The 144,179-nt window shown below is 41.0% G+C and overlaps 2 protein-coding genes across 2 annotated transcripts; one reads left to right on the top strand and one right to left on the bottom strand.

Annotated features, from left to right (window-relative positions):
- Positions 1-73,817: 73,817 nt before the first annotated feature.
- Positions 73,818-122,598, bottom strand: ILRUN (inflammation and lipid regulator with UBA-like and NBR1-like domains). Its single transcript, XM_075195763.1, has 5 exons — positions 121,831-122,598; positions 118,707-118,861; positions 115,814-116,011; positions 99,723-100,012; positions 73,818-75,896 (listed from the first exon to the last, which is right to left on the bottom strand). The coding sequence occupies exons 1-5, from the start codon at positions 121,986-121,988 to the stop codon at positions 75,861-75,863; spliced, it is 837 nt and encodes a 278-aa protein (XP_075051864.1). The 5' UTR covers positions 121,989-122,598; the 3' UTR covers positions 73,818-75,860.
- Positions 122,599-122,608: 10 nt separating this feature from the next.
- Positions 122,609-136,529, top strand: SNRPC (small nuclear ribonucleoprotein polypeptide C). The gene is made up of 6 exons (XM_075195764.1): positions 122,609-122,748; positions 122,902-122,944; positions 123,236-123,344; positions 126,207-126,296; positions 126,452-126,553; positions 135,909-136,529. Exons 1-6 carry the CDS (start codon positions 122,609-122,611, stop codon positions 136,031-136,033), a joined length of 609 nt encoding a protein of 202 aa, XP_075051865.1. The 3' UTR covers positions 136,034-136,529.
- Positions 136,530-144,179: the final 7,650 nt, after the last annotated feature.

Raw genomic sequence — 144,179 nt, 5'->3', positions numbered from 1 at the left:
GTACACCTCAGTGTTATTTAAGGTTCAGGTTAAAGGAAATGTGTCATGTCTGATATCATATTAATCCCCTTTACATCAGCAGCTGTCCGGTGCATTCGGCGAAGAGATCGCAAATTGCATACTCTAGTTATTGATGTTGGGGAATAAACCTTTAATATGATGCTGACTATAAAATGCTAATAGATTAGTTGTAACTGGAGTCATGGCGGGAACAAAAGAGCACATCCCCTGGAGAGATGACCCCCACCTTTGGATTCTTTAGTTTGAACTAGCCTATGACCTGTTTACCCTGGACCCACCCGAAGTCTGGACCTATAGAAGCAAGTCATGTCACCTGCATTGTTCACTCTGTAACACTGAATGTATATATAACATAGCTGTGCTCCCACTAGTTTCAGTCTTCTCTGACCACAGTATTCAAGGGTGAACTACTGTACACTGGTACCCGTGGGAGCGCATGCGAATGCAGCGGTATGTATGTATCTTTTGGTATTGGCTGTACTGTACTGTACTGTAATGCAGTGGTTCCCAAACTTTTGCAGTTCGTGGCACCCTTAGAGTCTCCAAATTTTTTCAAGGCATCCCTCCAAAATAATTATTGAGCAGTCCTGTTTTAGAAGTAGTTGGGTCAAAAAAATTGTAATAAGTATTTAGGTCAGGACAGAAATACTTATTTAGTTGTATGCAAAAATGCCCCCTCTGCATCCAGACACTCTGCCCTCAGGCACTCTGCCCCCTCTGCATCCAGACACACTGCCCCCTCTGCATCCAGATACACTGCCCTCTCTCACACTGCCCCCTCTGCCCTCTCACACGCTGTCCCCTCCTCTGCCCTCTCACGCTGTGTCCCCCTCCACTGCCCCTCTCACGCTGTGTCCCCTCCTCTGCCCCGCTGTGCCCCTCCTCTGCCCCACTGTGCCCCTCCTCTGCTCTCTGTCCCCCTTCTCTGCCCCGCTGTCCCCATCCTCTGCTCTCTGTCCCCATCCTCTGTCCCCCTTTTCTGCTCTCTGTCCCCCTCCTCTGCCCTGCTGTCACCATCCTCTGCTCTCTGTCCCCCTCCTCTGCCCCGCTGTCACCATCCTCTGTCCCCCTCCGCTGTCACCATCCTGTCCCCCTCCTCTGTCCCACTGTCACCATCCTCTGCTCTCCTCCTCTGTCCCGCTGTCACCATCCTCTGTCACCAACCTCTGTCCCGCTGTCACCATCCTCTGCTCTCCTCCTCTGTCACCAACCTCTGTCCCACTGTCACCATCCTCTGCTCTCCTCCTCTGTCCCGCTGTCACCATCCTCTGTCACCAACCACTGTCACCATCCTCTGCTCTCCTCCTCTGTCCCACTGTCACCATCCTCTGCTCTCCTCCTCTGTCTCGCTGTCACCATCCTCTGTCACCAACCTCTGTCCCGCTGTTACCATCCTCTGCTCTCCTCCGCTGTCACCATCCTCTGTCCCGCTGTCACCATCCTCTGTCCCCCTCTCACCATCCTCTGTGCCCCTCCTCTGTCCCGCTGTCACCATCCTCTGTCCCCCTCTCACCATCCTCTGTCCCCCTCCTCTGCCACGATCCCTCTCACTCTGCCCCGCGCCAGGCGCCAGCCATAAAAAAAAAAAAAGACAGAAACTTACCAATCCGTCGGGCGCCGGGACCCAGCAGCCTCCTCTCTCCTGCAGCTTGTTACTGACGTCGATATTCAGTGACAGCTGTGGGAGAGAGGAGGCTGCTGGGTCTCGGCGCCCGACGGATTGGTAAGTTTCTGTGTTTTTGGTTTTTTTTATGTCTGGCCCGCGGCACCCCAGTGACAGCGCCGCGGCACCCCTGGGAGCCGCGGCGCACAGTTTGGGAACCGCCGCTGTAATGTATTATATTATAATCATGTATTGAACTGTTCACTTTTTACATCTGCTAAAATAAATCACTTTGTGCGTTGGAAACACAATACAATCGCCTATGCAATGCTTATTTGAAAATGATACAATTACTTTAATAGTGTCTGGAGTTTCTAGGCAATGTCAGTGCTCAGAGTGGAGAGACAAAGTTGAAAGTAGTGTTCTACCTGAACAGCATTGACATAGGAAAGTCCCACTTTGGTCATTTCAGAACCTGCCAGATGCATTAATGATAGGCAGCCTTCATCTAGTGCCTGCTAATTCGCAGGACCCCATAACAGCCGCAGGAGCTCCTGCTATACCTACAGTTATACGACTGATAAAGATGTTCACCAAATAAAATAAACCATTGGCCACTCTCTACTCTGACACTGAAAAGAGCTCAATATCCATTCATTCCAATGCCTAATTTTTCATGTGTAAATGAATCATTGGTATGTAAGTGATATGTGATATGTTTGTTTTAAAGGGAGTTATAAATAAAATGATCAACTGATAGAGACTTTAATTAGCAATGTTGTAATTGTTCAGTGAACTCTTTCACTTAACTTATCTAAATAAATGAGGATTGTCTCTTTGCAATGTTTGACATTTATTTAATTTATTTAGCATTCTGACAGCTCAAATTATGCTTATAATAAACTTACAGCAGCACATGGAAATAACAATAGATTAAAAAATCTGTGATCTTTAAAATGGAACAAAACAAAAATGTTTAAAAGTTATAGCAGAGCAACAATGTATGCTAAATCAGAATTGCTTTTACATCTTTTACTTGTTTTGTAAAGAATGTACAATAGAGCAAAGTATTTTCTTAGACATGAGATTGCCTATCTATCAGCATAAACAGCATACTACTGTACACTGAGAGATGTCATCATGACAGCAGATACTGTAGACCTGATGCATTTTAAGTTAAAATTTGGAAATTATCATTTTATTATATCACATATATGAATAGTTGCCCCTTAGTGCACATTACATTTTTTTAAAAATATAAAAACTATATATATATATATATATATATATAGTTTGATTCCACTTGAAAAAATATCTCACTGTACATTTTTGTAAATAAGGGACACTTTCTATTCATCATGGAATAAATAGTACAAACTTTGAATTTTTACATTAAATTAGAATGCTACAAAAGCTTTAGGGAAACAGTAAATACAGAGTTGTTCTTACCTACTGATCTGTAGTATGAAATACATTCATATGGAAGAACATCTATGAGCTGCCTGCTCGACACAAGCAAGTTGTAGTTGCATAGAGCCCAACCGAATGAGGTTTCAGGAAAACTACTGGATCAGAAGAATGTCACACTGCAGGTAAGTAAAACTCTGTAGTTTATCATAACATTGTTATCTCCATCTGAAGCTAAATGTCAAGTTCTTTTAATGTCATATACTGCCCTTTTTGATGTTTCATGCCACTATATACAGCTTGTTTGGGATTTATGGAATATCTTTAGTTGTTCCCTCATTTTTGAATAATAAAGTTATATACCCAAAATGCCTGTCTTTTTGTGGGACAGTTAAAACAACAATTTTTCTGAAGCTGTTTTGTAAATTAGCTCGTTGTTGGGTAGACTGGCGTGGCTTGACTGGATTGGAGTTTCTTTTATTTTGAAATGTTAAGAAATATAGTATATTAATTAAAATCAGCAGCAAATATCACTTGAAAACTATAACATCTTTGATACCCTGATAGCATCCTTTATCATAATGTTTACAATACATAATACACCATCTCTGTGACTAATGGCTGTTCCAATGCTGATAATTTATCATAATTAGTTCCAAATCAGGAAGATGCTGAATAGTCCTGTGGAAAAATTATAAAGGAATGTTTTATTAGTGGTAATCTGTAACCCATGCATGGTAGTCACCAGACAACTTTAAACTCAGCGACAGAAATATATCAGTGTGTGAATTACAAATAACCGATGTACTGAGAACCTGCCGTAATCACATATCTTTCATAATAAGACTTAATAATGTCATAATACTGTCATATTTGCTATACAAATGTGTGGGAAGTTATGACCTGGCTATTAAATGGGGAATTATGTCTCTGTGATATGCCAGAATAAAAAGATATGAAAGGATAAGATTTTGGACTATTTCCTTAATATATTATGATTCACACCTGGGTTGGGGGGTCTCCTGCCCATATTAGTATATAACCTGTCCCTCTCAGGAATTTCCCAGGAGAGCATATTCATTTATTCAATCTTGTTCTGCCTTGTCCTCAGGATACAATAGGTATGACAAATGTAAGTGTTATATTATTAAATATCTGTATACCATTGTTTGGAGACTGTATTGCTTTTATTTGTATGTCATTTTATTATATGTATCTTATTATATCCAGTGCCCTGTACCTTTTTTTTACTAAAAAGTTTTTCCTGGGTATGCTAATTAATTCATAAACCTTTTAGAAGTATTGCCTTGACGGTGTTATAATTTTGAGTGTTTAACTGTGTTAAACTCTTTGATTGCTGGTGTGTGAATTGTTAAATCTTGCTGCAAACAAGGAGCATAGTTAGCCACCGTGCCAATATGTTCATTTGTGTAACAGTATTTTGGGGTCCTATTGGCCTTATATAGTAGGTGGTGGCAGAGATTATCGCCAATATTTCCTAAACTGCGGGTTTGAAAAAGTGGAGATGCTGCCAACAGCAAACATTCAGATTCTAGGTATCATTTATTTAGTACATTCTACAAAATCATAGCTAGAATCTGATTGGTTGCTATATGCAACATCTCCACTTTTTTAAACCCACAGTTTAGTAAATACCCCTAGGTGTGTATGGATGTGAAAGAACTGTTTGGGGGTGTTTTTCAGCTCAGTCTGTAATCTATGTGGTAGGTCAGTGCTGAAATCCTGAATAACCCCTTACAGTGAACATCCAAATCATGGAGGCTAGTTGTACTTTTTGTAACAATCCTATTAATAAATTAGAAAGTAATGTATTTATTAATGTTATTCTCTATGCAACGCATGTATGTTACAGTTATATCAAAGAAAAAGAAACAACATCCTGTGCTAGGCTGTATGAATTAAAAATTATAAGGTATACAAAGCAGCTGTGGAAAAAAAGGGGCCAATTGCTAATCCCCAAAACAGGTCTTATGGCGCTGTGATTTCTTGAGTTTGATGTATGTTACAGTATCTATTATGTGGAGATAAGCACCCACAATATATGCTCTTAGGGCCTGATTTATTAACAAATGCAAAACAAAAGTAATGGGCATTTCTTAGAAACTGCACATACATCGGGTATACGAATGTCTGTCTTCTGCAAGAAGCGGATGTGAATATACGTCTGTTGATGAATACGTATGGTCTGCTCCTCTCTAACAGACAAGACACTGCAGGATATATCCAATACATACTGTATGTGGCATATAAAGTCACAAAATAATGCACAGAAGCTATTCAATTAATGTTACCCGTTAATAATACAGTCATTAATGACAAAACATTAAAAAATGAAAAAAAGTTGTTTAAAATCCCCCCCCCCGAAAATATATTTATTGGGATGTTCTTAATGTCTACTGTGCATAAAATACACTTTTACAGTTGCTCCTGATTGCAAACACATGTTCTAGCCTGCATACACAGCCGTCATCATTAGTAGTCGACACTTACACCAGACACCAGACTTGTAGCTGGTACAAGTGATACGACTGAAAATCATGTACCTTTGAGATGCCCAAAGCTTGAATCGGACATTGCTGCTAGCGCTCAAGCTTGGCACGCACTTACTGCACATTGACTACGTGTATACACCTATTCCCATCCCTGTTCCACCCCTGAAATAATAGCCTGTAGTAAGGGTCCTTTGCGCTTGAAAATGAATTGGACATTGCTGCCATCTATGGCATATAGTCTGACAGAGTAATTGTGCGCATTATACGCAATGTATCGCCATTTACTCTCCTTAATGAATTAGGCCCCTAACGAGCAAGTAAATAGTTTAAAATGAATACGCAGGCTGTGAATTGCTGAGCTGAATAATATATACAAAATAATCGAAGTGTTTATACTTAACTATGTCCGCCATACTGTCTTTCATTTGTCTACAGCAAGTTTTAGTTCTAGGAGGGAGGTGCTGCTCTATCTAAGTAGAGGGTGAGTCATGTGTCACTATATCCAGGGCAGATGACTATCATGGCTTGCCTCTGGTAACCTCCTCAGATATGTTAACTAAGACTAGGTACACATTGGAGCTTTTTCATTCAATCATCAGGCCAATCAGCCGACATACAACCGTTTGGTCGGAAGTCGTGTGAGTGTGTATAATGACACGATTATCAAGAGCCGTCCCAAAGTGTCGATTGTCGGCTCATTTGGTTGGTCGTACTCTTTAAGATTTTCCGACCAATCACTGGCCAGGAGCATGAGAATATCCCTAGTGCTGTCAGCATAGACTTGTTATTTCTAGGGGGGTACTTGCATATCTCATTTAGTGCTGTTCTTTTTCCATTTGCAATGTCACTATATATTAATAAAAAAACAATTTTGTTATATGTTTTCCTGAAATCTTTAAATTGATGAAGTTATATTGTGTAAAAATGCTTATTCATTCTTCATTAAGTTCACTTTGTCTGTACTGTTATCGTTATGGTATGAAGATACATTACATTTTCTTAACTTGTATTAATTGATTGTTACCTGTACTGGTTGAAATTATAGTAGCAGAGTTACTGATCATGTGTGCTGAAAACAAAACATAGTATACATTAATTATCTCTTCTCTTTTTGATATATGTTAATTATATTACAAATAGCAGAAATGCTATAGCCCCATTTATTTTCATTATAGTACATATTTGTTTTGTTTGTCTTGCATTCCTCTTACATGTGCAGCAGTCGTAACATTTAAGACCTGTTTGCATCATCTCCTACACCTGATGGTCTGGACACTAATACATCATATCCTGGGACTGAGTGCATGGCCAGTCATGGCCAAAAGTTTTGAAAATTACACAAATATCATTTTACACAAAGTCTGCTGCCTCAGTTTTTATGATGGCAAATTGCATATACTCCAGAATGTCATGAAGAGTGATCAGATGAATTGCAGTTAATTTCAAAGTCCCTCTTTGCCATGACAATGAACTTTATCCCAAAAACAACATTTCCACTGCATTTCAGTCCTTCCACAAAACGACCAGCTGACATTAGGTTAGTGATTCTCTCGTTAACACAGATGAGAGTGTTGATGAGGACAAGGCTGGAGATCACTCTGTAATGCTGATTGAGTTAGAATATCAGACTGGAAGCTTTAAAAGCAGGGTGGTGCTTGAAATTATTGTTCTTCCTTTGTTAACCATGGTTATCTGCAAGGAAACACGTGCAGTCATCATTTCTTTGCACAAAATGGACTTCACAGGCAAGGATATTGCTGCTAGTAAGATTGAACTTAAATCAACCATTTATCGGATCATCAGGATCTTTAAGGAAAGAGGTTCCATAGTTGTGAAGAAGGCTTCAGGGCGCCCAACATCGTCCAGCAAGTGTCAGGACCGTCTCCTAAAGTTGATTCAGTTGTGGGATCGGGGCACCACCAGTGCAGAGCTTTCTCAGGAATGGCAGCAGGCATGTCTGAGTACATCTGCATACACAGTGAGGGGAAGACTTATGGAGGATGGGCCAGCAAAGAAGCCACTTCTCTCCAGGAAAAACATCAGGGACAGACTGATATTCTGCAAAAGGTACAGGCAGGGCCGTAACTAGGAATTCTAAGTTACGGCTCTGGGTACAGGGATTGGACTGCTGAGGACTGGGGTAAAGTAATTTTCTCTGATGAATCCCCTTTCAGATTGTTTAGGGCATCTGGAAAGGTGAACGCTACAATCAGTCCTGTGTCATGCCAATAGTAAAGCATCCTGAGACTATTCATGTGTGGGGTTGCTTCTCAGCCAAGGGAGTGGGCTAACTCACAATTTTGTCTAAGAACACAGACATGTATAAAGATTGGTGCCAAAGCATCCTCCAAAAGTAACTTCTCCCAACCATCCAAGAACAGTTTGGTGACGAACAATGCCTTTTCTAGCATGATGGAGCACCTTTCCATAACGCAAAAGTGATAACTAAGTGTCTCGGGGATCAAAACATTTAAATTTCGGGGCCATGGCCAGGAAACTCCCCAGACTTTGGTGGGTGGACAAACAAAAGCCCACAAATTCTGCCAAACTCCAAGCATTGATTAGGTAAGAATTGGCGGCAAGCAGTCAGTATGTGGCCCAGAAGTTGATTGACAGCATGTCAGGGCGAATTGCAGAGGTCTTCAAAAAGAAGGATCAACACTGCAAATATTGACTCTTTACATAAACTTAATGTAATTGTCAATAAAAGCCTTTGACACTTATGAAATGCTTGTAATTTTACTTCAGTATACTATAGCAACATCTGACTAAAAAGTTTAAAAACACTGAAGCATTAAACTTTGTGAAAACCAACACTTGTGCCATTCTCAAAACTTTTGGCCATGACTACATGAAGAAGGATGATCCAGGTTAGAGATGAGTGAATATATTTATTCTTCAGTATTTTGTCAGCTTTTGACTGATTTAAACTGAATTAAGTAACTGACATAATAATTTAAGTTGGAAGTTTTGGAAGAGAGTATTATGTATTGGGTGGCATAGCCACATGTCCGAGTGACCGTGACATGGGTGACCCAGTGGCTATTACTGCAATTGTAAATTTTTGGGCAGGGAAGAATTTAAACATGTTGACAGCATTCAATCATGTTGCTCCTGAAAGCACAAAGCCCCATGCTTAAAGATCTGGGGGTAAATGTATGAACCTTCCGGATTCTTCAACTCCGGCGAGTTCAGCGTCTTCAGCGCTTAAATTTAAAGCGGCGCTGCCTTGTAAAGGGAGACTTCCCTTTACAAGGCAGCGCCGCTTTAAATTTAAGCGCTGAAGACGCTGAACTCGCCGGAGTTGAAGAATCCGGAAGGTTCATACATTTACCCCCTGGTGTGGTCAATGCAGCTGTCAGTGTGTCATACAGTTGTCATTTCTTAATTGAGATGATCACTGCACCACCTGACCTCACCACTGATATATAGTCTTGCTACTTAATATAGTTCCAATAAATTTGTTTTTTACAGTACAGTAAAAGTTACAGTATAATCTAGAGGCTGCAGCTGATCTTCTGACAGTAACTGAGAATACCCAGTTCAAAACTTATCATCCACATGATGGAAACCACCATAGTAAAACAGGTTTAGTGGTTTTCTATAAAACTTCTCTCTCTGCTCACAGTAATTTTGAAGTAAGTGGGAGGAAAAATACACAAGGGTGCACATTTCATTTACAAGCAGAGAATCTAGTGGACAGAGCCAAAGGTAATTTGAATCTTTGATATTCACAGCCATAACTCATCGATCCAAATCTGGATTGATAAGTTATGCGGCAAATATGTGGCTTATAGAGTACATACCATTGAACCTTTGCTTGAAGTTTTAAAAAATAAATAAACTCATCTCTGAAGTATAGGTGGACCCAGGATCAAAATGTGTCATTGCCCATAATTATTATGAAAGGTCCTGCTGGATGGGAGTGGTCATGTTGGATAGTTTGTTTCAGTAGATCAAATGTGCTGTGATTGGTGATGTATGTTATTGAGCTGTTGTCTGATATTGAGGTCTTACCATAGCAACACTTGGTGACATTATTAAACCTGAGACTGTCAGGACAGCATTGGGATTCTGGGAGCAGACACGTGTCATCATTCACGCAGGGTTCTGATCCACTACCACTGCCTTCCAAGGAACAGGAGCAACTGACTCCATTGCACTGCATGTTAGAACAACTGGAGCAGAGAGTGTCTGTGAAAGCAAAAGGTAATTATCAGAAGTATCCTTGCAATTCCATTCCACAATAATTTTTCACCAAGCATTTAAGATGGCTTTATTCTATACTTTAATACTATACATGTACGGGTGCTGGACAAAAACGGAAATATATTTATAAACTTGCAGAATATACAAATCAATACATTTAAACAGATAAACACTCTAATTGTTTTTTTTATACTGCCTCCCTCCCAAGTATCAGAATCGCAGGAGGCCTATGCCAATGATTGTTCAATAGGGGAACTATCTTAGTTGAGCTAGCGAGTATTATGTAGAATCTACAGGAGCCATCTCAAATTTGACAAGAGGAGGAGATTGTGGGTTGATTTTCAGAGGCATTCGGCCTTTGCTGGAGATCAATACAATGATTGAGAGGAATACAAAGTTGAGCTAGTTTACTAAAGGGCGGTTTGCTCAACCCGCCGCCTTTCGGCTAGTTTGTCAGCGGTTTTGAAGCCGCCGGATTTACTAAAGCCCAAACCGCCGTCAAAACGACCAGAGAAGACATTTTACAAAACCACCACTTTAAAATCCACCATCCTGATTTTAACAATGTTGAACATACAAACAGCCGGATTTACTATGGAGGGGTTTGACAAACCGCCGGAAAAACGCCATTCAAACGACCAAAATAAAAGAGGTGGTTGTGAATGGCGAGATTGACCTAACAGCATACAGTTTCTGCTATTTTGCCAGTGTTAACATAAGTTAAAGTTTTGTTGTTTTGTTTAAATTTGAAAAGTTTTTGTTTTTTTTGTTTCAGGTGTAATGTGTAAAATTAACCCATATTTCTTTGCTTTTCCTGAGCACAGGGTAGTGAGTTCTGCTCATGTGCAACCTTTAATATTCAGTGCTCAGTGTCAGACAGGTGGCAATGCGTAAGTACCAAATGTGCCAACTTTTTTGCACGCAGTGTTTTACAGGCAGGACAGACAGATTTTTTGAGTTTAAATGAAACAACATTTATTGTGGTACCTAAGCTCAAGTATACATGAATTTTGCATAAACATGCCCCACAATGTACACACTCAATTTCTGATGTGCGCAGGGTACACGTAACAGAAATATAATAGACTGTAAATAGTGCAACATTTTTCAGAACTGTGAAAATAAGAACATTTAAAAAATCAGAACCAAATATTTATAGGTTGTTGGGTAAAACCACACACAGGCTACCCACGCCTTTTGGCAGGTACATCAGAGGTTCAGATGACACTCTCTCCTCTACCTCGCCCCCCCCACCCTGATGCGAGCATCTCTCCTTGGCGGAGTACTTTGCATGGTGCGTCCTGGCGTGCTAGCCAAACTGGTTTCAGTAGAGGACACTAGCAAAGGTAACCGTACCGTTATGTCCTGGTGATTTTGGGCAGCCATACGATTCACGTTGGCATTGACCTCCTTTACTGTGGTGTGTAAGGCCTCCACAGCACCAGTCATTTGAATCAGCTATACGATTTAATGCAGAAGGAATTAGGCTAGTACTGCGGTAGGAACGCCTCAAATGTCCAACAATATGAGACATATGTCTAGTTTGAGTGTCCATAAACTGAGACTGCAGGACCTGAAAATTGGCAATGGATTGGGCCATTTCAAGCCCTGTATCCAGCTGAGGAGGTGCAGTTTGTTGCTCTGATGTCTGTTCCACAGGGCCAGTTGCTTGTTCCTGGCGCCTAGACATGGGGACATCTACCACCTGTAAAGTGATGACTGTGTCTTCCTGCGTGTCATCAGGAGGTCACATCTGCGCTGACTGACGCTGGCCTTGTACAGATTATGAGGTTCCTGTGGAGAAAAGACCATGGTAAGTTTATAGAAAATCACATGCTTGTCATTTTAATTTTGGACACTGCAGGCAAACACATATCATTGTTTAACTACAGACTGTTTTTAAAACAACTTTCCTGACTAGTTGGCATATAGGTCCTGCTTAAGGATGATACTCATCTTTTAAGGTAGTAAAAGCTCATGTATCCTATGTGTTAGGGTGGGGCCATAGTGAAACCAAATTAATTTCTTACCCAAACAAGAGGGTGTAGGCTGCAAAATGTTGCAAGTTGGTGGAGTGGGGTAAACTATTACTCCTTTTGCCCAGCCTCTGTGTAGTACTTCCAGATGAATTCTACAAACATATATCAACCAAGGTATTTCACATTTTCACAAGCATTTACACAACAAATGCTTGAAAACAATGTCTTTGCGTAAAATCTGCAACACTCACCAGCTTCCTCTTCAGGGACAGAATCCCTGACAGAAGGTGGAGGAGTCGATTTTGGACTCGGAGTGGACTCTCCTAAGGCAATTTTGAATGTTTGAATAATAGCAAAAGCTGTATTAGCAGTGGAAAACATTTAGAGTGTACTTAGAAAAAGTGAATTTAGTTATTAAACAACAAACCCTTTTTTAATTGAATGCTTCATTGCAAAACACTTACAGTAAAATATGCAAACAACTCACCACTTCCTTGACCAAAAGAGGGTGCATCCGTGTCCTGGACATTTACACCTTCCACAATTTCACGGGGCAGTGTCTTACGGAACTCCTCCTCATAACTTGTATATTCCACATGAAGTGGTGGGCCACCACCTGTGCCTCTTGCTGCCCTCCTCTCCTGAGTAATTTTTTCTTTAAGGTGTCTCTTGATATCTGAAAATCTTTTGTGGCAGTGAGCCACTGACTGCTTTAAAGGTCCCACCGCATTCATGGCCTCACATATCTTAGACCACAATTGGTGTCGCCACCTTAGCGGAGTACAGGCTGCAAGGTTCCCTAAAATAATCTTGTACCAGGAACAATTTTGTGCACCAACACAATTCTCATCGTGAGAAAATCTGACATTCCTCCCTGTATTTGTCTTCCTCCCCTGTCCTGTCTCCTCTAACCCTTCCTCACCTTCCTCTGTCCCCTCCAGCTCCATCTACCTCTCCTCACCCTCTGCCCCCCTACTATCTCTGGCCATAATCCCAACTAATGAACAAAAACAAGTAACACTGAACTACTGACAAACACAAAGGACAAACTATACTAACTAATGAAACATGCACAACACACTCACACAGAAGTAGAGATGGGCGGGCTCGGTTCCCCGAGATCCGAACCCACCCGAACTTTGCCTATCCGAGTACCAAGCCAAGCAGGCTCGGAACTCTCCCGCACGTCCGGAATCAAAATCGAGGCAAAACGTCATCGTGATCTCGGAGCTCAGTTCTCGCGATATTTGAAATGCAGAAATACCCGCATCCACAGCAATCCATCGCCTTTTGACAGAGGGAGAGAGCAGGGTTAGGTCACAGGCTGTATTAGAGCAGGGACAGAGCAATAATTGTACACCTTATTCTTTCTATTATTATTTCAATTCTATTCAATTCTATTATGATTACCAATTCTATTAGCAATTGTTAGAGCAGGAAGAGAGGAGGATAGAGGAGGCATGTATGCTCTAAATCAGAAATGACACCAATCCCTGTGGAGAGTCCATGCAACAGTGGTATGTCTAATCGTGAGCATTCTGTTTGTGTACCAATAAAGAAGGGCCCTTTCAACAGTTCTGCTGATGTGTGCCTGAACAGCCTGAGTGTAGCCGTGATACACAATTTGAGGATGCCACTTTGGAATTAGAAGAGGATGAGGGGGAGATTTGAGTAGGCGACGAGGACGCTAATGAGCATATTGATGAGGATGAGGTTGTTTGTGTAAGTCCTGCACCAGTGGCAGCAGTTCTGGCACGTAACAAAAAAAAGGCCATTATCACGCCTGGGCATAAAACAAAAAAATCCACTTCTTATGTGTGGAATTATTTCTACCCAAATCCAGACAACAGTTGTATAGCCATTTGTAGTGTATGTCAAGCCACAGTCAATCAAGAGAGGGACCTTAACCATCTTGAAACCTCGTCTATGTTACACCATTTGACAAGAGTTTCATGGCAAAGTGTTGGGAAAAGCTGAAAGTTCTTCCAAAAAAATTACATGCACTCCATCATCAGCTAGGACCCTTCGGTCACCTACATCCCGATGGCTACAAAATACACCCACAACACCATCCTCAATATCCATCCATCAATATCCTCAGTAGCGCTCGGAGTTAGCCCTGCATCCCACTTAGTAAGGCTGGATGACTCCTGCACTATAATTGATTCCTCTGAAGAAAGCGTTAGTCCCACTGCTGTTGCTGCTGCTGGGGGTGAATCGTCAGCTCAGAGGAAGGCCAAGAAAAAGAGCAATCCTACATTTCAACAATTAACTGTGAAACAATCATTTGCTAGGGGAAGCAAATATAACAGCAGTCACCCAGTCGCCAAGCAAATCACAGACGCCATGGCTACCATGTTAGTGTTAGATCTGCGTCCAATATCCACAATAAACGCAGCTGGTTTTTCACAGTTAATTGAGGTTTTGTGTCCGCGTTACAGAATTCCATCGCGACACCCACAGATATGTGGACAAGTGTAAGTGGGCAAACCAAAGACTATATGACTGTGACAGCGCAATGGGTTGGTCATTCGCCTTCACCAGCAGGAACAGCAGCAGCATGTACACCACTGTGTAACATTTGTCACAGGCAGGCTACTCTTTGTATCACCGGCTTGACTAACAGGCATACAGCTGACAATTTGTTACGAAAACTAAGAGATGTGATTGCTACATGGCTTATAACACTTGGACTCTCCCCAGGATATGTGATTTCTGATAACGCCAACAATATAATGCGAGCATTACAGCTGGGTGAATTCCATCACATTCCCTGTTTTGCTCACACCATCAACTTGGTGGAGCAGAGCTTCCTAAGAAATAACCGTGAGGTGCAGGAGATGCTTTCAGTGGCCCGTAAAATTTCAGGGCATTTCAGGCATTCTGCCATAGCATGTATGAGATTGCAGCAGCTCCAAGAACAGTTTAACTTGACCTGCCACCAACTTAAGCAAGAGGTGTTAACTAGGTGGAATTCCACCCTGTACATGCTTCAGAGGATAGAGGAACAGGGCAAAGCCATACAAGCGTATTGCATAAGCCATGACATTAGGAAAGGAGGGGGGATGTATTTCACTCTTGCACAGTGAGGAATCCTTTCAGTGCTGTGCAAGGTGCTGAAACTATTTGAAGTTGTGTTGTGTGAAGTGAGTGCAGACTCTGCTAGCTTGAGCCAAGTCATTCCTTTAATTAGACTATTGGAAAAGCAGCTTGAGAAACTGAGGGTGGAGATGAAAGCAAGCAATTCCGCAAAGTATGTTGGCCTTGTAGATCAAGTACTTAATTCGCTTCACAATGATCCTCGAGTTATTAAAATCTTGAACTCGGATCACTACGTTTTGGCAACTGTGCTTGATCCAAGGTTTAAGACCTACATTGAGTCTTTACTTCAAAATGAGTGAGATGTGAACTTTTGCAAGGAGCTATTGCTCAGCCAGTTGTCCGCTGAACTGGGCCTTGGCTTGACGACGTGTCCTCCTTCAGTTTCTCAAGCAGCTGCTGCTTGTAAAAAATAAAATTTTCCAAAAATAAGCAGGGAAGACTCATGGGGCAGACCAGAGCAGTTTAACATCTGGGCTGGTTTGAAGGATTTTTCAAAAGAATGTGTGACATTGCCCATAACTCCATCCAATCCGAGTATTAACATGCAAAGGATGGTGGAGCATTATTTTCAAGAGGTAATTGATAAAGTAATGTCAGACAGTCCCTTTCCTTACTGGAAAGAAAAGCAGGCCATTTGGAAACCTGTGTACAAACTTGCTTTGCAATACCTAAGCTGCCCACCCTCCAGTGTGTACTCTGAACGAATATTCAGCACAGCCGGGAACCTAGTCAGTGATCGCCGTAGTAAGTTACTTCCAAAAAATGTGGAGAAAATGATGTTTATAAAAATGAACTACATCTTCCACGAGGAAGGCCTTCACCATCAAAGACATCCAAGCACTGACAGTTCTCTAATGGTGGATTCAAGCAGCGATGAATTGATAGACTGTGATGATGACGTACACACTGATGAGGGTGAGGATGAAGATTATGATGATAACATATTTTTAAAACTTTCTATTTAAGTGTACCCCCAAATAGGAAAGGGACTTGGGGCATTTCTATATCACGTACTGTTTTGAAAGGCTGCTTTTTTGGCAATTTATCAATAAGGGTACGGTGTCATACACAGACTGACCCCAAACTGGCTTTGTCTATTTCAATTAATATTGTACAGTCTATAACGGCTGAATTTTTTAGTATTTTCTGCAAGTGGAGGGGGGTCTATAGAGACAGAAACCAAACTGCCTTTGTCCATTTCTTTAGATATTTAACTATAAGTGTAGGGTGTAATATACACCCAAAGACGCAGGCTCCATTGCCAATATACAAAGTGGAGAGGAAGACAATCTGGTTTGTGTGTAGAATTAATGAAGGCCTACCAGGAATTAAACTGTTTTTTTCATAATTTATTAGCTTTACAATTACATTACTTATCCAAGAAACAGGTGGAGCACTAAATTTGGTTATTTTATACCCAAAAACATTGATTTTTATACAAAATTGCAAAATAAAACCCGAAGGTAATCCAGAACCAAAACCAAAACACGGGGGTCTGTGAGCATCTCTAAACACAAGTAACAGAGACAAAGGACTAGGCAACTACCAAAAAAACAAGACAGAAATTAAATCAGAAAATAAAGCCACAACACTGTAAAAAAACACAGGACTACTCACACTCCAAGCAGAAATCTCAGCACAACAACCCTCCAAAACACCTCACTCACAATACTACTACGCCCAAGCTCCTATCTCTTTACTCCTCAAAACCCTATCAAAGAAAATGTGAAAGCCCAGTTATTTATATAGTGCTTGTGATGTCAAATCTCCTGACAGAGAAAATAGCCAATAGTAAAACGGCATGAAAAAGGTGACTATTTAAAAAAAAACGTCAAAAACGAAACCGCCGTGTTTTGAAGCAAAACCACCATATTTCTATCAAAACCGCCGGCGGCTAGGAGGCTTGCATACCGCCGTTACATTGATGGAGAGAAGGACTTCTTTCAAGCTGTAACCACTCTATGGAATTCCCTCCATCGCACATGTCACACGCCGGTCCCATAGATAGGTGCCGGCACTGTGACTTTCCTCCAGGAACTGTGATTAGTCTGCTCCTGCTTCTGAGACACTATTTTTACACAGGTGTTCCTTGCTACCTTGTTCTGGACCTCCTCCCGATTCTCATTGGTTCTGGACTATTATTTAAACTATCCATGGTTCTTGGCTCATTGCCTGTTCTTCGTGTTACTAAGTTAGCATTAGGTCCTGGCTGCTGTTACTTGACCTTCTGTTTGTCCTCAGCTGAAACTCCTCTCTGCTGTTCTTGCTCGCTGAAACTACCACTACCTACGGCCGAAGTTCCTGTAACTTGCAGTTTCACGCTGGACTCATCTGAATCTCCTCTCTGCTGTTACCTGCTCGCTGAACTATCTTTATCGATGGCCGAAGGTTCCTGTTATTAGTAGTTCTACGCTGGGCTCATCGGATACTCCTCTCGGCTGTTAACCTGCACGCTGTATTACCACTGTGAGTTGATTGCTGTACCTGTGGCTTTTCCTACGGCTCAAGATTCCATTTCTTCCTGGCTGGTGCTACAGTGCTACTATCTCATTATTGAATCCATTGCCGAAGTTCCTGTCATTGATAGTTCCATGCTGGGTTCTCCTGAAACTCCTCTCCGTTGTTTAGCTGCTCGCTAATTTCTACTGTCGGCTGCCGACAGTAGTTCCACGCTGGGCTCATCGGATACTCCTCTCCGTTGTTACCTGCACGCTGAACGTCTTCTGTGAGTTGTCTGCTGCACTTGTGGCTATTCCTACGGCTCAAGTTTCTATATTTGCCCGACTGATTCAACATCGCTATTTCTTCACTGACAAGTCTACTACTGAAGTTACCTGTCATCTGTAGTTCTACGCACGGCTCAGATACACTTCACTCCTCCGCTACTTCTAGGTAACGAACTGTTTGATGTACTTATGTTTATTCTCATCATCTGGGATTGTTATCTGTAGAACCACAAGTTCAACGCTTATTGTTTTTCCATTCTGCGAATTACTATGATACCAGTAACCCACCTTCTACGTTGAATCATTTTGTCTTCGGATCAGCCAGTTCTACATTATCACTCTTTCTGGACTATTGCTGTACCAGTGATTCACATTTATCTGCCGTGTGTTACGTTATTGGATCCAAGCATTCTCCGTTCACCTTCTTTGCGTTTGGACTATTGTTTTACTCATCCTATGCAGTTGTCAAGGGTTACCAACTATGAAGTAGCATGATGTGATCTGCATTCTGCATGTTGTCCAATTTGCCGTGTGTCTAGTATCTGCTGATATATATATATATATATATATATATATTCCTCCATTCTATTGTACCATCAGCCAATACATTACTTTGCAGCATTACTACTATCTACAGTGTTATCATTATTATTCCTGATGCTTGTGAGCCGTGTACTGTTAATCCTGTGAATATCATCATCCTCTGTGTTCAGTCTGAGTTGCCTCCACTACCCTCTGTTAGTTCTTGTCTGGGAGACCGCGACCTGCGGAATAGGAGCAGCGGAGTCCATATCCCCTTGCGGGGATCCCTGGTGAATACCTCCTATCCATTAGACTCCGCACTCCTGGGCAAGTCCTATATAAACAGAGGCAAGGGATCTTCAAAATCATTCAGAGTCGTGCGAGCACACTAAGATTTTCTTCTGGTTTCTCTGAAAACTCACCTCTTCAGACAAGTTTATAATATTCCTCAACTGCCTTATTAACCTCACTATATTACCACCCGTTACACAAGGCAACAACCCTCTGACAAACATTGCTGTGTGTGACTGGATCATATAGCATACTAATCCCTTTTTTTTGTTTGTTTCTTTTGATTATGTTTTTTACCTTTGCAATCTGGCTTGACTGAAACTCAATATGTAAACTTAACCTCATGTATCCAAATGCCATTGTCTCATAGATTAGAAGCTGGTGAGCAAGGCCTTGTCACCTCTTTGTCTATTTTTCCTAGTTTGTTTATTACTGTATTTGTCCCCAAGCGTTACGGATTTTTCTGGCGCTATAAAAATAAATGATGATGACGATGAATATACAATGGGCAAGATGAGTTCTGAGAAAGCTTTCACGGCGACTTGATACCTGTGACTTGAACAATATAACAATCCCTTCTGCTTTGACTCTCTCATTTTATGATGAGTACAAGAAGTACTCATCATAAAATGCTAAGCTCTTCTCTTTTTCCAAAAAGGAACCCAGCCTGTTACTTGTTATTAGCCAATTTCAGTATGCTTGCAATATGTTGACCTTCTGGCCTCCCGCTCCCCATATCTCATTTGCCTATGCTCTAGCCTTTATTCTGTGCCCTTCTCTATGGTGGTATTTGGCTCACTTCTTTATCCTAAATCTTCTATTTTGGATGAGGCTGTTGGCTAGTTTAACCCACTTACAACAAAATTAATGTACAATGCTTTAGGCAACCCATTGCCGTTTTAGTGTGAATTGCATAATACGTAAAGGGAAAACTTATGATCAGCTGGACTCTCAGGCATTGGACTCCTGCCATTCTTATACGTGGGTGGAGGAGTGTTGTGTCCTTTGAAGGTAGTAAACACCTTTGTACATTTTTGTGTTTAATACAGAAAGGAAAAATGGTATTTTGGACAAACAGTAAGCACTGAGCACAAAATTGTGATATATTTCTAGAATGTTGTTGCATTTACAATAATATTACTTACATAAGCAATATAAGTAGTACAATTGAGTGCTAATGGAGTTACTTCATTACTGAGTATTCAGGGTTGGGGAAGGTGACACTTTTCACTTCCGCCACTTTATTTGCAGTTTAATTGAGGATTCTATGCATACGCAATAGCCTGAGTTAATTTCAATCTTTCTGTTGATTTTAGCAGTCATTCAAGCCAATGGGGAACACAATTTTCAGTTCCAATTATTGCATAATAGAGGCTTGGTTGTTCCCAGAATATGTCATAGTAACATAGTAATACAGTTGATGAGGTTGAAAAAAGACACCAGTCCATCAAGTTCAACCTATTTTGGATCTCCTGCGATCCTGCACTTATATTTGAAATTGATCCAGAGTAAGCAACCGCCAATCTGTTTCAATTGTGAAAATCCCCCCAGACTCAATATTGCAGTCATATTTTTACCTTATATCCACTACTATTCTTCATTTTATTTAACGGTCGTATCCCTGGATACACTTTTCCGATAAAAATTTGTCTAACCCTTTCTCAAACATATCTATTGAATCTCCCATCACAACCTTCCCTGGCAATGAATTCCATATCTTGACTGCCCTTACTGTAAAGAACCCCTTCCTTTGCTGGTTGTGACAATTTCTCTCCTCTAACCTTAGGGAGTGACCACGTGCCCTGTGTATAGTCCTTGGGGTAAAAAGTTCCCATGAAAGTTCTCTGTATTGACCCCTAATGTATTTGTACATAGTAATCATATCTCCCCTTATATGCCTCTTTTCTAAAGTAAACATGCCTAAATTGGCTAACCTTTCCTCATAATTTAATGACTCCATACCCTTTATCAATTTTGTTGCCCTTCTCTGAACCCTTTCTAGTTCCAAATTATCTTTTTTATAGAGTGGTGCCCAGAGCTGTACTGCATATTCAAGATGAGGTCTTACCAACGATTTATTCAGTGGCAAAATTACACTGTCTTCCCTTGCATCTATGCCCCTTTTTATGCATGCCAATACTTTGTTTGCCCTTGCAGCTGCTGCTTGACATTGAGCACTATTGCTAAGTCTACTGTCAACGAGCACTCCCAAATCCTTTTCCATTATAGATTCTCCTAAATTACTTCCATTTAATTTATAGATTGCGTTCTTGTTTTTGATCCCTAAATGCATAACCTTACATTTATCTATGTTAAACCTCATATTGCATTTGGCCGCCCAATCCTCCAGTTTATTTAAGTCCCTCTATAGAGAAGCTACATCTTGCTTTGATTTTATTACCTAACATTCCTATTTGGAATGTTACAGGAGAGTTAAGCAAAGCCATCGTAGAGGTAACAGATATAGAAACCTGACTGGATGTCCAGATGAGGGTCTGGATTTCTTTAACTAGGCCAGCTAGTTTGGGGAAAGGCCAAAATATGCAAAGTATAGATTTATGTTTTGTTTATGATTTATAGATTTATGGTTAGTATATTAATTTTAGTGACTGTCTAACCTCGGGTGATGATTGGTACTGCATTGGACACTAGACCAGCCCATGGTCCCTATTATAGTTCACCATAGCATTGCTGCAATTCTTCTGTGTGTGCAGTAAGCAACCATTTTTTGCCGGTCTAGTTACTTTTACTACAACAGAGATGGGAGAAACATTCTGAGCATTACAGTCAGGACCAAGTACATTCAAACAACACTTCCACATGGTTTAAACATTTAGGGGTATATTTACTAATCTGCGGGTTTGAAAAAGTGGAGATGTTGCCTATAGCAACCAATCAGATTCTTGTTATGATTTATTTAGTACATTCTTCAAAATGACAGCTAGAATCTGATTGCTATAGGCAATATCTCCACTTTTTCAAACCCGCAGTTTAGTAAATATACCTCTTAGAGACTTTAAATACTGAGCTGAAGAGATTTGACCATTCCATATTCTTCCAAGTTCTATGATAATTCGAAGGAAACCGGTCTGATATGTTCCAAAATGCACACCCTGTGGTAAGTTTAGGGGATGCAAACTTTCCCCTACTTTTGGGAAACAAAATATGTAGACTTAACATGTATCCAACTCCCATTGTCCCATAGATTGTAAGCTGGCGAACAGGGCCTTCTCCTCTCTTTGTCTGTTTTACCTAGTTTGTTTATTACTGTGTTTGTCCCCAATTGTAAAGCGCTACAGAATCTGGTGGGAATCTATCTTTTATAGATGGTTTGCCCTTTCAAATGATTTGAAAATGAACAACTGGTTGGACTCAAAGAAGTAATTGGGAGAGGGCTAGTCCTAAGTAAGTACAAGATTTGTGAGAGTATCATCATTTCAACCAAAACCTTGAGTTTAGCATAAGGTTAGTTTAGTCAGGGGTTTGAGTTTAGTCTGTATAGTTTATTATTTTCTGAAGGGACATGAATGCCAAAATACTTAGTTGTGATGTCTTGCCATTTGTAGGGAAATGTTTTCCTCAGTTTGTTGAGGGAGGGTAGAGGGATAATTATCAGCATGGTTTCAATCTTTGTAGGGCTTAAATCATAGTGCGGGACAGCTCTAGTATAAAGTGATTTAATAAATCATATAGGGTTGGCAAGGATGATTTTGCGTTGAGAACTAAAACAACATGGTCTTTTTAAAGAAGTTGTTTTTAGTTTCTTTCTGACATATGAACATAGATACGTGTGAACTAATATGGATGCTATTTTTAGATAAGGACCGTCCTGTAGTATCATGTTAAATTAATTAAGTTAACTTCTTTAAAACTAAGGAGTTTGTTAGAGTGATGTATACTATTAGTATAATACCATCATCAAAGTACTATCTAGTGCTTCACAAATAGACCACATAATGATTATGGTAATTTGGTAATTAACGTATCTTCAGGTTTTGTATATAATAACCCAAGTGCTGAAAAGTATTCTACTTGTAAGACTGTTATAGGTAGAGAATAGAAGCTAACACATACAATTCACATTTAAGTGAAAAAGTAGAAGTATTCAGAGTCAGTGATCTGGCTAAGTAGGCATGCACTCAGGGAAAGAAAAAAATCACACACAACAGTATCACATAATATTAGTGCCATATAGGATATAGCTTATACAAAGGCTCAGCCACATGTAGGCATCTATGGATATTATGCCATGAGAAAAATATCTTGTTTTTATAATGAAACATCATCAATTCTTTGCTGAAAGATCATTCACAACTATGAATAAAAAATTACTTACCCTGTGGAGCTAGAAGAAAGAAGAAAAAATAGCACATTGAAAAGAAGCAATAGAATCATACATGTTTTCCATTTTTTTGGATTCCTTCTAATTAAAATATTGCAAATATACACTCATAATTATAAATGCAGACCAGTCCCTCAACTGTATGTTGATAAATCTTACTATATTTTTTAATTATTACTTATTGATTTTAACTTTATGCACATAAGTAAAGGTATACAATTACAAATCAGTAGGATATTAGCAACACATTATTAATAATAATAATAACAACAACTACAACATGACATTTTGTGGCATTTTCATATTGTATAATTTAGAACACTTCTACCATATATGAATAAATGTACCTATCTCTATAATTTCTAAAACAATCTTCAGGGAATTAGAATTAAGCACATCAATTTATCAGAGTTAAATAAGTAGAATGTAGCATTTTATAAGCCTTACCCAAATAGGAGTGGACCATTACAATTTTCCCAGGATATGCTGGGGTGGTGTACAGCACAGCAGCTAATTTCCTTATCCTTATTTTATTTATCTCAAATAACTCAATCCAGAACTACCTATTTAGTTTTGGGATGAGTTATGCTTTAGTGTCTTTTTGTTTAGCAATATATCTTATTCCTGGTTTTAGTTAGTCATCTTGAGTTCTTCAACAATTTCCTAAAGTTCCTAAAGAGCAGTGTAGACTAATCATGCATCCCTTACATTTCCTGCACCTACAGTTAGATATGCTCTGGATCAGTTACCAGCACACTCATTTTCTCTCAAGAGTCACTCTGGGACATTTTTTAGGTATTTCAGATACATGAACAGGAAGAGGATAGTGTGGCAGCTCAACTTATTTGTGAGTGAATCAGTCAAACAGATTTCACTCAGACACATGTATGTCCTAGATTTATGTTTTGTTTATGATTTATAGATTTATGTTTAATATATTAATTTTAGTGACTGTCTAACCTCAGGTGATGATTGGTACTGCACTGGACACTAGTCTAGCCCATGGTCCCTATTATAGTTCACCATAGCATTGCTGCAATTCTTCTGTGTGTGCAGTAAGCAACCATTTTTTGATAGTACTGTACATTGTTAATATATGAGACCAAATGATATGATAGTTTACAGTCAAGTAAATAGAAACTTTCTGATTACTGATCAGATCCTTCAATGTTTGCTCAAACCATCAATGGGGAAATAATTATTAATACTGGTCTCGGCCATATAATTGCACTGTATTAATGATTTCATTATTTAACAAAATATTAATGAACAATATAACATGCTATATTTATGTTATAGTTATGATGGCACAATAGTTAGCTTTATATTCCCCACTGGGGCCTTGGGTTTTATGTTATAAGTTTGTGGTTGAATTTGTCTGATTGTAAAACACTGTGTAATACATATATACCATATAAAAACAGATAATATTAGTACCTGAACAACCAGTAATACCTGCAAGCAAAAAATAACACATATTAGTGGTGAATTAAATCAATATGGTTGAATAAATTGCCACCTGAAACATTTCTACACGTATAATTTCCAGGGAACATCCAGCCCCATGATTTGATGCTGCCTGCAAAAGATTTACTAAGGTAAATTAAACTCCCTGAAAGGAGCACTGCCTTTCTTATCCAAGACAAATCACCCAACTTGGACCCAGAGCTTAAAAACAAATATAACATGATCATTATGGGCTTGAGTCATTAAGGAGAGCAAAGCAAAAAAAGGAGTGACTTTGCACCTTTGCAAAACCATGTTACATTGGAGTGGGAGGTAAATTTAAAACGTGGGGACAGATTTATAGTTGGGGTAGGGCATGGCCTAGATCAATTTTAAATTTCAGTGTAAAAATAAAGTTATCAAGTATTTGTGTGACAAAAAAGTCTGTATTTTCTTTATGTGCAAAATAATAAATTAATTTGCATCCCTTGCATTTCAACATGGTTTATCCAGGATCAAATTTACTCAGATTTTTTGTCTTACTTTATAGGGGCCTATTTATTAATCCTTACTGCCGTTTTCGGGGAACAGATGCAAATCTAAGTATCATGTATTAACAGTGCATTGCAGCTGATATCATCTGATTTGCATTTTTTCCCGAAATACAGAGCAGTCCCCATGTCTATGGCTATTTACAACAATTTAAGAAGTAATGAAAAGTCATTTACACATACGTTAATGTACGCCAGCTCAGGCTGGCATGCATTACCGTAAGTGTAATTTTTTGTCTCTTCTCTATTGGGAGAGCATTACGGTAGAGGGATCTTTGAAACTCTCACACCGCATCTTACTGCTCTCCCCTCTGGTCACTATTGGAGAGGTGGTCACTTTGCTATAGTGACCATAGAAAAAATAGTATATAGGTCTTCACAGGAACAGCAGTTTTTCGTGACTGCTCTTTCTGTTGAAGTTTTTTTAATAAATAAATATGATCTTTCAATCCTTATCTTTGCAATAAGAATTGAAAGGGATTGTGTTAAAATTGTGTTTTTTTTAAAATATGTCCCATAAGCTTTAGAAAGTGTAATGAAGATTAGGAAACTTCTATGAAAGTTCTTTTAAAGCCATTTTGTAGCTTATTTGTTTACATACTAAAACTATTTATTTTCAGAGTCATACCCAGCGCAGCTATTTCCATTTATTTTCATATCTTAGGAAGGATAAAATATCATACAATGACTAAGATAAAACATATATATTCATTTATCTTATACACCTGTAAAGATGATGGAGATGTGTTGTACCCCTTCAGGAAATACACAGGTGTAATAATAATTACCCAGGGTGCTAAACATAAATTGTTGAGACTATCAGGTAGTCAGCTACTGTCTTCAGAGGTATGTGCAAACTTCACATAAAAATGTAAAAACAAAAAGTAACAAAAGTGGACTGCGCTAGAGACCTGAGAGAAGAATCAACATTCATACATTAAAATCGTGTCACCTTTTCCATAAGATACAATTTTCTTTTATGAATGTTGATAGATAGATTACTAAATTCTGTGCTACCTATGTTTATTATGTGTCATTGCGCATTTATAATTCTGCTGGACACTTTTTTATTTCTTAATTTGATAAAAAAAAAATATAAGCAGTGTTCTAATTCTATTACTAATATCAATAAAATAATTTTTAAATGTGAATACCCCACTTGTACAATCCCAGTGTGTATCTTAGTTAAATACCTGTATGGATGCAGTAGCAAGAAATGAGTAAAATACACAGTATCTTCATGTTCTTCAGTGAAGTTGTCATGATGTGAATACGATGCATGGTCTCAATATCCCATTAATATATTAAGGTGAATAGAGGGTGGAGTTATTTGACAGTTATCTGTATGCTTATTGAAAGCAAGCTCTTATTACACCTGGACAATCTGTCCTGCAAACATTGAAGACAGTTTTTAAGTCCAGGGCAACAAGATTACTAGTGAAAGAATTTGTGGTTAACTTTAACCCTATGGTGAGTCTGCAGTTAACAGTTAAATACATTTTTCTGATTGCTTATTATATAGAAGACATTTTTATAGTGAATTGTTCAGAAGTTCATCTAAACGTAATGAGAAAAGTTATGAACCTTTCATAAATTATTTGATAATGAGACGCCAACTTTTGTGTTTCTATAGGCAAAATCCTCTCAAAATCACATCTGAATTTCTTCTCAGTAACTGTAACATTTCACTTATATTACCCATCAGTAAAATCAATCATCCTAGAGTTTCATATACTTTTCCAAAAATTATAGGAACGTTTCTAAAATGATGCCTCTCACAACAGATAGAAAAAACAGTAGAAACAAAATGAATTACACTTGATCTAAATGGTTAGCCATATTGCATGTATTGGTAGATTTAAAGGTTGCATAAACATAAATTCATACTTGCCTACTTTGAGGGATCTACCTCCAGGAGATCCCTGAAGAGGGGTGTGGTGGGAGAGCGGAAGGGGACGGTATACGGCCAATTGTGTAGTTTTGGCCCGCCTCGCCACACGAACTGGCATTTTGTCTCAGGGGGGTTGGGCCAAAATGATGTGATTCGTAATGAATCGCGTTAGGACCAGGACTACTCTACTGGAATGAACTGTCCCGTCGGGGACAGGACATTTCAGGAGAGTAAGCAAGAGTGCATAAATTTCTGCAGCTGCTAGATTCTGCTTGTAAAAGAGGTGGCAATATGAAATATGTTCCCTGTCTAAGAAGGGGGTTTTCCTGGCCCCACCTGGTATAATATAACAAACTAGATCCCATAATCATCTGACTGCTTGGGCCCTTCTAGCTCCCCATCTCTCACCCACAGTGCTGTGGCAGCTAAAAAAAAATAGGAGACAACTAAAGGTTGTTTCTAACCTGTGGTATTGGCTACAAGTAAAGTTAGGTATGTTGATTTTCTCACTCTCTAGCATACTTGCCAACTGTCCCTAATTTACAGAGAAAACCCCATGTTTTAAAGGATTGTGCCTGGAAATTTTTATATAATTCTATTTCAAAAATTGATCAGCTATACATTTCAATTTTTGTTATTCTGTATGTTAGAAATAAATCACTAATTATTGATTAATGTAGCTTTAGACCCCTTATTAGAATTTTACATTCTTGGGACACCTTAAATGGTATTAAAATAGGTGACAATGAAATTAAGCTTATGGCATTTGCAGATTACCCACTCCTATATATTTCCAACCCTAACCTCACTTTAAAAGTAATACTGGACAAAATTAATGGCTATGGGGAGTTATCAGGATTTACCATTAATCAGGAGAAGACAGGGCAATGTCTCTAGATTCTATAATTAAACCTTCCTGGAGTAAAGAGCTAATTAATCTCTTAAATATTTAGGTATTGACAAAAAATATTCATAATTGACATGACCTCAATGTATGATGGATAGCTAAAGAAGTACTAGAGGAAATGTCTATGTGGAAGCACCTTATGCTTTACTAATCCCTCTTTTATTAATTTATTATTCATCTAAAGCACTGGTGGTGGATCTCTTCTCTATTTCAGCTTCCAGTTCTACACCTGAGCAGCACTGTGTTGGCGAGGAAAATGGCCTTATTTTAAACTTTATTAACACTAATATCTAGAGATGCTCACTGACCCCCATGTTTTAGTTTTGGATCTGGATTACCTTTGGGTTTTGTTGTTGGTTTTGGTTTTGCCAAAACCGCCCTTGCGATGTTTTGGTTTTTGTTTTGTTTTGTTTAGGTATTTTTTACAAAATTCCATTTTTTGGCGTAAAATCACATAATTTCGGTATTATTTTGTACCTACATTATTATTAACTAGAGATGGGCGGGCTCGGTTTCCCGAGAACCGAACCCACCCGAACTTTGCCTATCCGAGTACCGAGCCGAGCAGGCTCGGTACTCTCCCACCCGCTCGGATTCCAAATCGAGGCCAAACGTCATTGTGATGTCGTCGGATCTCGGGGCTCGGTTCTCGCGATAATTGAAAATTTTAAATACCTGCCTTCACAGCAATCCATCGCCATTTGACAGAGGGACAGAGCAGGGTGTAGTCACAGGCTGATTAGAGCAGGGACAGAGAATATACCTTATTCTTCATCCAATTCTGATAACAATTGTGCTAACAATTCTGATAACAATTCTGATTACAATTCTGATAACAATTGATAGAGAAGAGAGGAGGATAGAGGAGTCTTTTTTTTCAATATTTGGCACTACAAGTGCTTATGGGGTGTCCCCCATTCTTTTGCATTAATATATATGTCTGTCAAAAGTCCTATTTGTCTGCAGTCTCAAAAAATATTTTTTAGCACTCCCAAGTGCTTTTGGGGTGTCCCCCATTCTTTTGCATTAATATTTCTGGCTGTCAAAAGTCCTGTTTGTCAGCAGTCTAAAAAAATAATTTTTAGCACTCCCAAGTGCTTTTGGGGTGTCCCCCATTCTTTTGCATTAATATTTCTAGCTGTCAAAAGTCCTGTTTGTCAGCAGTCTGAAAAATAATTTTTTAGCACTCCCAAGTGCTTTTGGGGTGTCCCCCATTCTTTTGCATTAATATTTCTGGCTGTCAAAAGTCCTGTTTGTCACCAGTCTAAAAAAATTATTTTTAGCACTCTCAAGTGCTTTTGGGGTGTCCCCCATTCTTTTGCATTCATTTTTGTGACTGTCAAAAGTCATATTTGTCAGCAGTATCTAAAAGAATTTGTAGCACTACAAGTGCGATGGGCTCATAATGGATTCAAAGTAGTCCACATATGAGCAGAATCAGCAACCAGGTTCTGTCACCAGTCCTGATGATAGTGTTCCCAGTACGTCATCTGGGAAAGGCGATGTCAAACTACACAGTGTTTTGAAATCAGTCAAAAAAACACACACCCAAAAAAAATTTACCGTGTTGTAGCGCAAAAGAAGTGTAACTGAGGAAAAGTTAAGTGCCGATAAAAAAAAATTGCCAACATGCATTCTACACACGCAGTGGCAAAGAGAGAATGAGGCTTTCACCTTTGTCTATTAGTGGCAGAACAAAAAATGTTACCGAGCCTACAAGTGATGCACAACTACTGTTACTCGTCAAAGCCGAGCTGCAAGATAACAGTAAGGCATTAGAGGATAATGTTTGCTCTGAATCAGAAATGACACCTATCCCTGTGGAGAGTCCATCTACCAGTGGTATGTCTAATCGTGAGCATTCTGATAATGTACCCATAAAGAAGAGCCCTTTCAGCAGTTCTGCTGATGTGTGCCTGAACAGCCCTAGTGTAGGCGGTGATACACCAAGTGAGGATGACACTTTGGAATTAGAAGAGGTTGAGGGGGAGATTTGGGTAGCCGATGAGGGCGCTGATGAGCATGCGGTTGATTGTGTAAGTCCTGCACTAGTGGCAGCAGGGTAGCACCAGTGGCAGCAGTTCTGGCACGTGAGGTTATGGCACCAATTTGCACTTTCCAAACACAAGCAGAGATGATGCAGGTGGCAGACCACAACAGTTTGACATCTGGGCTGGTTTGAAGGATTTGACAAAAAAATGTGTGACCTTGCCCATAACTGCAACCAATCCTACTATTAACATGAAAAGGGTGGTGGAGGGCCTAGCAGGGATTAAACTGTATTTTTCCTAATTTGCACTAATACGGTTTGGGTGTAATATACACCCAAAGTCGAGTGCCCAATTGCTAAGAGTCATTGATGAAGAGGAAGACAAGCAGGCTTGTCTGTAGAATTTGCAGGCAAATTCTACTGCGTTATATAGGTAACACCCAAAGAGAAGAGCTCCATTGCTAATTGTAATTGCTGAAATAGAAATAATAGGGCTGACACTCTTTGTATAAATCTGCAGTTACATTTTATTGTACCATAGGTCACTCAGAAAGAGGAGAGGTGGCAGGGTTCAGTGCTAATCCTCCTCAAACAATACTAATTCATCCCACCATCATAGAAGTCTGTGTACTATGATGTAATTGCCGATAATGTCTTTCAAAATGGAATTAGTAGTTCATTTTAGGGCAGAGCTGTCACGATTTTTGGCCAATTCTTTTACAGCAGAGCAAATATCTAAATGATGTGAGGAATCATCTGCATCACCACTGTGTGTCTTGGGAAAGCAATTTTTTGTACAACAAGCAGTTAGTTGCCTGAGAAACTGAAGGAGAAGACGTCTCAACAAGATGTCGATAGGTCGTAGATCCTTGCAAAGCAAATTAAGTATTTCGTCCACAATTAAAATATAGTTAGCACATTTACTTTGCTTTATGTCACACGTTAAATTTCTGTAGCTCCTTGTGAAAATGTATTATTAAGGCAATCACTTGACTCAAGCTAACTGTGTCTGCACTCTCTTCACAGGTGACTACTTTGCTGGACTAAAGTACATTTCCCTCAAATGCTAGTCTTCTTGCAGCTGCTGCATTCTCCTACATGCTGTTGCAGAAAACTGAAATTGCCCCTAAATTTTTCCAGACACAAACAGCATCCCCTGCATGTCATTTTTTAAAAGTTCTGTAACACCAAGTTGATTGTGTGTGCAAAACAAGAAATGTGATGGAATTCAACCCCGCTGTAATGCTTGAACAATATTGGGGTCGTCATCAGAAATGACATATCCTCAGGAGAGTCCAAGCAGGATTAGCCATCTTTAAATGACATTCCTTAATTTTTGCCTACTTATGAAAAATGTGACGTACTTGGGTACATGCTGCTGCTGTCCCTGCTGGTGAAGGCGAATGACCAACCCAGTGGCCTGTCACAGTCATATAATCTATACCTTGCCCAGTTCCGCTTGCCCACATATCTGTGGTTAAGTGTACAGTGGGTAGAATGTCATTTTGTAGCCCAATGATTACATTTTTAAGAACTTTCTGGTAGAGGTGAGGAATAGCTTTTCGACTAAAACCAGCTGCATTAATAATGGACATTGGACGCAGATCTAATACTAGCATAGTCTGTGATCCGCTTTGCGACTGGGTGGCAGATTTCATACTTGCTTCCTCTTGCAAAGGATTGTTTAACTGTAAATTATTGGTTCTGGGGATATTGATGATGGGTGGGAGTGGGGGATAGATTGCAGGTGCTGGGATGTAGATGAGAGAAGGGAGGCAGATGATACTGGACTGCTTGTTGTTATTTTTTTTAACCTAAGTTTCTGATTTCCCCAACAGCTTTCCAAGAACTCGCTGGAAAATGATGTAACATGAATGAGGATCCCAGATGGTTAAGGTCCCTACCTCTACTGAGTGTGGCTTTAAAAACGCTACAAATGGCTAGACAACTGTTGTCAGGATTTCTGTAAAAATAATTCCACACTTAAGAGGTGGATTTTTGGTCTTATGCCCAGGCATGACAATGGCATTTTTGTTATCACTGGCAAGAACTGCAGCAATTTTTCTTTGAAAGTGTATGAAAATCATATTGTGACCTAGGAGGTGGGCAAAATTGAATGGAAATGACTGGAAATTAGTGTTAGTGAGGTTAATAATAATGTAGGCACAAAATAATACCTAAATTATGTTATTTTAGGCCAAAAAAAATGTAATTTTTTTAACAAATAGCAAAACAAAACCAAAACCAAAACACGCAATGGCGGTTTGGCAAAACCAAAACACAACGGTAATCCAGATCCAAAACCAAAACCAAAACACGGGGGTCAGTGAGCATCTCTATTATTAACCTTACTAATACTAAATTCTAGTGATTTGCATTCAATTTTTACCATCTCACAGGTCACAATATGCTTTTTATACACTTTCAGCCAAATACTGCAGCGAGCTGGCTGGATTTTAAGCGACAGAGCAGCAACACAAACACATTGCAGTTTATATCACATTAGGAGATGTAGCATGTACAATTTATCAAGCCAAGCAGTTCATCCACAAGGAGTGCCACTTTTGTGGCTGAAGTGCAAGTCCAACATGACCCTCCCTAAACAAGCTAACAATGGGCTTGTTAAAGTAATGGCAGAAACACACATCAGTGCCAGGAAAGATTAATGGTGCAAGATGGAATTGTATTTGGACCCTACCACCCACACATATGTTGGATCTTACAAAGGACATGCACATTTTAACAAACCAAGCACTTCAGCGACAAGGGCTGCCACTTTTGTGGCTGAAGTGCTTGGTTTGTTTGGACCCCTACTAAACCAGCTATCAATGCCCTAAAGGCAGGTTAGACCAACAGTGCTGTAAAATGAATTCTATACTGTCAAGATGTTGTCGTCATCATCTTCAGAATCATCCTCATCCTCATCAGTGTGTACATCATCATCACAGACTATTAATTCATCTCCACTGGGATCCGCCTTTAAAGAAGTGTCAGTACTTGGATGTATTTGCTGGTAAAGGCCTTCCTCGTGGAAGATGTAGTTAATTTTGATGAACATCATCTTTTCCACATTTTTAGGAAGTAACCTTCTATGTCGATCACTATCAAGGTTCCCGACTGTGCTGAAAACTCTTTCTGAGTACACACTGGAGGGTTGGCAGCTTAGGTATTGCAAAGCAAGTTTGTACACGGGTTTCCAAATTGCTTGTTTTTCCTCCTAGTATGGAAAGGGACTGTCTGACATTTCGATTTCAATTAACTCTTGAAAATAATCCTCCACCATCCTTTGCATGTTAATAGTAGGATCGGATGGAGTTATGGCCGAGGTCACACTTTTTTTGCTAAAATCTTTCAAACCAGACCAGATGTCAAACTGTAGTGGTCTGCCACCTGCATCATCCCTGCTTCTCTTTGTAAAGTGCAATTTCTTACGATCAGCAGCTGCCTGAGAAACTGAAGGAGGAGACTTTGTCAAGCAAAGGACCAGTTCAGTGGTCAACTTGCTGACCAGGAGCTCCTTGCATCTGTTCAGATTGCGGTCATTTGGAAACAAAGAATCTACGTAGGTCTTAAACCTAGGATCAAGCACAGTCACCAAAACATAGTGATCCAACTTCAAGATTTTAATAACTCTTAGATCATTGCAAAGTGAATTAAGTAAATGATCTACAAGGCCAACATACTTTGCGGAATTGCTTTCTTTCATCTCCTCCTTCAGTTTGTCAAGCTGCTTTTCCAAAAGTCGAATGGTTTCAGCACCTTGCACAGCACAGAAATGATTCTCCACTGTGCAAGACTGAAATACATTCCCCCTCCTTTCCCAATGTCATGGCTTGTGCAATACAATTTTATGGCTTTGTGCTGTTCCTCCATCCTCTGAAGCATGTACAGGGTGGAATTCCACCTTGTTAACACCTCTTGCTTAAGTTGGTGGCAGAGCAAATTAAATTGTTCTTGGAGCTGCTGCAATCTCCTACATGCTGTGGCAGAATGCCGGAAATGTCCCGAAATTTTACAGGCCACCGAAAGCATCTCCTGCACCTCACGGTTATTTTTTAAGAAGCTCTGCACCACCAAGTTTATTGTGTGAGAAAAACAGGGAATGTGATGGAATTCACCCAGCTCTCATAGCACTCGTGGATAGACTCTCCTTAGGGATTTGTGTCATTTCTGAATCAGAACATACATTTTCCTCTAATGCCTTACTGTTTTCTTCCAGCTCGGCTTTTACACGTAAAAGTAATTGGACACCACTTTTGGAGTCCAATTGACAAGGTCTTGCTCGGTCATGACTAACCTTACAAGAAGATGCCTCAGTGACAATTGCAAAACTAGCACTCATGTGTAGAATGGCATGTTGGCAATTAAATTTTTTTCTGCAAATAACTTTGGCTGGATTACAAGTCTTTTTTTCTTGACCAAGGTAAAAGGTGTTTTTTTACATTTTTGTTTCCCTGAATTAAAAACACTATGCACTTTTGTAACTGGACCACTATTAAATAACTTTTGGTGTAAATTTATTTAAAGGAAATAGCGCAGGGCGCTTATTTTAATAATTGCACGTGCACTTTGTCAGGCTTCAGCCGTGAACTAGAGGCCACTAACCGGTATTAGCACTACTGGTGCGGAGTCTAACAAGCCCCTGGTGTTCGCCAGGGATCCCCTTCAAGGAGGTTTGGACTTCGCTGCTCGAGGCACGCAGGTTGCGGTCCTACTAGCCAGTTGCCGGTGTAGTGGTAAGGAGAGTCAGACGGTCCGGGTCGAAAGCCAATCGGGAGCGAGGTACAATAGGAAGATCCGAGCGGGTAATCAACAGGCCAAGGTCATGACACAATATGGGGCAGGCAGAATGGAGAATGGTCGACAAGCCGGGTCACAACAGGAGAGCATAGAGACGAGAGAATGGTCAAGGAGTGCCGGGTCAAACAGGAGAAATCACAGGGAAAATGCTGGAGTCAGAACCTGTTACTCTGGCACCCTAATGGGGCCAGAGCCAGGGTTAAATAGAGGTAGAGTGCCTGGGATTGGAGGAGGCTGGAAAGAGGCAATCTACGTGCAAGGAAGCATCTCACTGCTAGGCAACGGGACGGAGCAGGGCGCATGTGCCCGACAGCAAAGTCCGGCGGAAGCCGCGGCGTGCCTGTTGTTGGGGACGGCACCTGACACACTTATTTTTGATATTGTGTATATTGTGAGATAGGAAACCGTTATCTCTGAGGCCAGGGTAGAAAATTAGGTTTTTCTGTTTTAATTTTTCAAAACCAAATACCTTATCTCTGATGTATATCTGATACAATAAGTCTTTGTTTTGAAATGCTTTTGCATATCTTGGTACAAGGAAATGCTTTGTTGGTTTTGTCTAAGGTAAATGTTTGATTTCTGATAAGCATTTGTAAGTCTGTTGTGTGTAGTCTAGAGGATGTCCTCATTAAGGCTAATTAAGTCTATTCAATGTGAGTGACCAACACTTGAATGCAAAACATGGGGCCATTACCTGAATGCAGGTCATGTTAGACAGACAGGAACTCTAAACAATGGAGACAGAACATCTGAAGAAATCAGGGTGATATGGAAGTTCAATTGTTAGATGCAAAATTAGATTACATCCTGAGATCTGAGGGAATATTCTAGACGGGTTGGAGCCAGATAGGTCCAAGGGGCTAGGAGACCTGTCAGAACTGTATAAAAGGTGAACTGTTTGAGCATGTAATGTATTCTTCTGATTTCAACATCTGACCTGATCACTGGTACCTCTAACCAGTGACAGCAAATAAACATCTTGCTTCAAAGACCTGCTTGAAAACATCTTCAATATTGCTGTAATCTTGTGACCTACAGATTAGACCCAAACTCTAATCCGTTCTTTGACTGATTCTGAGGTTGGACCCAGCTCTCCAGTACCACCGCTCTGCCTGCTACCAATGCAGCCCTGGTCAGTGAGATAGGCCAGGGGGATTCATCAACAGCAACCCTGATCCATAGTAAGAGGTTAGGAGTACCAGTGTCGAAGTCAGTAAATTGGATAAAGTCATTTCAATTAAAGTCTAGCAAACTTGGTTGTCTTTGTTTGAAAAGATGCGTACGGTACGCATCGACGTACGAGGCACGCTACGGCGTGAAAGGGCGTACGCATCCACTACACGTGGCAGCAACAGTAATGGGTCTTTTACCATACATTCGCACAAACACGCATACTTATAAAATAGTACACATTAATGGTAGCTGCAACACATAGTCAGTTATGTCGAAATATAGTAGTATTTATATGTTATATCAGAGTTACATGCATATTAGTGAAATACACGGAACGGGTTAAAGGAATAACATCATGAGTGGTATCATAATGAACCTTGTTACATATCCTACTGTTTGGTTCACTCTGCGAGGGAATCGCAGAGTGCATACGCAAGTTATGAATGATAGGGAATTATGAACTACTTAAGACTAAGGAATCCTGGCGGGAAGAGCAGAGCATACCCCCTGCAGAGATGACCCCCTCCTTTGGATTCCTTAGGATGAACCAGCCAATGATTGACGACCCCTTGGACATTCCTGAGACCCGGACCAATAGATGCAAGCCATACCATCTTCATTGTATTACTGTATTTGATTGTGTATATAAGCAGCAGCTTGTGATCCAGAGTGCAGACATCTTGTCCCCAGACTTCAGGATTGAATGACTGCACTGGATCCAGAGCGCCTGCGATAAGTAACGGCTGTATTTACTATTACTTCGCTTGAGCATATTTTTCCACTTATTGCGAATAAATCTTTGTGCTTTGGAAACACAAATCGAGGTTCGACAATCGTTATTGGTTAGCGACGATACGCACATTAACAATTTGGGGGCTCATGAGCTTTGGAGGTTTCGTTGCCGATGATACGCAAGACCAACGGATTTCGGTTCCTCAACAAAGGGTGGAGACGTGTCATAAACGGGTAAGAACGCATGGTGTTCAAAACCTGAATTTTACTCTGTGTTGCGAAACCGAATGTCCGTTTTGCATTATCTAGGGCACGCTAACTAGAACCTAGGGACAAAAGAGAAAACTGTTTCTTTTTTCTGTCATTGTGCGTTTTAACTGTATTGCATTGTTTAGCGTATGTGTACTTCCTGCTGTGCGTACGCGAACTTCCGGTAAACTTGCCACGTGGTTAAACAATCGTTTTGATAGTTATTATACATGCATAGTATAATTACTTGTGAAAGCCTCTGAGACATTATTACTATTGTTGGGAACTTTTGATTTTCTGCGCAGAAAAGGTGTATAGTGTGTGATGTTGTAACGTAGATACACTGTTTTATTGTTGAGGTGCTCAGTTGCTGTCTGACGAGGCGGATTGCCCAACTGAAGGACAGTATACAGGGCAGGTATACCGAATGCGAAAACTGGGTTTTCGCAAAGCGCTACCAATAGATTGCAAGGTTTGCTAATAATTAGTATTGGTAGGCAGTGCGATCCGGTCGCACCGTTAGTGCGAATTGGTGAAGCAGCTAGGAGGAATTATACTGGAAAGGCAGGTTGATTGTATCGACTTTGCGCTCCCAGCGATAATAAACTCAGCAGATTTTTGTGATTGAGCCAGGGTATCGAGGAGCTGATAGCCCTTGGGGCCCACAGTGATATTTCTGTATTAGGGACCCTCGCCAGGGGCGAGAAAAGCGAGTGAGCGCGGCTAAAGGAAATACGTTCACCGAGCATTATAGATCTCTAGCGGTGAGTATAGCAAAAGAGTTGAAATTATTAGGTGGAAAGAACAGAGCATTGCGGTGTGTCTGTATTTCACATTTGGCCGGAAGGAACAGAGCATTGCGGTGTGTCTGTGTTCCGGGTAGAAGGTATATTGTTCAACATGGGTGCTAAGCATACGCTAGAGATGGTCAGTGTACTGCCTAAGGAAGGCCCTATTGGTTCAGCGAGGTTTCTCATGTGTAAGAAATATGGTGCATATGCAACTGTGTATTGTGACACGTGGGTCGGGATGACCAAAGCTTGTGATAGGCCTTTCCCAACAATAGGGAGTTTTAATGCAGAGGTACTAAATACTGTAAAAGATAAAATATGGTTGATCAAGTCAACGAAAAAGAGAAATAGACATAATGATTGTTTAAAATTGTGGCAAATGGAAGGTAACACGTGGCAGAGCAGCGAATGCAAACCGGAAATAGGCGTGGCGAAAAGCGCGCGCGAGGCGGATGTAACCATTGAGAAGCGTGGCGAACTCAGCGCAAGCGCGCCCCCGCCACCTTATGTGGCGGGAGGGGTAAGTACAGCCGTTGTTAAAACTTAAAATTTGTACCCTGTTTTAAATCAGTTTCAATCAAGTGTATCTGAAAATGAAGATGAACCCACTGTGATTTCGGCCATTGCCCATGCTGTTAATGTACTAGAGGCTCAGCGCAAGTATGAGAAAATGGCTGAGATAGGTGAGAGTAGCGTGATCACTAGGAGTGAAAGTGTTCTAAATCTAGGGCCTGTAAATCCTGTAGCGTCCCCTGAAGTTAGTGTACCAGAGGGTGTGTTCCCGGTCCGCACAATATCAGTTCCCAATGGGAAACCAGATAAGGATGGTGTAGTTCCTTTAAGAAATGTTACAATGCATTGTCCCTGGACTAGATCAGAATTACGTTCCATTATGACTGAATTCCCGGACCCTAGAAAGGAGTTAGCTAAATGTCAGAAATTTGTTAAAGACTTAGGGAATGCTCACGAACCAACCAGTAAGGATTGGCGGGTAGTGTTGAGGGCGTGTCTTCCTCCCAATACTAACATACAAAAATTTATTGGAGATTGTTTGTTGGAGGAAGATGACACCTTGACTGATGAGATTAACCAACGGAATATAGAACAAATTGTCAAACACTTAGCCATCTGTTTTCCAGTAGTGGTAAATTGGAGTAAGATCTTCACCATTAAACAAAAGGATAGTGAAACTGCCTCAGATTACTTTGCTAGAGCTATAACAGCGATCGCACGATTTACTGGGATATCCAACATAAGTGAGGACCCACATCACAGAGAGGTAGCTGTAGGGGTACTGATGGATGGCCTTAGGAAAAATTTAAAGACGAGAGTACAAACCACATTACCTAATTGGAGAGGCGTCACGGTAGACTTCCTTAGGGAGTCTGCTGTGGAGCATGACAAGAACCTTTTTAGAAAAAGGGAAGAGAAAAGCGATAAGTTAATGACGGTAAGTATACAGGCTCTAGAAGGGGTGCACACACGACCACCAGCATACAACCCATATAACAGGAAACCTAAAGTGATCAGGTGTTTCAACTGTAACGAGGAAGGACATTACAGGAGAGATTGTAATAAAGAAAGACTCAATACACATAGGGGTGGGTCACATAGATATCCTCCAAGAAAGGATTCACATAGACTAGAAGACTCACATCTACCCGCGCATATTACGGCAGCAAATGCTGCGCGGGAAATCAATAGTCAGCGCTAGGGGTCAGGTCATACCTGTAGTCTACAGCCAGTGAGGTTAACTGAGAGTCAGAGTGAAGAACCAACAATGATAGTTGACATAGCTGGCAGGAAACAAACTTTTCTTGTAGATACAGGGGCGGCCCGATCTGTGATAACCTCTCCTTTCAATCTACAGGTGACCAGCAAAACTATTCCAGCTATGGGGGTGACGGGAAAAGTGTTACATTATCCTCTAACTAAACCCGCCGGAGTTACTATCGGGCCTCTGCATACTAAGCATTCGTTTCTCTTGGCTGCAGCGGCTCCTACTAACTTGCTAGGGAGAGACTTGTTTTGTAAAATGGGATGTGTCATATACTGTACTTCAGATGGTGTGTTCCTAGATATACCCGAGAAGGTTGCACATGAGGTACAGGACATATTGGACACCCCTCAAAGGTTAATGTTACACTCTCCTGTTATAGAACAAAGTCCATCTCAAGTAAAGGGGATGTTGCTGGAAATACCAGGTTCCCTATGGACCAGAGATGGACAGGACACTGGACTGATGGCAAACGTAGCCCCTGTCATGGTCAATCTAAAAAGTGGTAGGATAGCTCCAAAAATCCCACAATATCCATTAAAACCGGAGGTGGAACTAGGGGTATATCCTGTTATTGAGAGGCTGTTACAACAAGGGATTTTAATTCGTACAGCCAGTACAGCAAATAGTCCCATTTTCCCTGTGAAGAAGAGTGGGGGGAGGGGCTATAGATTAGTCCAGGACTTAAGGGGAATTAACAAAGTTGTTGAGAGCCAATTCCCCGTAGTGCCGAATCCAGCTGTCATCCTCATGCAGATTCCACCGTCTGCCAGTCATTTTACTGTCATTGATCTATGTTCTGCTTTCTTTTCAGTCCCTCTTCACCCTGACTGCCAATACCTTTTTGCATTCTCCTACAGGGGAGTGCAATACACATGGACCAGACTACCCCAGGGGTTCATTGACAGCCCCAGTATTTTCTCCCAAGCCATACATGACTGTTTGCAATCCTTTCAACCCCACAATGGGTCTGTTCTAATTCAATATGTGGACGATTTGTTGTTGTGCTCTGATTCTTTTATGTCATGTTTACATGATACTAAATTGTTGTTGCTTCATCTTTCACAAACAGGGCACAAGGTGGCAAAGGATAAATTACAGCCATGTCAGACTAAGGTCAAATACTTAGGACACTGCCTCACTAAGGGGCTAAGACACCTGACAACCGACAGAATTGAGGCCATACAACACATGACCCTGCCGCAGAGCCAGAAGCAGATTCGTACTTTCTTGGGGATGTGTGGATACTGTAGGTCCTGGATCCCAGGTTTTTCTATTCTGGCATTACCATTGCAGGAGCTAGTCTCTTCCTCAAAACCAGAACGTGTCGTACACACAGAAGAGTCAGAGCAAGCGTTCTTTAATCTTAAAGATAGTCTGACAAGAGCACCTGCATTGGGAATACCTGATTATGAAAAGCCTTTTGAGCTATTTTGTACAGAAGCTGATGGCTGTGCAGCAGGTGTCCTCGCACAGAAACATGGTGACGCTAGCAGACCGGTAGCATACTACAGTGCACAATTAGACAATGTGGCAAGGTCACTCCCAACATGTCTCAGAAGTGTAGCAGCAACGGCCCTTCTAGTAAGTAAGAGCGAGGATGTAGTATTAGGACATAATTCAACCATCTATACACCCCATGCTGTATCAGCTCTGTTAAATTCAGCCCAAACCAGACATGTTTCTTCAGCTAGATTCACAAAGTGGGAACTAGCCCTGATGGCACCCTCAAACATCACCATCAAACGATGTAGCACCCTAAATCCAGCTACATACCTTCCGTATGTGTCTCAAGAGACACAAAGGGTGGGAGGTGAGGAGACCCTGGTTGATGATGAGTTAGGCAAGAATACTGACACGCATGACTGTATGGAACACCTGAATCAGACCTTTACTGCAAGGCCCGACATACGTGACACCCCCTTAGAAAATGTAGATTTTACGTTTTATACAGACGGAAGTTGCCATAGACAGACAGAGACAGGAGAGCTATGTACTGGTTACGCTGTTGTAGACGATCAGGATGTGGTAGAAGCTGAACCCCTTGGTCCACCTCACTCAGCCCAGGTGGCGGAACTAGTAGCACTAAAGAGAGCGTGTGAACTGGCAGAGGGTAAATCAGCCAATATATATACTGACTCTAGGTACGCCTTCGGGGTAGTGCACGATTTTGGGGCCCTTTGGCGTCTTAGAAACTTTACGACAGCAGCAGGTACACCAGTGGCACACTCACAACACATAAAAGGACTTCTGACAGCGATACAGTTACCCAGAACAGTAGCCGTCATAAAGTGCAAAGCCCATACCTTTGAAGAAGACCCAGTGTCATTGGGCAACAACAGGGCAGACGAAGCTGCTAAATGGGCAGCAGGGCAACCTATGATTGTATCGACCGAGACTATGATGGTCTTTCAGACATTAGACACGCAGAAATTAATTGAAATGCAAGATTTGTGTTCCCTGCAGGAGAAGGCGGTCTGGAAGGCGAAGGGATGTGGTCAAGAGTCCTCAGGACTCTGGAGGGATGGACAAGGTAAGCCTGTAGCTCCCCGAACATACTATCCAAGCCTGGCTGAAGCAGCACACGGCCTGACTCACCTGGGTAAAGAAGGTATGTGCAAACTGGTGAGAGCATACTGGTGTGCTCCCGGATTTTCCTCTCAAGCTGGTAAGAAAGCAATGTCATGTCTAACTTGTTTGAGGAAAAATGTTGGGAAAACTATTCCAACTGAGCCATCCCACATCCCTCCTACAGACGGACCTTTTCAGGTAATACAAATTGACTATATCCAACTACCACCGTGCAGGAATCTAAAGTATGTGTTAGTGTGTATTGATGTGTTTTCCGGTTGGGTAGAAGCATATCCGGCAGCCACTAATACTGCTGTGTTCACTGCAAAGAAAATTGTACAAGACTTTGTGTGTAGGTTCGGTATCCCTAGAATCATTGAAAGTGATAGGGGTACCCATTTTACTGGTGATGTCTTCCAAAATATGTGTAAACTCATGGGAATCAGTAGCAGACTTCAGACCCCTTACCGACCACAAGCCAGTGGTAAGGTGGAGAGAGCAAATGGTACTATAAAGAACAAACTAGGTAAGATAATGGCTGAAACTGGGTTGGCATGGCCTGAGGCTTTGCCGTTGGTCCTCCACAGCATTCGAACCACTCCTAGACCTCCTCTTAATCTGTCCCCCTTTGAGATACTGTTCGGACGACAACCTCATTTGATCGTGAGTCCACAAGACGACTTAAAGTGTAATAATAAAGTGACTGTACAATATCTTATAAGAATGAGTAGACAGCTGAAACAACAACAACAAAAACTAAAAATGCTGTCACCTGGTATGCCAGAGACGAACTGTCATGATGTTGAACCTGGAGACTATGTTATGATCCGCAATTTCTTACGTTCAGGTTGTTTAACAGACCGTTGGGAAGGCCCGTGCCAAGTGCTGCTGACCAGTACTACATCACTGAAGGTTGCAGAGAGAGACACTTGGGTCCATTCCACCCACTGCAGGAGAGTCCATAATCCGGAGAAAGTGCAAGACAAGACTCAGACCGACGACATAGAGCTGTCACTTGTGAGCCTGTTCCGGGAGACCTAAAGCCTGCAGTTGAGACACCTGAACCAGAGACGTTGCCTCAGAACTATCTTTCCAGCGATGGAGTGGCGGTTTTTGTTTTTCTTTTGTTCCAGGATTTTCCTTGTTTTTACTTTTTCTAGGACATTCTATTTTTGTGAAGGAGGATGGAGGACGGAGGAGAGTTCTGGGAGTGATACGGATGAAATAGAGGCCGAAGAAAAGTTAATAGGATATCCTGAGCAGCCCATTATCAAACTTGGTCCAGGGGTTATGAAAAGGTCTGCTAGCTCAGGAACTCGGAGGCAGTGTGAGGGGCTATTGTCTGATGAGTATTGTATCTGCAAGTTCTGCAACTCCCTAGTTGACGAGAGATGCATCCAACGATGCCAGTCCCCCAGTACTCTGAATATAGGCGGGCATCCTTTGGAGGATTATCACTCCCTGGTGGGTAAGGTGCTAAACCAAACTGAATGTTGGGTGTGCTCTCACGTGCCTCAAGGGCAGCATAACATAGGACTAGTGCCATTCCCGCTAAACATATCCGAAGTACTCGAATTAAGGGGTGGGAGGCCCATAGAAGGGAGGTACAATAACACTAGGTCCCCTAGTCTGACGCTTCGACATTACTCCATAGGCAGATCTTTGCTGTGCCTAAACATATCTCATGCAAAGCGCCTGGAGAATTGGGAGGCTGACCTATCAGATCAGACAATGGCTCGCCACACTCATTTTAGAGAGAGACTCACAAGGTCACTACTAGGCAGGAATGTTGATGGAAGTCACAAGTTAGGGCGTATAACCAAACATAAGAAGGTATCCATTGGAAAAGTCTCTACAGATAAATGTGAAAATGTCATTAATGCCGACACATGTCTAGAGCAGATGGAGACACTAGGCATGGGTAGTTTTATCAAAACTCTGTGTGACATAATTCATGGGCATACCGTCCCTTATGTTCTCCCTGAGGATGTGTATTTTGTTTGTGGAAGAAAAGCTTATTCCTGGGTGACTCCGAGTTCCAAGGGCTTGTGTTTCTTAGCTAAACTGGTTCCTGAAATCATGACTATTACTCATGAAGAAATGGTAGATATTCACAAGACTACATCACCACCATACATACACACACAGTATGAACACCGTGGCAAGAGAAATATGATTCCTGGTGAGGAACCCATAGCTACAAAATTGATTAGTGAAACTGCTGGTTTCCAAGTTATGGTTGCTCTAGATCTCACCAGGACCGCTCGGGGAACATTAAACTTTAAATATATCCAAGACCTAGCTAAATTAATAGATAATATCACCGAGATGTATGATGACACTTTCAGGTATACTGGAAGGGAGCTACAAGCGTACAAGAAGGAGTTGGTGCAACATAGACTGGTACTAAATTATCTCACCTCTATTACTGGTGGGTACTGTGTGACACTGGCCACCCAGTTCGGTGTCAAATGTTGCACGTACATTACAAATAATACGGAAGACCCTAAAGAGGTTATAGACCGGAAGATGGATGAAATTTTGCAGCTGAAATGGGAATTTCGAAAGAGCCATAATTCTTCGTTATATGAGGTCGGGGAAAAGGTGGCGGGTTGGTTCTCATGGTTGAACCCAGCAAAATGGTTCTCCGGTCTGGGGGGGTGGGTACAGGAAATGATTGCGAGTGTAGGTAAGCTCCTTCTCCTTATACTGGGTGTCATCTTAGCAATTGGTTTAGTTGTCAAATGTGTTCCTACTGTGTTGAAGTGTGGAAAACGGTCTCATAAGAGTAACACTGAGAAAGAGACTGAAAGGGTGGTGCCAGATACCGAGATCATGGTCTGTGGAGAAGTATTGTACAATCCTGAACTTGAAACGGTGATTGGGTGATAGTTTATTACACTATCAAAGGGTGGAACTGTCGAAGTCAGTAAATTGGATAAAGTCATTTCAATTAAAGTCTAGCAAACTTGGTTGTCTTTGTTTGAAAAGATGCGTACGGTACGCATCGACGTACGAGGCACGCTACAGCGTGAAAGGGCGTACGCATCCACTACACGTGGCAGCAACAGTAATGGGTCTTTTACCATACATTCGCACAAACACGCATACTTATAAAATAGTACACATTAATGGTAGCTGCAACACATAGTCAGTTATGTCGAAATATAGTAGTATTTATATGTTATATCAGAGTTACATGCATATTAGTGAAATACATGGAACGGGTTAAAGGAATAACATCATGAGTGGTATCATAATGAACCTTGTTACATATCCTACTGTTTGGTTCACTCTGCGAGGGAATCGCAGAGTGCATACGCAAGTTATGAATGATAGGGTATTATGAACTACTTAAGACTAAGGAATCCTGGCGGGAAGAGCAGAGCATACCCCCCTGCAGAGATGACCCCCTCCTTTGGATTCCTTAGGATGAACCAGCCAATGATTGACGACCCCTTGGACATTCCTGAGACCCGGACCAATAGATGCAAGCCATACCATCTTCATTGTATTACTGTATTTGATTGTGTATATAAGCAGCAGCTTGTGATCCAGAGTGCAGACATCTTGTCCCCAGACTTCAGGATTGAATGACTGCACTGGATTCAGAGCGCCTGCGATAAGTAACGGCTGTATTTACTATTACTTCGCTTGAGCATATTTTTCCACTTATTGCGAATAAATCTTTGTGCTTTGGAAACACAAATCGAGGTTCGACAATCGTTATTGGTTAGCGACGATACGCACATTAACACCAGCTCAGGTACACCAGCAATGAGGTATGCTAGTAGCGTCAGTTACACAGAAGGAACGTTGTTCTGAGTGCCATAAAAGGAGCTCAGTGGTGGCAGCAGGCTCCTCCCACTGCAGCAGGAGGGGCTTATTCGGAATAACGAAAGGGGACTGTGGCAAAGTAAGCCCAGCCAGTTCCCAGCAACAACAGACAGGGTGGCATAGGCGGTCCATCCTGTCACAACTTTAACATAGGCTTTAGCAGATGATGCAGAGGGATTACTACCATCATGACTGGTGGCAGCATCTTCTTGGTGCTCCTGGTCTTCTGTGTACTGCTGTAAATCCATTTTGATAACACAGTACAATCTGACTGCAGATTAAGAACAACACTGCCAGTCGTATTATTTCTATTTCTGCAATGACAATTACCAATGGAGCTCCCTCTTTGTGTTTTACCTATATAACACAGTACAATGTGACTGCAGATTTAGAAGACCAAGCCTGCCAGCTCTATTACCGTATTTCCCCATGTATAAGGCGCTCCCATGTATAAGACGCACCTTAATTTTGGCCCCGAAATTTGAAGAAAAAAATATTACGGTAGCTGTCAAAAGAGGCAGGGAGAGTGTAATGGCCGGCTGCTCTGATTGTGAACAGAGCAGCCGGGCAGCACACTCTCCCTGCAATCGCCAGCCCCCCAGCTGCCACTTTGCCTCTGTCCCCCTCCACCTGGATCCCTGCTGTCACTGTGCCTCTGTCACCCCTGCTCCTGGATCCCCACTGCCACTGTAACGCTGCCCCGCTCCCCCCCGCTGCCACTGTAACGCTGCCCCGCTCCGCCTCGATCCCCCCGCTACCACTGTAACGATGCCCCGCTCCCCCTCGATCCCCCCCGCTGCCACTGTAACGCTGCCCCGCTCCGCCTCGATCCCCCCGCTACCACTGTAACGATGCCCCGCTCCCCCTCGATCCCCCCCGCTGCCACTGTAACGCTGCGCCCTCCCCCCCCCATGCATCCCCTCTACCCCTGTACAAGACGCACCCAGGTTTTAGACCCAAAATTTTTGGGAAAAAGGTGCGTCTTATACATGGGGAAATACGGTAATTCTATTTCAGCAAGAACAATTAGCAAAAGAGCTCTCCTGAATCTCACTGAGACTTTGAAGAACACTGCTACCCCTCCTCTTTCTTTTCTACCTATGACGTTGCCCAATTGCACTAGAGACTGCCAAGAGCTGTGCTACCCCTTCTATGTCCCTCTGTGAAATGGCGCTGGATCACCGTGGAGGGCGGTACTTATAGAATCCAAAACTTGCGAGATCTGATGACGAAGCAATGACGTTTTGCCTCGTTTTCAATTCCGGGGGCGTGCAATAGTACCAGCTCAGTACTCGGATCTGCTAAGTTCGGGTTTGTTCGGTTCTCGGGAACGAGTCTGAGCATCTCTAGTTAAAAGTGAGAAATTTTAATTGCAACCTTTCTTTTGATGGTTTCCTATTGCATAGCTTACCTGTTTGACATACTAGCACTATAAATGCCTAGGTACTTCCTCATTAACTTTAATAGGGTTGTGTGGAGGTATGTGAGAGCAGCTAGGAGATTTTGTTACTTTGTGGGCGCTAGTTTGGATAAATTGAATTCTGGTGAATTATCTGCTTGGTCTGTGGGTAGTGATTTTATTTCTGCCCTGTTTGTTTATTGTCTGGATGCATTTCAATCTATTTTTGCTGATTTTATAGTTCTTAGCGTGTATTTCTTGTGTGTGAGTGTGGTGTGAGTGGCTGTAATGTTAGTATACTTAATAATTTGTGTTTGCTTGCACTTTCATATTTATTGTTTAAAATGCATAGCGGGGAAGTTTTCCCCAAATAACACACACTGTGACATCACCTTTTACCAAACCAAATAAAGACACGGACACCAAATTAAAGTTGGAATGAATGACGGTATTTATTAAAATTTAAACTAATAGGACTGTAAGGCGGACGAGAGCAGGGCAGTCAGGAACGCAAAACCAATAAAGGTGGAAAGGTCAGACCATAGTACCACCAACCCAGGACCATACCTTATCTATTGGCCGGTGGTAAGATCAAGTCCAACGGCAAGACTACGCCCCCTATTAACTCCGCCAGTATAAACCATACAAAACTGGCCCAATGGTCCTTCTAACATACGGACCAACCATGGTATGACACCATAACCACAGAGGGGTAGTGACCTATGACAAGATCACCCGAGCACCATATGCACAGTTACCGACTGCACTGCTCTCCTACCACGCCGCTTGAACTTATACATGCGGCCCGCCAACTACAGACCTAACCACTCCTCTTAATCTCCAACACAACTGTTGAATAAAATAACTAACCCCTTCATCCGACAAGTGAACACCGTCTAATCTGTATAAGAAAGCAAACTCTGCTTTCAACAAAGGGTGCTTTATAACAGAACCACCCAAATCACGAAAGATTTTGCTAACTACCTGATTTATTTTGCAGACAGCCGCCGCTATGTTAACAGCTGACATAGATGATCTCCAATGACGTCTAGGGACCATATAAGACCAACACAATTTAAGATTAGGCCATCTACTAGAAATAACAGACATGTCCTCCCGAATTCTAATGATGAGCTCTAGGGTTTTAATTTGACCTACATCATTACCACCAGCGTGAACGACCAACACATCGGGAACCCCATGCGAGACAATTTCTTCTGATAAGAAAAGGAGAAAATCTGCCCATTTCAAACCTCTCTTCCCAATCCATCTAATGGAAACGCTATCCGGTAACCAGGGACAAGTACGAGATAAAGAGTGTCTGTTAGCCCAGTAAATGTAAGAGTGGCCCAACACCCAAACGGAGATCTTTGAAGAATTAAATCCTATAACGAGATAATAAAGAGGGGAAAAAAGAAGGGAACCACGCAAAACAAACAAAAGAAATCAATGAAAAACACTCTAACCTATAACGTAATGACTAAAGGCCAATGAAATAGAGATATTACCACAATAACAAAAGACCCCATTATATAACTAGCAGAAGGGGGAATGAGGGAAATACTGGGAATAAAACATTAATTCCAACCTTAAACCTAACAGAATGAAAGGAAGAGCAGCAACCCAGGTGAAGGTGAAAACCTGTGAGGAAAAATCCCTTCAACGCCCCCGCAAATAGCGACAGGCAGCCTAGCGCCCTGGGTTAACATGTAATAATTGTTTGGAGGATAAGAATAAATATTATTTTAATGTATCTTCTTATCAACGTTTTTGGTCAAAACATTAAGACATTATTATATTATGTTTTATTGACCAATATCTACGGTTAATACATCAGCATTTAACACACAATTGCCCTTCTGCTCTACGAAGGTTTCCGTCCTACCTGAGCTCGCCTTATATGTTAAAGTGTGGTTGATGTCAGGAGCCGCGGTGGTGCCCCTGTCTCTGGCGCCCCGGCCGTCTCCATGACGACCGGGATGGCACTTCCTGTATTCAGCCCGACCGTTGCCAGGGCAACGGCTGGACGCTGAAATAACCGCTCGCGTCCCCCGGCAACACAGGGCAGCCTGGCGCGCGTCTCCAAGCCTGCGGGCTAATTAGACCATAATTAATTAATAATCATCCCCTGGGGGTGATTACAGGGCAGATTGGCTGGCTTCAGTATTTAAGGCAGGGAGGGCTTAGCCTCCCTGTTGGTTATAGTGTGGATTCTGTCTGTTGCTGACCTGCTCCTGTCCTGTTCCTGCTTGGTCCCAGTTTTCCTGTGGATACTCTGCCCGTTTTCTATTGGACCTCCCGTTGTGACCTTATTGCCTTGTTCTTGTATTCTACTGTCGTGCTGGTGACCCTGACCCTTTGGCGTGTTATTTGACCATTGTACTTGCTTGTGACCCCTGACCTTGGCTTTCGTCTAACCATCTGCTACCATCTACTCAGCCTCCTCTGACCTGCCGCTGCGTTGTTGTTAACAAACTTGCACTACGCTAGAAGTTAAGTCCTGGGGGCATCCGAGTACCTGTGAGCACATAAAGCTCTACGGGAAAGGCGGCTGCTATAGGTGAAGACCTCTGTTCTGCAAGTTCATTATCAGACCGGCAGCCTAACAGTTGATTTATATATTAAGTCTTTAATATTAAACACAAGCCATCTTGAATCTCTATTTTTGGTATATAATCAAATTTTAGACACCAGTAACTACACAAAAGTGCTGAATCTGTGTATTTTGCATTGTGGAGAAATTAAGAAAATTTTTTACAGGACTGACTATCTTATTGTTACTGTGCAACTTATCTGTGCAACATCTGTGGATGTGCGGGTTGGAGATTTGCTACACATTTTGAGAATTTGATTTTATTCAACCAAAATGTTCATTTATGTATGTGCCCTTTTTTTAAGAATAATTTTTAAATCATGAAGGTAATGCACTAGATATCCTCTTTTTCTGTTTTGCTTCTTTAACCTGCATCTCAATGTTGGGAGTTGAAGTAGAGGAATCTGAGATCAGAGATTTCCCTTTCTTAAGTTCTGGAAGTTGAATTGGTTACCAATTGAAATTATTGAATCATTGGATGAGTGTCAGAGAAGAGTTGGTGTATAAAGAAACACATATTTTTATCAACAACTTACATTTAAATTTGCAATTAATCATTCTTTACTCTGCTTTCCTTCTCTGTAGTCAGTACATCGCCAGATGGTACACCTATTTGTTCACTCTCTACTGCAATAGACAATTCACTATGTTGTTGTAAAGCCAAATTATCAAACCAGAACAATATCAGACACCTTTGCACAGCTGTAGAGATGCACAACACCATATTTATCAAGGCACCTGAACCTGTTATTCAATAGTCCAAAGGTAGTTTCTATCACACCTGTAGTGGTTATGTGTGCTGAGGGTTTGAAAAAGTGGAGATGTTGCCTATAGCAAGCAATCAGATTCTGGTTATCATTTATTTAACTCATTCTACAAAATGACAGCTCGAATCTGATTGGTTGCTAAAGGCAACATCTCCAGCAGTCTGCAGACACAGCAGATGTGTCATTAGCCAGGAGCAACACCCATTTCCTGAATCTCCTGAAATGAGACACATACTGTGCGACTGGATCACTTATAAATAGCTTATGGTAAAATCATTTAAAGGAAATAGCGCAGGGCGCTTATTTATATAATTGCAAATGTACTTATTTTTGATATTGTGGGTATGTTGGTAAAGAGATATCTTTATTTCTGAGACCAGGGGAAGAAATGTGTTTGTTTATTTTTGCTAGAGGAAATGCATGATTTCTGAGGTATATATCTGATACAGCTGCTAATTTGTAGAGGAAGTCTTTTGTGTATCGTGAAGTGGGGAAATGGCTTGTTTGGGGTTTTGTACCTTTCTTTGGGAATGTGTATTCTGCGACTGAAGAAAGGACCCATGTTAATCTCATGTTAATTAGACCTTTTGATGTGTGAGGGTCTAGCACCTGAAGGCACACCAAGGTATAATTAAGCTGCTGTTAGATTTCCTGTGTCCAACATAAGATGCAGGAAATCACAGCAAGTTTTAGGATATCACAGATAAGTGTAAATATTGTTAGCTTTGCATTGCATGTAAATCCATGTTTGGGTAAACAAATTGCATCCTGATTCTAAAAATAGATCAGACCTCAGTGGGCTGGCTTACCAAGAAGGCTATGTTTAAATCTGTATAAAAAGCACTGACTTGTATTGAAAATTGTTCTTCTCGTTCCATCTGACCTGCTCCCCAAAACCTTCAACCAGGTTAAGCAAATAAACATCACTTGCTTCAAAGACCTGCTTGGAAACTTCTCTATTCCTGTGACCTACAGATTAGACCCAAAATCTAATCCATTCCCAACTGTTTCTGAGGTTTGGACCCAGCATCCAGTACCACCACTCTGCCCTCTACCCAGCAGCTCTGGCCAGTGTGATAGGCCAGGGGGATCCATCCACATCAACCCTGATCCATAGGAAGAGGTCAGGAGTACCAGCCCAGGTACACCAGTAATGGGGTACACTCGCAGCGTCAGTTATCCAGAAGAAACCCAGTTCCGGTAAAGAAGTCCAGTGGTGGCAGCCTTTGAAAGCCCCTCCTACTGCGGTCAGGGCGCATTTGGGATAACAAAAGGGATTGGTGGCAAAGTAAGCCCAGCCGGTGCCCAGCAACAACAGACAGGGTGGCATAGGCGGTCCATCCTGTCACATACTGTATGTTAGCTTACATTGAATGCACATCTACAGCAGTTAGCACATGTGAAGCATATAAAACAAGCACCAGGTGGCATCAAAATATGCTTTTTACATACCCAAAAGCCATACAACCAGCATTTCTCCACTCTCAAACTTGGCATAAGCTGCTCATGCCTCAAGATATAATAAGACCCAGAATAGCTAGCCAAAACACTCATTATAAACATTTTAGCATCACAGACCTTAAGAGAGTGGTAGTGGTGGCGATTAATGAAAATCTTTGCCCTGTGGTGAGGTGGTCTCCGACCAATATAAGTGCAATCTATAGCTCCCAAGACAATAGGTAGTCCTGAGCGCCTATAGAATGCTACCACTGTGACTTCTGGCTGGGGAAGCAGATAGCTGTACGTGACACTCTTTTTAGGGCACTTAACACCTGAGAAATATGTCTTTAAAATGTCGCCAGTGTTATTCCTACCACTTTGAGATCACAGCTGAAAGGAATGTGGCCATAAAGTGGACAGCACACAATAAGTTTTGCAGCCCAGACACTGCACAGGAGTGTGATATTTTTGGCTCCAAATCAAGTCTCTCCTGCTCATAGTGCAACAGTCAGTTAGTGTGATTGAGGTGAAACATTTGCACTACCTCCTGATCAGACAGGGATTCCAGTTTCAAACAAACTAAAAAAACACGTGCTGTGTCTGGTCTGCAAGGAACCTGGGGCTGGTGTTCAATCTCATCCTCCTCTCTCCCTTCTGTCTCCATCACATGTTGTGCAGCATACATGCAGTAGCAGGAATGCACCAGATTCCCTGAAATTGCTATTATCAAACAAACCCACGACTGCAAACACATCTTTGGCCCTTTTTATAGGCATCATGATTCACTGGAGACCAATTGAATGGGATTTCTTCAATCTCGCCTCTCACAAAAACCTTTTTAGTTTTTTCTCTTTGAATGGAGGTTTTCCGGGGGTTTGGCAAACTCCAGCTTAGTAAATCTAGCTGTTTGTATGTTAGTGATTGTAAAATCTGGATGGCGCTCTGTAAAGTTGTGGTTTGTAAAAATATTGGTTTTGGTCGTTTTACTTGCGATTTGTCCTTAGTAAGTGTGGTAGTATTAAAACCACCAACAAAACTGCCATTTAAGCAAATCGCCCTTAAGTAAACCTGTCCCTATGTAGTTAAAAAAATAAACTTTCCCACCTTTCGTGGATGGGAATGTTTGCATTTTTTGACACATTGAGTCTTCTTTGGCTTAGTGTTATGTTCTTATGATGTTATAATTTCTCTATCACTCGCCATCCAAAACGAATGCTGTTGAAAATACATATGTGTATACTTGTGTTTGTTGCTAAAAACCTCAATAAAAACTTATTTTAAAAAAAATAAACTTTACTTCTGTTCTTCCTCATAATTAAGTCAACTTTCATTAAAGATATAAAACTACAGCACCTCAGAGATTATGGCCTTCGGAAGCTCCTGATTGTATATATATTTTTTCACTGTCTTTTTTGGATCTTTTTTTTTTGCACCCAAATCACATAACTCACTTCCCTTCCAAAATCTCCTACTAAATTTAGTACAATCATATTAGCCTTGTGTATCAGAGTGAGCTTATAGTGTGTGGCCTACATAACAACGCTATGTTTTGTATTCTCAAGATTGCTGTGGCGCTTGCTTAAGATAAGAAATCAGTTTACACAAATCTTGGTGTATATGTTTATCACTTCACATATACTCACTGAAGCAAAAGATCCAGTCAGTGCTTCAGTATACTTTTGTTTTACTTACTTTAGATTAGTTCAGATTGTTTTCTGTAATGCAATGTGTTTTTTGCTGTTGTTGCTATCAGTGATCAGACAATGAGTCTAACTTGATACCCATTGATGCAGTTAGCATTCCCTTAGAGAGGATCAATCACTTAATCTACAGCAAACATATCTAATTCTTGAACTGTTAAGGTATGTAAGACTGATCTGATTATCAGTATATTTGAAGGTATCCAGTTATAAATGTTGCCATTGGTTTCCTTTCAGTCAGACAAAATGTACAACTATAATTGGAAATATAATGCTCTTTCTATAGATTATGTGATCTCAGGTGTAATATAGCTGTGCAACTGCATTGGGGCCTATCAGCATATGAACCAAGAGGAAAACAAGATGACATCACATTTGAAGGAGACATGGGGTTTTGCTGTCATATAGTGGTAACCTATCATGATTAATTCAATACATTATGTCCATAAATGGATATCTTTCTCCTGCATGAGAACACATATGTCCAAGCTTAATTTTTCTAGACTTTATTTATTTTTAGATGCAATGTGCCCAGCAAGACAAATTGGGCCTGATTCATTAATGAAAGCTAAGCAAAAAATTAAGTAAGTTTTCTCTGGACAAAACCATGTCACAATGCAAGGGGTGCATATTAGCTTATTATTTTGCACATAAGTTAAATACTGGCTGTTTTTTAATATAGCAAACAAATACTTTTCACGCTGACATTTAAAGTTGATCTAGGACATACCCTACCCAAACTATAAATCTGTCCTCACATTTTAAAATTACCTCCCCTACAATGCAACATAGTTTTGCCTAACTTGCTTTTGCTTAACTTTCCTTAATGAATCAGGCCCCTTGTGAGGTGTCCAGCAAAATAACCTGTGCACAGTAGTCATTCGCCTCCTCTTCGTGTATGCTTCCTCCTTCTTCCATGATCACAGTCTCCAATTATGGTGATTGTAGTGAATAGAGAGGAATTAAAGTTATGAGCATTAACCAATAACATAATTGTGGGGAATAAGGCCTAATCATAACTGCAGTGTAAATATGTTATATCAAATTAATCTATTGATAAATTAAGCTACTAATGTGTAAAATGTGAAGTCAGAGGGTCTGGTGTGTGTTTACCTGATGCTTCTGCCCACCTCTATGTTAGAAGATAACAGCAACACTTTCAGGGACAGCTGAGCAGCTTCAAAGGCCCCTGGAATGAACTGCATCCTGACTTAGAGTCTTTCTCGGTGTCAAAAAACTCTCCTAAGGAGCCGTTCACAGCTTGAGATCTTATGCAGACAAAGGCAACACATGAAGGCTCTCTATGCAGGTATATAGAAATATGACCTTTAAAGAAAATGCCTTCATGTTTCATATTTTGGGAAATCCGTGTGCTACTCCATACTGAGGAATAGAAGCCACACCAGGGTTATGAATTACAGGCACTAGTGGTACCAGGGAACAGCTTTAGGGGTAGATTTACTAAGCTGCGGGTTTGAAAAAGTGGGGATGTTGCCTATAGCAACCAATCAGATTCTAGCTTTCATTTATTTAGTACCTTCTACAAAATGACAGCTAGAATCTGATTGGTTGCCATAGGCAACATCCCTACTTTCTCAAACCCGCAGCTTAGTAAATCTAGCCCTTAGTCTTTTCTGAAGGTATGTCATATATTTCTGGGGACTTATCTTTCTGGGCTATATCTGAGAAAAGTTAGGACAGGTCAAAACTTAGCAACAGTTTTGTACCAACCCTAGGTGACACCCACTGGACATTTCTACCCCCACATTAGCATCCACACTGCCTCTGTGATTGCCGTCCCATTAGATTTTGCTTAAAACCCTGTGTTGTGAAGGGACAAACAGTCAGTCTTATTGGAAATCAATCATCACTGATAAGCTGTCTATCTTCATCATCATCACCATTTATTTATATAGCGCCACTAAATCCGCAGCGCTGTACAGAGAACTCACTCACATCAGTCCCTGCCCCATTGGGGCTTACAATCTAAATTCCCTAACACACACACAGACAGACACAGACTAGGGTCAATTTGTTAGCAGCCAATTAACCTATCAGTATGTTTTGGAGTGTGGGAGGAAACCGGAGCACCCAGAGGAAACCCATGCAAACATGGGGAGAACATACAAACTCCTCACAGATAAGGCCATGGTCGGAAAATTGAACTCATGACCCCAGTGATGTAAGGCAGAAGTGCTAACCACTACGCCACCATGCCGCCCACATCTTCAAGCCAATTTCTCTTGGTGCAGAATATACCACTTATCTGTAAATTACTCTGAATTTAATCCCATTATTTGAAACTGTTTTGCTTGTGCATGTATATCAATTGTTTACTAATTGTTTTCATAACCTGTAAGCATTGTAATTTTTGTATATTAAATAAAAAACATAATAAGCATTGTAGTTTTTGTACATTAATTAAAAAACTTAATAAGCATTGTAATTTTTGTACATTAAATAAAAAACTTAATAAGTGATGTTTTTATTTCTCTACACAAATTCATTGCCTTTCTAGAAGAGATATATTGCTTGACCAAACGAAACCTTTCATTGCTGAGGTGTGAGTTTGTATACCAAGCCTAGTGTGTGCCTGCTTGTACATTTGTGTCATAGAGCCTTGAGGAGTTAAGTGTTAACCCTTTGATTGCTGGTGTGTGCCTTGCTCACTGTGTGTAACAAGGAGTGCTCATTGTGTGCCAGAGGGAGGCAGTATATTGGGGTTCTATTGCCCTTATTCAATAGGTGGTGGAAAACTAAAGTGGGTGTGGTTGTGTGAGTGCTGTTCGGGGGCGATTCAGCAAATCTGTGACCTGTGTGATAGGTAAGAGGAAGATTGAGTGCTGGAATCATGTGTAACCCCATACAGTAAACACTTCCAAGTCACGAGTACGCAGAGTGCGGATTGTGACTGGTAAAAGCAGTTAGGAGAGGTTTCCTGACAAACTAGAGGTGATATATTGTTTGACTGTGTGTATATACAATAAGATATTAAATCAGGGAGTAGCCAGAAGGGGCTATTCGTGACAGTGATGCATTGAGGGCATAACTGAGCCAGCTGCGCTCACTGTTACAGATCAAATGTTGGGTTATGAGGATGCTAACAGCTTCTACTTGGAAACCACTGGTACCTTATTGAAATATGGTGATGTCCTCAAATCATCTTTGTAACATAGCATCATCTGGGAACAGACCTTTATTCATCAGCATGGATCTTTGAAGTGTAAAAAAAAAATGTTTTAATAAATTATCCAGGGATGGGATGAAGAAAAAAAAACAGCCTTGGGGCTCCTCTCAACAGCCCTCAATCCCTTGTTCAACAATTTATTATTCACCTAAACCCATGGGCAACCTTTTCTTTCTTCTTGCTTTTAATTCACAAGGAAGAGAAAAAACCCATATGGATGACACTGACTTACTCCTTGCTTTGCCACAGAGCAACTAATAGGCCAGGAGGCACAACAATTAAAAACTGAAAAGGATTTCTCCTGTTATTCCACTTCATATAATGCTTTCTCCCGAATAGATCTAGGACTTGTATCAAAGGAGTTACTGCCGGCTGTCTCTGATGTTGCATATTTACCAAGGGGGATTTCAGATCATTCTCCATTGGTATTAACAGTTAGGCTTACTGTGTCTCGGGGTCAAACATTTTGGAGGCTTAACCCCTTTTGGTTGACATTATTGCAAGACGGAAATACTTTAGAATCCCAATGGGAGGAGTACTTTGTTACTAATGCGGACACGGCGGCCCCGCCTCTTGTCTGGGACTCATTTAAGGCTTTTTTAAGAGGTTCCTTAATCAGAAGTATTAATTGTTTCAAAAGAGAGTCTAGGTTGAAAGGTGATAGATTGGAAAAAGAGGTTGTGCGGTTGGAGGAGGTGTATCTCTCTTCTCATGTGGCTTCTGATAGGATGGCTTGGCTGGCGGTACAGAGAGAATGGTCGGATTACTTGTTAGATAAATCAAGGCGTAAGTTGTTATTTGTTAAGCATACTCAATATTTTGAAGCGGATAAATGTGGTAGGTTTTTGGCTTATTTAGCTAGGTCAGAAGGGGCGGTTGCTGTAGTGGAGGGTGTTACAGATACTTTGGGTGTTGTGCATACCTTGACTGAAGAGATCAGTGATGTTTTTTATGTGTATTTTAAGGATGCTTATGCGTCAAGAGCTGAGTACTCAGACTTTGATTTGGACGTGTATTTAGCGGATGTTTCCTTACCTGAACTGAGTGCAGATGGTAGAGAAAGTTTGGATGTGTCAATTACTGATGAGGAGATTGTAGCTGCGATAGCCTCGTTTCCAAATGGCAGGGCTCCGGGCATAGATGGGATACCCATAGAGTTGTATAAGAAGCATCTGGGGTTCTTTGTGCCTCGTTTGAAAGACATATTTACAAGATTTAGAGATCAGGGGTGTGTGTCTCCGTCTATGTCTGAAGCCCTTATAGTCCTTATCCCTAAAGCGGGAAAGGATCCCTTGTTTCCAGAATCATACAGACCGATATCGTTACTGACAACGGATATTAAGATTTTGGCAAAAATTTTGGCGACACGTTTGAACCGGGTGATTAGTGAGGTAGTGCATCCTGACCAAACTGGGTTTATGCCGGGAAAATCTACCGCTATAAATTTGCGTAGGCTTTTTTGTCATCTGCAGCTGCCCCACCCTGCGGAGGAGGAGGCGGTGGTGGTGTCCTTAGATGCTGCTAGGGCCTTTGACTCGGTGGAGTGGAGGTACTTGTGGGCGGTGCTGTTGAAATTCGGGTTTGGCCCGCTTTTTATTCAGTGGGTTCGACTGCTGTACTCTTGCCCTACAGCTAGAGTCTGTGTAAATGGTTTTGTGTCCCGTCAGTTTGTTATGGGCAGAGGTACCAGACAGGGGTGCCCTCTGTCCCCCACTCTGTTTGCTCTGGCCATAGAGCCATTGGCATGTGTGATTAGAATGCAGTCAGATATCACTGGATTACGAATGGGCTGCAGGACGGACAAGATTGCCCTTTATGCAGATGATATGCTGCTTTTTGTGTCATATCCTGATAAAGCATTGCCAATTTTACTCCGTGTGGTCTCGGTGTTCGGTAGGTACTCGGGGCTTTTGATTAATTGGAGTAAATCCAGTGTAACTCCGATTAAGGGTACCTGCCCTACGGGGCAAGTTTTGCAGACTCCTCTTAAATGGACCCCGATATTTAAATATCTTGGTATCTGGATTTCTAGTGATATGGGTCAATATATCCAGTGTAATGTTCAGCCTCAGATTGACTATCTTAAGAGCCGGATTGGGGTATGGAAGCAGCTGCCATTGTCGGTCACAGGTAGAATTAATTTGATCAAAATGATAATTCAACCAAAGTTTTTGTATGTTTTACAGCAGTCACCGGTATATATCCCCCATAGCATATTTCGCTACATTGAACGTCTCATGGCCTCTTTGGTGTGGGCAGGCAAGAGAGCAAGAGTTAAGCTTACCACCTTATATCGTTCCCGAGGATCAGGGGGCTTGGCTTTGCCAAATCTACGGCTTTATTATTTTGCCTCCCAGTTGACACATATTGAGGTATGGTTCCGGTCGCGGATGGGTGTAGATTTGCATGACTTTTTAGTTTCTGAGACAGGCTCTAATCATATGCGTGTGCAGTTTCTTCTGGCTGGAAGAAAGGCTGTGAGGGACCCCCCTTTGTTAGTACAGGCCATGAAAATTTGGCGACTGTCATCCCAGCTTGGGGGTGGATTGGACTTGGACCCGTCCACTCCACTTTGGGATAATTTGGATTTTGGAGAATTGATTAGGATGGAGGGAGCTGGAGCTTGGCGAATTTATAACATAATACATATTGGACAACTGTATGAGAGTGGAATATTATATTCATTTGAGCAACTTCAGAGTTTATATGAGATACCTAGGGGTTACTTTTATAGATATTTGCAGTTAAGACATGCTCTGGCCTCGCAGTTTCGGGAAGCTGCCCCGAGCTTTAGTGTGGATTCATTAAGGGTGCAACTCTCAAGGTTGGGCCAAAGGCGGCAAATTTCATTTTTGTATTCAATATTGATGGAAGGATCGGGTGAAGGGGGCTTGCCGGAGCTGCGATGCAGGTGGGAGGGTGATCTGGGGCGTCTTAGTGACAAAGCATGGAATGTGGTGTTAAGTAGCCCGAAAGAGGTCACTGCATCAATCAAATTTCGCCAGGTCCAGTTCTTTCTGTTACACAGAGCATATCTCACCCCTCTTCGGCTTTCTAAATTTGATGGGGGTCAGAGGGTTCTGTGTCCCAGGTGTAGGAGCGAGAAAGGGGACTTTTGGCATATGATTTGGGAATGTCCGCTGGTCTCATCATTTTGGGGAAAGGTGGAGGATTGTATTAAAAGACTGGAGGTGGGAGTAGTGGCCTTGACTCCAAAACTCTGTATGTTTGGCTTAGGCTTGAGCAAGAAAACCCGTAGACTTATTAGACTGCTTATCAACACACTACTCATGTTAGCAAAGGTGGTGATAGCTAGGAAATGGATGGCACCTGAAGGTCCGACTTTGAATAACTGGATCGACCTTGTTAATGATACAGTCGGCCATGAAAGGTTCATGTACACCAGCAGGAACCTAGTGGATAAGTACGAGAGAATATGGTACAGATGGAGGATATCCCCATATGTCACGGAAGGATTGAGGGAGGTGGAGCTCTCCTAATGTAATGCTTGGGGCAGACATCCAGCCACTTAGTAATATGTCATTAAAGTCAACGATTATATTCTGTATTATCAAAAATGTATTATTATTTTACTGTATCTTGAAAATGTGGAAGGTGTGCATACCTTGGCTTGAAAATCTGAATGTCAATGCTTTTTTTTTTTTTTTTGATCCTATTGTGTATGTGTATTTTATGATACCTGTATCACTGTGTGGGATATAGTTGGGGGTTTAGCCTTCTGTTATGGGCTTTCTTTTTTGTTGTAGTGTTTAGAATGTTAAGAAAAGATAAAAAATACAATAAAGTCTTACCTGATTTAAAAAAAAAAACTGAAAAGGATGGAGAGACAATCCTCTACAACAGAAAAGGAGAACTAACAGACACAAGTGATATAAATCTAACAGAAAAAGTACTTTCTGAAATACATATTAAATTTCTTGGTTGTGCTCTTTGATTCTCCTGTGAGATAGACTTTAAAAGATTTCAGTGGGAAAGAGACTTGCATTTATCTTGCTAAATAAATTATTTTCCAATAAGGAACAAACAATGTCTACATGTTCCGTATCTGAACTACCTCATCCACTATATATATTACTATATTACTCTCAAAACAGTTGAAGAATTACAAGTACTGGAAGAGTTGAATTAAGAGAGGAAACTACATATGAAAAAATATATATGATCCAATCTTTTAAGAGACCGTTATTTAGGAAAAAAACACTTTCCTGGACATTAATTTAAGTCCACAAATTCAAGTATTTGTTTAGCTACTTTCTAAAGAATTGGACAATCTTGTCAAAACAACATCCTCCATAACAAAAAAAGATTAACAATCATAACAGTGAAGAAAAAGCATTAGATGATATAAAATGTGATTGTGGCTAGATCACTATTAAATAACTTTTGCTAAAAATGTATTTAAAGCAAATAGCGCAGGGCACTTATTTATGTAATTGCATTTGCACTTATTTTTTTATATTGTTTATATTGTGGGATAGGTAATTGTTATTTCTGAGACCAGGGAAGAAATTTGTCTCTTGTCTAACCTTGCTATAGGATATGCCTATTTCTGATGTATATATCTGATACAATGAGCCTGTGTCAAGCCTTTGGTGTATTGTGGTTTGGGAAACTGGCTTGTTGTGGGTCCTTTTGTTGTTCTGTGTTAATATGAATTCCGAACGGTCTGATGTAAGGCCATGTGTTAATTAGATCTTTTGATGTGTGAGGTTTAACTTGGAGACAGGAAGGTTTAATTTAAATGTGCTACCACATTTCCTGCATCTCAAAGATGCAGGAAATCACAGCAAGGTTTTTTAAGAATTTCATAGCTAAGTAAAAATACTAGTGGTTTTGTAATGCATGTAAATCAATGTTTGTGTGAATAGAGTATATCCTGATTCTAAAAATAGACTTTTTCTGAACTGTATAAAAGATGAGCTCTGTGAGCATGTAAGTGTTCTTCTGAATTTTCATCTGACCTGATCACACTGGTATCTTCCACCAGTGTGTTTGAGAAAATAAACCATCTTGCTTCAAAGACCTGCTTGGAAACATCTTCAATATTGCTGTTTTCCTGTGATCTACAGATTAGACCCTAAAATCTAATCCATTCGACCAGCTGACTCTGCGGTTTGGACCCAAGCTTTTCCAATACCAACTCTCTGCCTGCTACCCAGCAGCCCTGGTTTGTGTGATAGGCCAGGGGGGATTCATTCACAGCAACCCAGATCCATAGTAAGAGGTCCGGAGTTACCAGTCCGGGTACACCAGCAATGAGGTACACTAGCAGCGTCAGTGACCCAGAAGGAACGTGGTTCTGGGTGCCATAGAAGGAGCTCAGTGGTGGCAGCATTATAAGCCCCTCCTACTGTGGCAAGAGGGCGCTTTTGGGATAACGAAAGGGAACAGTGGCAAAGTAAGCCCAGCTGGTTTACAGCAAGGCCAGACAGGGTGGCATAGGCAGTCCATCCTGTCCCAGATTTCTGGGGTTACTAGGGTCAGTCAAAGTGAAGTCAGTCAAATGTAGGTCAGTGTGGTCAGCTATATTCACTGCTGGAGCTGGCATACTGCTAGTGGCAGGAGCATCACCAGGTACCCCTACAAGATTAGATAGGCCGGAGACAACATCCTCTGCATTGCTAGGGGACATAGTCTTTCCAGAAGCAAAAAGCTGTCTGGTTCCTGAAGAAATAGCAGCTTGAGTCTTTTTTTCTGTGGCTGGCTGAAGCTGTGGTTGCTGGTGATGGCTGTTGTCTAGCAGCTGTGGTCTTTTCCTCTGGGCTGGATTGTACAGGTGTAGATTATGAAGGGTGAAGCTGATTCCAAGATCCCTGGCTTCCTGTTCAGTACCCATATTTTCACCTCCAGTGCGCACCGGCAGTGAATCTATTCTTGGCACATTAAGTCTATTACCTCCTCCACAGTCTGAGCACCAGCTCCACGCACCCACTTCCTGGCCGACTACTGCAGCAGGTTGGCAAACTCTTCATGGATGGCGTGGAGGTTCTTGGCAAGGTCCCGGAACTTCTGACAATAGGTCTCTGGGGTAATATTGTACTGTTTAAGGAGTGCCCTTTTTACTATATCATAGTGTGCACAGTCCTCTGAACCAAATGTGGGAACCAAATGCTTAACCCATTCCTATTTGGGTACAGGGTGTACCCTGCAGGTCCTTTCAAATACCTGCAAGTGCTCATCAATATTCCCAACACAGTCTTCAAATTTAGGGCAAGGTAAAGATAACAGTTCTGATCCCCTAGTGGGTGTCTCCCTCCTGGACTGCGAGGCTGGCGCCCTTCCCACTGGCGCCATGCCTCAATGATCTGTGTTCGCTAAACTTCCTTTGCCTTGTCCCCTAAGGCTGCCAGCTAGATCTTTAACCCTGCTGCCCTACGCTCATCATAGTGCAGAGGGACTGGTTTTGCGGGTACAGTAGGTGAGAAGAGGTCTCTGCTCTCTGGGAATCTGGTTCACCTAGTTACCGGTTTTCAACTGCAGAAAACTGCAAATCACTAAGCACTAAGTGACGTAAATACAAACTACTGGCATTGCCAGCCTTCGGTATATAGCGGAAGCATGTCAGTGATGTACACTGTCATCTCTATGGTAAGTGCATTTTCTTTTTATAGGCATTCTTCAAATCAGATTTTTTTTGTCGGTATAGTCATTGTCGGTGTCATCAGAATTGTAAATTGGTTCCCAACCCGTCTTACACACATAGAAAGTATACTAGCCAGTCTAACTACCCTGCCTTTGCTTTCCGGCTCAACCGACATTCAGTAATGAAAAGGTGTAATTAACATGAGATTACCTGTCTCCAGACAGTTTCAGAAACACATCCCCTCCACTCATATGCTTACTTGGGACTCCCTATAGAAAAGTTACAAACCAAAACATGACATGCTGTCTCTGAAATCAATACTTTTCCATACAAAACACATACCAATATAAAAAAATAAGCACATTTTCAATGATGTAATTTGCGCCTGCACCACTAATTTCTACGAGATCCAGCTAGACCGCCGCCTCACTATTTTACTGATTACCTTCTCTGACTCCTGCCTCCATGAATTAGCCTTATCGATCAATCTCCCATGCCCAGGTTAGCCTCTACTATCAAAGTCTTTAAGCGTGCCCTTTAAGCTCATTTCTTTATTCTAAGGATGAGTGGGCTCGGATTCCGCAAATCCGAGCCCACCCGAACAGTGCGGATCCGACGGGATCCGAGCACTGTTCGGGAACTTCCGGGCACCAAACGGAGCCAAACCGAGGCTATGACATCCAAGTCTCGCGTCGGATCTCGCGAGACTCGGATGTCATAAATACTCACCTTGCGGGCGCCATCTTCATTCTGGCTGTGATCACTCATGAGGGAGGTTGTAGTTAGGGAGCTCCTGATCAGTTTAGTGGTTCTTTGTGCTTTGTCCAGTGCTCTGTCCTGCTGAGTCAAGTGGTGCTTTGTCCAGTGCTCTGTCTTGCTGAATCCAGTGGTGCTGTGTCCTGTGCTCTGTCCTGCTGAGTCCAGTGGTGCTGCCTGTGTCCTGTGCTCTGTTCTGCTAAGGGCATTGTTATTTCAAAATTATTCAAAAGTTATAAAAAATGTATTTTTTTTTTATAAAAAACCTATACAAAAATAATTTTAAAAAAATATAAAAAAATTATAAAAAAATGATACAAAAATAATTGAAAAAAAATATAAAAAAATTAGTTAAAAAATACTAGGTACTGATATTTCAAAGTCAAACTACATTCACTGTTGCTGCTGTACCAAAAAATAATAGGTATTGCTATTTAAAAGTCAAACTACGTTCACTGTTGCTGCTGTACCAAAAAAAACTAGGTACCGCTATTTAAAAGTCAAACTACGTTCTCTGTTGCTGCTGTAACCAAAAATACTAGGTACTGCTATTTAAAAGTCAAACTACGTTCTCTGTTGCTGCTGTAACCAAAAAATAATAGGTACTGCTATTTAAAAGTCAAACTACGTTCTCTGTTGCTGCTGTACCAAAAAATAATAGGTACTGCTATTTAAAAGTCAAACTTAGTTCACTGTTGCTGCTGTACCAAAAATACTAGGTACTGCTATTTAAAAGTCAAACTACGTTCACTGTTGCTGCTGTACCAAAAAATACTAGGTACTGCTATTTAAAAGTCAAACTACGTTCTCTGTTGCTGCTGTAACCAAAAATACTAGGTACTGCTATTTAAAAGTCAAACTACGTTCTCTGTTGCTGCTGTAACCAAAAATACTAGGTACTGCTATTTAAAAGTCAAACTACGTTCTCTGTTGCTGCTGTAACTAAAAAATAATAGGTACTGCTATTTAAAAGTCAAACTACGTTCTCTGTTGCTGCTGTACCAAAAAATAATAGGTACTGCTATTTAAAAGTCAAACTTAGTTCACTGTTGCTGCTGTACCAAAAATACTAGGTACTGCTATTTAAAAGTCAAACTACGTTCACTGTTGCTGCTGTACCAAAAATACTAGGTACTGCTATTTAAAAATCAAACTACGTTCTCTGTTGCTGCTGTAACCAAAAATACTAGGTACTGCTATTTAAAAGTCAAACTACGTTCTCTGCTGCTGCTCTACCAAAAAATAATAGGTACTGCTATTTAAAAGTCAAACTACGTTCACTGTTGCTGCTGTACCAAAAAATACTAGGTACTGCTATTTAAAAGTCAAACTACGTTCACTGTTGCTGCTGTACCCAAAAATAACTGCGGCCTTAACAGCTATGTTGGTGTTAGACGTGTATCCGGTGTCCGCCATCTGTGCAGTGGAATTCAGACCAGTTGGAGGATGTAGGAGCAGCCATCTGTGCAGTGAAATTCAGACCAGTTGGAGGAGGTAGGAGCAGACATCTGTGCAGTGGGATTCAGACCAGTTGGAGGAGGTATTGTGGCCCCGGTACCAAATTGGGTACCGGGGCCACTCCACTACGCAGTCCAGATAGATGCGTATCAGATATTAAACTACATTCAGTGTTGGGGCCAAATCCAAAAATAATTAAAATGCACTGTCATGATCGAAAACAAGAGGTATTGACGCGCTAGAACTCCACCCTCTATATGCTGCAGAGGATGGAGGAGCAGCCATCTGTGCAGTGGAATTCAGACCAGTTGGAGGAGGTATTGTGGCCCCGGTACCAAATTGGGTACCAGGGCCACTCCACTACGCAGTCCAGATAGATGCGTATCAGATATTAAACTACATTCAGTGTTGGGGCCAAATCCAAAAATAATTAAAATGCACTGTCATGATCGAAAACAAGAGGTATTGACGCGCTAGAACTCCACCCTCTATATGCTGCAGAGGATGGAGGAGCAGCCATCTGTGCAGTGGAATTCAGACCAGTTGGAGGAGGTATTGTGGCCCCTGTACCAAATTGGGTACCGGGGCCACTCCACTACGCAGTCCAGATAGATGCGTATCATATATTAAAATACGTTGACTGTTGCTGCCAAATCAAAATTTTATGAAAATGACCTGTCATCGTCGAAAACAAGAGGTAGAGACGCGCTCGAACTACACCCTCTATATGCTGCAGAGGATGTAGGAGCAGCCATATGTGCAGTGGAATTGAGACCAGTTGGATGAGGTATTGTGGCCCCGGTACCAAATTGGGTACCGGGGCCACTCCACTACGCAGTCCAGAAAGCTACCTCGGTGCAACTTTTTGGACTAAAAACAATATTGTGAGGTGTGAAGAATAGACTGGAAAATAGTGGAAATGATTGTTATTGAATGTTATTGAGGTTAATAATAGCGTAGGAGTGTAAAAAAACCAAAAAACTGGATTTTAGCGCTTTTTATGCTTTTTTAAAAATAAATCAGAACCCTAAACTTTTCGTCAGGTGCTTTGGCAAAACAAATCAGAACCCAAAACCTCAAGCTAATCAGAACCCAAAACCTAAAACACTAAAAGTGCCCGGTGCACACCCCTACTTTATTCAAGCCAGTCAGCATTCCTCCTAACTCCCTTGTCTCAACTTTTAACCCCACTCCCTCAATCAATACCAAGCTATATGTGTCTCCCCCTTTCCTTAATGATGTAAGCTCTCACGAGCAGGGCCCTCTTACCTTGTGTTCTCCTTCTAATATTCCATTACCTTCTGTACCTCTTGGCCTGCTTCCCTAGCCCTGTTTTCTTAAGCTCAGGCCTACTTCACGCTGGTCACTACCTTCATTTTCACTCACTAGCTTGTAAATAATTTGATCTGCATTAACGTTTTAACTGTCTATTTACCCAAACTACACCTTTTAAAATACCTTGCATACTGCTTTGTTATACTTCCCAACTTTCCTGAAAAGCTGACCTAAACTGGGGAGGAGCATAAACAACCATGGGTTGATGGGGCTTATTTTGGCAATATTTTAGAAGCCTATCTATTCTCCTAAAAAGGGGAGGAGCTTTAGCATCCATATGTTTAATTTTGCGACAGTATGGGTGTACGGGGCTTATTTTGCCCATATTTTAGAAGCCTCTCCAGACTGCTCCAGAGGCATTGACATTTAATGCGCTTCAGCCCGAGTTGCCATTTAATGCGCTCCAGCCCAAATTGCCACAGGGTATGGTTCAGCCCGAGTTGTCGCACTGTACAGTTCAGCCTGAGATGTCTTCTAGCCTTGTCCGGTCAGAGGCTCCTCACAGTGCTGTCCGCTCTGCTGTCCCAGTCAGGGACTCCTGCTCTGCCGTCCCAGTCGGGGACTTTCCAGAGTCTGCTATTCAGCCAGAGCACCCAGAGTCTGCTGTCCAGCCAGATTATCCAGAGGCCTCTTCTGAATCTTCAGACCCTCCTCCAGCCTACTTTGATGGAGACCTGAAACAATTTTCTTTAGTCCTTCAACTCTGTATGAAACAATTTGAAGAATCTCCAGTATATTTCTCTGACCAATTTAACCAAGTTGGTACTATTATCATGAGTTTCAGAGGGGAGCCACAGACTTGGGCCTTCTCCCTTCTTGATTCTGATGATCCCATTACCCACAACACCATGGACTTTGTTAATGCAGTCTGCCAGAAATATTTCCCATCTACAGTCAAGTCATCTGATCAGGGTTTCTCTGTGCCCATATCAGCCTGTGTGTCAGTTCCTGCTCTTGCCCATAAATCCGCTATGAATGTCTCTTCAACAAGGCAGTCTATGTCACCTAGAGGGGTAGAAAATAAGAAGGAAAAAACCCTCTCTATGCCACCTCAGACACAACAAACATCAAGCTTGGTGGCTTGCTTTATGGGCATATCACCATCTTGTGACAAAATAAAAGGTCCTATCCCGACCCTAGGCTGGGACTCAGACTCTGAGAGTGAATTTATTGAAGATGCTAGAGACTTAGTGGATGAACTTGCCAATTCTTCTTTTGCTCTTGAAGAATTGGGTCTTCTCTGTACTCCATTGAAGAGCCCAATTGTGTCTCCAGGGAGATCCTATAAAAAGAAAAAGAAGAGGAGAAAACCCTGAATGGAGCTTGTATGGAGTGTCTGGAATCCGCTCCTTAAAGGGGGGGCTATGTTACTATTATGCCTATACTTTGTATGTGGCAGCAGTACCTCAAATCCACCAGAGGTGCTGCTGTTCTGCCCCTGAACTTTACACCATGCCTGTAGGAGTTAATCTCCTTACCTGATTAGAACTGCACCTGTCTCACAGCTTCAAATACCTACCTCAAACTGTGCTCTGTGCAGTTCATCGTTCTTCCCTGACTACTGCTTGTGTCTCACTGTTCCAGTGTTTGTTCTATTGCTGTTTGATCTCCCGTTGTAACCTTGGCCTGATTACTGGTTTATGCTTATTCGCTTGTGCCCCTGAACTCTGCCTGAATACTTGTCTCTGCTTGAACTCTTGTTGCCCAGACCTCTGCCTGGTCACTGGACTCAGCTACTCTGTTTACTTCCCTGGAAAGACTCGTGCATCCTGGCAATAGGGTAATTCAATATACTTGTTCCTGCATTGTAACTGTATTTGTCATTGCTTGGAACCTGTTTCTCTGTGGACTTCCCATTCATCACACCTGTTTATATTTGTGTATTGGGAGTTATACCGGTTTATGCTGCTGTCTGAAAATCTGTATATTCCATGAACGGAATCCTTGTTCGCATATGTTGCCTAAATAGAGACTTGGTTTCTATACTTCTGTTGCGGCTTCAAATTCTTCCCTTATGTGTAACCTCAATGTCAATGTCTCAATAAATGTCAGCACATCTTTATACCTTAATCTAGGTGCTGACATCACAGGATTTACTGGTATTGAGGGGAAATACTGGGATCCTCAGTACTGCCTGCACCACTGCCACACTGTCATGGAGGGGTGCCCCCTTCCCCAGTTAATCAAGAAACTCACTGGACTTCCCATAAAAGCCCCAGTAGTTAGAGTACACTTCATAGCCAACAATGCTTGATTGATTACTGCTTCCTCATCCTCATACTCAGCTACACTGGTCCAACCTCCACCACAATCCCGAATATTACTACCTACTTCACCAAGACAGAGGAGATGTGCCGATCAGGAGACCCAGTGTTACAACTGTCATCAGCAGGGACACCTACAATTTAACTGTTCAAGAGGTCATAACAGAGGTCATTGATGACTAGCAGGAGCTCCGATTTTCCATGTAGCCATTTGCTATGATAGATGGGACTCAGGGAAGGTGGTAACATGTCATGGGTGTACATGGTGAGGGGGATGTCGTCTATCAGTTCGAAGCAGTTGCATCAATAGGTAGGCACACCCCTAAGAACATACAAACAATAGTCTGGAAGGGATTAAAGGATACAGAGACATCCTTATCTCTAGTCTGTACTGAGTATTAGAGACCACAACAAGTTATTTATAACAGAAGAGTACATATCACTATGGCAGAGTTGAAACCAGAGTGCATTTAAATTGGGGAAATAGGGTGGAGAAAATTGAGGTAGGGGTTCTGGGGGCTTACCTACTTCTGATATTTTAACCAATGATTATGGGCAGGGGTTAGAAAGTGTATTTGGTGGGGTTACCAGATGACTGGGTAAACAGCGAAGTAGCTCAGCCATTTCACTGCTCAGCTACCATACCAGGACCTCTATGGGAAACAGCGTCTATGACCCCTGAACCGACTCTGGTAAGTATTACAAACCAACAGAGAATATTACTAGACATTGACTTAGTTAAAACAGATCGAACAGCCCAATGGATTGACCCATCACTAGCGGGGGCAAGAAGTGCTGCTGAGAAGAATGAAAACTTATTGGGATAGCTTTGTGTGGGAAGAGGGTTGACTGTCATTTGGAATAGAATTAACTGAACCAGTGTTAATGAAAAGGCAATTAGTAGTTCCTTGACGGTATCAGGTTTGATTACTATGCACAGTACCCCAGTAGCAGGGCACTTAGTAGTGCACAATATTTGTGCTAGGCTACTGCGTAGTTTCTTGTGGCCAAAACTCAACCAGGACTGTAGGAATTACCTAGCCTCATGTGCGGCATGGAAAGGTCTTGGATGTCCTCCTCGGCATGTACCCCTTCAGCTTATGCTCATTATCGGTGAGCCATTCCAATAGATCGCAATGAATATAATTGCCCCATTGCAGAAACCCAACAAGACTGGGAAGTGATTAATACTAACTGTGGTGAACTATGCGACTAGGTATCTAGAGGCTGTGGCATTGTCATCCATAGGTATTGAGCATGATACCCATGCAGTAACAGATATCTTTAATAGTGTGTGCTTCCTACAGGAGGTGGTAACTTATCAAGGAACCCAGTTACATGGAGGGGGGGGGGTCAACGGAACTCTCAAGCAATTACTGCAGGCATACACTAAGTCGAAGGAGAGAGAATGGGAGAAGTTGTTGTAACTAATGTTATTCACATACTGCGACAGGACTCCATTGGTTTCTTTCCCTTTGATTTACCGTACAGACGGAAAGTCAGGGGACAGCAATACTTGTCCAGGAGAGCTGGGAAGGGACCTTTCAGGAACCCAAAGTTCAAGTCTTGGGAGTATTTGGAGACGGTAACCGCAAGACTGCAACGATTGAAGCAGCTGACCTGTGATATGGAAGAGGCTCAGAGCAGGTATTATGAAAAGACAGACACACATATGGAAGCTGGCCAAAGGGTGATTGTGCTAATCCCTGCACGCAAGCCCAAGCTCCAAACTTCCTTGGCAGGCCCATACAAAATTGTTGAGCAACAAGGCAAAGTGAACTACATGGTTGCCTTGGATCACTAAAGTCATCCTGGGGATCACCTAGGTCAAGGACTGTTCAGCATCTATTAATGCAATTGCACACAATCAAACACTGTCCACACTCCAACATTCAGCTGGTGCCCCACTTTCAATACCAGGCTATTATGATTGATCACAACACCTGAATGGTCATCTGGTCGAGAGCATTTGAATGTTGATGGACTTTCCAAGGAGGAGAAGCTGGACCCCCCCCCTCCCCAAATCGCACAACCCACCTGGCCCAGATATTGCTGCATTCCCGGAATGTAGTGCAGAAGGACAACAGGACCAGGACTCTGTCTGGAGTGTGTCACGAGCCACGGTGGTACACCGCATCCTGGAGTGAATTAGCAGCCGGGAGCGTGCTTTAGTTTCTATGCTCTGTTATTATCCTTGTGGCATAGATGTACCAGGGTGTAGGGACATCCTCCAACACCAGGGGAATCTCTCATATGATTTAAACTGGTTCATTTATATTTTTATACATGCTTCCTGGTTTGTTATTACCTATGCTAGTTCTAGCTAGCAATTAATTAGCTGCCTCTTGAGGCTGATTGTCAGCCCTCTCCTCCTCTGTCCCGATTAGCTCTTAGTACTATTTAAGGCAGTGAGATCTGAGCCTCACTGCCGGTTATAGTGTATCTGTCCCAGTCCTGCTCCTGTTCACTTGTCCTGTCGATACTCTGTTTGATTCCCTGAGTATGACTCCTGCTTGGATTATTGGACTCTGCCTGTTTTGCTTGTGACTCTGACCCTTCTTTCCTGGACCTCGCGACCGTACCTGTGACCCCAAACTCTGGCATGTTTATTGATTACCCTGCTTGCCTATGACCCTTGACCTTGGCTATCATAGTGACTACCCGCTGCCTTCTACCAGTCTCCTGGCCCGCCACTGTGGTCCTGTATTTCCAACCCACACTACTCTTGGAGCTAAGTCCTGGGGGCATCTGAGCACCGGTGAGCGCGTCAAGCTCTAAGGGAAAGGCAGCTGCTATAGGCAAAGACCTCCTCATCTGGTTCTGTGGGTTGGGGATCAGGCCAGCAGCCTAACAGATTGAAGGTGGTTAATAGGTTAAAAAAGCATGTCAAGCATCAGATCTGCACTGGCAATGTAACATGAATTATATATTATTGTATGGTGGAGTGTAATGTTCTTTTACTTGTTCCTATATGTTGCCAAGTGGGTTCCTTACATAGGGATTGGTTATCCAACATGTCCCTTATGAGAGCTTTTGTCACATGGGCACCCTTTGACTCTGTGCTGCCTAAAGACTTTATGGTCTTTATACCTCTGCTAGCAATCAGCCATGTTGTGATGGTCAGCTGTGGGACCACTTTTTCCTAAAAAGACATTGATGGGTTAACTGAGGGGGGTTAGGACAGATACTTAATTATCCTTAATGAACAGGTGGCATTTGTTCTCAACAGAGTTCAGCTAGACTTCCTGAATCACTCTCAGCAGGGTGCCTGCTGCACCAGAAGTGGGCAAGGCTCAGTGGCCACCCTCTAAAAGTAGAGGCCCAATCAAGTAGGGAAACAACCCCTTCTGCGGCCACAACACAGTGGGAACCAGTTCAAGCTTAAAAGGAGGAACTCAGCAGCCCTCGGTGTGTTCTACTTTTGGACAGAATGACTAGGGCATACGGATTCTGTTGAACTCGGCCAGGATTTTGCCAGTGTGTAGATATTCAAGTCTCCACATATTTTGTTACTTTCTGTACTGTCAAAAAGAGGACATTGCCCAGCTGGCAGAGGAGCAAAGTAGCCGAGACCAAGACAGAGCTCCTGACATAAGCTTCCTTGTGCAATGAAGTCCCCCGGCTGTCTGCTAATTGCATTTACTCTTGGGCAATTTATAAATTAAAATTTGTAAATACATTCAATTTTATATATATAAGTACACTTATATTTTTCCAATCGTTTGCCAAGCGATTTCAAACCTACAGGGCTACCGTGTGTGACCACAGTTAGAGCACAAGGCTGCTTACAGACAAACCAGTTATTCTAAACAACAAAAGAGCTATAGATAAGCCTGGTATCCTCACAAACGTATGTGGAATGTAAAACTTTAATTGATAAGTCCTAATTATGTACTGATTTTGCAAGTTAAAATTTGGATAGCAATTTTAGTATTTGCTATTTGCTCCAGTATACCCAGCCCTTGAATGGCTAAGCGGCACACAGTTATGCAAATTTGCTGGAATGGTGTTGGCATACTGGATCTCTGCTATCCTTTGCTAAACATATAACTAGTACTTCATGTACCCAAAAATCATATGTTTTTAATGCAGTTTCTAAATATTTATCTTCACTAAGAAATGCCCCTTATCTAATTTACGACATAACTGTTGCCTGCTTCCAGCATAGAGTTAGTAAAGAGATGAAGCTGTAGATCTGTATAAGAATAAATAATTTTAAATGTCTCTTTGGATCGAACAGCTCTTGTGAGCATCTTTACTATGGTCAAAGTACAGCTGCGTACACACTACAGGCTTTTCAGCCAACTATCGTGCTAATCACACAATAAAAGACCGATCAGCTCAAGATCACATTAGCGAGTACGCTGCAACGATAAACAATCATTCCAAAGTACATCGTACCATTTAATTTGATTTTTAAACCAAACTAAATATCTAATTCAACAATGGAACTATCATTCTAATTCTGCAGTGTGTATGCACTTACAACCAGCAGTGTCCATAGATCTCTATGGAGTGTGCATTCACAATCTTTTCAGCCAATGGTTACGACAGATGAATAGCACAGATCTGAAGGTAAATCTCGTAATATGTGTATAGAGTGTACACATGAATCGACATGCTGATTGGGACTTTTTTTTTAATCAGTCGTTGGTAAAATCAGAAATGATATCGCATTGGGTGAAATCCCTTTTCACACTCATAAAATGTGTATAAAATAATGAGTTTTTCTAAGATTTTCAGAAAGACCTCATGAAGCAATGTACAAAATGATCAGGAGACATTAAATACGAAAATATGCTAATGTGAGTGTTTTATGTTCAAGTATAGTTTTATAAGGGGTGTAGAAGGCAGTAGCTAAAATGTGCAATTAAATACAGAGGGCACTTTTTCAACGTTAATTTATTGATAGAAATATTCTTTAAACAGTAAGGAAAAAAATCCTCATTTTCAGATTTTTTATTGTGTTTTTGAATTTTCCAAGCATTTCACCCCATCCCTTCCAACCCCCACCCTCGCCCAAAAAACAAAAACCCTCAAGCACTCTGCACACTCGTCTCATGCATGTCTGACCCTGAGCACGCACCCTACCTATCTACTTAACGCTCACACCATAAAAAAATACAAGAAACAAGTAACTTTTTATGCGAAAATTATATCTGTATAATATTATAATTTGTTTCTTCCTTTTAGGAGACAGGGCTTGAATGTGTTGTCCTACAATAAAATCTTAAATACGAATTCCCAAGCTAAGTTCTCCAAGCCACTCAACACTTCAGAGTATCTGTCCCTGGTCAGTAAATGGATCTTTTAAAATCTTGGAGGTAATATAATCCCACTTGTGCACAAGGGAGGATATAAATGAAACATACTTAAAGAGAGGTTTTGGACTAGTCTTGGGAGAATCCAGCTTTGATTTTGATGGCAATTATACTAATGGGCTTTTACTAAAGAAATAGGAAAGGTATTTTACAGGTGTAAACTTTAACGAATGTGGAAGGTGTTTTTTTTTTTTAGAGGGACGTAGGAAGAAAAACAGTGTATTTAAAAGTACGCAGGAAAGGTGAGTGTGTCAAGCAGCAAGTACACTCAGTCATTTACTACTGAGTGATAATGTGCGTTTTGACAGAAAATTGCTCACAAAGAGCCCTGATTAGGTGGCCTTAACAGTAAGGATAATTGTACCCTACAACAGTAATATTAAATATATACAACGTAATATGTTATAACTTACCTTGAATAAAAGGATAATTTTATTTATGGCAAGTCATAATTATAAAGGTTTCTACTGTAAAACTAATTGTGGAAAGCATGGACAAATTAACTGGTGGCTGATATGAGTGTTTAATAGCCTCTTTAGAGAACCCTGTAGACCTAAAGCAACATCTAATTCCCTACATTCCTTTTTTATATTTTGCACTATATCTCCTGACATTCAGGTAACATAGAAAACATGGGAAAGAGAAAGTAATTTACAATGGCAGAAGTATCAGGGAGCTTTTTGGATATATTCTTTAAATACTTTTTTAAGAACTACTACAAACGAACATGTTTCATATTTTTCAAATTGTGGCCAATAAGTAGCTAGGATTTGCCAGTAATTTAAAACATAAATAGTCTAACAAAACCATTGTGACCTGTAGAGTGCCTATGCTACATCCTAAGAGACACATGAAAGGGAAGTGTAGTGAGCAATGTGTTCTCAGGCAACTCCTGCACAGAATTTCAAATCTTAATGTTTGTTTTTTTTAGCTTGCAATAACATAACGCCTTTTGGCTTATATTTGTAAGGCTGGAACATACTAGAATTATTTTCTTGTTTCTATAGAATACATTGTAAATGGAGATTTGCAGCCCCCTCTCACCAAAATAAAAGCAATTTCTGCTACAATTTCAATATCAGTATCATCTGCAAAATCACTGCCATAGATTTGAAAAGTTTCATGAATCAAAAACCAGTACCAGTAATTGCAATCTAGCACTTTAGGAAACAAAGAAAATCATGGAACTTTTCACTAATCTTAAAAAAACAAACAAAAAAAACCTCACAACTAAGAACTTGGTATGTACTTTCTGACAGGCTGTGTGTAAGAACAAGACTTTTGGACTAAATTATCAAATTATTTGCCGATTTTCGTTAAACAATTGGAAACCATGGTTTTAAAATGAAACACATTGATCTCCTACACCTGAATAAATTTGAATCCTTTTTTGCCCATTTGTTCTTTGTTGGTGTCTAAAGTTTCTGCACAAAAAAACCCCAAAACTCTCTTCAGAAGGAGAAAGGAAGGCAGCACCCGGAATAAAATTCACAGGGTAACCAACACCTTTATCCCCAAATCATCTTCAGTAGGTATCTTGTAGAAGATGTCCTATTTCAGGTAGTGGGAAAAGGACACAAGGCATTGGAGAAAAATAAAACTTCTTTTAGGACTCTCCAAAGGGGTAAGGCCCATGCACACTCTGCAACAAAACAAAAAACAATGGTTAGGGCATACTAAAGACCAAATGCAGGCATTGATAGTGTATCTATAGAATTACAGTATCTTGCAAAGTTATTTAGACCCTTGACCAACTCTCCTATTATACTGACAGACATTCTACACTGAAATTTCGTTGATCGTTTTATTTCAAAGCACTGACTTCTAATATTACAGTGTTTTAGGTTACAAAAACATCTTAAGAAAAATTAAATATGTTGTTTGCATGCATTCAATTCCTCTGCTGTAGAAACTAAGTTGAAGGTGAAAAACAACTGCCAAATGAGAACACAACTGCATCTGCATTACAATTAGCCTCCCCCAGTGAATCATTAAAATACACACAGGTAAAGGATCATTTATCTGGTTGTGAATCTGAAGAACACCTGTGAAAATAAAGAATAAAGAGCATTGAAAAGTAGTAACAGATAAAATAATAAAAATGCATAAGTTAGAAAAAGGGCACAAAATAATACCCAAGTGTTTAGAAGTCCCAGTGGGCCTTTTGGTTCAATTCTCAAAATGGAAGCTATGTCACATCATCAGGGTCGGCGGAACACAGTAAGCGGGGTAAGCAAAGTGGTGGGGGGGAAGGGGGGGGGGGGGAGAGGGAGGAAGGGCAAATCAGAGGGGTGCTCCCCCGTCTGCCATCCCCGCTGGACTGAAAGAAATATTTATTTATTTTTTACAGTCACCTGATGTCCGGGGTGGCGGCGCACTCCTCCATTTGCAATGAATATCGGCGGCATCACGCACTTCGCGCCTGACATTCATTGCAGACGGAGTAGATGAAGAGGAGCTACGACAGAAGACAGAAAAAGAAGAGAACTTGAAGAAAAAAAGCCAGAAGAGAACAGAGAAGGCAAAAGAAAGGTAAGTCAGAGAAAAAGAATAAGAAAGGGACATAGTTTTAAAGAAAGGGGAGACAAAAAAAGGCAAAGTGGGGAAAAGGGCCACAGCTTGAAAGAGAGGGGAGATAACAAAAGGCAAGTGGAAAAAAAAAAAAAAAGAAAGAGAAAGGGGCTCATAAAAGACATAAAAACAGCATGATGTGTAATGTATGATGATAAAAGGGTGCAGTGTACTGAAGGAGGGGGGCATATGTTTATGAAGGAGAAGAGTGTAGTGAAGGAGAAGACTGTTCCCTCTACTTAACCTTTATGTTTTTATTTTGGTCTAGGAGTGCCTTAAAAAAATAACTGGAACTCTAAGGGTGCCTCAGACTAAAAAAGTTTTGGAACCTTTGGAGAGGAAGAGGGGTGGAGACTTGCATCCAGGACATCTAAAAAGTAAGCGACAATAACTTCTTACCCACTCTACAATTTCTGTGATCTTATGAGTTTATGGAGAAATTATACCACTGTATCAGTGTCATTAATAATATTGTAAATAGTCATATTTACATCACTGTGAGCTGTGAAATTATTAAATTGTATTGCAGCTTTAATGTTAAAAATTAAATGTACATACTAGCTAAAAGGGCTGCAACTTCTGCTACTGGTTCTGCTATCAGAATATTATATTGTCATAATATTGACATGCATGTGTTATGCTGGGTTAGGATACTTTGTGTCTGGAAAAGAATACATATCTTCCTAGCAATATTTGGGGAAAGATATAGATGGTGAGACTTGGAGAGAAAGTTCGGAAAAGACGGAAAGCTCCATTGTAGAAATTGCACCCATATTAATAGATGCACAGATTTTCAGTTATGTACAAGTCGGAATCAGGACCAGTGTTAGTAGATCCATTCATTACAAAAACATGTTTTGCAAGAAAACAGTGCTGGTCCATTACCAAGCCATATTTATTTTACTTTTATTTTTTCAGTTAAAACATTAAGCAAATCAAGAGATTCAGTTTGTCTTTGTTAAAATGGAGGGAAAAAAGAAACTCTCTGGCACAACAAGAAAAGAAAAGCAGCAAAAGAAGAGGCCATCAAAAAACAAGCTGGATCACTTTAGAATTATATGAAGAAATCAAAGCTTGCAAGTGAGTACTCCCAGCCAGGAGAAAACCAATCAAGTACTTCTACAAGCGAGTGCTCAGAACCAGTAGAATATATAAATAGCTAGAATATCACAAAAGATAATTTGGTAACAGGAATGGAAATGAGTATAGAGGTGAAAACAGATACACACAGTAATATTGATACTTCAGAGGCAGAAAAATCTTCCTTACTCTCATCCAATGCAAGCTTAATGTCCACGAAACTAGAAAATCCAGCAAATTGGCCAAAAATTACTGACAATTTAAGAATTAGTCTTACAGAATCCGGACCTTCTCAAAAGAAATACATGTTGTATCCTATGGACTCTAATAAATGCAAGTTTAGGGACACATATTATAACCGTAACATGGAAAATGGTGAATTAGTGCCAAGGCCTTGGCAAGTATATTCCAAGTCAAATGGACTGTGTGTGTTCTGTTTCATTTGCAAGTTATTTTCTGATTTCAGTGATTCGTCCAGCTTCGTATTCACAGATTACAATCACTGGCAAAATTTATCCAAGGCACTTCATACACATGAAACAAGTCTTGGACATATTTGAAAATATTGTACGAGTTAAAATGTTTTTATGAAAAATAAGACAACACTTGATGCCCAAAATCAACAGTTGTATGAGCGCCAACAAAAAACAAAAAGAAGTATTGGACAGATGTGATTACAAGGCTTATAGAAATAATAAAATATCATGCTTCTCAATGCCTAGCTCTAAGGGGTTCTTCCCAAAAAAATAATGGAAACTTATGAAACTAATAGAACTCTTTGGCCAATTTGATCCTGTTATCTCGGCTCACATCGAAAGAACCATCAGGACAGATTGAAAGATTCATTATCTGAACAAAATGAAATAATTGACTTATTGGGCAAGGCAACCACAGAAAAAACAGTTTCTTCAATAAAAGAAGCAAACTATTATTTTAGAATCCTGGACTGTACTCCAGACGTCTGTCACACCAAACAAATTACTTATTTGTTGTGTTACATGCAAAGAAAACACTGTGCTCATTGAAGAACACTTTTTAGGCTACTTAGAAGTGGATGACTCAAGTGGAGAGGGGCTGTGCAACATAATTTTCAACAAATTGCACAACTGGAATCTGAACATTGGGGATATAAGAGATCAAGGCTATGATAATGGTGCCAACATGAGTTAAAAAGATTGGCCTTCAGAAGTTAATATTAAACAAAAACCCACGCGCTTTCTATGTACCATGCACTGCCCACAGTCAATTTGGTAGTTAATGATGCTGCCAAAGTTAATTGTGAGGCAATTCGTTTTTTTTGGGACAGTTCAAGAAATATTCAAATTTTTTACTGACTTGGTGAAGAGATGGTGCATTTTTAAAAAAACATTTCTTCCCTTACATTAAAACCTGTTTCAGAAACTCAGTGGGAAAGTCATATTGATGCTCTGCAACCTCTCAGCGATCAAACATGAGAAATATATGATGCTTTATATATTTTTACCAATCAAAATTTCAATGAAGAAACAAGATAGGCCCTGATTTTCTGCACCAAAATTAAAGATTTCCAATTTTTATGCTCACTGATACTGTGGCATGACCAGCAGAATATTGATGCTGTCAGCAAGATGCTTCAGAATACAGAAGAAAATATTTGCTTTGACAGCCAATTTAAGAACATTTGTATCGAAATACCATACTAATGGTGGCTACAAGTCCTTAATTCAAACCTCTAAACAACTTTGTGAAGATCTTGATGGAGAGTCTGAATTCAAATCAATAACTATAATTTGTAGAAGGAAAACGTCATCACAGTTCCTATATGAGCACAAAGATGTATCCCCTAAAACACCTGAAGATACATTCAGAGTGAATTTTTTTCTACACTATTTTAGATGCTGTGATGTCATCTCTTGATGAACGTTTTGACCTGTTACAACAAAATAACAGTAGATTTGCATTTTTGTATAAGATCAATACATTTCATGAACCAGATCAGGACACGTTAATACAACAATTTGCAAATCCATTTATCTGACAGTGATAAACAGACATAAAAGGGTGAAAATTATATGATGAACTAAGTGCCTTCAAAAGATCTATTTAAATTGGAATTACCAAAATAAAAGTAATCCTTTTGAAACGCTAAAATTTATTCAAACCAAAGATTCGTCATTCCTGAATTGTAGCATTGCCCTAAGAATATTATGGACACTTCCAGTTAGCGTAGTCAGTGGCGAACGATCTATATCAAGGTCAAAATAATAAAAACCTAGCGCTGGTTGCTATTGAGAGTTATGTATGTGCCAGGTGAAGACTGATGATTTTATTTCTAGGTTTGCAAGTATGTAGACACGCAAAGTTAAATGGTTGTAACGAATAATTTAAAAAGATATTTAAATGTCTCCATCAGCCATTTCTGCAGCATGATCTGCTAGATACTAATCTCCCTCAGCAGAATGATTCAATGCCTGGTGTGTTAGAGTAGAAGATTTAACGCACTCTTTTGTAGAGACTTTAAACCAGATATTTGCTTGTTGCATGTTAATATTGTTCACATTTTTTCTACTATACTTCTCACCAAACTACTTTTCAAAAAAATGTAAAATTGAATTACAAACAATACATATTCTTCACTTATATTATTCATATATCAATAAATGTTTGCCGTTTCATGTAATACTCTATATTACGGTTTATTATATGATTTGAATTAAAAGCAAAGCATCATTGAATTAAAAAATAATGTATACACAATTTTTTTTTTCCAAGGGGGGTGCCAGACATGCTAGCACCGGCTCAGGATATCACCCAGATGCTAGGAAAGATTGTCCCTCAAAACTCTCTGCGCAGCGAAGACACAGAGGTAAACAATAAGAAAAACAATGAAGCTACAGAGTTTAATAACTGGATTAAGAGCACCAGCTAAACCATACCAAGAGCTCTGCATAACATTGGCCTGCATGGAAGGGTGGCAAATGTACATGTTTTCTGCAAACGTATGTCTAGAGTTTGACAAAAAGCATGAGGGTGACTCAGTTGCAATGTGGGAAAATAATTTGTAGTCAGATGAGACCAAATTTCAAAACAATAGGGGTGGCGCAAACACTGCCCACAGCTCAAACACCTCCACAGCTACAGTGAAGTTTGGTTGTGGTATCTTTAGATGTGGGGTTGCTTTTTATCAGCAGGGTCTAGGCATCTTGTTAAAATAAAGGGAAGTATGGATGGTGTAAAATACAGGAAAACACTCCAAGAACATCTGTTTCAGTCTGCTAACAATGATGTGGCTCAAGGACACAAATGAGAATGTTCTACAATAGCACAGGCCTTGATCTCAATCTAATTGGAAATATGTGGTACTATTTGAGGTGTACAAGCATCACTCTACTAACCTGAACAAATTGAAGAAAATCTGCTTGGAAGAATGGGCCAAAATAACTCCCAAAGTGTGTGGAAAACTAATACATACTGTCATATGGAGGCTTAAAACCTGAATCTAAATTAATGTATCTTTGTTTGTTTTGAACTCTTTTGTTCTACTCAGGGGGTATTTATGGATAGAGAACTCCTGACCCGTGGTCACAGATTAGCGTTTGGTACCAATTTATGGCCCAGCTCATAAATTCTAGAAAACATCTGATGATAGCAAGGTTGTTAGAGAACTTACCTTAGAGATTTTACACATAGTGTAAATGTATGATATAAAATTAAGAGATATTTACAGGAATATGACTGTTTTCACTTACCTATGTCTTTTGGTGCTGCTTAGAAGCAGTAACCATCAATATTTCAGGTATTAAAAAAATGGAAAAAGATTAAACTCATAGATAATTATGACACATTCATAATGATCGAAATGTCAAAATGGTGCTATGTACTAGAGAATAGAAATAATGTTTTTATTGTGAATGTCCGACTCCGACGTGGCCCCTTTGTGATATTAGGGAATTCGCAGGGTTGGGGTGAACGCCTTTTACCTATTATGTTAAGGAAAAAAAATTGGGGAAAATCTTATATTTGAGAAATATTAGGGGTTATCTTCCCTTTTCAAACACCTATATTAGGATCCGTAGTTTCCTGTGTAAGAATTCTTTCATGGAACGTGGCAAGGTTTAACTCTTCAACTAAGAGACGAAGAATACTTACACATTTAAAAGCCTTTCAGCCTGATGTGGTTCTCCTACAGGAGACACACTGAAAAGTTTAAGATTCTTCTCTTGAAAGTAATTGGATCAATGAATGTATATCAGCTCCGTTTAGGAGTAAAAAAAAAAAAAAACTGGGCGTAGCGATCCTCTAGGGAAAGAATTTGCAGTATGTAAATGGTGATGTAATTCAAGATGATGAGGGGAGATATGTCTTGCCAGATATAAGTATTGAGGGTGAAAAATTTACTATACTTAATATTTATGCTCCCAATACTCCGAATGGTGGATTTTATTTAAAGATCTCACAACTTTTGATGCAACGTACTATACATAATCTGATAGTAGTAGTAGATTTTAATACCATAGATAATCCAAAAATGGATAGATCTACGACACCTACTCTTAGCTCATATAAATATATTGAAGGTATTCATATATTGAAGTCCCAGCGCAATTTGGTGGATCCATGGTGAATTATGAACCCTTAAGATTGATCTTATACATATCATTCTCGTATTGATTATATTATAACTTACAATACCCTTCTTTCATGAATTAAATATACAAACATAGAATTTTTTTTTATCTCTAAACACCTATTTATGATAGATATCACAAAAAGAGAAAGTAGCTATTCGGATCGCAACCGGCGCTTTCAGTCTTACTTAGCACAAAATGAAAATTTAAAATTAGTTTCAAAAAGTACATGGAATGATTATGTTAAAGATAATCAACAGCATAGAGAAGACCAGGGCTTTTCTGGCAGACTGCCAAGGCTGTTATGCGGACATATCGCATATGCTGCAGAAAAAAATAAAAATTATAAAAGGAGAAATATAGGGACTTACATTCATCAATGAGTAATAATTAAGATTTATTTAAAAAGTAATCTCCCCGTGTTTGCGTGGGTTTCCTCCGGGTGCTCCGGTTTCCTCCCACACTCCAAAAACATACTGGTAGGTTAATTGACTGCTAACAAAATTGACCCGTGTGTGTGTGTGTGTTAGGAAATTTAGACTGTAAGCTCCAATGGGGCAGGGACTGATGTGAGTACGTTCTCTGTACAGCGCTGCGGAATTAGTGGCACTACATAAATAAATAATTATAATAATAATGCAGTAGATGGAGTAATAAAACAGGGAAATTATTAGCTCATATTGCTAGACAGCAAACACCAAAATCATTTATTACAACAATTATAGATGGTTCTACAGGGGAGAGGTATACTACAGGATATTGCTAAACAATTCCATCAATATTACACAGAGTTATACAAGGCACCTGCATGTGATGGAGAAGCTGAAAAAAATAATCTTAATACCTAAATTAGATAAAAATCATGATCTTGGCTCGTCGGAGACCAATTACACTTCTTAATCAAGATTTTAAAGTCTTAGGGGGGTATTCAATTGTTCCTCCGGGCGCCGCCGGAACGAGCGCGTTAAAACTATTACCGTTTATATGGTAATTACTCGCTCAATTTCAGCTCGCAGCTCCCTGAGCAGCGAGCTGAAATTGAGCGAGTAAATTACCGTATAAACGGTAATTACGCACAATATTACCGTATAAACGGTAATAGTTTTAACGCGCTAGTTCCGGCGGCGCCCGGAGGAACAATTGAATACCCCCATAAGTCTGCAATCTATTTGCCATAATTTTAGCTATTATACCTCTTGTTGACAGAACACCAATTGGGATTAACACATGGAAGATATGCAGTCAAAGGGATAACAACAACATTGGCTGCAGTAATAACATCTAATGTAAATAAAGATACCCAAAATATTATATTAAGCCTAGATACAGAGAAGGCTTTTGATACAATATTGTGTATCTTTTTACAACAACTTGAAATATACAAATTTGGCCCCTTTTTTCAAAATGTATTCAATATCTGTATAGAAAACCTCAAACAGAGCTAGTGATTAACTACAAACATGGAGATCCGATATATATGTCTAGGCGAACCAGACAAGGATGTCCTTTATCTGCCTTGCTTTTTTATTTAGCTATTGATCCTCTTATTAGGTCCCTTCAACAAATGGAAGATTTTCAAGGTATTAAAATTGGTCAATCTAATATTAAACTAACAGCATTTGCAGATGATTTATTATTATTATATATCTCTAATCTACAAAAAGGTTTACAATTTATACTGGACAAGGTAAATCAGTTTGCACCAGTGTCTGGATTTAATATAAATAAATATAGATAAGTCAGTGGCAATAACATTAGGACCCTACAAGAAACTTCCAGATTCAGAAATATTGTCATGAAATAGGCTAAATCGCATTACATACTTAGGGATTTATTTACCTAATAATGCAAAAAAATCTATATAAATTAAATATTTATCATATGGTTCAGGATGCTATTTTGGAGTTAAAATCATGACAACATCTGCATCTCATTTGTAGGAAGGATAAATCTAATTAAAATTTAAATTAAAATTACTCTTCCCAAATTAATGTATCCTTTACAAGTATTACCAATACTTCTATGCATAAAAGACAAAAAAAAATCTTTAAAATTCAGCATTTCGAAAGTTTATTTGGAAAGATAAACCGAGGATTAGTTTGAAAATCTAACAGAGAGCGAAAAAAAGAAGAAGGTTTGAACTTTCCAAAGATAATTTTATATAATCAAGCAGCGATTTGTAGATATACTGAAGATTGTATAAATATTCTGTTGTTTAAGCCAAACGAAAAAATAGAACAGTTCATTCCACATGTAGATCCAAGATATTTTCTGCATATGCCTCGATAAGATATACCTTTGGAAATAGTGTAAAATCCTTTGTTGTTCATTAATTGGCAAGTATGGCATAAAATGAAAAGTAGTTGGGGACTTTAGCATAGATATTCATTATTTTTGCCTTTTTTGGGGAATTGTGATTTTCAAAGAGGTGAAGCAAATAGCCCATACTATACCTGGGCACAATTAGGTATTTCGATGGTACAAGATGTTAATACAGAACGAAATTGCTGATATCTGTTCTAAGTTTGATTTTATTAATATCCCTACTTTATTTACTCTTCAGGCGCAACATTATGCTAGTTCGGTGACTTCTAAACTTTTTCTGGTACATTGCAATAATCCTTTTGATATTAGACTGGGCAACACAAAAGTTATGAAAAAAGCTTTGTCGAATCATGAATTTTTTTTACGCATAACTTATTATGATATTGAAAGACAAACGGGTATGTCTAAATGGTTGACATATTTTCCACATATACACCTTTCTACTCTTCAAGAGACGTTTATTTATTCTAATTGCATTTTAACTGAGTACATATAATGAAATGTTCTTTAAACTTTTCTATAGGGGGTATATATCACCCAAAAGATCTTACAATACAGGGATTAGTAATGTTTCAAAATGTTTAAAATGTCAAAATTAATGCTTCACTATATCACTGTTTATGGGAATGTTGGTATATAAAACGATTTTCAAGTTAAGGAATAGTTATAACAGACTTAGTTAATTTTTCTCCAATATCTCCTGAGTGGGCGGTGGTGAGGATTCTGGATAAATCTTTTAAGAGCACTAAAGGAAGTAAGAAAATTCTTATCTTAGCCGTTGCAAAAATAAATAAATATATATATATTTTTCAGTTGTGGATACAGTCCCAACCCCCTTCAAAACGGCTGGAATATGTATTTAAAATGGAATGGATAGAAGCCGCTATATATAGAGAGAACAGGTAAAGAAACTATTTAGTGTATGGGAGAGCTATATAAACTCACTTCCGATGAATATCAAAGTTCAGATTTATAAATATTTTAATTCTACGGATTGGTATACAGTAGTTATGAAAAATGATAAACCTATAAAATTCTAAATATTTGGGCAAAAGAGGAACCACGTTGGAGTACTGACATATGTAAGAACAGACAATATGTAAGGGCAGGTATACTGTTGTATGCGATTTATGTCTGACATTATGTGTAAACCAATTGTTAATGTCTGATTTCTCTGTAATCCTATCTTTCTGTATTATATTTGAGTTTAATAAAATATGAAATGAAAAAAAGAACATGGAGAAAGAGAAAATGAAGAAAGATGAAAAAAAAAAAAAGAAATTACATTAATGCAGCAAAAAAATAAAATAAATGCCAACACCAATATTGCCGGTGACTTAAATGTAGGGAGTGCTATACATGGAATAGTTTGTTTGTTCATTCTGAGACTGAAAATTTTGTTTCAGAGTCACAGAAGTTAACGAAATTCGTAAGGACATGAGAATAGCTATAACCAGGCGGTTTTAATCAGTGAGACAGGAATGAATGAATGGCTATTGTGCACTCATTCTCTAAACGACTAGATTACCAGATAAAGAGCACAGATCTGAAGGTAAATCGTGTCAGTGTGTACACATGAAAAGCCCGAGCAATCGGACCGTCAGACGTTAGTAAAATAGTTATAGATAATGCACCCGTTGGAAAACTCTTGAGTGTACCTAGCCTTACTCTGAAGGCAAGAAAAGATCCACTTTCCCCAACTCATACTGCCCAATTTCCCAACTTTCAATAGATGTTAAAGTTCTCTAAAAAATCTTGGTAATTTGTTTGAATAGAGTTATTGAGGAGGTAATCCACCAAGAAACAGAGTGTATGCCAACCAAATACAAGCCAGATTTAAAACAAGGTTTTAAAAGCAAAATTTTAAAACAAGGATTGCCAAAAGACCCACAGAATCAGCACACAAGGTAAATAAACATTTTGATTGCTTTGTCTAAGCAAGATATTCCAAATTATGTTATACTTGCAATGTGCGTGTGTCCAGTTATGTTTGTGTGTGTTTATACGAAGGATGCGCACACTTATAAAGGTATGCTTGCCTCTTTTTGGTATCTATAGATATTTTTGGCTCCAGACTATGACTGGTTGGCCATCACTGAACTAGGCAATACTTAATAAATGTATTAATGCTGGCTAAGGTATGTAATACGTAACAGCCCCCCTAAAGTAGAACACTGTATAATCCTAGTAAACAAGACTGTTGTATTTGAGAAGTTTATGTATTCCAGCAGAAACTGCATTCTAAAATGTTAAGAAACTATGGGATAGGTGAATTCACTCTAGATATGCTAAATGATATATCTCCTGATTGAATCTGCAAGCACCCAACACTTTATACTATTGTATGCAGCACAGATATTTATATATCTTTTTCTTTTGTAATGGATTAGGTTGGAGATTGTAGCAAGGTGTATTTCCTTTGTGTGTGCGTATTAATCTTTCAGTTGTTGGATATACGTTTTATGTAGAAGTTAATAAAATAAACAAATGGAAAAGAGGGGACTACGTTATCTCAAAAAACCTTTTGAACTTGTTCACTATCACAAGCTCTCTTCTATTTTCAGGAATTCAAAGATAGTATAAATAAAAAGACAGATTTCACATGAAAGCCAAAGAAAAAATAAGTATTTAGAAGCGTTTAAAACACGTTGTTTTTTCAAGTGGCTGGGTGGACAATGTAATTATCTAACATTGTAAATTATGAATCTTACCTAATCGCATGAGATAGAAGTGCACCATAAAGGATTTCTGATTTTGCAGTGCTTTAATTAGTTATATGTAAACTCCATATTTAAGTATGAAGTAAGCAAACAAAGTGTGCTTAGTTTATACAGAGCAGTAAAATGAAGAGGATTTTATTTGGTGGCATGAGCTATTGCCATAGAAAGATATTACACTAGCTCTGAGATTGGGTCTCAACGTATACTTTTAATGGAGCGCATCTTGCACCACACAAAAATGCCATGTGTATTAAAAGCAGTCCCGGTGTCACCCCACTCTAATTAATTTAAGCCATCTAATTCACTTCAGACATAAGTCAGGATAAATTGAGCAGTGTTTCAAAAGACCATGTCATTTTCCTATGCATATTCAGTGTTCTTTACAAATGAGATCCTTTGTCTGCCTGTTTTGTTACTACAACTTTTGCAGCCTGCATTAAACATTATTATTCACAGGGTGTTGTACCGGGATTGTCTGGTAAAAATAACAAAACTCTCAGAAGGGTATACACTTTAAAAGCAAACCAAGAGGTAGTATACTCTCCGCTTTAATATTTTGTTTAATGTCAGCAAATAGGGCCAGAAAATTCAGCAGTTTGAAGGAGAGATTTATACAGAAGTGAAATAAAGGCCATAAACATTTCACCCTTTCCATGATGAGCTAATTTTTCATCTAGGGAGATATAAACAAATATGTGCGATTTTGATTAGGGGCATAAACTATTACTAATGTAACTGGGAAATTATACAAAGAGAGAATAAGATATCTTCCCATTCTATCTGCAATTACCTACTCCAGTTCAATATTAAGATGACAAGGATCAACATCCCTTATTCTAGTCTGGAGACACACTCGTGAAAAATAGCAGGTTACATATGCACATATACATACATACATACATACATATATATATATATATATATATATATATATATATATATATATATATATATATATATATATATATATATATATACATACACACACACACACAGGTTTGCCGACACATTGATACAAAAGGATTGCCAACCCCTGTCCTAGAGTGTAATTCAGGATGCTTTCTGCACAAAAAAACAGTCCTTCAAAAATAACACATCTCCTGCTAGTCGTCTCCAGTCGCTGCACTAACTCTGAAGCTGATAACATCTGGACAGGGAACCCTTCAGAGTGGTCCTACATCTTGGTACTCTGTGACCTCCAACGCACATGTTCAGACTAACGAGGGCCTCGGACTGGCATGGAAATTTTAATCATTACCCCATATCTGCTCCTGGAGTTCCCTGGGTACACAGCACAGTCATTGGCTTGCACCAAGGATGATGTATGGCCAGGATTGAAAAGAAGGAAATTTCCTGTACTACAGAAAATAATGAACAATTCCTGCCCTACTTAACTAGAGACAGCAAAACATGTAAGCGAAGAGAAGAGCTGCAATATATAGGACCTGGGGGCAATTTTATTTAACCTGTCTCTGCCTAAATTGGAAAGGAAACCTACCTATTGTAATGGCTGCAATGAAGGATTGAACATTAAAGATAGTGAATTAAGGACCGTCAGTTGGTAGGATTAAACTACAGAGTCAGACTATTGCATTTAAAATAATATAGCAAAAAATGTGTGGAACACACACTGTTTCTCATGCCTTTTCTTTTCCTCTATCACAGAAGGGCTGGAATTATGGAGGCCAATTGCACTGGAGGCTGGTTGAAAGACCAAAATAAGTGCAACGATTGCCAATAGGACACCTGGGAAGCAGGCACTCAGGTAAATTCTGAGAAAGGACAAATAAAAAGTAAAGCATGACCTCCAAGCCTGCACTCACTTCAAAATTATCCTACAAAATTTGAAGATTCATTGTACAACAATGAAACAAAATATATGTAAAAACAAAATAAAAATTACTTAATGTAATTCTACTTCAAGCAGAATTAAACAAAAAACATAAAAACATGATACTCTACTAGACTAGTAAAAGAAAGAGGACTTCTCACACAAGAAGATCTCTCTATCAGATGGTTTTGCACAATGCAACAACTTGAAAATCTAGGAAAATAATAAAATATATAGGGTCTGGGTATACTATGAAAAGATGTAAAATATTTTCTTTGAGTATATTGAAATAGAAAGAAGGGAGTCGAGTGTGTGTGTGTGAGTGTGTGTGTGTGTGTGTGTGTGTGTGTGTGGGGGGGGGGGGGTGTAAATCGGGCACAAAATTATAAAATATTCTAAATTTAGGGAAAATTAATACACTTTGAAAATGCATCAGTTGAGAGCCTGCAACAGTGCACACAAATATAAGTGACAAAAATGAAAGAATTTCAATTTACATCGATTAAGATCAAGGACTACTTTAAGTTTCCATGGCTGCTGAGGGAGAAACATTCCAAATCGCCCTATGTTTAGAGATCACTGATTTTTTTTGGGTTCTCATTGTAGCAATAGATTGTCAGAAACAGAACAATCAGGATCTAAGACCCCTGATGTGCCAATGGCAGAGAAAGATTCAGCCTGGATATAAGATAAAGAGCTATACCTTGCACCCTTGCCATTAGGTGTCTGACTTCATGGGAGACTATTAGGCTAAAACAGAAACCTCATTTGTATTTTCTCTCACTTACCCTCAAAGTTCTGGCACTGTCTCTCAGATATCGTTTGTAGAATGGATGTTGTCAAGACTTGAAAAATTGCAACCTGAAACTCTTCAAGAGAAGATTTCTCAATGTTTCTTACTTTAATAAGAAGCTTTTCTTTAACCCTGAATTCTAAGTACAAAGTCCCAAGGTGGATTCTGAAGGAAAAGGTCTGACAAATAATGCTTTGTGTGCCTTATATATTTAAGAAGCTAGTTACGGAAAAGATCAGGGGCATAGTGAGTGAAGAATCATTTAAAGAAAGGTTCAAGCTCAATATTTTTATGCAAACATTATTCCTCCTAGTTCTATTGTCTGTCTAGGTCCTCTTGTTTATAAGCAGAGTACACACTTCCGACCAATATGGTATCTACAACGATGGTACCAAACACTGAAAGAAAGAAAAAAATTTCCAATCAGCATGCTGATTCATGCATACACACTGAACATGTTTTCAAAGATTTACCCTCAAATCTGTGCTCTTCATCTGTCATGATCATCTGAAAAGGTCATGACTACATAAACACTATGGATATCCTGATCGTGAGTGCATACACAATGCAGGATTGGAACATTGTAACAAGATTTATAGTTCTGCCGATCAAATGAATCGACAATCGGTACTTTGGAACAACTATCGTTCATCATTTAACTATACAAACTGATGCAATGTTGGCCCGAGTGGTTGTTGATTGACCCAAGTCTGTTGAAATACCTGTAATGTGTACACAGCCTAAGCGGTTTAATGTCATTCTGGAAACAACCCATAGACTTCTCAATTTCTTGATGGAATAGTATGACCTCTTACTAACTTGGGGCCTGATTCATTAAGGATCTTAAATGAAGAGGTATCTTATTTTCAGTCTCCTGGACAAAACCATGTTACAATGCAAGGGATGCAAACTAGATTTCTGTTTTGCAAATATGTTAAATACTGACTGTTTTTTTCATGTGGCACACAAATACTTGATAGCTTATTTGTACACTGAAATTTAAAGTTGATATTTGTGTGCTACATGAAAAAACAGTCAGTATTTAACTTATGTGCAAAACAGAAATCTAGTGCACCCCTTGCATTGTAACATCGTTTTGTCCAGGAGACTGAAATAAGATACCTCTTCATTTAAGATCCTTAATGAATCAGGCCCATGGTTTCTACAGCATCCATCCTTGCTCCAATATCCACCACCTCACATTGTAACCCAACTAATGCCTTTTGCATTTCAGACTAAAAAGATTGTTTGTGTAATTTTATTACAGATTAAAGACAGGCACATTTTCCAAGGAACATCAAGGCTAATTGAATTCCCCCCTATGAGTTTCCAAAATGTATTATTCACAGGTCTCATTTTATAGATATTAATTTCCAGGAACAAAAGTGAGCACATTAAAGAAAATTCAGTTTGCTCAAGTAAAACATCCTGGCATGTGAAATCTAACCAATACATTTGAATAGGGACAGATTCTAATGAAACAATAAAATAGCATCCACTACTATGTCTGAAAACTGGTTCCCACTTCTATGTGCATTAATGTTGTGTAGGTCCAATATCTTGTGACACAATTAGAGAGGAAAGCAGAAAACCAGACCTTCCATGACAGTATAAACATTCCAGGCCAGGAGATCAACAGGCTGCAAAAAAAAATATAACCTGAATATCCATCCGCAACAAAACTCAAGACCAGAAACTCTATCACAGCAGAATCTATGTGAATGGGTATAGCAAAGTCCGGTATACTATTTGAGGCCGGGGTGTATTACTTGAGGTGTATTAATTTCCCTAAGAGTGGTAATAATGAATAGGCCCAGGACATGGGACTAAATTCATGAAAGCTTGTTGCATGCCAGATCCGCACTAAAGAGTATCTGTTAACATATGTTCTCAGGGATATCATCAGCTGTATTCCAGTTACAGTTCCATCAAGAGAGCATGAGAGAATAGGCCTGGATTCATAGGGCACAATACCGAATAGTCAGATATGCAAGCTCACGACTATGGTCAACTAGTCTATATTTGTATGTCCATCATGGTAAAGTGCATATAGATTGCCGCAGATTACTGTGGATGAGGGACAGATCCTTGTCCTCTCTGTCCAGTAGCCAGGCTACCCCCACCCCTTAATACATTTCCACTTAACCATTACTATCACAATTATAGGGAGACTGTTGTCTGAAGCATTTCATATCCAGTTTAGAATTCTTCAAAAGGCTTAAACATACAGTCTATATTTATTTGTGATTGTACCAATACTTATCCAAGCAGATCTTCTGATCAACTGTTGCACTGACATTTTTGGTTGAAGAGAAAGAAACATCACTGGTTGAAATTTCTTTCAATTCTTGAATGGGATACTGTCTACGGATCTTACCAATGCACTTGAAGTAAAATAATATAGTCTTCAGTGCATCCGTGTAAAACCGTTATGAATTTGTTCCCAGCATTTTGAGTTCCCAGGAAGGTTCTATAATGCTGTGCTATTACACCAGCCAAAGGCTTAAGTCCCTGGGTTTCTGTGCAAGGGTATGGCCATGGGTGACGCAGTGTTAAGGAATGCTTGCTACAAATTGCACTGAAATTCAATTGGTCATTACAAACAATTTGCAAAATGGAAATAAAAAGGTGTTCCTCTTAAATTGGTTATTTTAACTATCCAAATTGTAAATTGGGACAGTAAGCGGATTTTTAAGCATACATATATAAGATAGAGATATAGATATTCTTTATTGACAATACACAAATCAGCAACACCACTGCAAAAGCAGCTACTTTTGAAAATGCTGTTCACATGCCATGGGAGTTAATTTGTATCTCATTGACTAAAACATGTGCCTGTAGGTGAGAAGTCATGTTCTGAATACCCAGTGGGTAAAGCAATAACTTAAGGGTTGTTATGTCTATATTTCCAGAATTCACTGCTCCCGAAATGACATTGCCGATTTGCAGAATTCCAAACAGTTGTTTGCTCAATTCCCACTCCAACTCTACTTTGTTTCACATTTATTTCTTCTATGAAACAGTATGACAGATAAGCTTCAGATTACTTGCTTACGTCTTGTCAAAACAAAAGCAGTGTTTATACATTTTGACCTATATATTTCCTCCAGACTGAATATGAAAAAGTACATTTGGCTTAAGTTTGTTATGAAAAACAGATATAAACATCTAAAAGCTCTAAAAATTTAAATAAAAACAAAGCATTTCCATTAAAACGGTTTACGCTTTTTCCCCAAAATAGCCTTTCCCAAATGAAGAGATCCTCACAGTTCGCTCAATTCAGTCAGGTCCTATGTACTTACAAAATGGAGGACCTCTGTTAGCAAGTCATCTCTGAGAACTGGAGGAGGGATCAGACACAGTGAAAAAAAAAAAAGCTATTGTTTTCTGTTGACAATTTTCCCTTGCATGCAAAATAACCAATTTGATACTGCCAACATACTACATGTAAACATGAACAGCAGTGATGAAAAACAGTCAGCCCTAGCCCTGCGATCCGTCACTTGAGGCACCCAACTCCTTCGTGCTTTATTGTCATATGTTTGTTATAACTTTTAAAACTTGTTTGAAATGCATACCGATAATAGGATATTTGTACTCACTGTAAAATGTCTCTGAACACAATTTGGGGAACACTGCTCACCTTGGGGTATAAAGGGCGCAGTGGGAGTAATGGCACTAAAAAAAAAAATCTTGTCTAGCCTGCTCCGCTCCCCTCTATGCCCCCTCCACAGGAAGAGGTCAGTTTATTTACTAACCAAGCCACAAGAGAAGGCGAAAACGCAACCAACAGAACATACAACAGAACAAAGGGTGGGAGCTTAGTGCCCCCCAACTCGTGTTAAGAGAAAGATTATACGCTAAGTACAAAAATCCTATTTTCTCTTTCACACCAGTTGAGGGACACTGCTCACCTTGGGGCCGTTACAAAGCTGCCCTTTTGAGTGGGAATGCTCAGAATGATCGGCACGTAAAACACCAGCGAATCCTGAGGAAGAACCGGTAGAACAATATCCTGATTTATGCGAAACCTCGAGACCACCTTTGGTTGAAATTAAGTCTTAGTTCTAAGCACTGCACAATCGTCATGGACATTCAGAAGAGGAGATCGACATGACAGGGCTGCCAACTCGTAACCCGTCTGCCCGAAACAATAGCCAGTAAAAAGGTCACTTTCCACTAGAGAAGTTTTGAAGAAACAGACTCCAAAAGGTTCAAAGGGCGACTTTTGGAGCGGCGAAAGGACCAAGTTTAGGCCCCAGGGAGCCACTGGCGGAACAAAAGGCGGTTGTACATGAAGTACACCCTGTAAAAAAACGTCTGCACCTCTGGTACCAGAGCTATACGTTTCTGAAAATACACAGACAACGCTGCTACCTGGACCTTAAGGGACGACAATCTCAATCCCTTGCCCAGACCATCTTGCAGAAAAGCCAACACCTTGGCTAAACGAAAAGAATTCGTTGGCACTTTGATCGTCTCTCACCAACATATATACGCTTTCCAAATGCAGTGATAAACGGTGGTTGATGACTGTTTTCTCGCCTGAACAATATCCTGATTTTAACCACTCTCTCCAAAAACTTTCTTTCTGAAGTTCAAGGATTCAACCTCCAAGCCGTCAAAGCCAATCAATCTAGGTCATGATGAAATAATGAACCTTGACTGAGAAGATCCTTCCTGAGAGGTCGACGATCCACCGACATGTCTAGAGTATGACGCACTTCTCAGCCAATCTGGTGCCAGTAGAATCACTGGGACCCTTTCGCCTCTCACATTCTGCAGGATCCGCAGCAGTATCGGAAGTGGGGGGTAAAGGTACACCAACCTGAAGTTCCAGTGTACCGTTATAGCGTCCACTAAGAGCGCATCAGGGTCTCGACCTGGCGCAATACCTTTTTGGGTTGGATACTAAATTACAATACTGAGAAAGAAGACAGTACTTACCCCCTACAGCGCCATGACGAAACGCTCATTCCCTACATCCTCTCTCTATTTTCTGGCAAGTCAGCTTTTACAACAGTCAGCCCGCTGAGGATGTTGGGAATAAGTGTTTCGTCATGGCACTGTAGGGGTAAGTAGTGTCGGTGTGGTGGTGGTAGTCGGGAAAGCGACTACTACCGACCTTTTTACCTTGCGGTTGTGCCGCGGGGCCATCATGTTTATTTCTGTCCGACCGCCCCACTGGAGGACTATTTGAGAAAACAACTCCGGATGGAGCGACCATTCGCCTTGGTGAAGGGCATACCGACTTAAGTAGCTGTCCATCCCCGGAACGAACACCGCTGAAATTACAGGAACCTGTTGTTCTGCCCATTTCATGATCTTTGACACTTTCTTCATGGTAAGAGGACTCCTTGTTCCTCCAGGACAATTAATGAAGCTACAAAGCTACAGTCGTAGCATTATGCAACTGTATTCGGATCGGCTGACGTACCAGGAAGGATTGTGCCTGAACTAGAGTACTGAATACTGCCCATAGTTCCAGAACATTTATGGGCAACCGTGCTTCCTCCGGTGTCCAAGTCCCTTGCAATCTGAGGTGAAGAGTGACTGCACACCACCCCAACAAGCTGGCATCTGTCGTTACCATGGTCCAGTCCCACACAAAGAAATAACAAATAATAATGTGTTAGGACGTCACTCCTCAGCCACCAGAGAAAAGACAGGCATGTAGTCTATGACAACCGAAAGACCTGTGTCTTTCTAAGCGGGGATCTGACCTTGACCCCTTTGACAGAATCTCCTGCTGGAACTTGCGCAAATGGAAATGAGCAAACTGCAGAGGTTTGAACTAGGAAACCATGCAAACCCAGTAGCTTTATACACTGAAGTACTGAGACGCGATTTAGAGATAAAAGATCCTTCACCGGACACCGGATTATCCGCACTGTCTGAAGGGAGAAAAACCCTCTGACAATTTATGTTTAACGACAATCCCAGGAACACCATACGTTGGGTTGGTATCCAACTGGATTTTTTGTAGTTGATCCCCATCCGTGTTCCTGCAGAATGTTCCTGGTAAGCTGCAGATGTGACTGAAGTCGAGGTATCGACTCCGCCTTGATCAGCAGGTCCTCTAGGTAAGGTAAAATAGTCACCTCCTGTAAATGCAGCTGAGCTGCCATTATAGCCATCACCTTTGTGAACACTCGCGGTGCGGTGGCCAAACCAAATGGGAGAGCCCTGAACTGAAAATGCTCCAGACCCACCGCAAACCGCAAGAGACTTTGATGATCTAAACATCGGAATGTGTAGGTAAGCATCTTTGCTATCCAAGGATGCCATTACTCGCCTTTCTTCAAGGAATTTATCTGGTGGACTGCATTCGCAAACTGGGTACCCGTAAGCAGGTGTTGAGGTCCTTCAGGTTTTGAATTGATCTGAAAGACTGATCCAGCTTTTGCACCAGAAAAAGGTGAGAGTAAAAGCCTTGACCTCTCTGCCCCAACGTAATTGGAACAATCACCCAAGCATCCCGAAGGGACTGTATTCCCTGGACACTATACCTTTCACCCAGGCGTCTGTGGTGGACTTGAGCCACCGTTCCTGAAAGAGTAGTAGGCGCGCTCCTACCACCGGAGCCCCCAGTGGAAGATGCAGGAAGTCATGCTGCTTGTTTGTCTGCTGGCTTAGGGGCAGGGGGACGTCCTGTCCAGGCCTGTCTGCCTCCTTGCCCCACTCCCCTTGTAACCAGGGCTTGGCTTCTGGAAGAGCCACCTCTAGAGCGACCGAAAAACAGAAAGGAGCAAAAACGCCTCCCTTTTGCTTTTGGCGCAGCTACCGGAAGAAAAGCTCTCTTCCACCCTGTGGCCTGGAGCTATGAATTTGTCCAAAGGATAACCAAATAAAGCCACTCTGTCATATGGGACATATTCCAAAGCCCTGTTGGAGTCAGCATTCACCTCCCAAGATCTTAACCACAATGTGCTCCTAGCTGCCACTGCTAAGGAAGAGGTTTTTTCGACAACCCCTGACCCTCATCTCCTAAAAACTCATCTTTAATATGCTCTGCCAGAGGAGCCAACTCAGTTCTAGCCACACCAGACCTGCATGAAGGGTAGTGGCCCATTTTTCAACAGCTCTAACAAACCAAGCAGCCGCCATCACCGAGCGCAGGGACTACACACTCGCTAAATAAATCGATTTCAAAATCGCTTCACACTTTTTGTCAGTACTGTCTTTAAGCCGCGTTGCAACGGAAAAACAGTAGACTTCACTAAGTGTGCAATAGGAGCATCGATACTGGGATGAGTCTCCCATGATTCTACCTCCAAATCTGGAAAGGGATAAAAAAAAAAAAAAAGTTTGTATTGTCTACGAATCTGAAATTTAATATTAGGCTTAAGCCAGACTTAACTTGTGCAGATGGAGGGAAGAAAACTCTTCTTTTCTCTTTTAAACATTGAGGTCTGCAATACAGATTGTTCCCCATCCGATATGTTAAGAACCTGTCGCACTGCCAGGATAAGGTCCTTAATGGCCTATTAGACATATCCTCCTCACCTGTGGGTAAGTCCTCACAGTTAGAATCCTCTAGAACATCACAATCTCCCAATTTGGATAGATCTGTGTCCGAATCTACCAACTCCTGGGCAATAGGCAGACACAAGCGTTTATGCCATCCACCTGCCATACTCGAATGGAACAATTTTTCAAGGGAATTGGAAACTCTGGTCAACCCCTGCACAGACCGTTTCAAACTACTCATCCAAACAGGCTCCTGTGAGAACCCTGGACCACACTGCAGCAACTGAGATGCCTGTCCCGAAGGAATGGCGTCTGAAAACTGTGTACCCGGAGAAGAGGAAAAGGTATCAGCACCTACCATCCCCAGGCGTGGGTTGTCTCTCCTTAATTCGGCAATAGACCGTGCCAGCTCCTTGGCCCAGGCTGGTTCCATGATGTCCGCCGCACCGGCAGATGAGCGCCCGCCCGGGTCCTCGGCCTCGCATACCGTGCACAGGCCCCCCTAGTCTAACTGTCCACCAGGCAATAGTACAGGTGTAGTACATTACAGAGACAGCCTTGGATTTGGCTCCGGTCCCTCTTTCTGACATATTGCAAAAAAGAAAGGTAAATGAGAGACACACTGTAGAACTGTCTTAAAACAAAGAAGAACTGTACAGTATATGGCAAAATGTAACACTATAAAAATACATAATACAGTGCTTCAGCTAAGACTAGAACCAGAAGTGTTCTGTAATGTACCCCCCCACAGGATGTACAGCAGATAGAACTCACAAACACTGAAAAAGATATAAGAAACAGCAAAGCCGCTCTATATCTACTGGTTCTCTATCCCCAGAAATGTGTCTGAATGTCCTGCAGGCACGGAGAGAAATGGCTGATAAGCTTGCCAGAGCCCTGGAAAAAAATAGGTGAATTACTACATAACTTAACTCTTTGCTGGCAAAAAAAACATAAATTTGTAATTGCAGAAAAAACCCCACACATCAGACTCTGGTGGGGAGTGCGCTCCAGCGACAGCTCTCCACCAGTATAATATGCCTTACTATCTGTTTGCACCGTAACTTCTCCACCAAATGCCGACAGGCTGGGCAACTGGACCGTAGGCAGCTACGCCTCCACAGCAGTCACAGGCAACCAGATCATGCTGCGGCTCCCGGGGCGGCCCACATCGCCTCCCTGGAAGCGGCTAGGTCCTGGACACTACCGGAGTGTCCGGTGACCCTTTTCCCCGGGAGCCCTACATAAACCAGGGGCGGCGGCACTAAAGCGCCTCAGGCGCTCTGCCTGAAGTAGCGGAGAAATCCTAGCTATCTTTAAAAAACACAAACAAACCCTCTAAGACTAGACTAAAAGTGTCCTACTCCGTAGGCACTAAGAAAAAAAAAACTAAGCTCTTCCTATGGAGGGGGCATAGAGGGGAAGGGAGCAGGCTAGACAAGTTTTTAGTGCCATTACTCCCACAGCGCTCTCTATACCCCAAAGTGAGCAGTGTCCGAAAACTGGTATGAAAGAGTAATGTTATTACAGATAGATGTCTTTCTTTGACTAAATGTATTGTTTTATACTTATTATTGAGATTAAGGGTAATGAGCGGCCCTTTTGAAGGTTAGATGGCAGTACAGGTTGCTTATCACTGATGTACAGGAATAAGATTACCTATATAAAACAACAAAGGCCAGATAATTAACCAATAGGAAAATAAGGGTAGATGAACTGTCCTTGACAAAGATGAACCATGAAAAATGATTTCACAAAACAATAAGTATCACTACAAAAGTAAGCTCCACTGCCATTCAATGGAGTGAAGCAATAAACCCAAAGACTGCAAAACTGACACCTAACCACCCACAGTATTAAGTAGCAAATGAAAAAACTGTATTGGTGTCTATTAGGGTTTTGGCAATGAAGTGTAAAACTCTTTACCTACAACTACATTAGTATCTACTGACAAACTCACTTAATTTCTCTTGCTCCTCCACAATTACAGATTCTTACCATCCATTTATTAGTCCACAAACCTATAGAAGTTTGGGGTTTATTTTTTTAATTCTCCATTGCACCTCACCTCTCTATAAGTTGCTACAGAATGGCTGGCTGGATGATCCGTTGCACATATATTTACAGAGGTCTGAGATAGTCCATTCTGTTCTCTTTCAGGAGTCTCTGTTTCAGGTTCCCAGGTCCCCATAGTCTCCCCTTCAGGGGAACGACTCTTCTGAGGTGATGCAAAAGGGTTGTAGTCTCCACCAAGATTGCGATGAGGCTGAGTGTTGAACTCCGTCTCAAAGGAGGAGAGTTGCTGGGTGACACCTAATAGGCCGCCAGCCTCCACGCTGAGAATAACCCATATCACATCTGATGGGAAAGAAAATCAAAAGTCAAAATGGTAAGATTGGATAGAAGAGAAGTACAATAATTACAATCAAGTAAGCCAGGACAAATGTAACAATGAAAGGTGTCTTTTCATGTAATGTGATTCTTGCCTTCCTGAAACCAAAATATACCCCTAATTTATTTGATTGGATGTCGAAGCCACAAATGTACCCAATACCTTTTTTTTTTTTTTTTTTTATTTATCCTCTTCAGAACAAACATTATACAATGCTTCCAGAGTATGAACAAAAATATAACAATATTATTTCAGGAACCCGGAATTCCAAGAAAATACGCACTATTTGATAACTACAGGATTTTTAGTCCAGCTAAGTAGTAAGGGAAGGACAGATGACTCATAACATTTTTCACATTAGCTTTTTATGTTTTTTAGAAATGCTATCGCACATGTTCCTCTAAAAAAAAAAAAAAGTGTTAGTGTTTTATTTTTACATGTCAAATAAATTACCTGTTCCATAAAAAGATACAGGAAATACATCAGGTGCTAGTGGATTTAAATTTTATTAATATCAATAATAATCAATGCCCAATAGATCGTAGCTCTGAAAATAGCAGGCACTATACCTATTATACATACTTTCTGCAAAAAGAAGAGAAATTATGAGAGCACTTATATTATACCAAAAATAGTTTATTCAAAATGGTTATTAAAAAACAATAAAATAAAGAATTCAAAACACTACTTAAATCAACAATTGCCCAATGTGATATAAATAAGCAACTTCTCATGAAATTATACAGAAGTTAACTGATAAGTCCATACTCCCATACTCCTGAATTCATATGTCCTTGTTTCTACTTGACTTGTCCAATTAGGATTCAGAATTTCCGTGTATAGCTTATTGAACTTTGGAACACCTCTATTATACCGTATCTTCAAGAATTGAGATATATATATCTACTATATAAAAGCCTAGTGGCGTGTGTCTGTGTGTGGGAAAAAAAACACACCAAGCTGCAGCGCCACCTGCTGGGCAGAGTTATACATTGACCTACTAAATTCTTAGCGTGTGGAAAAAAAAGTCAGAAAGGGCTGAAATTTGGTATACTAAGATGTTTTTAATTTGTTAATTTAATTTGTTAATTGTTAAAAGTGTTTATAAAGATTTTAAAAAAAGATATATATATTTCTTGAAGGAGAAGTGACAGTTGGGAGTGGTTGGTGGTTGCCGGGGGTGACAGTTGGGAGTGGTTGGTGGTTGCCGGGGGTGACAGAGCGAGAGGAGTGTGATACTCAGGACCGCTGAGAGAGATCCCTGTGTCTGGATAGACATCTGGATAGATGTGGCGATAAAGATGAAGGATGAGGTGATGGAGAAAAATGATGGGGTGGTGACACGTGGACAAAACCACGTTAAAAAAGGGCGCTTGTGTCGGGAAGTAACGCTCTTCCCCTGAGGAGGCCTGGGCTAGGCCCAAATGCATGACAAGAACCTTTTTAACACCTTAAGTAGTTTGATTTGACTAGAAAGCATGAGTATCATGCACGGGTTAACACATTATATATATACATATATATACACACACACGTATACATACATAAACAAACACGTGTGTGTGTGTGTGTGTGTGTGTGTGTGTGTGTGTGTGTGTGTGATATATAAAAGTGATTCAGTACCAGGAATATCTACTGATAATAGACCAGAGGATGGACTTATAAATTATTAATTACGGTGTAATTTCATGAGAAGTTTTGATCACATTGGGCAGTTGTTGCTTAATTAGGTACGCTGAACAGTTTGAATTATTATTATTATTATTAATATTTATTTATAAGGCGCTACAAGGCATCCGCAGCGCCGTACAGAGACAAACAAAATCACAATACAATGGGAGAGAGCACAGTACAGTAAACACAGCAACTTAGTACGCTCAATGCACAGCTAGAGAGGGCGGGGAAGGGGGAGGGAGGATCCGAAAACGACGGGGCCCAAGAAGGGGGGCGCGGAAGACAGGGAGACCCCCAGGGGGGAGGAGGGAGCGAAAGTGGACGTGGGGTGGAGGACCTTTGAGGAGGAGGGCTAAGTAGCTGGAGAGCAGAGTTAGAAGTGGTGGAAACAGGAGGAGAGATGGCCCTGCTCAGAGGAGCGTACAATCTAAGGGGAGGGGTGGACAGACAGAGAGACGCAGGGGAGAGAGGGAGAGTAGGGGGACAGAGGCAGAAGATAAGGTAGGAAGTTAAGTGGGAGACAGAATGGCTTTAAGAAAAAGGTGGGTTTTTAGGGCCCGTTTGAAGCTGGACAGATTAGGGGAAGTTCTGATGGAGGGAGGGAGCTTGTTCCAGTGGAGGGGGGCAGCGCGGGCGAAGTCTTGGATATGCGCGTGGGAGGAGGTTATAAGGGGGGAAGAGAGGCGACGGTCAGAGGCAGAACGGAGAGGGCGGGATGGAGCATGAATAGAGAGGAGGGTGGAGATGTAGGGCGCAGTGGAGTTGGCGAGGGCCTTGTAGGTGAGTGTGAGGAGCTTAAAGAGGATTCTGAAGGGGAATGGGAGCCAGTGAAGGGCTAGGTAGAGGGGGGAGACAAAAGAGGAGCGGCGAGAGAGGAAAATAAGTCTAGCTGCAGCGTTAAGGACGGATCGAAGGGGATCGAGATGAGAGTGGGGGAGGCCAGTGAGGAGGAGGTTGCAGTAGTCCAGGTGGGAGATGATCAGAGAGTGGATAAGGCATTTGGTGGCATCTTGGGAGAGGAAGGGCCGGATGCGAGCGATGTTGCGCAGCTGGAAGTGGCAGGATTTAGCAAGAGAGAGGATGTGGGGGCCAAATGAGAGAGAGGAGTCGAGGATGACACCAAGGCAGCGAAGTTGGGGGACAGGGGAGATAGAGGCGTTGTCGACAGTGATGGAGAGGTCAGAAGGGGATGGGGTATGAGAGGGAGGAAAAACTATGAGCTCAGTTTTGGCAAGGTTAAGTTTGAGGAATCGAGAGGACATCCAGGAGGAGATGGCAGAGAGGCAGGCGGACACCCTAGAGAGGAGGGAGGGAGAGAGATCAGGAGAGGAGAGGTATAGTTGAGTGTCGTCAGCGTAAAGGTGGTAGCTGAAGCCGAAGGAGCTGATGAGTTCACCCAGGGAGGAGGTGTATAGAGAGAAGAGTAAGGGTCCCAGAACAGAGCCCTGAGGGACCCCGACTGGAAGGGTGGATGGGGGGGGACTTAGTGATTTTCTTTTTCTTTTTTAATAAACAATTTTTGGTATAAGATCATCACTCTCATAATTTCTTTTCTAACTGCTGCTGGTTCTATGAACATACATACATCTTCTAAAAATATAGTGACTGCCTCCAATGACACGTGTCCAATATTTATAATATAACAGCTGCAAACAAACTATGACTTGATCACTTAGAAATAACTTATTGTATAAATGTATTTCAATTAGTGGAGCAGTGCAACGATGTATATCATTACAAATGTATTGATTGCTGAGGTAGTATTGCCGAGGTAGTATGCCCTGTTGGACTTGTTTTTGTAACATTTTTAAAGAAGGAAATCCAAAGCAAATGAAGCTTTTGAGCTAAAAGTAACCAACAAATCTTTTAGTCTGAATGCACAGCAGGGAGTCGTTATCCTTTTTATCCTGTGTGAATAATGAAACAGCAAATAATTTGAGAAATCACAGATTGATGTAAAATTTTGTTAAATTTAAGTTAAGTTATCTAAAATCAAAGATTAGAGAATATATTGCATCCTGATACTAAACACTGAATGTTCACATCTCAGACTTTGCATTGCCATGTATGGGCAGAGGCTGGATTACATCATGCCAACATGTGCATCAGAAAACTACAGTCAAGTCCATAAATATTGGGACAACGACTCAATTCTCATATTTTGGGCTCCATACACCACCACAATGGATTTGAAATGAAACTAACAAGATGTACTTTAACTGCAGACTTTCAGCTTTAATTTGAGGGTATTTACATCCAAATCAGGTGAACGGTGTGGGAATTACAATGGTTTCTATATGTGCCTCCCACTTTTTAAGGGACCCAAAGTAATGGGACAATCGACTCAAAATCTATGTCATGGACATGTGTGGGTTATTCCCTCGTTATTTCCTCATCAATTAAGCAGGTAAAAGGTCTGGAGTTGATTCTAGGTGTGACATTTGCATTTGGAATCTGTTGCTGTCGACTCTCAATCGGAGATTCAAAGAGCTGTCACTATCATTAAGCAAGCCATCATTAGGCTGAAAAATCAAAACAAACCCTTCAGAGAGATAGCAAAAACATTAGGTGTGGCCAAATCTACTGTTTGGAACTTTCTTAAAAAGAAAGAACGCACCGGAGAAGTCAGCAACACCAAAAGACCCGGAAGACCATGGAAACAGCTGTAGTGGATGACAGAAGAATTTTTTTCCTGGTGAAGAAAAACCCCTTCACAACAGTTGGCCAAATCAAAAACACTCTCCAGGAGGTAAGTGTATATGTGTCAAAGTCAACAATCAAGAGAAGACTTCACAAGAGTGAATATAGAGGGTTCACCACAAGATGTGAACCATTTGTGAGCCACAAAAACAGGAAGACCAGATTACAGTTTGCCAAACAACATCTAAAAAAGCCATTACAGTTCTGAAACAACATCCTATGGACAGATGAGACAAAGTTCATCTTGTACCAGAGTGATGGGAAGAGAAGAGTATGGAGAAGGAAAGGAACTGCTCATGATCAAAAACATACCACCTCATCAGTGAAGCATGGTGGTGGTAGTGTCATGGTGTGGGCATGCATGGCTGCCAATGGAACTGGTTCCCTTGTATTTATTGATGATGTGACTGCTGACAAAAGCAGCAGGATGAATTCTGAAGTGTTTCGGCCAAAATTATCTGCTCATATTCAGTCAAATGTTTCAGAACTCATTGGACGACGCTTCACAGTGCAGATGGACAATGACCTGAAGCATACCAAAAAGAGTTTTAAGGCTTACAAGTGGAATGTCATGCAATGGCCAAGTCAATCACCTAACCTGAATCCGATTGCGCATGCACTTCACTTGATGAAGAAAAAACTGAAGGGAAAATGCCCCAAGAAGAAGCAGGAACTGAAGACATTTGCAGTAGAGGTCTGGCAGAGCATCACCAGGAATGAAACCCAGCCTCTGGTGATGTCTATGCATTCCAGACTTCAGGCTGTAATTGACTGCAAAGGATTTGCAACAAAGTATTAAAAAGTGAAAGTTTGATGTAGGATTGTTTAGTTTGTCCCATTACTTTTCGTCCCTTAAAAAGTGGGAAGCACATATAGAAACCATTGTAATTCCTACACTGTTCACCTGATTTGGATGTAAATACCCTCAAGTTAAAGCACATCTTGTTCGTTTCATTTCAAATCCATTGTGGTGGTGTATAGAGCCCAAAATATGAGAATTGTGTCGATGTCCCAATATTTATGGATTTGACTGTATATAAAATGAGCTGTATTTTGGATTTCTACTGACATATACCATCTGTACTTCTGAATGATCACTAGTACCTTTAACTAGTGTTTAACAATAGATATAAGGACCCTTGAGCAATAAGCCGTCACCATTTCAAGATTCTGCCTAACCCTGCTATATCCTGTGACCAACAAATAAGAGCTTACACAGGATCCCTGGATGTTCTGCAGTGAACCCAATGTCTCTGTGTCAGTACAATACCCAGCAGTCCTGATCCATAATAAGCAGCTAGGAAGTACCAGCCTGCCCACAGCAACGATGCGCTGCAAGAGCTATACCAGCTACCCAGAAGTAAGCGGTTTCAGGTGCCGGCGAAGGAGCTTGTTGGTGGCAGCACTATCCTCCATCTAATGCGCAGTTGGCAAGTGCTTGCTGGCAGGTGGCACTAGTAGGAGTAGCCAGTAAAAAAGTCTGTTACCAATGGTGAGAAAGGAACTCAGATAAACTGTGTAAGGCCCCTTTTCCAAGGACTCCCTCCCCCCCCCCCAGACAAGGTGGCAAAGTAAGCTCATCTGATCACACAAACAAATAGTACACACACATTTGTACTGTCCATCTTTAATCCAACACTGGAAATATAAATATATAAGTTAGATGTGAATTGTAAATTTTTATTCTATATCCTTGTCTTTTCATAGGCTTGTTTTCCATAGCTACAGAGGAGTCATCCTTAAACTATGCTTAAATTCCGACAAGAACCCCACTGTTTCACCTTACTGTCACCTGTCCAACAAGCTGCAATACAGAGCACACCTGTTGGCTGACCTATGTACTACTGTAGTTTATTTATTGTAACTTTTTTGCCAACCTTGGGTCCCTGCCACAACTCTCATTCCTTTAAACTCAAAGACTCATTGGAGGTCTGGCAGGGATCAGTGGTGCCCATTTAGAAATAAAAAAATATAAAAAAATAAATAAATAAAAGCGGTGGTACTAAACAGCCTGGGCTGATGTGTTAAAAAAAAATAATAAATATAATATGTCAGGTTTTGATAATGTTTGTACTCCCACCCAGACAGTTATTGTCTGATCTCGGATACAAAAACCTGCTGTTTCATTGTCTCCACCTCTACTTACTTTACAGCTGCTACCCAGGATTCCTTCATGCAGCGACCAATAACCAAATCCAAAGAAAGCTTCTCATCGGAAACCACTCACCATTTTATTAGGAAATAAAAGGCTGCATTGCAACAGGAGATGCCACCATCTCCCTTCACAATCCTTAAGTCCCAACTGGAGAAAGCAGTCTTCTATTAAAGCAGATATAACATCTCTAGCCACATGCACTACTAAACTAGAAACATGCCAAGACAGTTTTCATTGTCTCAAACAAGAGACCAACAAAGACTTATACCACCTCCGCAACGAACTAGAGGAACTCAAGAAAAAGACCTTGAGAACCACAACAATACACGCTTAAGGTACCTAGAAATTTATGTAGAGGCTCTGTTCTCCACTTTGACTCTCAACGCCAACCCACAGCCAATTCCAATAGAAAGTTACTGGTTACCATACCCAAAAAAAGGATTTTTATATTTACGATAAATCCCCTTCTCCAATTTCATCTGGGGGACATGGCCACCATGGGGTTGTATGAGGGAACAAGGAATAGTAACCATTAGTTAACTTAACTTCCTGCTGACAGGCTATATCCCCTCTGCAACTCTGTGCAAACCTCAGTGTGTAATACAAAAGTCCGAAGGAACGGAACTAAAACACCCAGAGAATAACAGCAGAAGGGAGAGAAAGCAGTGTCCCCCAGATGAAATTAGAGAAAGGGATTTATCGTAAGTATAAAAATCCTTTTTTCTCCTTCATCCTATCTGGGGGACACTGCTACCATGGGACGTACCAAAGCAGTCGCCTAAGAGAGGGACCGATCCGACAGTCCGGTCGCAGCACTGTGTGGCCGAAACTTGCATTCCGGGACGCAAACACATTAAATTGATAAAACCTAGTAAAGGTATGGACAGAGGACTAGGTGGCCACTCGGCCGAGCTGATCCGATGAGACCCCGTTATTCACAGCCTAAGAAGCCCCCACAAAGCGGGTGGAATGGGCGGCAATACGACTAGGCACAGGCCGATCGAAAGTGACATAGGCCTGCTTGATTGTGGACCTTATCCACCTAGCGATGGTCTGCCAAGAAGCCGGCCAACCCCGCTCCGTTGAACCCATTGGTTCAAAGGGGGACCTCTGAAGCATGGTCAGAACTAAGTTTAAGTCCCAGGGAGTCATAGGCATAACATAAGGGGCTGTATATGCAGGACTCCATGAAGGAAGTTGCTAACTTCTGGAATATCAGCTATTTTCAGTTGGAAAAATAGATAAAGGGCGATATCTGGACCTTTAGGGAACCAAGTTATAGACCTGTGTCCAAGCTATCGTGGAGAAAGGCTAGGATAGAGGAAAGATGAAAATTAGTCTTTGTTTGCACCACTTAATGTAGGTATGCCACACTCTATAATAAATGCGGCTGAGGTTGGTTTTATGGTTCGCAGCATGGTGTCTACCACTCTGGAGGAAAGACCTCTGTACAGCCAGAGTTTTGCCTCAAAGACCATGCCATCAAAACCCACAGAGGTAGGTGCTGGTAAAGAACCGGACCCTGCCATAACAGGTCACCTCAACAGAGCAGAAACCTTCTTGGAACTGCTACCCTGCTTAGAATAACTGTGGGGAACCCTCAGGCTCACCAGAAGCTGGTCTAGAAAGGCCAGCAACTTCTGGGCTCTGTGAGGGACGGAAAGTCCCTCTGCTTGCTCAAGGAGCCCTACAGGAAGTAGCAAGACTAGGGCCAAAAAGGGCTGAGCCCGAATAGGGAAGAACCTCCAGAGATTTTGTTGATTCTGCATCGACATCCCAGGACCTGAGCCAGAGAGTTCTAAGCAGCCTCATACAGGTAACCAGAGGCCTCCTTTAAATGTAGAGCCAGGGGAAGAAGAACTGAGTCTTGTAACCCCGCTACAAGCTGGTCAGCCCAGGTCACCATTGCCCGGCGACACACGTTGAAGACAGCAAAGGTATTAATGAGGTGCCTGCAGCCAGGAAGATGGTTTTAAGAAAAATCCTCCACCCTGCGGTCAGTGTCGTCAGGGAGTGCCGCAGAACCCGGCACTGGAAGAGTAGTATGGCGGGCCAGCCTTCCCGCTGTGGATATCCACATTTGGAACCTGTTCCCAGCGGGCCGCTTCTAACGCCTGCAGGGGATAAAGGACTTGAAATCTGTGTGGTATAACAAACTTACAGAGACAGTGGAGTCAGCTTGGAAGCAGGCAGATCATAAGTTCCACCGATGCCAGAAAACAGACAAGACGTTTCCTGCACTTAAAGAGACCTAGGTCTGACCGAGGTTCCTCTAGATCCAATAGATTCAATGTCTGGCGAACTGCTCGTACCAGATCCTCAATGCCCCAACTGCCTGAAGTTTCAGCCATATCACCAACCAGCGGGGGATCCGAATGCTCAGGAACCTCACCTTCCTAAACTGAAGACTCTTCCGAATCAGAAAGTGCAAGGAGAGGATGAGTAGACCTATGATGCTTTCAGCGTCGTGCTTGGGTTCTGGGAGTGGCCAGAAACCGATTTAATCGGTTCAGGCCTTTAACTAAGGACGTGTATCACGCAGGCTCTCCCTGAGGGGGGCCTCTGAAAGAGGAGTTGGATGACTGACCAAGAAGGCTCAGGTTCACATCCTGCCCTGCTGCTGGTGCCAATGGTGCAGCAGACGGGGCTAAAGGGGTGAGAGCCAGAAGGTATTACCCCTGCAAACGCTGGGATCTCTGCCAGACGGGCAAGCATCTGAGTCAGTGCCGACACCGATTACGCCAGTGTAACCGCCCATGCTGGTTCCTCCAACTAGTGTGGAGCAGAACCCTGGGCCTGTTCACCCCTAGCCCCTGCCTCACAGTCCGCACAGACCACCAGTGTCAGACTGTCCACTAGGAAGCTTTACTTTCTTTACATTTGTTTGAGCAGGTGTAATATTTAGTCCAGGGTGTCTTACCCTTGCCTGACATTGTTATATAACAAGGTAATACTTTCCCCCTATTACCAGCCACCTGTCTAGTATAGATGCAGAAGGTAACGTCTCAAAATAGAAAAGAAAATTATTTAAAAAAAGAAAACTAACTTTCTAGAGGATACTGTTGTCTGTGAATTACACCACAGTACCTCCCAAAAACATTATATATATTCATACATATACACCCATGCACATATGTCCCAGCGTATACTCTGTATTTTAGCAAGCCTAGGTACAAAAATGTTTACTCTGAAACAATAGCATACATAAATCCCCTGGAAAGCTTTGCTTTACACTTGGTCTTTCCCTTGTCTGACATAACAAGGTAATGATTTGCCCTTATTACCTGCCACCTGTCTAGCAACAAAGGCAGTATGTAGCAGCCACACCCAGGGATAATTGGGAGGTGTGCTTTTTTTTTTTTTTTTTTTCAGAAAAGGAAAGAAAAATAACTTTCTTAGAGTATACTGTTTTGTCTGTGATATACACCACAGTACCTCCCAACTATATAAATATGAATATATACACACATGCAACTAGGTTCCAGCCTATACTCCTATAGCAAACCTAGGTACAGAAATTGAGATTTATGTGGTACAATGTTTACTCCAAAACAATAGCATACATATATCCACTATAACAATATAAACACTGTGCATGTATAATGTGTAAATAATAATAGAAAAAGGTACTTGGTCTTAGATGGCCAAGGGCCAACTCAAAACGATTTGAAGAGAAGAAAAACCTGTGCAGCAATGTCCTGTTTGAATTACAGTCTTGGCTGCCTCGATTGTATTTCCCTCTTGGGAACATACCAACTGCTGCAGAAAAGCAGAGATATTTCTATATGTTTTCTCTCCCCCCAAACTGCTTTTTTCCTCCTTGGCAGTCAGAGAATGCTGACCAAGACAGGCTTCTCTCTAATAAGCCCATCGGTCTGCTTTTTTTTCTTCTTCTCCTGCCTCCAAGTCATCCCCTGCATCTTTAGGAGAGGACTAGGTATTATTTTTTATTTTATTTTTAAATATAACCACACAAAACAAAAAATGTAGTGAGTAGACCTCAATGTATTACACATGTATCAACTTCACTATATTCTCTATAGTACACAATATACTTCCCCTTTGCATACAATGCAGCAAGTACAATGTGAGATAGAAAGGCAAAGGAAAAGATACTTAGCTTCCTGCTAACACTAGCAGGCAGGAGGGAGTCCGACAGCAGCCAACATGTGTTGCTTTGACTGCAAAGGTTCCTCCGTGCTCAGCAATGGATTGGTGCCTCCCGAAGAAACCAACATGCTGATAAAGGAAGGTGGAGCTTATTAGCTCTTCCCTGTCCGTCTACCTTGCCTAGAGTCCTTTAAATCTTAAATACCCCCTGTTCTGCAAAACTTCCAGAGCTAAGCCCGCAGACCGTTGTATACATTCTCTCTCCCCTTAATTTTGTTCTGTGCTCTAGATCCGATCCTCCCCCTTTTGAGGGAAGGACTTGAAACATTCCCAAGATGGCGCCTGCAAACACGCTGGATTCCGGCACCCTATGCCCTACAGAGCAGCGCCGGTCCTCAGAATAATATGACTGTGGGCTTTACCTGACAGCATACGTAGGGGAGAGAAAAATGCAGTCAGTGAGAGTCTCTGCTGTTCTCACTGTGACTGCTACTATCCAGCCGAAAACTGAGTAGTGTGCTTGTTTCAGCACCGCTATTAAAATAAATTAAACTATCAGCAAAACAAAAGCCCATTTTTGCAAGAAAAGTAGCTGCCTAGCGGCACACCAGAGGTCCTTACTCCTCTGGCACTCAAAACACACTGAGGTTTGCACGGGGTTGCAGAGGGGATATAGCCTGTCGGCAGGAAGTTAAATAAGTTAACTATTTGAGTGCCTACTCCATATTACCTCATACAACCCCATGGTAGCAGTGTTCCCCAGATAGGATGAAGGAGAAAGGAGGAAGATCACAAAAGTAATACGATACAGGTGGGGCTACCCTTTTAAATGGATTGTGAACCTGGGATGTAAGAAGGTCCTGATAAGTGATCCCAGAGAAGGAAAGGACTTGTTTACACAAGAGTCAAATCCCTCACCCAGGAACCCAGGCCCATGTCAAGCCCTTTAAGATGTCCTCTCAAAGTACTCAGCCTACTCTGTTACAATGCCCTGCATAATATGATATTTAAACCTTTTGCATGACAGTTTCCTGAGCCATGTTGAGAAACTTCCCCTATCTTGTCCCTCTACTCCATACAGACTATTTAAACTCAACCAATCAGCAGCACTGTACTACCAAACCAAACCTTAGCCCCCTCCCCTATGATGAATCCCAAAGCAACTCCCATCACTGCACTATGTGCCAGAGACAGTTTATTTAAGATATTATTAATATTATATCTGTTTACACTTAGAATTGTTACTTGGTTATACTCTGTACACCTGACACACTTAACTTTTTTCTACCGTGTGGGTGTTGCCTGGACTCGGTGTTGTCCTCCCCTGTAATGGCAACTAATAAGTTTCTCCAATTACGGCATGTGTAGACTTTTTCTGTCTCATGGACCTCTTGATTCAAGTCCATGGGGAGAACACGCTGCCTGGATGGCCATCGCACCTCAATGAAACATAAGTAATAGGTTGAACAATTTTTGTTTAGCGTTTTGTTTGATGGCTTTAACTAACTTCTTTCATTATATTCTCCCTCTTTTTTTCTGCATGCATCAATGTATCTCAACAACCATTTACACTACACATTAAGCGCATTTCTCACTTTCCACACATTGCCATTGTCACTCCAAGTGCTCATTCTTGCAAACCTGATGCTTCAAAACCCCCCCCAGCGACCCCAACTATTAGACCAGATTGAGTAGTACTCTTAGCCACTCTCCTTCAGCAGCATAACTGCCTACCAACAATCACCAACAAGGGATTCCTTTCTCTCACAATTTTCCCATAAGCCAGCCCAGGAACACAGGTAAAGCCCTTACATGCTCTGTTGTAAACCATATCCTCCCACACACCCCTCCATACCTTCCAGGGAAAACTAACTAAACCTCTGTGAACTTCACAGTCCTAATTACTGATCGGTGTCCCTTAGGGGTGTTCTATTGATATGTGGAGACTTCAATACCGTTACAGATCAGAAACTGGATAGATGCCTCAAAACAACTTAATGCACCCAGCCCCACAAAACACCAAAGAACTCAACAAACATTTGAAAGAACGAGGACTTTTTGACATCTGATGGGCCCTCAAATCCCTCCTCACATGACTATACCTACTACACTTGCCCACACAATGCCTAGTTGAGGATAAACATGGGCTCTAATCTCATATTTAAGCACCTGCTGAATTTCACAACACTAACCAACACCTGGTCAATGGTTACATTCACATTTAATGTCTTGGAAGAACAGTGGACAGACCTTTGTGGAGGTTGAATGAAACACTCCTGAAAAGTCCCTAATTTCAAACCAACATGCTGGAAAGCATTACTGTCTCTTTCCCCTCCAAAATGTCTCCTGCTTCCAATTAATATGGGATGCACACAAAGCGGTTGTTAGAGGTACTATTGCAAATTATGTCTGTCTCCTCAATTAAGAACAATAAAATAGAAAAACTCACAACTAATGTACAACTTCTAGAGGATGTACAAAAACAATATCCTTCTAAAAAGAATTTCCAAAAACTTCTCTCTGCCAGAAGCAAGTTTAAAAAAGTCCTCGCTGCTCCGGTTGCTTAATCAGTGCTTCAATGAAAAAAGTAACGAGGCAGATTCATTACTGTCAAACAGGTTGAAAGCCCAGAGAGCATCACAGGAAATCCAATCAGTCAAAGACTCAACTAGTACCTCCCATTGCTACCCAGTTAAAATAAAGGCAATGTTTAGAACATATAGCATACATAAGAAATAGCCACATGGAAATAAACCCCTCCCAGCTATCCGTGAATACTTACCCTCAAGTGGGCTGCCTGAATTGACCACTCCACCTCAGATAGGCTCAGCAGACATATCATGGAATAAGTAAAAAAATCACAAAAACCCTTGAAGGCCCATATGAATACCCCATGCCCTTCTACAAAATGTTTGTGCCCAGTGTAATTATCCACTTGAAGCCAATGTTCAATAGCATTCTGGAGGGAGAATCCTTCCACCTGAAGACTACCAACTTGTTCAAGGAAGTTAGAGTTAGTTCGGTATTAGAGTACACGGTAAATAACATTAAGTCAGAGGTGCTACCATTCTACCAGTCAGACCACTTGAACAAGCTCCTCAAGATGAACTTCGACTTCCAGTGGAAGCTAGAATATAACTCCCGTTGAAAAAAAATAATATATCTTGCATAGGTAGAATAAACGCAATAAGAATGAATATACTCCCCAAAATCTACCTATTTCAGGCCTAGCTTGTAGCCGTACTAGCTAGGCTAATTGATAAAATCCAGACAGTTTGCAATAAATTTATCTGGAGTTACAAATTCCTGGAATAATAAAGAACTCTTAGCCAGAGCGACAATGGTGTGGGGTGGGCGGTTGGGCTTGGGCTTGAACAACCCACATTCCTAAGATACTACAATGTCACTAGCTTCCGCCAATTTCTCGCTTGCAATACCAAACCAAATGTTAAGCATTGGGTTGATCTGGAAAACAAGCTTGCTAGTGGAAGCTCGCTGGAATTTATTCCCTCGCTCAAAACACAGCCGATATCCACCTTAATCTTCCCACCTGTGAATTTAACACTGTCCATTTGGGACAGTCTCAATAGAGGTCTACACTTGCCCAGCCACCCCACACCCCTATTTGGGCACACCTCTCTCTTTTTTACCAAGACAAAGTGAAGGTATGGCTTCCGAGTGGAAGGCTGCAGGGATAAGTCGTTTCCGTACTATAGTAGGCAGATTTCACCCCACTATCATTTGCAGAATTGCAAGAAATATTCCAACTACCAATTTATAAATTCTATATTCCATTTTTCCCTGATTCGTCACTTTGTCAAAACCTCACTCATAGTGGCGCTGACAAGGCAGCTCACCCAAATTGAATGAACCAGTGCCTATAATCCTAAATGCAGAGACTCCATTTCCCTACTCTACATACAATCCCAGCCCTGCAGAGGCCAGATCTAGAAATCCACAATGCAGCAAGGGAATCAGATTTAGGATAAAGTCTGTTCTAGCGGATTGTTGATGTTTTTTCCCTGAGAGAGATTCCTAAGTGCTCGATAAGTGTGGCTATAAAAGAAAAAAATAAATAAAATGTTCACTAGATGGTACATTATCCCAGAAGAACTCCACAACATTTATTCTAACATCTGATCAATGTTGAAGAATATGGCCAGGTAGGCAGCTTTGTTCATATCTGGGGGAACTGTCCCAAAATTAATCTATTCTGAAATACAATACAGTCACTCATTTCTAAAGTTACAAGGCTCTCTCTCTCTCAGACTACCACCTTGCACCATTAACCTTCATAGAAACACATAATGCATATTTGCTGTGCCGCAAAAATATCAAACCACATGTAACTGGAAAAAAACCAACAACTCTGCCTTCACAATGGGAGGTAATTAGTCATATGTGGTTTACCTCCAAGATGAAATACATATAACCAGTCCCGAACACAATAAAGTTAGTAACTCTCACAAAGTATGAAAACCACGGTACTCTTAGCATAACACTCCTCTCCTAGGCTCCTCAGGTCAATTCCCCCCACCCCAATACCTCACCTACAAAAACATGAACACTACTAGGAGTTGCTGATATGTTATGGAAGGCCTTTTAAAAAAGGATACAGCCATGGCAAAAAAAAAAAAAAAAAAAAAGACAGCCCAGAGACTCATTAAGAAAAATCACAATTTTGCCTGTTCCCAAAGCAATGGCAAGGAATTCTATAGAATGGCAGAACAATTTGGCCAACAACTGAAACAATGTACAGGAGTTTCTAGTAAAGTCAAATGTTTGTCTGAGCTATTTTTATTTACAACAGAGAGTAAATGTTTAAGTGAGATATGATCTCTGTGTAACAAATCTATTCATGGCATATATAGAAATAATGCAGGGGAGCAGCAAGATTGGAGTCAGGGAAGAATTATTTGCCGCTAAAAGGTAAATTGGACAATGCTTACTGATTTGTTTTCTTTTTTTTCTGGATTAACTGACTGAATTTTTAATATGAAGGGTTTTGTTTTTTTAAACTGGAAAAAAATACATAAGTATGGTCCATGTAATAAGAATATTTATTAAAACAATATAAAGAAAATAGTGACTTGGGAAAGAAGGGTAAAAAAAAAAAGAAGAGACTCACCTCCAAAATACAGACCAGTAGCAGTACACATTCTCCACTGGCCCTGGTACATGCCAGGCTGATTAGGACTGCACATTGGCACACTGACATCTGTCATCTCCTGGGTGTCTAATGAGCGCACTAATACCATATTCACATGGCCAAACTGATCCCCTCCAACATACCGCAGACACACACCAGGTGGCCATGCCTCGGATCCTGGAAATGGAAAGAGAAAAGCAGTATAAGAAGCATAACCATTATAAGCCAATATTTATACTGGCTTATAATGGCTTTGTTGGCTTATATATTGGCTTTGTTGAACTGCAAAGCACCACAGTGCAAGACTGTGGGAAAAACAGGACATACAAAAGGTAGACAGAATACATGCAGACATGAAAACAAAAAACTGGGGGAGCACTGGTCATGACACAGCTTATACGCTACCTGAAACCGGACACAGCAGAAACAAGAAGAGTGAGTGTGGTGTAGAGTGGAGACCGAGATAGCTGTGAGGGTGCATTAATATGGTAGTATAGCTGGGAGTAGGGCAAGCCCGAACAGAGGGGTTATCACAGAGCGCTTAAAGAATTACAGGCTATGGGGGAAGTCTGATCGGATGTGATAGGGAATTCTTTAAGTGGGTAGCAACACAGGAGAAGACCTGTAGGAAGGGGGGAGAGGTGGTTACCAAAGACGAGGCGATGCAAGGCAAGGCAAGACACGGGGCAAAGATAGATCTAAGAGCAAGAGGGAGAGTATTTTAAGATGAGATTTGAGATGTATGAAGGGGTGGTGTTCTTGAGGACATTGTAGGTAAAAGTGAGTGTTTTAAACTGTATTTTGGAGGACACAGGGAGCCAGAAGCTCTATACAGTGCTGCCCAGAAGGCGGTTAATGAGCTTGTAGAGTGGGCTGTAATGTTATCAGGAACTAGCATCCTCTGAGATTTAAGTCTGTTGGTTTGTAGCTTTCATCCATCTCAAAAATGTTTTGTTGGAGAGCATCCTCTCTTGTGCTTGTCAAAAAGAACTCAGAGACCATTAGTCCTAAGTAAGGATAACTATGTAAAAAAAATCCTCAAGGATCTGACTACAACCAACCGATGAAGGGATTCTTCACTTTCTGTTGCCAAATCTTGTCCCAATGCAGGAATAACAATATTTTGGTTCAGATTAAACTTTTACACCACCTTGGGCTGAAAATAAAGGCTTGATGCGTGCATGGAGCTTTACCATTGAGAAATAACAGATATCGTGACCTGCGAGATACAGCAGCCAATTCAGACACTTCCTGCTGAAGCTATAGCCAGTAAAAAACAAATATAAAAAAAAAAACAAAAAAAAACACTTTCCAGGTTAGGAATTTGTAATCAACAGAGCCTAGAGGCTTGAAAGGTGGTCGCTGTAGAGCCAAAAGGACCAAGGACTACTGGCAGAACATAAAGTTGTTGGACATCTCAGGAATATCCGTCAACTTTCTCTGGAAGAAGATAGAAAGGGATAAAACCAGGAGGTAAACTTATCAAGCTGTGGGTTAGAAAACGTGGAGATGTTGGTTATAGCAACTAATCAGATTCTAGTTGTCATTTTGTAGAGTGTACTCAATAATAGACAACTATTATCTGATTGGTTGCTATAGGCAACATCTCCACTTTTTCAAACACGCAGCTTGATAAATTTACCCCCAGGATTTTAAGGAAAGTCAATGTAGGTTTTGCATACTATGTGGTATTTTTATTTTAGAGGCTTCCTGATCTTGATAATGATCTAAATGACATTCTCTGACACCCCTTAGCTCAAAGAATCATGGCCTCAGCAGCCATGGCGTTATAGCCAACCGAGCTAAGTCTAGGTGGGAAAATGTGTCCCGACTTAGAACCACCGTAGAGCCTGCCTCTAACAGAAGATCTATCGAATGTCCATGATCTTGACGGCTAGTCTGGTGCCAACAGAATTACTTGGCCCCCCTCAATATCGATGACTTCTTTAATACCTGAGGAAGCATGGGTGTCAGAGGGAAAAGATTCACTAGTCCGTAGTTCCATGGGACCACCATGGTGTCCACCAGAACTACTGCCTGCACAGTACCAAGATACGATTTCAGCCATGGGGCCAATCATGTAGACCTTCAATTAACCCCATCTCTAAACAATCTGGTTGAAGATCTCCAGGTGGAGGGACAACTCCCCAGGATAAATGGCATGCGAGCTGCAGAAAAACGCCTCCCCTCTGCGGTCATAGGAGGTCATCCACTGTCTACTGATATAGGACCCAGCAGACGGAGTGGACTATTGAGAGCTCCGTCTCTGCCTGTCGGAGAAGGGAGTGGGGCTATCCATCTTGCTGCCGTCAAAGCAGACAGCTAAATGTCCGTCACCACTGGATCCTTCTGGAGGAGATTTGAATGATAAGATGGGAGTGGAAGAGAAGAACCAAGTAGAGCTTTCTCTCCTCTATACAGTCACTACTGCAATAAAAGTTAAATAAAATAAAGCGAATTTGCCATGCTGCCCTTGCAGCCATTCTGTGATAGGCGTCAGCGTGTTTCCCCAAAGCTTGCAATGGTACCAAATGAAAGACCTGTCAGTTCATCTGGAGTCATGAGTTTCACTGGTCAGACAAAAGTGGAATAACCATCCAGTTTGAACAGGCAAGGAAGGAGCTGGATGTTTATTTCACTTTTGTCTGACCAGTGAAGCTCCTGACTCCAAATAAACTGACAGACAGGTCTTTGAGAAAATAACATTGAGCAAATAACCTTTTCTTCAGAGAGCCACAAAATCTGTACAATAGGTTTACAATTCCTAGAACCACAACTTAGGTATATGCAATATTCTGGAATGATACTAAACCTGTGGCAATACAAAAATGCAACCCTCCTTCTGAAACATAATATTAGTTTACTAAGTTACCTGTGTTTTGGACCCTCCAGGTTTTCGTAAACTGTGTATCTGGTGGTACCGACTCGCCTTCGCCAATAGTTACATCTTCTACAAACGACATACAAGGGATGTTGACATTTGGACTTTCAAAGTCATAATATGCTCCGATTGCTGCCTGTAGATTCCTAGTAAAATACAGTAAAAGTAAAACACAGGCTATCATTAAAACATTCTGTGAACGCAGGCTTGCACAACAATTCTTACAAACCACCATCCTCATCAACCAATAAAACAAGGAGACACAAAACAGATAAAACAATATTAAGTGAAAACAATGCAACTTTGCTTTAAACAAAGTCTATGCGACTCGCTGAGCCGCGAGCAAAAATCAGCGTTGAAATTACCATACTAACTATAATAGTGCGCAAGCCAATTGAATGAGTCTATCCAATTAAGTGAAGGTGATAAATTAGTGTTTAATTGTAACTTTAAGGAACATTAAACCTGAAATATAAAACGTCCAAATACTCAGGCAATAGGACTTTAAAAAAAACATGACATTTGATGTGTATTAAAAAAGTAAAAAATTCAGCCTTATCATCATCAACATTTATTTATACAGCGCCAGCAAATTCCGTAACGCTTTAGAATTTGGAACAAACATTAATAAAACAATACTGGGTAATACATACCTTATGTCAAACATCTTCAGTTAACATTTGGTAAGCTCCTGGAATTTTCACAAATATACATGTGAATGCTAAAAGGATTTTATATTATGGGTTCTGTAAACTATCAATTCAAACTTGCCTTTACAAGCCAGCGCCGCTTTAAATTTCAGCTGTAAACTCGCCGATTTCCGGCGAGTTGAAAAAAACGGACCATGATACATTTACCCCTTGGACTCCTTGCTGGTCACTTCAGAACAGTCCAGCATCTTGTCTTGAACCATTCCAGCATCCTTTTTAAAGTGTGTTTGGGGTCATTGTCCAGCTAGAAGACCTATGAAATTGGCCAAAGACTCAGCTTTCGGACACTGGGTTCAACATTGCACCTAGGGCCAGATGCAGCATTACAACCCAAAACATCACTGAAAGTCCTCCATGTTTGACTGTAAGGAAGGTATTCTTTGAAAGCTTAATTTAGCTTTTTGGAAACATAAGGGATTATGTGCTTTACTGAAAAGCTCTAATTTGGTCTCTGCTGTCTACAAGACATTCTCCTGGGTCTACTGTGATATAACTCACTTTCATTGAGTTGGCTATGGATGGTGCAAGTTGAAATGGTTGTATCTAGTGTCTGAAGGTCAGCTTGAATCTATGTGTTAGATCAAGTTGCTTTCTGTGATTGAGGTGCATTTTCAAACAATCAAACAAAACTGCTCTACAATCTTTGATAAAGTTTTTACTTTCCAGGAAGGTTGACTACAGTACCATGAGCCTTACACTTCCTAATAACAAACTCTGCCGACGGGAACATCAAAGTCTGTGGAGATTGATTTGCAGCCTTGAGATTGTCCATGCTTTGCTTCAATCATCTATCTGACTTTCTCAGACAATTCTGACTTTCTTTCTTTGCTTCTTGCAGCAACACAAAACTAAATGAGCTATTTTTCTATTCAAGCTTGTTAAATGAATGATTTTTATATTGCAGGCACCTGCTTTTGCCGTAGGTGAGTTCAGTTCCAGAGTGAAGGAGAATCACCTACCTGAAATGTAATTATTTCCAACTACTTCAAAAAAGTTGTCAACACTTTTGTCTTGCCTATTTAATAATAACTGTGAAAAAAGCTACAAGTTAGTACATTTTTCTGCTTTTTGTGTTTTTCTTTCACTGCAAACCAAATAAAAAATACATTGATGAATTTCAACAATTGTGTGGAAGAAATGACGCATAAGAAAAAACTGCAAGGGTATAAATATTATTTAGTTACAACTATGCATATACAACATGTATTTTAAAAACAATTCAGTGTGATTCCAAGTGAATGTCTTGAAAGCAACCGTGTAACAAGACTTTATTCCAACATACCAACAAAACAAAGCACTAAAACAACATGCGGTTGATTCAGTTCTAAGCAATATGTCACCGGACATCATCGTGCTATCCAGATGTGCACTTTTCCAGATACTACAGTACCCTAACATCGCTGATTTTCCTGCACACCTCTATATGGTGTGAGGAAAGATCTGCGACGTTGCATTGCTTCTGAGTACCTTAGTGGTCATTCTGGAGGCACATTGCTTGGAATTTAATGAGCTGCTATTTTAAGGTGCAGCCTCATGTAACAATGAGGTTAACATATAACGCTACGTTTACCTGTAAATAGACTTTTCTTTTTCTTCCCTCTGTGATGTGATTCAGGCCGCTATTAACTATTAAAAATTGTCATGTGACTACCACAGCAACCAATCATATGATGATGTAGTGAGTAGAGATGTTTTAGAGCATTCTCAGCATACAAATCACCACCGCCATCACGTGACCACCAAGGAGGTCAGTGAATGATTGGCTTTTATTCAGGTCAGGTTAAATTTTCTGGAAAAGAAGCATAAGCTAACGCTTCTGTGTGCAAGACAGATTTTTTTTTTGCAGTGGTAGTCACCTGTATGTAACTCTACCACTCAGATTGGTTTTGCAAATAGACAAGAGTCAAACAACAACATCTTGTTAAAATCAACTTCATGTTACAAAGGTTCAAAACTTCCAATGTAAAAAAAAAAAAAAAAAAAAAGTCTATGTTGGATGGCACTTTTAGCGTAAGTAATTTAAGTAGAAAATGTACTACTGAATAGGAATATAAAACCAGTACAGTGGAAAATGCAAAACATCTGGGCTAATGAAAGCAATATTTTCTTTTTCAATGTATATTTTAACTTTAGTATTCACTAATTAAACATGGGTTTCCCAAGCAGCTTTTATGGTAAGGTTGAATTATAGTAAATATTAATGGTGTGTGTGGGGGGGGGGGTCAAGATTTTTAATTCAATTAGACAATCACATTTCTTAATGTCCAAAACATAGGGGTGTCTTTAGAATACAGTTCTCATTGGGAAAAGAGACAAGCCAATGCTAAGGGACCACATTGTGCTTTTCCCAGGTACCAACCTCTGAGACAACTTGTTAGTGGCACATTTAAACCCCCAGCACTTACCAGTTTGTCATGTCCAAGAAAAAAGCACAACCTGCAGGGTTGAGTTGAAAGCCTAGAAGTCGCTGAAACTCAGAAATGAGAACATCTTTATCGGTGGTCCCCAAACAGCTAAACTTCTGCATCAGCTCTTGGTCAAGATCAACGTCCATTCCCTCCATGACAACAGGGCGGTTCTATGACCCCCTCAGCCTAGAAACTTGGAGTACGACCCCTGCCTTAGGTGTCCTGATCCCTGTTTCACTTCTGCCACTGAGGTGTCAGTGACATCAACTTACTAGAGAACTACCGCCTAGGCGGACACCCACTGTCCCACTTGCGGTCTACTGCTCCCTTATCCGAGTCGCTGACTCCCGGACTGGCCGTCTGACCTCTCGCACCCGAAAACCCCGTAATGGTCGTCCTCCTGGACGTCTGGCTATGACCTTTGATCCTTAAGCTGGTGACCTCTGACCTAAGGGCTGTTCAGTCAGGTTTATTTTTTTTCCCAATCGCTTGACTGTCACCGCGCCCGGGCCCGTCACTCAAGGGCCCCGGTCTACGGCTCCGCAGCAGGCCGCTCGGGGCCTCCCCGCTTCCTGAGCGCCACACACGTCATGACGTCACTAAACAATCGGTAGCGGCACATTACAGCTAACTCCACCCCAGAAGATGCAGTGTGTCCATGACAAGTGCATGTTTCCCAAAGATATAATAAAGAGACGTAAAGGTCAACGTTACAGTCTAAACAGGGATACACAGCTGCACATATGACCGCATACCACAGCGATTTGAAATGAGTATGCCCTTAACTAAGATGGAGGTCTGCAGTTTAAGACCTCAGCGTGACGCAATATCCTGTCGACTACAACACCGGCGGGTTAGTACGGGTATCGCTTCCGGTTGTGACAAAGGTGGTTCCGTCAGCTTCACCATGCCTAAGTAAGTGTTTCGTTTGCAGCTAAGAGATGATTAATTATCGCATAATTGTTTATAGATGCTTTTTTTTTCCGCAGTATAGCACATATATTACGTGAATACTATATTGCTTTTCAGGTTGTAATACGTATGTTTTTTTTTTTGTTTTATTTACAGGTTTTATTGTGATTATTGTGATACCTACCTCACTCATGATTCGGTAAGTTCACAGCGTTTTAATTTATTACACTTTGGTCGTTGTTTCTTCTCAATGAGTGCGTCTTTTCAAGTAGTAACCACTCGCGTTTTGTTTCTAAATAAACATCTGGTTGAAATACTTTAAAATTCATGTAATTAAATCATTGAGTAAATATTTGTAATCGATATCGTACAATTTATCATATATAGTTGTGTTTTTAGAAGGGTTTCTGTATTCTAAATACATTAAAAAGTTTACATATTTAAATGTGAAGTACATATTGTATTAAACCATACTGTATTGCTTTTCTAGCCATCAGTCCGCAAGACTCACTGTAGTGGAAGGAAGCATAAAGAAAATGTAAAAGATTACTATCAGAAATGGATGGAAGAGCAAGCTCAGAGTCTAATTGACAAGACAAGTAAGTTGTTGTTTGGGGTGTTTTATGTTTTTCTTTTGGTTTTTTTTTTGGGGGGGCGGCACAAACTTCTGTGCTGCCACTGCAGAATTTATAGTGATTACTGTCCTGCAATTGCTGTAAATACTATGGTGGCATATGACCACAGTTAGGCAATTCAGTGAGCCCTGGGTCACATGCAGTGATTAATTGCATGTCCTAGAAAATATACTCCTCACTTGTAGCTATATTATCTTCTCAATTGTCTTAAATATAATTGTCACTTCTTAAATTTGCTTTAATCCTTCCAATTATAAAGTTTTCCATTTGTTTGAATTCAAACTGAACTACGTTTTGTCTTATCATGAATGCTAAAACGTCTTCTCATTGTTTTATGTGTATTGATCGCAAACTAAGAAGTGGAAGCCCAAACTTCTTCATTATTGCCATAGAGTAGGGGAGTGTTGTGTTGAGATGGAAGAGACAATAAAACCCTCAGGTCCACGTGGTCAAACAGCCATCTGCTCCACATGATGTATATTCTATTGCTGCAGCTGGTTGACAGGCATTGGAATGGTTAAACTGTTTAATTGCATCTATATTTGTGATACATTGCAATAGTGGGTCTGTAGAACTTTAGGTGCAGAACTAGTGCACCTGTATTTGGTTAAAAAAAAAAAGGCAGTATATATCTCGATCACACAGTAATGGGAAGGAATCTGCACATTTGGCTCATATCCTCATGTAGGGCTTAGCAGCAAGTTTTCCACTTTTTGACCAATCAATGTTAGTGTTGACTGGTGGTGTGAACAAATTAATATGCCTGTGCAGTCTGCTTAAGGAAGTCATGTATTGTAGTTGGAAGATGGAAGCAATAGGATTTGGTGGATAGAGCTGAATTAAATTCAACTCCATAGGCAATTTAGTTTTTCTTTGCACTGCCCCTATTTGCAGATAACTCATTTGTGTAGGTTTTATTAATAAAGAACTGATTTATTTTGCTATATGGCTCAGCCACCTATTAGGAACATTTTAAATGAAAAAAAAAAACTGCAGGTGACCCAGCCCAAGGTAGCCTACTATGAGACTAGCCTGGAGGCCACATGTGTTTCTGCCCTCCATTTCAGCCACCCTTGTTGAGAAGTAGTCAGCCTTATTAAGGGACTTGATTGCTTTGAGATAAAGGCACCTTGAGAAGAACCTTATTAGTGTGTGTAAATAAGGCCAGGGCAAAACAATCACCTGTCATCATGGTGAACAAGGATTATGATAACCAAAGCATGCTTCCCTTTCAACTACCCTCACTCTGGCTTCCCATGATCACACACTGTACCAGCTGCTCATCATTTACAGGTAAGATGCTTGCCATGCAATTGCAAACTCACACGTCTGCCAGAAACTCAATTGACTTCGTAAGAGTTTGTGTGTAGAAGTGTGGCTCTGTTCACAATAATTACATAATGTGTTTGCAATGGCATGCCATAGATGAGATCTGTGATTGAACAATCCTGGCTGATGTACAAGCTGCCATAGAATGTGTGTGGAGTGGATGCAGGGGGTGGGGTGGGGTGGGTCACAGTCTGGTGTATGGATGTTATTGGGGTAAGAGTCACAGGCATAGATGGTATTTTTTCTGGGGGGGGGGGGGCAAAGGCTGGTCTAGTAGTGCATTTGTTGAGCTTGGCTATACAAAAAAGGGGGGAAAATATGGATCTTGTAAGAGGCAGTAAACTGTGAACTTGTGTTTGGTTTTTTTTAAATAGCAGGGCTGTGGTCAGAATGTCGACAGTCAAAATGTCGACCTAAATAAACAGTAATGAAATGGCAGTACATGTTTCAAAAGAAAAAAAAAACCCTATGTGCTCCCCTCCCAAACAGCTTAACCAACCCTAGTGCTGCCAGCCTAGGTGGGTACTGGAAAAATTTGAATGGACAAAAAGAGTGGGGTCCCCATTCCCAGATTTTTACTATTTCCAGCAATAGGCTTTGCCACTGATTGTTGTTGTTTTGATTGTTTACGATGTTGACATTTTGAATATTGACGTTACAACCATGTAGACATTGTGTCAAGTGTGTACATACTTTACATGTTGACATTATGCGTGTCAACACTTTCATCATTTATTTATATAGCGCCAGCAAATTCCGTAGTGCTTTACAATTGGGAAAAAACATTAATAAAACAATACTGGATAGTACATACATACAGACAGAGCGGTAAGAGAACCCTGCTCGCAAGCTTATAATTAAATGTGTAAACATTTTATTAGTCAACATTTTAACAGTGCAGACATTATTCTTGTCGAAATCCCACCCTACCAGTTGGAAGAGGTGTTCAGAATGGTTCATCTGATATTTCAAAAATTGTATGTTCAGTTTTTCACTACTTAACTTGGTGATTTGCCAGTGGCAGCTATATTAACTCATTTTGTTATGCTGTACTCACTTTTGCTGGCAGCTGTATCTTCTGGAGGAGTGTAGGAAGATATAGAAAAGTTTTGGGTTTTTTTTCTCACCATCGTTTTAAATGTTTGTTCTTTTCCAGTTTATCTTTACAATGACAAGAGCACAAAACTTGTTACTGCTTGTCTGCACAATTTGTGGTGTTTTTTGTTTGTGCCTAGACCACTTTTATCTTGGTACTGCTTTGAAGCAGAACTCCCCATATAGTCTCTATCTTGAAGTACTTATCCATGAACTTAATCTGCACAAAGTAGGAGTAAGATGTAACTGTACTTCTATTTACAATCCTGCAGCTTTGTTAATAGTCCATTTTACTTGTTCCTAATTAACCTGTTTTTTTTTTTTATTTTCCAAATTGGATATTTTATTGGCACATAAAGCTAAAAAAAAACAACAATATTAACATAAATTATTGTCTTTTAGCGGCTGCATTTCAGCAAGGAAAGATACCACCAACGCCTTTTGCGGCTCCGCCAGCTGGAAGTGCCATGATTCCACCACCACCCAGCCTAGGTAGGCATTTCATTTTCTGGCCTTTGGGAACTAGCACGTCAATTTATTGTATAGTTATAAATATAGGAATATATTGCATTTTATTTTGGGTCATTTCCTTTTAGGAAATCATTGTAACCTTTAAAGCACAAAATTATTTTCCATGTTATCTGTAGGTGGCCCGCCCCGTCCTGGTATGATGCCTGCACCACCAATGGCTGGCCCCCCAATGATGCCAATGATGGGACCTCCACCAGGAATGATGCCAGTAGGGCATGGTGAGCTGATAATGTTTTCTCACTGTTTGTTTTTACTCCCTATTGGTACCTGCAAATCTGCCAGTAGTTTAATATATTGTGGTACTGGACAGAATAATAAAAGCATAAAAAAACTTCAACAGGGGGTAGCTGTTCACTATACAACACGGAATGCATGAGTAAGCCCAAAGATGGAGGTTATAATGCCCAGATCTCCTCCATTCTGGCTTCAGTATGCTCAGGAAGTACCCTTATTTGTTGTGGTAGCTTATTTACATATGGTATGCATTGTTGTACTACCTATATTCCTACACATTTTATGTATTTTATTCAAACTAGCAAAAAAACCATTGTTTTCAAGTGCAGGTTGTATTATGAAAACATATGTGCAGAACCCTGTTTCTTGGTGGTGTTTAGAAAACAAAAAATGTTTTCCTTTTAGTTTACTTTCTTGCATTTTCAATTAAAAAATAAAAAAACAAAATACACACACCTGTAGTGAGCAGAAAGGAATTAGTTATAAGGATTAACCCATAACATAATTGTGGGGAATACAACCTAATCATAACTGCAGTGTAAATATGGTATATCAACTTTAATCCATTAATAAATTGAGCTACTAAGGTGTAAAATGTTAAGTGAGAGGGTCTGGTGTGTTTACTTGGTGGCCCTACCTATCTCTATGTAAAAAGCTAACTGCACCACTTTCAGGGAAAGTTGAGCAGCTTCAAAGGCCCATGTGGTGAGCTACATCCTGACATAGGAGAGAGACTCTAGGGAGCTATTCACAGCTTCTGGCCTTACACAAGAATGATGGCTTGCTGTATCTTGTATAGACAAATGTAATTCAGTTTCCAAAATGCAACTTACAATCAATATAATTAGTGATCAACCCCATATTCATAAATGGCATGAAGGAGGGCAGCCTGTACATCAAATAAAGCTGCCTGCCATGCAGAGAAGTTGAGGAAATCTGTTTCCGCTCAGCGGTTACACTGGACCTATGCTGTTTGGTATCTATAAATTCGTAAAATTATGTTGAATTTATTAATGATAAATTTGGGTCTGTGTGACACTCCACAGGAAAGTTAGATCACATAGTAGAATTGGGTATTAAATACAGGAACATGCAAATCATGGTCGTAAATCGTATCGCAGACCACAACCCCGTGAAGGTGTCTTCAAAAAGTGTAGACCAGTTATGAGAAATTGTCAGTCTTTTGGGAAATCAATCGTCATTGATAAGCTGTCCATGTTCAAGCCAATGTACCTTGGTGCAAAATATACCACTTGTCTGTCTGTAAGAAATACTCTGAATTTAATCCATTTTGTTTGTAAAACTGTTCTGCTTATGTATGTCATGTCGTGGTTTTTTTTTTTTTGGGGGGGGGGCGTTGTATAACCTGTAAGCATTGTACTTTGTATATATTAAATCTAAAATTTAATAGTAATTTATTCCTAACAAAATAGAGTTGATATATTGACACTGTGAATATAGGATAAGATAATAAATCAGGGAGTGGCTATTCTTGACAACACCTTTTTGCTCATTTCGGGGTATATCTTTACTACAGCAAGAGATATTTGCAAACTAATGGCGTTTTCTGGAAATGGTTTCTGCGGAGATTTTTTTTTTTTTTTATAAATTGTGTGGGTACTGCATAAACAGATTACGTATATTGATGTTGGAATGTCACCACTGCAAAAATAGGCTGAGCACAGGGTTAAGAAAAGCCTATGAGGTTAAACTCACTTCTCTCAGTACTTGCAGCTCTATCCAATCAGATGTCTCTTTCCGCTGGGCCTCCAGATAGGATGCAGGGTTATATGTTGCCTTCTTTGAGATTCAGTAGAAATCCCTGGTCTAATTTTTTCTTTCATCCAATCTGAGGGACACTGGTAGCAGTGTCCTACCATGGCTTGTATGCGGGGAGTTTGAAGTTGGCACTTGGCTAGTTAACTTGTTTAATGTATCAATCCTGACAGACTTTTCCCTACTGCAACCCCCTGTAACTCCCCAGTTTAGATTTAGTCCCCAAGGGAGTTGGGCTTACTCTTTGTGCTTTAATTTACTTTTTTATTACTTTTATTTTTTTAGGGAAGTATTTTTACTTTTGCATTTTCTTAATCTGAGGAGTGTGCTCTAGAGAGAGTGCACTCCTATTAGGCAGCAGCACTACTCTGTCTTCTGAGAGCTGGACGGCTTTCACTGACAGCGCTGGCAGTGTTTGAAAGTGCTGATAGGCGCTGTCACACTGTCAGCCTCCCGACGTGCCAGCACTGCCTTCACAGGCATAGAGCGCTGGTACTCTGAGCGATGGCAGGCGCCATCTTGCTGGGGCATATCAAGTTCCTCCTTCAGAGAAAGGGGGGGGGGGGGGAATCTTGTTTTTAAGCTGCAGGATCTTATATAGAGGAGAAAGGAGGATATAAAATGCGGTGACCTGTTATAATAAAAAGAAAAACAGCCACGGATTCCAGGAGCAGGAAATGGGGGGCGGTGCTAAGGCATATATTAATAATAATATTATTACCATTTATTTATATAGCGCCACTAATTCTGCAGCGCTGTACATAGAACTTGCTCACATCAGTCCCTGCCGCATTGGGGCTTAATTTGTTAGCAACCAATTAACCTACTAGTATGTTTCTGGAGTGTTGGAGGAAACCAGAGCACCCGGAGGAATCCTACGCAAACACACATACAAACTCGACACAGATAAGGCCATGGTTGGGAATTAAACTCATGACCCCCAGTGTTGTAAGGCAGAAGTGCTAACCACTAAGCCACCGTGCTGCCCATATATAGGGCTACTCCACCTCTAACAAGAGAATTACCTCCGAAGACAGCAGATTCTCCTCAGCCTGACATCAGGGGACACTGCTGACTGACTCCTCCCCTGCATATCGTGGTTAGCTGGAAGGCTAAGTACCATTATTATATACCTTTCTATTCATATTAGATAGAGGGATATTTTAGTCAATGTGTGCAAGTAGTTTTAAAAACACTTTTTGTATTCTACTTAGCCAACTTATACCCTATCATGTTGCTTGTTACAAGATACGTCTTTTATGGTTATAATTGCTATATTTGTTTTTACTTCAAGCTATATCTTGGGTGACTGAATTTCTATCGCTTCAGTATGTTTTCCTAAGGGGAAAGCACCGCTTACAAAATATTTCACATGTTCAAAATGTAAGATTAAGTTGCCAATTCATCATCACCAGCGCCACTGATTCCGCAGCGCTGTACAGAGAACTCATTCTCATCGGTCCCTTCCCCATTGGAGCTTACAGTCTAAATTCCCTAACACACACACACACACACACACACACACACACACACACACACACACACACACACAGAAAGAGAGAGAGACTAGGGTCAATTTTGATAGCCGCCAATTAATCTACCAGTATGTTTTTGGAGTGTGGGAAGAAACCGGAGCACCCGGAGGAAACCCACGCAAACACGGGGAGAACATAAAAACTCCCCACAGATAAGGCCATGGTCGGGAATTGAACTCATGACCCCAGCACTGTGAGGCAGAAGTGCTAACCACTTAGCCACCGTGCTGCCAATTGGACAAAAGGACCCGGGGACACTTTGTACTGACTGTGATGCGGGGACACACACTATGCAGGCGCAGTCTAATGTACTACCACTACAGGAGGAACCGCAATGGGCATCTTCTCTGACGCAGTCGGTTACTACACTGGTCCAACTACTTACTAAGCCTAAGGGGTTAACAGCAGTTTCTGCTGTTCTTCCCGCCGCTTCAGTAGAATTTTCCCTCCCTGTGACAGTTGAGATGCCAGTGACTGCCAGGACATCTGAAGTGGCTTTGGCAGGTCCATCATCCTTCGCTCACGAACCCAGGCCCTACCTCTGGAGAACCAGCTTGGTCCTCATACTCGGTCAGACGCCTGGATAGATTAAACAGTTTTCTAGAAGCTCCAAGATCTGGACTTTCTAGAAATAAGAGGCTTCAGTCTACAAATCCTCTTCTATCCCTCTCTGATTCTGAGAGGTCCTCAGAAGAGAAGGGCAGACCTATTTTTGACTCATTCTGCGCAGGTCACGGACCCGGAAGAATCCCCTAGATATCAGGGCATTGACCACCGAGTCTTGGCAGTAAGGTAAGCCCAGGACCTTATGGATTTGATTGAACCCAAATATTTGGATCAGGATCTTTTCCAAAAAAATTAGAAGATGCGCTATCAGTCTTCCACCGTCGATGGAATGAACAGACATCGCAGAAGAAGCTTGAAAACAACCAGACCGGAAGTTTACTATTCCAAGGAGATTCCTTACCCTGTACCTGTTACAGGAAGAGCATCTGGCCCGCTTGGAACAGAGCCCATTGGTTGACACTCCGGTTGCTCGTTTAGCTTGTCACACTATGCTTCCGGTGCCGGAGGGCCAGCAGTCCTGCAGGATGCCACTGATTGCAAAGTCAAGGGTCATTTAAAATCAATTTATATACTGGCTTGCGCCTCTTTCAGACCCGTGTTTTCATCAGCTTGGGTTGCCAGAGTGCTGGAAGCATGGACAGAACAGTTGGTCCGAGGGACTGCTGGATTCAGAATTGCTTCCCCTTGCCTTCCATCTAAAGGAAGCTTCTGGATACTTATGAGATGACCCAAAATGCAGCCTCTATTTTGTCCTCCATATCGGCTTTGGTGGTGGCTGCCAGAAGGACCCTATGGCTGAGGTCCTGGGACGCAGATACAGAATCTAAAAAAATAGCTTGAAACGTTTACCCCATTCAGGCACAGTGTTTGGGCCCAAATTGGACAATATTATTTGCCAGGCCACGTGTGGCAAAAGTACTTTTCTGCCAGTAAATATTCCTAAGGCAAAACCTCCTCGATTTGGTTCTTTTAGGCAGCCCTTTCGGGAAGGCTCCTTTGCTAGGGGTCAGACGAGTAGAGGTGGACCGACTGGTAGCAGGGGACACTCTTATAGAGGTAGGTCCTCCCTCTCTACGAGATGGTCGTCCGCAAAAGTTACGTAAAAACAGCATCCTGACTGTCGTCCACCCCTTCTTGCGGCAGCAGGAGTGAGGGGGGCGATTGTCTGTTCAGAGAACAGTGGATAGAGTCCCTCCCAAGACCTTTGGATACGCAGGATCATGACGACAGGGTATATGATGGAATTGTCGGGTCCAGCCCCTCGTCGGTTCTTTGCAACATCTTTACCCTGCGATCCAGAAAGGAAACGGGCAATGCTGCTCTGTGTTGCTTCTCTTCTTTTTGCAGGAATCTTTTGTGCGGTACCAGACAAACAGAAAAGACGGGTTCTATTCAAACCTGTTTCTGGTCCTGAAGCCGGATGGATCATTTCGACCCATTTTAAACTTCAAAATGTTAAATCTACACATAAGGATGCACCAGTTTTGCATGGAGTCTCTCCGATCAGTAATCAATGGACTGGAGGCAGACGAATTTTTAGCGTCCGTAGTTATCAAGGACGCTTACCTTCATGTCCCCATTTGGAAGGGAGATCAGTCGCTTCTCAGATGTACGGTAGGATTAGCTCCCTATCAATTTCAGGCACTCCCCTTCGGCCTTTCCACAGCGCCCATAGTGTTCACAAAAATCAATCATGTCAGTGACGGCGGCATGTCTTCGTCCAGAGGGGTCACAATAATACCCTACTTAGATGAACCTCCTCATCAAGGCTGCATCGGCGAATCTATTGCAGCATCGTCTGATGCTTACCATCAGGATCCTGGAGCACCATGGATTGTTAATAAATTTAAATCTAAAGAAATCGCAATTGATTCCCTACCAGCGGATGACCTTCCTGGGGCTCATCATGAACATCAGAGAGCAAAAGGTGTTTCTCCCGGAGGACAAGGCCAGGTCATTACGGGAAGTAACTACACAGGTCCTGGTCACTCAGTCCAACCATTCACTTATACATGCATCCCCTAGGGAAGATGGTGTCGACCTTCAAGGCAATTCCTTAGTCTGTTCCATTCCCACTGCTTCCAGAGATACCTCTTGACGAAGTGGTCAGGTTCCCATCTGCATTTGGAACGCCAGAAGATCCGCATGTCTTCCAAAGTGAGGGTGTCTCTACAGTGGTGGCTGGTTGAGAATCACCTGGCGGTAGGCAGGTCCTTTTGTCCCGTGGTCCTGGATAATGGTAACCACAGACACAAGCCTAAGGGTTTGTGGCCCTTCACTTATGGCTGCAAGTCCTTTTGGTTGACTCTGGAGTCTTCCCTGTCGATCAACATTCTGGAGTTGAAGCTAATGGCTCTTTCGGGCGCCCAGAACATGCATCAGGGTTTTCCGGTCAGGTTACAATCCGACAATGCCACAGCAGTGGCTTATGTCAACAGGAATGGCGGAACCAGAAGTGCAGGAGCAATAACAATGGCAGCACAGATCTTTGCCTGGGTGGAACAGAATGTTCCCATCATCACCACCATTAATATAGCGCCACTAATTTCGCAGCGGTGTTCATCCCAGGCATTCAGAACCGGGAGGCAGATTATCTAAGCAGTGATGCTGGGGGAGTTTTCACTCCATCAAGAGGTCTTCCAGTCATTGATCCTGAGATGGAGTCTCCTAGATATGGGCGTCGAGGCACAACAGGAAGGTCCCAAGATTCTGCACAAGGGCAAGGGAGCCCCTGGCAGTAGCCGTCAACGTCATGACAATGTCCTGGCACTTCCGGTTGGGATGTCTGGTGTCCGAGCGGTCCCGCTCTTAGGGGGGCTGCTTTAGAACGTCCCCATGGCAGCAATGTCACCCAGATAGGATGAAGGAGAAAAGAGGATTTTTATACTTATGATAAATCCATTTCTCTGATTCCATCTGGGGAAACTATGTTCCCTCCCTTCTGCTGTATGTTCTTTGGCCTATCTTCCTTGGGGCTTTATGATTAAACTGAGGAGCTAAAGGGGGTTCCAGAGGGGAAGGGTCTGTCAGCATTGATACATTAAAAAAGTTAAGTGCCACCTCCACGCTCCCCTCATACAACCCATGGTAGCAGTGTCCCCCAGATCGGATGAAAGAGAAACAATATTATCATAAGTAGAAAAATCCTCTTTTTCAATCTGTTTCTTTCCCTGCTCTCTGCCTGTATACCATGGCAAGGTGTCAATTAAAATAAAAATTTATATGTAAACTTCCCAGACTGTTATACCTTTTTCAAACCTTACCTATCCGAATTCCCCCCTATGTATTTAAATTCCTCCAATTTGAGTCTTCTAAATTTATTTGGGCAGGTAGACGCCCACAAGTACGACTCGGGGGTCCTTCAGAGATCCTCACGGGGTGGTGGTCTAGGTATACCTAATTTTAAAAAATACTATCGGCCCAAATCGCTCAATGTGTCCTATGGAACGGTCCTGTTTTTGCTAGGGTCTGGGTAACACTAGAGGCGGAAAGTCTGGGGATGCTCACTCCTGCCTCCCTTTTGTGGATTCCAAGGGCCCGTCGCCCCAAAAAAGCTTTGTCTCATCCCATAATCTCCCACTCTCTGGCTATATGGGACTCATCCATCAGGCTCTATGGTCTCTCTCCGCAGCCATCACCAATTATCCCCCTCTTTAATAACCCTGATTTCCCTCCTGGTCTACACCATTCCGCATTCCTTCCATGGCATTCCCGAAGGATACGTTTCATAAACGACATAACCCGATATAACATTTCCCCAATTTACGGATATTCAAACTAAATTGGGCTTGCCCACACGGATATTTTATCAATTCCTGCAAATTCGCAATTTTCACTCCCTCTCCAAACCACGTCTGTCTTCTCGACATCTCACAACAATTGAAACACTGTGTCTGCGCCAGGCATCGACGTCAGGTCTTATTTCTATTATCTATTCTGAACTAACTGCTCCCTCCACTCCTCCTCGAGACCCTCGTGAGATGTCATGGGAACATGACCTGGGCTCTCCTCTTGATGATGAGGAGTGGTCGGAAATTCGGGACAATGCTGCCTCCAGCTCAATCTGCGTCCGAATAAAGGAAAATGTTTACAAACTTCTTTACCGGTGGTACTATGTCCCTACCCGACTACAAAAGATACTGCCTGATTCCTCTGACAGATGTTGGCATCTATGCTCTGGCGCGGGCTCTTTCTTACATATATGGTGGGACTGCCCGAAACTGATTCCCTTCTGGCGCGAAATTAAAGCGTTGATAGAAATGTTAATTCAACCCCCCTTACCATTCGACCCCAAATTTTTCTTTCTACCCCTCAGGTTCCCCACGGCCACTAGACACCAAAATAAACTTGCTTGTCACATTATTTCAGCGGCCACATGCCAAATCGCCATAGATTGGAAGCAGGCTGCCCCCCCCCCCCCCCCCCCCCCCTTCATTCTCCGCTGTAACTAATAGGATTTGGCATACGTATAGAATAAATTACTAGCAGCATACGAAACACGGCCAAATCTTTTAACAAGGTTTGGGATCCCTGGATGTCTCACTTCCAGTACCGCTCCCCCTTTACCTAATCATACCTCCAACCCTTACGTAACCCTTTCCCCTCCCATCTCATTGCCTCTGGCTCAAAAGGGACTTCCCACGCACCTCCCCTTCTCCCCCTCCACCTCTCATCTTCTCATTCATCTTCCTCTTTCTCTTCCTTCTCCTTTTCTTTTCTTTCTTCTCTTTTAAATATAAAAATGACGGTCCTTATTTCATAGAATGTGTGCTATTTTATCTCTGAAGCACGGAGACATCTACTTCACTATTCAATGTACTGAATATATTTTGTTTGATGTAACATGTATCCCTTTGCATTGATAACTCTTTTTTTGACCATTAATAAACACTTGTTTAAAAAAAAAAAATTATATGTAAAAATGCTAAGAGTTTAGACAAATTACTTAAAATGTACAAGCACTGTCCCTTACAAAGCAACGGTATTGTTCTGGATAGGTAGCAAGACTAGTGGATTGCAACATCAACCAAAGTCTCCAGCGGCCAAATGTGACGTTTCTAGCACTTTTTTGTAAGCTTTGTCACAAATGCTGCTTGATTATATAGTATCGGCACTAGTGATATAGTAAAGTTTAGGTGAGTTTCAGTTTTGTGTAGGGGTTCATAAAAGAAACTAATAAAATTATTTCTAGCATGGGTTCTCATTTAAAAAAATAAAAATAAATAACAGACGGAATTCCTCTTTTTGCTATATATTATACTATATAAGAAGTTTAAGTTAAACATATGCTAATTGTATCTACAGCTATTTCTTCTTGTGACTTCTGACCTCTTATATACAAAGACAAAGTGTATAGAAATAGCCTTTGGTGCTTTTATTTAAGACATGTGAAATGCAAGCATTGACACCCTGTTTATATACTTTTGCTTACATATTTGAGTAACCCTTTTCTTCCTAATAGGTCCTGGTATGAGACCACCTATGGGAGCTCACATGCAGATGATGCCCGGCCCTCCAATGATGCGCCCACCCTCCCGTCCAATGATGCTCCAGTCTCGGCCCGGCATGGCACGCCCTGACCGATAAGCATTTTGTTCAGCATTCTCTACCCTAACAATTCAAGCCCAGTGATGTATGTTATGTCAGAAAACTGTTTGGCCATTATATTCCTAACTTTGGTGTAGTAAAGCAGGTGCAGATATTGCCAAATGTGTATGTATAAGTTTATGCATAACTAGACTACTCCTATTAAAATACATATGCTGTTGTAGGATGAAATGTTTCTCAGTATTGACGTCCGCTCTTCCCAAGTACTAAGTTGTTACACTCCCCCTTTTTTCTTTGTCCTCTGTTCCTTATATCTGAATTCAGTACAACTACTCTTAAAGTGTATGCAAGTACCTTCCTATTTGGGGCAGGTGTCCACATCAGCATAAAACGTATTTTACAAAGTGCATCCGTAACAATTTGGCTGCCTTTCTACACCAATAGCTGGGATTTTTTTTTTTTTTCCTAGTTAAAGTTCCAAAACTTTATTAAATTTTGAAGTGCTTCAATTTTAAATTAAAGATTTTGTGTAATACTTTTTGGACTGCTTTTCTTTTCCTAATACATAAAGGTAAAAACACCACGACAGCCTGTTTGTTTATGTCTATACCTTGGTCATTCCATGTCAAGTAATCCAATGCTATTTACCTTTTTACTTTTATTCTCTGCACACATTTAATACAATAAGGGACTTGAATCTAAATTTAAAATGTTTTATCTCGTGTAGTGTTCAATTTATAATGGTTTGAAGATATAAAAGAATCTGCAAATACACTGTTCAGCTATAAAAGCCACCTGCCTAATACTCTGTAGGTCGTCTATGTGCTGCCAAAACGCTCAAGGTATCCTGTGGCATCGGGCACAAAGACGTTAGCAGCAGATCCTTTAAGTCCTGAAAAGTTGTGGGCGGCTCCATGGCTCTGGCTTGGTTTTTTTTCTAGCACATCCCACCCATGGTCAATCTGTTTGAGATCTCTGTAATTTGGAGGCCAAGTTGTCTGTCATGCTCATCAAACCATTCCTGGAGAATTTGTGTGTGGCAGGGCGCATTATCCTGTTGAAAGAGGCCATTGCCATCAGGAAATACCATTGCCATGAAAAAGGGGGTATACTCAGGGCCGGATTAACCCGAGGTCTAACTGGGCTATAGCCCAGGGGCCTCGGGCATCCAGGGGGCCCTTCAAACTCCTCAGCAGCATTATTGATGGGGCGGGGGCGCCCCCGGCCCGATCGATGCTGCTGAGTACTGTCAGTGCAGTCCTCCGTCCCGGCGCGCTGTAGTCTGCTTACTGAGGATATCTCGCGAGAGTTCATGAACTCTCGCGAGATCTCCTCAGTAAGGAGCTTACAGCGCGCCGGGACGGAGGACTGCACTGACAGGTAAGTGCTTGGGGGGGTCCTCGCGGGGGGTGGGGGGCGGCAGACGGCTCACATTGGGGGGCCTCGCGGGGAATGGAGGGCCCCTTAGCCCAGGGGCCTCCATTCCCTTAATCCGGCCCTGGGTATACTTGACCAGCAACAACGTTTAGATAGGTGGTATGTGTTTAAGTAACATCCACATGAATTACAGGATTGAAGGTTTTCCAGCAGAACATTGCCCACAGTATCACACTGGCTTGTCCTTTCTTTTTTTTTCTTTTTTTTCTTTTTTTTTTTTCTCCCCCAGGTAAACGACATGCACGCACCCTGTCATCCACATGATGTGAAGAGAAAAAAGTGATTCATTGAACCAATCCACCTTCTTCCATTACACCCTGTTCCCATTCTGAAGTTCACGTGCCAATTGTAGGCGTCTTCAGCAGTGTGTACTCTTTCTAAGTACACACTGAAGGGTGGGCAGCTTAGGCAGTGCAAAGTGAGTTGGTACATGGGTCTCCAAATTCCCTTTTTTTTTTCTCCCAGTGTGTAAAGGGACTTTCTGATGTGTCTATTTCTATGTTGTCGTGAAAATAATCCTCCACCATCCTTTGGAAGTTGATAGTACGATCAGGTGGATGTTACATTTTTTGGTCAATTCTTTTAGACCAGACCAGATGTCAAAATGTTGTGCTGAGTCATCTGCATCATCCTGTGTTCTAGACTGAAAAGAGGAGCCATACTGGAGCTTTGGTTCCTGAAATATTTGCCGAGGGGAACCTGCAGTAAGCCATATCATGAGGAAAACACAAAATAGAGCTAGTTTTAAACATTTTTCTGTTATTTCAACAAGCTTTGTTTAATATTGCTTACTTAATTGTAGGTCATAAACACATGAAATGTGGATTAGTGAAGACATCGTATGGGATTTGGGGTATTTGATGTGGCATTGCTGCCAAGATTTGCCTGTTTTAGATGTTCTCTTGGCAATTTTAGAATTTTCAAATGCAATTTGTGTATCTATTACTCATAATTTTGTAAGATAAGAGTTTAAAATTAATGCTATTCACAAATATGTTAGAGTGGAGCAAAGTTTGCATTTTTTGGGAACAATGTTGAAGTCTGAAAAATAAGGATCCTCGTTTCTATAGGTAGGTGGGATTTCTAGAAGTTGCTAAAATGTTCTTCTTCCTTGTAAGAACCTTGCAATTACATGCCTTGGGCGGTTGCTCCTCATTCTATGGGCACTTTGTTTTTGGACAGTTCTGTTTGTAGTGGAGCCATATAGTATATATACCTGGTGCCGGGACGGACGTGCTCTCTGCTGCCGCTCGTCAACGTCACTTCCGGCCCAACAGGAAGTGCTAGGCAACGGAGATGCTAAGCAGCGCTTCCTGTCTGCGGTCAGACCAGCTGACCTCAACTCCCACCAATGAGAGGTCTGGTGCCACTATTTAAACTAGACTCTGGCATCACTAGGGTGCCAAAGTATCTAGACCTATAGTTTGTCTCTTGGCTCCTCTGCTATTTACCTTTATCCTTACTGCCTGCATCTCCTGGATTCTGACCCTTGCCTGCTTTGACTACTCTCTCAGATTCTCCCTGGTTCCTGTTTTGATCTCCTGGTTCTGACCCTCGGCTCCCTGACTACTCTCCTGCCTGACTCCTCTGTACTTCGTTGACTGCACGGATTTGACCTCGGACTGTTCACTACGTTTGTTCACGTTACCTCGTTGGTAGCTACCTGGGAGAACCGCGACCGTCACGTCTCAGCGGCTAAGTTCAAAACTCCCTGCGGGGCTCCCTGGTGAAGACCTGGGGCGTGGTTAGACTCCGCGCCTCCTTGCGTAGCAGCGCTAATACCAGCAGGTAAGGCCTTCCAACTACCTTGCTCGTGACAGAATGTTGATTCAATCAGCACGAAAAGTCCATCAACTTGGGAACCTTTTATATCTTATATGTTCTGGGAAAGAAGTTGAGAGAGACTGTTGCTTGCTCCTACTCTGGATTTGTCCATTTTGCGTTATGCTTGTTTACCTAAATATTATTACATATCCCATTTGTATTGCTGTTACTAAGTAAACTGTTTACATGGTTACAATCAGCCATGTAGAATATGCAGCTTTGTAGGGAGAAGTTTCATGGATATGTAGAGAGACATCTGGTTAAACTTGGGTCTTATTATGTACTAGATGAGGTAGGGCCACTTTCTATATGTAAAGACAATGTAATATAGGGAAGCACCTGCGCATAAAACCACAAGCCGCCTCTTATTCCTTAAACACAAAATCCCCTTTTCTGTGTAACATAAGATACCACCATACAATACAAAAGGAATCAGATTGCGCTATTGGTGTATACAACAAACATACATAAATAGTAAACAACGATCAAAATCACAGTCCCATAAAATGTTCACTTCAAACAGTTAAATTTTCATGCTTGGATGATCCATCCTGATATTCTCCCAAATCCATTAGTGTAGGTTCTATGTAAAAAACATCCAGAGAGATATCTTAGTGTCACTTATATCTGGCAACTAACGGGTAAATTCTATGAATCCCCTATTAGCCAGTGAAATAATATATAGCATGCAGCATCACGTGAAAGAAATGCTCTGTTTCCCTTTTAGGATAAACACTTACTGCAGATGAATCATGTATTTGCTCTTATGTATCATAAAGTGGTCCACTTCCATTCCTTTAAAATCGAAATGCAATATAAAAGAAAAAATATACGTTCCCATGTGTAAAAACGTACATACATTTATTTAAACAATTGGCATCAGCCGCAATGCAACAGATAAAACTTAAAATCAGGACCGCTTGAGAAGGGTGGACTCTTACACCCACTCAGGAAATAGCAGGCATGTAGTTTAGATGTAAAATGTCAGATTACCGGACCGCCGGCTGTTTCAACCACAAGTCCCGCTACCGCTGGATGGAAGGGAGTTCCTTCTCGATTTTTACTGACGTCACCTCCTCCTTTCCGACGCGTTTCAAATGTCAAATCTTTATCAAGGCATAGTTGGTGAACATCCGGACGGACAGTCTTAAATGGTGCGCTCATAATTGACAGAGCATGAACTGAATCAGTATACAATACATCAATCGAATACATTTACATATATTCCCTCATAAAACACCTAATAATAACCCAGGACCTTTTCAAAATGCATGAGTTGTCTAAAATTATACAAACATAATGTTTAAATACCATGAAGTCTGAAACCTCCCTGTGCATATTTTCTTCAGGCATTTAAAAGAGATACATCCCAAAATTGAAGGAAAATAGATAAATTCTGTCATGGATTAATTTTTTCTTTCATTCTTCAAAGAACCATTTTATTTCCAAATCCTTGTTCAAACCCCTAGGGATTAAAGTGCCCATAGAATAAATCGTTTTATCTCATATTTTGCTAATTCTACTTTGGAGTTTTTCTTTCTCCAATCCCCAATCACTTTTTTTATTCCACAAAAAAAAAACTTAATAGCTGTAACATCACAATTATGCACCTCTTTAAAATGGGTGGACAGGGAGTGTTGCTCATATCCCTTCCTAATATTTCTGAAATGTTCACTCCACCTATCTTTTAATTTTCTCCCTGTCCTTCCTATATATTGGGTTCCACAGATGCACTCTACCAAATATACACAATTTTTGGTGTTACATGTTATCATATCCTCAATTTTATGCATATATCCATTGGAATAAGATTGAACTTCTGTGATTTTAGTAGAGTGACACCTGGTATTTTTACAAGTTAGGCAAGATCCACACCTAAAGAATCCCTCAGGGGTTGGCCTCTGCCAACCCCTGAGGCTCTTCTGGTACAACAGCAATTTCACATTTAAAGGGGTCTACAATCCAACTGACAGCATGTGAATCGGCAGCATTACCCCCAGGAACTTCATTTTTACCCCATTTGGGGTAATTTACCCCTGTTCCCTGACCACTGAACTAGAGTCCTTAGTGTTCAGTTTAAGCTGATACTAGGTTGGCCACTAGATGGAGTTTAGATATAAACTTTTTCATATATTAAACAACAATGCTGAAGGCATAACAAGGGAGATGAGGATGTTGAGTAGAAACTGTTGGAGGAGGCCTGAGATGTGGAGGAGCCTCAAAGGGAGGAGGAAACAGGTCATTTGGTAGAATGCACTCCTTCAATTCTATCACGATCTTCACCAATCAAATGCACAACTTCAAAACACTACACAGGAGATGAGCACTACCGTCACCCGTATTGAGCAAAAATTGGACACTTCCCTCACCACAAAGAATTCCATGATCACAGGCATCTGCAATATACTTTCCTGTCTCACTGACCTTGTTTCCCAATATGTAACTTCCAAATGTCACATGTTTCCTCTCCATTCCCGTTGGCACAGTACCTCCCTTATGTCAAATGTCCTAACTTATTCACACAAGACCCTCTGCCACATCATCAAACACCATTTTCTCCTGGTTATAGTCCCCACTTTTCCAATGCTGCCCCACTACCCTCTCCAACCCAAGTGCATTCTTTTGACCCAAACCCATTTTTGCAATTGCATAATTTAGCACTACCATTCACTTATTTACAAACCAAGTCAGTCCATCCCCAGCTCCCTCTGCCTACTCCCCAGGCCCCTCTGCCTACACCCCAGCCCATTCTTCCTACACTACACAAGTCTTTCTCTTAAGCCCCCTCTGCCTACCTCCCAGCTTCTTCTGCATACCCCCCAACCACTTCTCCACTCCTCCCAGACCCTCTTCCTCCCTCCCTAGCTTAGTCTTTCTCCCAAGCCCAATATGCCTACCCCCGCCCCCAGCCGCTTCTGCAAGATTGTAACAATTACTTACACTAAAAGTAGGTGAATAACACATATTGCTTGTAGCAATTTAAACCATTTACATTAGTATGCAGTGCATGACAAACCTATATAAAACATAATATAAATATAACTCTTAGAAATGGTGGGGCTCCAAAAATGTAAACTAGACCGTGGCGCATGCTTTACGTCTGAAGATATGTGAATTTCTGCGTGTGCTAGAGCACAACTCACATGCATGTGCAGGTAAATGCAATCATTGCACATTTCTTTCCGGTCTCCACCCCTTTCACACTCCCATTTACTCCCAAAGTGTAGTAAGCTCTCTATGCGCTCCAAGGTGCACGGAACAGGACTACGTTCATGGCCATAGCTCTCTTTTCTGGACATGCACAGTGTGATTTTGCATACGATGCGGTCAAAATTGCCAGATACATGCCTTGATGAATCAGGCCCGGGGTGTTCTTTGATGCTGAGCAGTACATCCCAAAAACAATTAAATATTGCTTAAAATCCCAAGTGTTTCAATATGAATACAATTGTGTTAAGAGCAGTACAGTGACATCTTTAGTAAGCATCCAAAAAACAGGGTGCTCTTTGACTCTGAGCAGAATACACATCCAAAATATATATGACCCATAGATTGTAAGCTTGCGTGCAGGACCTTCTCACCTTTGTCTGTTTTACCCAGTTTGTTTATTAGTTTATTATGTTTGTCCCCAATTTGTAAAGCGCTACGGAATATGTTGGCGCTATATAAATGATGATGATGATGACCTGCAAACTGTATTTGTTCTAGGGAAAAGGATTGCCACCTAGCAACAGCAGGTGGGTTAGGCAGCAAGCCTCCTGAATATGCTGAGGTAGAGGTAAGTATTTTTAACTGATGTCAATTTGAAGTGCAGGAATTTTCTTTAGTCGCAAGTCATAGAAGATGAGTAAAAGGCGTTTCGCAAATCTTCGGCCATTACTTGGTAAGTCTGTATTTTGCTTATGTCGCTGCCATACTGTTTGTTTTTATGTAGGTTTTGTCTGTGTACGTGTTATGAACATTAATGAAATGTATCACACCCCTAGCAGCTACATGGTGCTCAGCTCATACCTTTGCTAAGCATTATTGGAGACCAACCGATCTACAAAACATCAAGTTTCTTAAGAACCACCAGGTATGTGGTGGTCTACCCACCTGCTGTTGCTAGGTGGCAAGCCTCCCGAAGAACAAAACACCAGTTTGCAGGAATCTATGACCTGCAAACTGAATTTGTTCTAGTGAAAAGGATTGCCACCTAGCAAAAGCTCCCACCTTTTCTCCTTTTTGCTAGGACTGTTGCTTCCTCTTGAGACTCTGGCCCTGAGTCATTAAGGAAAGTAAGGCAAAAAAAGGAGTAAATGCTCTCTGGGACAAACAATCTTACAATGCAAGGGGTGCAAATTAGTTTATTTTAATACTGACTGTTTATTCATCTAGTACACAAATAATTGATAACTTTATTTTAACATTGAAATTTATAGTTGATCTAGGACATGCCCTACCCCAACTATAAATCTCTGTCCACATTTAAAATTTACGGTCCCCCTCCAATGCAACATGGTTTTGCCCAGGCACAAAGTTAAACTTTTTTTATGCTTTACTCTCCTTAATGACTCAGGGCCTATGTTTGGGTATTAATAATCTTTCCTACTATGTGAAACTACAAGTCCCAGCATGCTTTGCCAATATATAGCAGCTTATTGCTGAAAGGGTATGCTGGGACTTGTAGTTTCACAACACCTGGAGTGTCACAGGTTAGCCAACACTGCTCTAGGTGCAGCAAGGGACCAAAAGAAGCCTCAGGCAACCACCCTTTCATGCACCTGCTATAGCCTATAAATTGATTGAGCAACTTTCATTTCTTTATTTGTCTGAGAGGCATGTTGGTGTCAGTAGCTGAAGGGGAGTGCTGACATTGGATTGCTATTTGGAGGTTTCTGGGGTACCTCTTTGGTAAGTTGGCTCTCAATTTAAAAACACATAT

Source organism: Mixophyes fleayi, chromosome 2, assembly GCF_038048845.1.
Source record: "Mixophyes fleayi isolate aMixFle1 chromosome 2, aMixFle1.hap1, whole genome shotgun sequence".
Lineage (NCBI taxonomy): Eukaryota > Metazoa > Chordata > Amphibia > Anura > Limnodynastidae > Mixophyes > Mixophyes fleayi.
The sequence above is the reverse complement of the archived record's forward strand: the minus strand, read 5'-3'. Positions and strand labels throughout refer to the sequence as shown.

Coding starts and splice junctions, on each gene's coding strand:
- SNRPC (XM_075195764.1), top strand. CDS start 122,609: ATGCCCTTAACTAAGATGGAGGTCTGCAGTTTAAGACCTCAGCGTGAC. Junction 123,345..126,206: donor GAGTCTAATTGACAAGACAA/GTAAGTTGTTGT, acceptor ATTGTCTTTTAG/CGGCTGCATTTCAGCAAGGA. Junction 126,554..135,908: donor AATGATGCCAGTAGGGCATG/GTGAGCTGATAA, acceptor TCTTCCTAATAG/GTCCTGGTATGAGACCACCT.
- ILRUN (XM_075195763.1), bottom strand. CDS start 121,988: ATGGAGGGAATGGACGTTGATCTTGACCAAGAGCTGATGCAGAAGTTT. Junction 118,862..121,830: donor TTCTTGGACATGACAAACTG/GTAAGTGCTGGG, acceptor GTATTTTACTAG/GAATCTACAGGCAGCAATCG. Junction 75,897..99,722: donor CTGTAGCAACTTATAGAGAG/GTGAGGTGCAAT, acceptor GTTTTGTTGCAG/AGTGTGCATGGGCCTTACCC.